The 132,989-nt window shown below is 53.0% G+C and overlaps 15 protein-coding genes, 1 long non-coding RNA gene and 1 pseudogene across 22 annotated transcripts in view; 9 read left to right on the top strand and 8 right to left on the bottom strand.

Moving 5' to 3' along the window:
* The window catches only part of SYVN1 (synoviolin 1), a 7,307-nt gene extending 5,066 nt beyond the window's left edge, over positions 1-2,241 (top strand). For 2 of the 4 annotated variants that reach the window (XM_032357259.1, XM_032357257.1), the window contains 2 exons: positions 763-914; positions 996-2,241. In XM_032357259.1, coding sequence (XP_032213150.1) covers positions 763-914; positions 996-1,102 — 259 coding nt within the window. In that variant the 3' untranslated portion in view covers positions 1,103-2,241. The remainder of the gene's footprint in view (positions 1-762; positions 915-995) is intronic. The other 2 variants (XM_032357256.1, XM_032357258.1) reach the window with 1 other exon arrangement.
* On the bottom strand, positions 2,150-6,314 carry MRPL49 (mitochondrial ribosomal protein L49). The gene is made up of 4 exons (XM_032357262.1): positions 6,173-6,314; positions 4,546-4,696; positions 3,583-3,707; positions 2,150-3,464 (listed from the first exon to the last, which is right to left on the bottom strand). Exons 1-4 carry the CDS (start codon positions 6,248-6,250, stop codon positions 3,318-3,320), a joined length of 501 nt encoding a protein of 166 aa, XP_032213153.1. The 5' UTR covers positions 6,251-6,314; the 3' UTR covers positions 2,150-3,317.
* Positions 6,315-6,394: 80 nt separating this feature from the next.
* On the top strand, positions 6,395-7,949 carry FAU (FAU ubiquitin like and ribosomal protein S30 fusion). Its single transcript, XM_032357263.1, has 5 exons — positions 6,395-6,519; positions 6,782-6,864; positions 6,955-7,099; positions 7,530-7,585; positions 7,773-7,949. The coding sequence occupies exons 2-5, from the start codon at positions 6,790-6,792 to the stop codon at positions 7,896-7,898; spliced, it is 402 nt and encodes a 133-aa protein (XP_032213154.1). The 5' UTR covers positions 6,395-6,519; positions 6,782-6,789; the 3' UTR covers positions 7,899-7,949.
* A 2,810-nt stretch (positions 7,950-10,759) lies between these two features.
* Positions 10,760-12,274, top strand: ZNHIT2 (zinc finger HIT-type containing 2). The gene has a single exon (XM_032357261.1). The coding sequence runs from the start codon at positions 11,042-11,044 to the stop codon at positions 12,233-12,235; it is 1,194 nt and encodes a 397-aa protein (XP_032213152.1). The 5' UTR covers positions 10,760-11,041; the 3' UTR covers positions 12,236-12,274.
* A 166-nt stretch (positions 12,275-12,440) lies between these two features.
* TM7SF2 (transmembrane 7 superfamily member 2) lies at positions 12,441-17,000 on the bottom strand. The gene is made up of 10 exons (XM_032357260.1): positions 16,744-17,000; positions 16,150-16,346; positions 16,007-16,061; positions 15,399-15,593; positions 15,216-15,319; positions 13,880-13,999; positions 13,624-13,792; positions 13,303-13,383; positions 13,093-13,215; positions 12,441-12,816 (listed from the first exon to the last, which is right to left on the bottom strand). Exons 1-10 carry the CDS (start codon positions 16,793-16,795, stop codon positions 12,656-12,658), a joined length of 1,257 nt encoding a protein of 418 aa, XP_032213151.1. The 5' UTR covers positions 16,796-17,000; the 3' UTR covers positions 12,441-12,655.
* A 100-nt stretch (positions 17,001-17,100) lies between these two features.
* Positions 17,101-33,497, bottom strand: VPS51 (VPS51 subunit of GARP complex). Of its 2 annotated transcripts, none has more exons than XM_032357254.1 (10): positions 33,273-33,497; positions 32,669-32,798; positions 20,897-21,043; positions 20,574-20,793; positions 19,750-20,467; positions 19,149-19,364; positions 18,744-18,962; positions 18,268-18,389; positions 18,088-18,175; positions 17,101-17,489 (listed from the first exon to the last, which is right to left on the bottom strand). In XM_032357254.1, the coding sequence occupies exons 1-10, from the start codon at positions 33,495-33,497 to the stop codon at positions 17,229-17,231; spliced, it is 2,346 nt and encodes a 781-aa protein (XP_032213145.1). In that variant the 3' UTR covers positions 17,101-17,228. The 2 variants fall into 2 exon arrangements, with proteins under 2 accessions (XP_032213145.1, XP_032213146.1); XM_032357255.1 differs by lacking the exon at positions 33,273-33,497 and adding an exon at positions 33,195-33,256.
* Positions 33,498-37,075: 3,578 nt separating this feature from the next.
* Positions 37,076-38,027, top strand: TMEM262 (transmembrane protein 262). Its single transcript, XM_032358564.1, has 3 exons — positions 37,076-37,569; positions 37,675-37,774; positions 37,881-38,027. Exons 1-3 carry the CDS (start codon positions 37,396-37,398, stop codon positions 37,955-37,957), a joined length of 351 nt encoding a protein of 116 aa, XP_032214455.1. The 5' UTR covers positions 37,076-37,395; the 3' UTR covers positions 37,958-38,027.
* ZFPL1 (zinc finger protein like 1) lies at positions 38,006-42,093 on the bottom strand. Its single transcript, XM_032358561.1, is given in 9 exon segments — positions 38,006-38,453; positions 38,956-39,079; positions 39,284-39,356; positions 39,358-39,431; positions 39,505-39,577; positions 39,694-39,887; positions 41,050-41,161; positions 41,453-41,575; positions 41,924-42,093. Coding segments are annotated over 8 exon segments (939 nt in total). The 5' UTR covers positions 41,555-41,575; positions 41,924-42,093; the 3' UTR covers positions 38,006-38,266.
* Positions 42,094-42,150: 57 nt separating this feature from the next.
* Positions 42,151-48,689, top strand: LOC116598997 (sororin-like). The gene is made up of 6 exons (XM_032358562.1): positions 42,151-42,341; positions 42,547-42,641; positions 42,719-42,784; positions 42,864-42,899; positions 46,616-47,053; positions 47,223-48,689. Exons 1-6 carry the CDS (start codon positions 42,296-42,298, stop codon positions 47,301-47,303), a joined length of 762 nt encoding a protein of 253 aa, XP_032214453.1. The 5' UTR covers positions 42,151-42,295; the 3' UTR covers positions 47,304-48,689.
* A 6,195-nt stretch (positions 48,690-54,884) lies between these two features.
* On the top strand, positions 54,885-57,101 carry LOC116599983 (glutamine synthetase-like). The gene is made up of 2 exons (XM_032359916.1): positions 54,885-54,911; positions 56,265-57,101. The coding sequence occupies exons 1-2, from the start codon at positions 54,885-54,887 to the stop codon at positions 57,099-57,101; spliced, it is 864 nt and encodes a 287-aa protein (XP_032215807.1).
* Positions 57,102-63,133: 6,032 nt separating this feature from the next.
* NAALADL1 (N-acetylated alpha-linked acidic dipeptidase like 1) lies at positions 63,134-75,757 on the top strand. Its single transcript, XM_032357767.1, has 18 exons — positions 63,134-63,452; positions 63,545-63,717; positions 63,807-63,928; positions 64,242-64,364; positions 66,326-66,609; positions 66,706-66,810; positions 68,679-68,764; positions 68,881-69,000; positions 71,853-71,938; positions 72,021-72,084; positions 72,169-72,236; positions 72,448-72,539; positions 72,621-72,711; positions 74,379-74,460; positions 74,547-74,720; positions 74,797-74,884; positions 74,993-75,085; positions 75,426-75,757. The coding sequence occupies exons 1-18, from the start codon at positions 63,259-63,261 to the stop codon at positions 75,610-75,612; spliced, it is 2,232 nt and encodes a 743-aa protein (XP_032213658.1). The 5' UTR covers positions 63,134-63,258; the 3' UTR covers positions 75,613-75,757.
* A 103-nt stretch (positions 75,758-75,860) lies between these two features.
* On the bottom strand, positions 75,861-78,172 carry SAC3D1 (SAC3 domain containing 1). Its single transcript, XM_032357763.1, has 3 exons — positions 78,062-78,172; positions 77,317-77,897; positions 75,861-76,464 (listed from the first exon to the last, which is right to left on the bottom strand). The coding sequence occupies exons 2-3, from the start codon at positions 77,888-77,890 to the stop codon at positions 75,962-75,964; spliced, it is 1,077 nt and encodes a 358-aa protein (XP_032213654.1). The 5' UTR covers positions 77,891-77,897; positions 78,062-78,172; the 3' UTR covers positions 75,861-75,961.
* A 541-nt stretch (positions 78,173-78,713) lies between these two features.
* On the bottom strand, positions 78,714-91,457 carry SNX15 (sorting nexin 15). Of its 2 annotated transcripts, XM_032357765.1 has the most exons (9): positions 91,228-91,316; positions 87,840-87,909; positions 85,355-85,390; positions 84,981-85,101; positions 83,702-83,817; positions 83,435-83,582; positions 82,983-83,123; positions 79,448-79,699; positions 78,714-79,154 (listed from the first exon to the last, which is right to left on the bottom strand). In XM_032357765.1, the coding sequence occupies exons 2-9, from the start codon at positions 87,885-87,887 to the stop codon at positions 79,048-79,050; spliced, it is 969 nt and encodes a 322-aa protein (XP_032213656.1). In that variant the 5' UTR covers positions 87,888-87,909; positions 91,228-91,316; the 3' UTR covers positions 78,714-79,047. The 2 variants fall into 2 exon arrangements, with proteins under 2 accessions (XP_032213656.1, XP_032213655.1); XM_032357764.1 differs by lacking the exon at positions 87,840-87,909 and having other exon boundaries at positions 91,228-91,457.
* Positions 87,021-97,819, top strand: LOC116598639. The gene is made up of 3 exons (XR_004289124.1): positions 87,021-87,035; positions 88,247-88,249; positions 97,729-97,819. It is a non-coding gene; the product is annotated as an uncharacterized LOC116598639 (long non-coding RNA).
* On the bottom strand, positions 94,157-100,252 carry ARL2 (ADP ribosylation factor like GTPase 2). The gene is made up of 5 exons (XM_032357766.1): positions 100,122-100,252; positions 97,272-97,382; positions 97,008-97,170; positions 95,477-95,557; positions 94,157-94,610 (listed from the first exon to the last, which is right to left on the bottom strand). Exons 1-5 carry the CDS (start codon positions 100,184-100,186, stop codon positions 94,476-94,478), a joined length of 555 nt encoding a protein of 184 aa, XP_032213657.1. The 5' UTR covers positions 100,187-100,252; the 3' UTR covers positions 94,157-94,475.
* An 11,575-nt stretch (positions 100,253-111,827) lies between these two features.
* On the top strand, positions 111,828-117,979 carry BATF2 (basic leucine zipper ATF-like transcription factor 2). 2 transcript variants are annotated; one of them, XM_032357245.1, is made up of 3 exons: positions 111,828-111,986; positions 113,283-113,384; positions 116,327-117,979. In XM_032357245.1, the coding sequence occupies exons 1-3, from the start codon at positions 111,948-111,950 to the stop codon at positions 117,008-117,010; spliced, it is 825 nt and encodes a 274-aa protein (XP_032213136.1). In that variant the 5' UTR covers positions 111,828-111,947; the 3' UTR covers positions 117,011-117,979. The 2 variants fall into 2 exon arrangements, with proteins under 2 accessions (XP_032213136.1, XP_032213135.1); XM_032357244.1 differs by having other exon boundaries at positions 111,829-111,986; positions 116,324-117,979.
* Positions 117,980-125,735: 7,756 nt separating this feature from the next.
* LOC116599982 lies at positions 125,736-126,762 on the bottom strand (annotated as a pseudogene).
* Between the last annotated feature and the right edge of the window lie 6,227 nt (positions 126,763-132,989).

Here is a 132,989-nt window from a genome sequence, read left to right as displayed (position 1 = left end):
TACGTCCGCGGCCCCCACGGAGGGCCCCCGGCGGGGGTTGTCTCGGCCCACCTATCTGTAGGCAGACCAGGGGCTCCAGGTTCTCGAGGCCTCTGTCCTCTTGCTGCAGAAGGCCTGCCTGGGTCTCAGGAGGGCTGACGGTTAGTAGAGCGTGGACTTCAAATCCCGCTCCTTCAGGGTTTTCTAAAATCGGACGACTCCAATTCTCAGTGCTTTCGTTCATCACGGGGCCCTTCTCACAAGTGGTGACCCTGTGCCTGAGAACCAGTGGCCCTGATATGAGTCAGCAAATATAAAGGCCCCTAGAACCAGCCCGTCCTAAGTTCAGGTCCTGGTCCCACCACTCACTTGCCCCGAGACCACTCTCGCCTTATTTGAATAAGTCCCACCCACAGGTCACGGGCAGAGGGCCCAGCACGCGGGGGTGACGGCACAGGCCTGGCGGGGCGCTGGAGTCAGAGATTTGAGTGGGGTTTTATTCAGGGGAAAGTCTGCGGGTGTCTCTTGGAGCCTGGCACCCCGCAGTCTCAGAGCGAACAAGGCTACCACCAGTGTTCGCCGGCAGGTGGCTTATGGCACATCTGCGGTGTGGGCCCACGAGGACTCCCACAGCATGTGCTTGCCTGTGTCTGCTGTTCCCTTGGGCCTCAGACGTCCCTCAGCGCTGATGCTACCCTGCAGGGCTCATAAGGGGCAGACACATCTGCCCAGTCGTGCCAGGATGTCAAGGCCTCACCTGCCCCTTCCTCCTTCTCTTCCCAGGCCCCCCCGACCTGCTGCCTCAGTCAGCCCCACTGAGGAGCCGGCCCCTGCGGTGGTCACTGCTGCCTCCCCCACCAGCATCCCCAGCTCTGAGACCACCACCCCCTCCCCTGGGGCCTCCCCACCAGCCCCTGAGCCTGAAAAGCCTCCAGGTAGTCTCGGTCAGCCTGGGGGTTGGGCTGGGGAGTGGGGAAGGAACTTCTCTGGGTTCCACTTCTGAACTCTGTCCCCAGCTCCTGAGTCACTGGGCACGGAGGAGCTGCCTGAGGACGGGGAGCCTGATGCAGCAGAGCTCCGCCGCCGCCGCCTGCAGAAGCTGGAGTCCCCTGTTGCCCACTGACATTACCCCAGTCCTACCCCTGCGTCCCCTCTCTCGGGCGGCCCTTGCTGTAACACGTCCCGCCACCAAGTGCCCGCTCCCTCTCCGTGTGCACCAGGGAGTACCGACCCCCAGCTCTGAGAGAAAGGAGGAGGCATCCCCTAGGCCAAGTGGAAAGACGCCTGAGGCCCCAGTTGACTCCAGCCCTTCCAGTCCCGGGCAGCCGTGGGGATCTCGGGTCCATTCCAGCCTCCCTCCCCCACCCTTCAGCCTGTTCTGCTGGGGCCGTGAAGGCAGGAAGGCAGTCTTGGAGAAGCCCTCTCTGGGAGAAGGGGCAGCCCCTCCAAGGCCCACCTGTGTGTGTGTGTGTGTGTGTGTGTGTGTGTGTGTGTTTGTGAAGTCGCTTTCGTGCTAAACAGTATTAGCGCCCTGATCCCATGTGTGAACTTAAGGGGCTGGAGGCAGGCCAGGAACTTGCTCCCTGGGCCACCCACCAAGATTGGTACTGCTGTCCCTTTTCTTACGCTAAACTCCCTAGAGGCCCTTTGTGATGGTGGCTGTGTCACTCGTGCCCTGTGGTGTTTCCGTGTCTTACTGGCAACCGCCCAGCTCAGGGAGAGGCCTGCCTTGGGCTGGAGGAGCAGGGGGGCAGCACTGAGGTGCCCTGCCCCTCTCCCCAGGGCCCCTTCTCCCTGAGGTCTGTCTATCAAGTGAGACCATTCCTGGTCTCACCCAGCAACCACTGCCCAGCCTTGCGCCAGGCTGAGGGCCCGTGCGTCTGCTCCTGAACCACTGCGAGCCCCAGAATCTGTGGAAGGCCACTTCTTGACTTATAGAATGTCTCTCGGGTTCAGAAGAATTGGAACTACTTCCTTGCTGTTGTCTTTTGGCTTAAATTTTGTCTTTGAACTTGAATGCTTGACCCTAGGAAAGAGGAGCAGGAGTGTCTGGCTCCTGGTCTTTCCAGTTTAGAAAAGGCACTGGGCCAGGTAGGGACCACAGGAGCTGAGACCCACCTGCCCTTGTCTTTTTTTTCCCCTCGGTTCTGTGTTACAAGAGTTGCTGGAGACCGTTTCAGATGATTATTTAATTTGTAAATATTGTACAAATTTTAATAGCTTAAATTGTATATACAGCCAAATAAAGACTCGCCTTAGTGACTGGTGGAGCTGGGTGTCACAGGAACAGCACGCCAGGCTGCTGCTGCTTGCTCGGGCTGTCGACTTGAGAATCCCCAGGGCCGTGGGTTTCGTCAGACAAGACATTCACTGTTCTGGAGCTATCTCCATTTGCCATATGAAGAAACTGAGCCCCCGAGAAGTTCAGTTCCCTGCCTTCGAGGCCAAGTAGGGGAGCCAGGCTTTGAGGGTGGGAACTCAGGCCTCTGACCTTTGTAGCTCCCTAGATGGGGCAAGTGTGAAGGTTCACGGGCTGGGGGCGTGGGTCGGGATGGCAGGGGCAAAAGGCCAGCATCTTTCTTCCTGCGAAGCCGCTGTCTAGTCTTGATACCAGGCCACCAGGGAAAGCAGGCTGGCTCTGCCTGACTGCTGGGAGCTCCCGAGCACCCCCTTGTGGAAGCACCAACTCATGCTAATCACTCAGCATCGCGGAGCTGGAGATGCAGTCAGGCCCAACTCTCCCAAGGATGGAGCCCAGGCGAGGGGCCTCCTACTTCTCCATGGGTGAAAGGAACGAGTTCAGGGGCTGACCAGGGCCCTCTATGCCTATGCCCCGTGGTGACTTGACTTGGAACTGAAGACCTCCAGGAACCATGCCCGAGTCCTGTGTGTTCTCCACAGCCGCCACCAAACCAGGTCTGGCCCAGAGCAAGGGCTTGAGAACGTCTGCAGCAGTGAGCGTGTGAAGGCCAAGGAAGACACATACTCAGTGGGTCTGTTCTGCACTACCCGCCCCTCAACTGGGTTGGGCTGTTACTTCCACCGGTCAACAACCTCCAGAATCTGAAGAGTGAGCCCAGTGAGCTCCACCGGAGGCAGGGTCCCCACTGGCAGACAGCCCTCCCCGCCACGGGCATCTGTGGAGAGGGTCACATTCCCCCTAAAGTGAGCGAGGCCTGCTCTGAAGCCCTTTAGCCCTGACTGCGCCCTGCCCAAGCTCTTAGCCCTGGCATTTATACCTCCTGTCCTAGTTGCTCCAACAGCCACCTCACTCCTCCCGAGACCCCCCAGACTCTAGTCTTGGGGGGATGCTATCATGCAGGCTGCTTGGCTGGCCCTCAGAAGCCCTTCTCCAGGAGCCAGGCTTTGAGCTGCTGGTCAAAGTAGCCCTTGATGCGCAGGGTACCTGTCACCTCATTGACCTGGGTGACCGGTGTCTTCCCCAGCAGTGGACTCAGAAAATCTTCCACATCTTTCTGCAGGGCCTGAGGAGGGAGAGGGAAGACCACACATCAAGCCTGGTCAGACCATCCCCTTATAAGACTCCCATCCCTCCGGTCCCGAAAGGGTTAGTATCAGCCCCCGACCCATGTCCTCACTTACCCAGATGTCCCCCTCCACCTTCCGGATGACAGTCATCTGGCGGTTGCCATGTGTGATGTCCTTGTAGACAGGGACGTTGTGCATTCGAGAGCGCCGCACCAAGTAGGGCAGGTCGGGTGGGGGGTCTGTTACAGGCAAGAACAGTGAGAAGCCAGACCTCCCCAGGCTTTATGCCCCCTCAGCTGATGCCCTTCCCCTCAGTGTACAGAGAAATCAGTATACCCGATGGTAAAGCCACCTCTTGATTTCAGGTCAGAACACCCGCTCTTTCCCTAAACTGAAGCCAAGACCAGCTGCTTCACCCTGATAACTTCCTAGCACAGGGCGTGGTGGGAGAAGATGCTCAAGAAGAAACAAAGTTTCTTCTTCATGCCTCCCTATATCTTTAGATCTCCATCTGGGGCCAATCCTTGCACTTCTCCCCTGGGTCAGGGAGGTTAGTAGCAATCTCTGACACAAAGAAATGGGGATTTACAACACTGAACACCTACCTACCACATGCCGGGCTCTGTATTAAGTGTTTTATGTACCAAGCAGATTATCTCCATCTTGCTGAAACTCCATATGGGAGAAGCTAAGTGACTAACTCGTGACCACACTGGCAATGAACAGCAAAGTCAAATCTGAACCCAGAAATGCCCAACAACCAAGCTGTGTTCTCAAAGACGGCACAAGGCCTACTGGGGTGGGAGTGGGGGGTCCAGCTTTCAGGTCTCTCTCTATGCTTCACTTCTCCAGAATGGGAAGACTTCCTCCCGACAGTGTGGATGGATGGGTACTAGTAAAACAGGGCTGCCTTCCCAGGCCCTTCCTTGAACACGAGGCAGATGCTAAGCCCTGAGACACCTCAACACGAGTCCTGAACCCACTGGGGAATCCAGAGCCTCAACTGGGGAGGTAGACCAGTAGGGAGAGGAAGTTTTCCCCCTATAAACCTCAAGCCATCCGGGTCGCCCAGCTCACCTCTGGGTGGCTGCCAACCACTGGGAGTGGGATAGTGTTCATGCTTCGGTGGCTTTGGGATGCTGGTAGGGGGTATCAGGCGCTCCACAAAATGGTATTCATCTACAGACTCCACAAAGCTGGGGTAATCAGGAGGCTCCTGGGTTTGGCTCTGAGGCCCAAAACAAAAAACAACAAACAACTATGAGCCCACCCACTACACACCCACCCATCAAAGGAGAGGCAGAACTTGTTAAAAAAGGAAGCACTACAGGTACAAAGAACAGCATAAATAAAAGCCTGGAGACAGAAAAGCCCCAGACTCCAGTTGGCCAGGATAGAGGTGAGACTAGAAAAGAAATTCAGGCACTCTGAAGGACTTGCCCCCTTAGGATTTCTGTGTGACTCAAAAACCATAGTCAAGGCACCAGGGTGGCTCAGTCGTTAAGCATCTGCCTTTGGCTCAGGTCATGACCCCAGGGTCCTGGGATGGAGTTCCACATCAGGCTCCCTGCTCTGCGGGAAGTCTGTTTCTCCCTCTCCCAGTCCCCCTGCTTGTGTTCCCTCTCTCGCTGTGTCTCTCTCTGCCAAATAAATAAAATCTTAAAAAATAAGATTTTATTTATTTATTCGACAGAGATCACAAGTAGGCAGAGAGGCAGGCAGAGAGGGAGGGAGGGAAGCAGGCTCCCCAATGAGCAGAGAACCCGATGCTGGGCTCGATCTCAGGACCCTGGGATCATGACCTGAGCCAAAGGCAGAGGCTTTAGCCCACTGAGCCACCCAGGCGCCCCAAATAAATAAATAAAATCTTAAAAAAAAAAAAAAAGGAGGCAATTTACTCTAAGTCTGACCGACTAAATTTTTTCAGTGTTTTAAAGCTTCCTCTAAACGTTCTACTGAAATATTCTAGTTCAGGATTAGGCACTTTCAGCAATCGTGATAATCCCACTCACAATCACCCGATGTGACCCTCGCTTACCTGGAACATTCTGGCCTCATATAAACACCCCCAGGCAATGGATGGACTAAATGTGTTACGGGTATTTTGACTGAATTCTTACAATGACACAAGTTAGGTATTTTACTACCCCCTTTTACTATGTAGGAAAAATTAAGACATCAACAAACCATCTACCTAAGGTAACTCTCCGCAAACTGTCCTCCCATTCTCCAGCCTGAAGATTCTTTTTGGACACTTTTCCCAAAAGAAAGCGGTTTCCGTAGTGTAGTGGTTATCACGCTCGCCTATCACTTTTCCCAAAAGATACCCTGGAGTCCTGATAGGCCCGCGGTTACGAGAAAAGGGAAGCAGATTGGAGTGGACTGTATATCATGAACTCTAGATTCCCATTACTGTCGTCAATGATCTAGGGCCGACCACTACCCTGTGGAACCGTATCCCTTTTAAAAAATTAGCCGGAGTCGATGGTCAGCCCCTCCCAGTTCTGACTCACCCAAATCAGGTTCTAAGGTCAGGTCCACCAATCAGGTTCTAAGCCCCAAACACCGAGGCGCACTACAGGCCTTGCACTTTGCCTCTATCTTGTATCTCAGCTCCAGGGTTACAGGAGTAACAGTGTTACTCCTGTAACTGTTACAGGAGTAACAGCCCTGTCCTCCCCATCTCCAGGCTCAGCGTTCTCACCAGCTGCCGTAGCCCGCAGCCCCGCTGGACGCCGGTTCTCCATCCTCTCAGCGTAGCGCGGAACATGGCCGCTGCCATCTTGAACTTCTCCCGTACACCGGTCTTCTGCGCGCGCAACCGGCCAGGTCCCGCCCCTTCATGGGCGCGCTCCCGGGACCGAAAGAACGCTTGCGCAAAGCGTAAAGAGGCGGAGCTAGAACTGTAGTGGGCGGTACAAAAACCAAAGGCTCTAGCGGTCGCCCAGCAGTGACGTGGCACGCAGCAGGCAGTGTAGACGTGCGCGCCCCTGCTCCTTCCTCTTTCTCGACTCCATCTTCGCGGTAGCGGCTGCGGTGCCCGCGGTTCAGGTAAGATTTGGGCCACCACTGGATCTGGAGGTCCTAGTAGCAGGTGGGCCGCGAAGTCAGAGGGCGCAGGAAAGACAGAAGGAGAGGGTGTGTTCTGAGGGCCAGCTCCCGGTCCCCACCCGACCTCCCTGGCAGGCCCGGCCTTACCCACGTGAGATCCCGCGACCACCTATATCCCAGCGCGATCGGTGCCGGCCCGCTGCCTCCCCCCGACCCCCTTTCTCCCAGAGCATTCTTCTCTTACGAGCCTTTCTTTCGTCAGTCGCCGACATGCAACTCTTCGTCCGCGCCCAGGAGCTACACACCCTCGAGGTGACCGGCCAGGAGACGGTCGCCCAGATCAAGGTAAGGCTGCGTGGTGCTTCCTGGGCACCGTCCTTTTGTGTTCTTCAGTCTCGCTCCGCGGGGACGCTGATGAGCCTTATTTTACCATAGGCTCATGTAGCCTCGCTGGAGGGCATCGCTCCTGAAGATCAAGTCTTGCTCCTGGCGGGCACGCCCCTGGAGGATGAGGCTACCCTAGGTCAGTGTGGAGTGGAGGCACTGACCACCCTGGAAGTAGCCGGCCGCATGCTTGGAGGTGAGTTGGGGAGCATTGTACTTTGAAATGTCTGTAAACTCATAATACGAGTGTGGGTTCAGTGTCCTAACCCCAGGGTGGTGGTTCCTGTTTACCTTTCTCATTAAGAGGTCTATGGGAGACGGAGCTAGAGCCTAGTTGTGTTTCAATTACTTATTAGCCCCTTGTTCGCTCACTGAAATCAAGTCCGACTGGATCCCTCAAGGTACTTTTCAGCTCTTGTTTAAAGTTGGGCTGGAAGATACTGAAGTGAAACCCTGGAACGTACTGTACTAAACACTCTTGGTCAGAGGTCATATCTCTGCACCTTTCTTTGCAGCCCCTGTTGGTCCCTGTTTATTTTTAAAGGCTTGAGTTGAGGAAGAAAGGATTCTGCTGGGTGGGGCCTTCTTGCTCTCCTAACTGCGTTCTGACTTCTTTGCCACCACAGGTAAAGTCCACGGTTCTCTGGCCCGTGCTGGGAAAGTAAGAGGGCAGACTCCCAAGGTAGGTGACCGTATTAGTGGTGTTACTTAGAGTCGTGGTTTTTGGGTTTTGTGTGCAGGTTTTGTTTTGTTTGTTTGTTTTTAAGCTAAGCCAAGACCTTTGGTCTTTCCTCTGTTTGCCCTCTCCCTCCCTGGAGGTAAGACTGAGGGATGGTCCGGGAGGTCTGATGATCCTTCCCTTTTCCCAGGTGGCCAAACAGGAGAAAAAGAAGAAGAAGACAGGCCGAGCCAAGCGGCGGATGCAGTACAACCGGCGCTTTGTCAACGTTGTGCCCACTTTTGGCAAGAAGAAGGGCCCCAATGCCAACTCTTAAGTCCATTGTAATCCTGGCTCTCCCCCAATAAAGCCTCTTACATAGTTCAATCATTTCATTGTTTCATCTTAATGTACAGGGAGGGCCTCGGGAAGATACTTGTTCGGGTATCTTCTGGGGCCGGTGGTGTGTTGATTAGAACAGTGAGGCCTGGTTCTGGTTTTTTGGCACTGTCAGGTTGGAAGAGACGGGCCTCGGGTTGGGGAAGCAGTGGTAAACTGTAGGAAAAGGGTTACCATGAAAATTGGTAACTCCAGATGGCAACTCTTTGGATGGAAATTGGGGGAGATTTTCTAATCCAAATAACTTGACAAGTCTGCCAAATCATTTTTTACTGTTTTGGTTTTTTGTTTTTAATATTTTATTTATTTATTTGACAGAGATCACAAGTAGGCAGAGAGAGGAGGAAGCAGGCTCCCCGATGAGCAGAAAGCTCAATGCGGGACTTGATCCTAGGACACTGAGATCGTGACCTGAGCTCAAGGCAGCAGCTTAACCCACTGAGCCACCCAGGCGCCCTTGTTTTTTGTTTTTTAAGGTTTGGTTTTTTGTTTCTGTTTTTTTTTTAAGATTTATTTGTCAGAACACAAGCAGGCAGAGCGGCAGGCAGAGGAAGAGAGAGAAGCAGGCTCCCCACTGAGCAAGGAGCCTGATGTGGGACTTTATCCCAGGACCCTGGGATCATGACCTGAGCCCAAGGCAGCAACTTAACCAACTGAGCCACCCAGGCGTCCCTGTTTTTTAAGGTTTATTTGAAATGGAGCAGGGGAGGGCAGAGGTAGAGAATCTTTGCTCAAACACACACACCCAGCCCCATCCCAAGCATGGGGTTCTACACAGAGCTCCATCTCAAGATCTGAGCTGAAACCAAGTTAAGACATTAACTGAATAACCCATCCAGGCACCCTGTTCTTGTTCTTCAAACAGAGGAGATAAGAATCCTTGTGGGAGGATTATGGAGGCATCAGCAGAGAAATTTGGGTAGAAAATATATCAGAGAAGGGCAGTCTGACTTTTCCTGAACTTAGAACCAGCTATGGCCTTAGTGGAGTCCAGGGCACAGGTCCAGTATGTCCCTACTTGAGAAAATCTGGGCCACCCCTATTGGGGGGGAAGTCAGGGGTGCAGGTCCTGAAAGATAATTCACCCAAGGCAGAACAAAGGAGATGAAATTTATTGAATATACAGCAAAAGAGCAGGGGGCAGGACAGTAAAGGAGAGACTGCCAGGAGGCAGTGGTGGGGGGCCTGAGGTTAAGGGGGAGGGGGGAAGAGTTAAGAGACCTTGTGGAACTTTTACTTTTTTTAGTACCTGTGCCTGGTTGTAAGCAGCCTGTTGCTCATCTAGGACTTAAGGCTATTTTGAGGTGGACCTGTTTGCAGTCAGCCCAGTGGTGGCTGTAGGCCCTTTTATTTTACCTTAACTGGGACTTCATTGCTCATGCCTGTTCCCTGAAAGTGGCTGCCACAGAAAGCCTTGCCTGATGACCTTGGCATGATGGTGACCTTGTTTGTAGCTCCACCTGTCCAGCTAACCTCATTCATGAAATCACAGCTCAGGTTCGGTGGGTTGTTGGTAGTGTTCCTGGGAATGGATTCTCTGGGCTTCATTCAAAGTTCCCCTAGCAACACGCGCACCCACCCATTTTGTGAAGGTTTTCAAACCTGCTGGTTCTCTAAAATACAGTATGACATGAGGTGAAGACCTTGTATCTAGACTTGGACTGCCTTAAGTTTGAATCCTTGCTTCATTTCTTTTCCGACTCTCCAACCTTAAAATGACTTAACTTCTGCTCTCATGTCTTGAGAGTTGTGAATAATATACAGGATGTGAAGGTCTTAGGTCACCTGCCACATAGGAAGTGTGCAAGCCTACAGGCTCTTTTTATCTCTAGTAATCTTTAGGAAAAGTCGGTCAGTCACCTCCCTTCTACACATTTGATTCTTGTGGGTTAAGTGAGGAAGGTACTTAACAAGTAAGCGGTAGAGTCTCAAGGTAAGGAAGGTGTTGCAAAGAAAGAGGGGAGGTTGGGAATAGACTGTGCAAAGCTGTGTGGTTTTGTCAGACCTGAACAGGAGTTCGGTTTTGAGTCCAAGTGCAACGGAGGGTCACCAAGTACAGGGAAGGGTTTAAGTAAGGGCCTGATGTGATCTGACTTGTGATCAATGCGGTGCTTCCTCTGGCTGGTTTCTCTGGATGGCTGGCAAGAAAGGGAACCAGATAAGGGACTAGTAACTGAAACCACCAGTAGTAATGGGATGTGGAAAACAAGCGGACTTGATGGTCTTCAAATCCATCCAGATCTTGAGAGGGAAATAGATGATCCATAAGGAGATAAATACAAGGGATTGTGAAGGCAGAACTTATGGGGGTGGGACTAAAGAAACAGCTCTCTTTTGATGGGTGTGATGGACCAAGTCCTGGGGGCCCTAGCATGGTTTGTGTGGGTTATCGCCCCCCACTCTACAAATTAAGCTTCATTAGGACAGAGACCCCATCTCTTTGCTGCTCAGTGTGTTTCTGGCACCCAGTATGGATTCTGCACTTTAAAGTTGGACGAACCATAGATTTGGAGGGAAATCATACAGGAGTTCAGATACCTGTTAAAGTTTCTTTCTTCTCAAGAGGGGAAATGCCTCCAACACACACATACAGAGGAGTCTAGACCAAGGAGTCCATCTTCACCCTTTTTCTGCACTCCCCTTTATGTGTCTGTGTCCTCTAGTAGAATAGCTGCCCTTCCAGTGGAGGGAGGCATCGAATCCCCCCCACAGGCCTGGGGCATTTAGGGACCTTTGAGGAGGTGCTTCCGGAAGATCCTTTTCCGCCAGGTCGCTTTACCGTGCTTCAAGGAACCACTAGGGGGCGAGCAGGTACCAGCGGAGCACGGGCCTCGGGCACCGGCCCTCGCTCCCTCCCGCGCAGGGCGGGACCCGTGCGTCCCGACCCACTCCTGCGCCTGCTCAAGAGCTATTTGGCAGTGGGGGCGGGGCTCGGCTTCCGAGGGTGGGCGGAAGTTGCCGAAAGGCTTCGGGGGCTTTACGCTCCGTTGGCCTCGCAAGGAGGCGGAAGTAACCGATTGGCACCGGAAGTTGTCCGGGGCCGCCTGCGCGTGTTCTCTAGTACGCGGAGCGCCAGTTGCCATGGAGCCGGCCGGGCCTTGCGGTTTCTGCCCGGCCGGGGACGCCCAGCCCGCGCGCTACACCTGCCCTCGCTGTAACGTGCCCTACTGCTCGCTGCGCTGCTACCGGGCGCACGGCACCTGCGCCGAAGACTTCTACCGGGACCAGGTGCTGGGAGAGCTCCGCGGCCGCAGCGCCTCACCCAGCCGCCTGGCAGGCGCCCTACGGCGGCTGCGGCAGCAACGCGAGACCGAGGATGACCCCGAGGACGCGGGCCTCAAGTCTGGCCCGGCTCCAGGTGGCCTCACCAGGCTCTGGGAGCTGCTGGCGCCGGCCGAGAAGGCGGCCTTCGAGCGGCTGCTGAGCCGTGGCGAGGCCGGGCGGCTGCTGCCCCCGTGGCGGCCGTGGTGGTGGGGCCGCGGGGCCGGGCCGCGGCTTCTGGAAGAGGTGGATGATGCCGCGGGCCGTGACCCTGCGGAGCTGGAGCCCACGCCCGCGAGGAGCCCACCGGAACCCGCGAAGGAGGCCGCCGCCGAGCCGTTTCTCGAAGACGCTCCCGAGGCCCGCTCGCCCACTGTGCCCTCCCGGATCCCCACGCTGGCCAGCCTGAGCCGCAGCCCGCCCTCGCCGCTCGTGCGCTTCCAGCTGCCCAACGTGCTGTTTGCTTACGCGCACACTCTTGCCTTGTATCATGGCGGCGACGATGCACTGGTCTCCGACTTCTGTGCCACGCTGCTCGGCGTGTCGGGAGCACTGGGTGCGCAGCAGGTCTTTGCCTCTGCCGAGGAAGCCCTGCAGGCCGCAGCCCAGGTGCTCGAAGCAGGCGAGCATCCTCCCGGGCCCCTGGGCACACGGGGCGCCATGCGCGAAGCTGCCCGCATCCTGATGGGCGAAGGCCCAGCAGACCAGAAGGGCTACACGCTGGCAGCACTGGGGCACCTGGCACAGACCCTAGGCCGGGCCCGGAAGCAGGCCGTGGCCACGGAGGAGCGAGATCGCCTCTACCGGGCGCGGAAGAAGTGCCAGTTCCTATTGGCTTGGACCAATGAAAATGAGACGGCCCTCATGCCGCTGGCTCTGGACTGTGCCAGGGCCCATCGAGCCCATGCTGTGGCGGCAGAGGAGGTGGCAGCCCTCACTGGGGAGTTGGAGCGGCTTTGGGGAGGCCCCCTGCCACCTGCTCCAAGAATTCTCATCGAGGAACTCCCGGGCTGATCTGGGATCTCCCTGTCTTTAATAAAACTGTGACTGGTCTGCCCTGTGAGCAGTGCCTGCTTCTGACCCACAGCTGCTGTCCACCCCACCCCCCACCCCGGCATCCCTAGACTCTCCAGCCCAAAGCCACCTCTCAGCTTGTCCTGGATCCGAGCTGACCCAGCGAATTTTTAAACACCCTGGCCCCAGAAAGGGAGGGAAGTGGTACCATGGCTTCCAGATGTTTATCCAGGAGGAAGAGCAGCCCCTCCACTCCCATTGTTGGGCACTGGCTGCATTTCTTCTTGCTCCAGAGCCCTTGTCCGAGACTGTTCGTCCCTGCTTGCTGGAGCTCAGAGTGGCGCAGGGCCCAGGCTCCCGGTGCTGGCTTCACTGACAGACGGGTGGGCACCTGCCCTGCCCGGGGGGAGCAGAGCCGCTTCAGTAGACGTAGGGCAGGATTCGGTAAGGCACGCGCCGGCAGTACTCACGCCAGGCCAGGCCGTACTTGCGCAGGCACTGCTGCTCGTCCCGGGCCTCGCGGTGCACCAGCAGTGCCGTGAAGTAGAGGACGTAGAAGTAGGGCAGCAGGTGGGACACTCCTGTGGGGAAGTGGAGGCTGTGACCGCCCAGCAGCCCCCCAGTTCACAAAGGTTTCCCCATCAAATGGCTCACAGGGACACGGGCTCCTTCGGAAGGTCTGCAGTGCGGTGCTGGCTCGCAAGCCTGGCATAGAGACCCAGCTCCCTGACCCCTCCCTCTGCCAGGGGATGGGACATCCCTGTTCTCACCTCCACACCCAGATGGGGCATCCTGTGGTCACCACCTCTGTCCCCCTCGTGTGTGGTCCCCATCCCGTGCCCCCCCAAGCCACTCACCACAGGGCAAGGACCAGGCCAGAGCCATGATGAGGTCTCCAAGGTAGTTGGGATGGCGGACCATACCCCACCACCCAGACACCAGCAGCCGTCGCCCCGTGGCTGTGGGGATGGTCTCAAGGCCTGGGGGAAGACAGGGAGTGGGATGGGGGAACCGGCAGGAGCCCAGATGCACTGCTTCGCTCATGGCTTCCTGGCAGCCCAGCTCACCAGCCACTCTGGGGTCAGAAGGGTTCTTCCGGAAGGTGTTCTTCTGGGAATTGGCTCCCCGGAAGATGTAGTAACCAACAGCTAGGGGAAGGCATGGGCAAGTGGTCAGGGTCGAGGTTTAGAGCCTTCTAGGTGACCCTGACCATTCACCCACAGCCCAGACTCCATTCGCCTGGAGACCTAGGACCCAGCCCTTCCCCCACACCGCCCCCCACCCATCCCCACCCCTGTGTTAGAGGAGCACCTGAGGCTTAGTATCTACAGGGTGCTGAAGAAAAGGCAGGAATGAATGAAAGGGGGAGGAGTCCCGTCCTGACTGACCATTCATGAGGCAGATGACGGAGGCCATTGGCAGCCCCAGGGCCTGCGGGTGGTGGAGCAGGAACTGGGCCTGCAGGCTGTAAGTGAAGGGGACCCACGCCAGGTCCCCAAAGGCCAGCATGAAGCCAAACCCGTCGTGTGTGATGTCCATGGTGGTGAGGACGGCCTCCTGCAGGGATGGGACCCCGACACACCCGCTTAGTCCCCATGAGGTCCTCAAATGCCCTCCCTGCCTCTTCGCCCGGTCCCGCCTCACCTCGTGCCAGAGAGCATCAGCCACATAGAGTAGCTGGAAGCCATTGACCAGCCACATGGCCAGTGAGGGAGTCCCCCGAAGCTCCGCTTCCTGCATCAGCAGGGCCAGGTTGATGAGGACCTGGGGACGTGGGAGAGGGAGGACAGGGCAGTCTGTCTCCAGCCCGCCCCCACGGAGGTGGCAGCACCTAGTGGGGTAGTGGCCAGCCTTTCCCCTTATCTCTCTGCCGGCTCTCGGCCACTAAGTCCTTGGCCCTTTGCTGAATGAATCCAGCCGCTCTACCCAGGGGCAAAAACTGCCACGGATGTGTCCAGAGGGGCTCCCTGCCCGTGGGCTCTCGCCTTGACCTGTAATGTTCCTTTGGGGAGAGCAACATAGAAAGCCACTGGACACGTCAGGCTTGGTTTTAAATCTCCGCTTTCCCACTTGGGCAAGTTGCTTTCCCTCTCCAAAGGCTCCTTCCCCGCAACACCATGTGGTAAATGGAGTTAATCACGGACCTGCCTCATGTTGCTGTTGGACTTGCTGACACGAGGCATGTTCTTAGCTCACAGCAAATACACATGAGTAAACCCATCTGGTAGCGCTGGGTTGGCGCTGTCACTAACGTTACCACTTCTAACCCTCACCAGAACCTTCGCAGGAAGTTCTCACTTTATCCCACCTTGCACGTGGGGAAGTGGCATCGGCAGCCACAGCGCGGATCCACGGCAGGCCCTGGCCTCATCTCACCTCCGGTCTCCAGGGTGACATGAGGGACGCTGCCCAAGAGACCCTTGGGGAAGCTGTGGCCACAGTCCAGCATGGGTGATTATAACCCATAACCACAGTTGGCATGTCCTCAAGGCCACTAGTGATGGACAGCTTGCTATCCATCAGTCTCAATGATCAGTCTCAAGTTCTACACCGCTAGGACCAGCAGGTGGCATAGCCTCAGCCTCTCCTGTCCTCAAAATAGAGTTTGAGCTTGATTTATTTAAAGTCGCACCTGCTCACCTAACTCCCTCCATGCTTTTTCTCCCCAGCACATAGCACCCCTGCCGTGCTGTACAGATTTCACTTATGTTTCGTGTGTTTTTCCTAGAGTGTAGGCTCCGTGAGGACAGAGTTTTGTTTTTTGGGTTTTTTTTTTTTTTTTTTTTTTTGCTTTCCTATAACTTTCTTTCTCTTTTGTCTCCTTGTACCTAGAGTAGTGTCCAGGGCACTCAACCACTATTTGTGGGATGAATGATTAATGGTTTTCATCTGTGCAATAGTGGCCCGGCCCTGCCCTGCCCAAGCACTGCTTCCCCACCCTGCCCCCTCCTCCTGGCCCACATAGCCATGCCCAGCATACCCAGCCGATGAGGCCAGGCCGCAGTTCACAGAAATATTTGAAGTCGAAGGACCAGATGCGCGGATTGAGCTCCCGTCCCAGGAAGAAGTCATAGATGGGATTGCCTGGAGAACAGCGGAGCCTGAAGTCGCGAGCGAGCACCCCCATCTGCCTTTATCTGCACCCTACTGGGGCCCCTCTCACCTGAGTTCCCCCCAGGTGCCAGGGCTGAGGCAGGGGCCACCAGAGCCTTCAGATAGAGAAGGAGGCTGAAGATGAAGGCTGTGAGGGTGGCTGCAAAGGCCAAGGGCAGGAGCATTTCTGGGAGCGCCCCCAGAGGCAGCCCGGCACACACAGCCAAGCCCACCAACAGGGCTGTCAGCACCAGGGCCTGGAAGCCTGAAACCAGTACACAATGAGTCCTGGGGGCTGCGCCTCTATACCTGCGCCCTTCCCCTCCCCTCCACTCCCTCCCTCTCACACACACACACACACACACACACACACGTCCCGGCAACACACAGACACAGTCCAAAGCCCAAGGAGGTCAATGACCTTGCCCTTGGCTTTCAGGGGGTCTCCCCAACCACTGCTCTGGTGCAGAGTAAGAGCAAATGCTGCGGGTAGGTGTGGAAGAACAAGGGACGTGGAGAGGGACACTGAATCCCCCAAGGCTACCCCGGGCACAGAGCGTAACACAGGCGTCTGACAGAGCTTGGGGTTGGGGGTTACTCTCCACTGGGTCTAGAGCTCCACCCCCACAGGCACAACTCCAGCGCGGGGATCCATCCCCCACCCCCGCGACCATGCACCGTTAATGGGGTAGCGCAGGCGACTCTTGTCCTTCAGTTCCTGTCCCTCCGCCACCTGTGAGCACAAAGAGGCTCTAATAAGGGGTGAGAGTGAACCCCCTCCCTCCGCCCGCCTCCCCCGCCATTCCCCGCCCAGTCCACACCTTGCGCGCCGGCAATAGGTAGAGAGCCGCCTGAAGACCGAGCCAAGTGAGCCACAGCAGCAGCATCTGCGGGCTCCACAGCACTTCGGGCCCCGGAAGGTAGGGGGGTGGGCCCAGGAGGCGCGCCGGGCCCGAGCGGGCCACCAGGAGCAGGTGGAACATGGTGGCAGGAAGCAGCAGCATCAGCGCCGCGGCGCCTGGAGACGCGGGGGCGATCGCGTCGGGCGTCCGTCCGCTCCGCAGCTGTCCGCCACGGCCCCCTCCGCATTCCCTGCCCAGGACCCCTCAGGGCCCCCCACCTACATTCCCACTGCCCTCTTCCCTACCCCGTTCTCAGCCCTCAGCCCGGCCCCATCTTGAGCCCGGCCCCCTTGCTCCCCCGAAGATCCTCCCGCTCTCGGTGCAACCCCCCACAGATCCGGTGCTCTGCAGCCCCCTCCCCAGTGCCCCGCAACCCCCAGATCCCTCTGCCTCTGGACACCCTTCAAAGCTTTCCATTCTCAGATCCTGCTCCTCTGCCCCACCCCCCGCAGCCGTTTGCAGTTCACCCCACTTCGCTGAGCCTGACCCCAGATTCCACCCTTGCCCCATTACCCAGGGGTCCCCCGAATTCCAGCGGAGGCCGGGAGCCCTGAGGAGAGGCCATGGTCTCCGCTTCACCGAGGGGGGGAGGGGGTACACAAGAGTCCGTCAGAGAATCACAGTCCGCCTCATCCCGAGGACATGAGCCTGGTGACGCAGGGTATCAGACCGCTACACTGGAACCTACTTGGTCCCCGCGCTCGGGCTACCACCACCCGCGTCCCGAGATCTTTAAATGGCCCCACCCCCGGCCCATCCTGGGCCCAGCAATCCAGCCAATCGGCTCGGGGGGCGGGTCGGCCACGGGCGCCTCCCGAGCCACCCCACAACTCCACCCCCAGCCGGCCCCGCCCCCGCAAGCCAGAGAGAGGAGGAGACAACACATCTTTATTGCGGGGTCTGGAGGCCAGGAGGGGAGCGGGCCGTGGACGCACTGGAGACTGGGGGATGGGGAGGCTGGGGCGACAGCGCAAGCCCGCGCATGGCAGCGGCCCCGCCTAGCCCCGCTCACAGATGACCTCGACGACACTGGGTTCCATGGGCACTGGGTCCGGGCAGCGCAGGGCAGCCGAGGCCACCACTTCATCCAGCAGCAGGTGCACAAGCTCCTCATCGGCCACGAAACGCCACAGGTAGAGCTGCAGGAAGTGACAGTCCACCTGCACCTGCTGCAGGCCGAAGCGCCCAAAGGTGCGCAACCGCACGCATTCGAGCAGCGTCTTCAGGCTGATCTTGATGATGCCGGTTAGCACGGATACCTGCGGGCAAGGATACAGGAATGCAGCCCTGGGACAGCCCGTGTTGGGAAGGGGCACTGGGTCCCTGAGGGCACCTGCGTTCTGGGCAGGGGCCAGAGAGACAGCAAGAGGCCAGGGTGTAAAAGTCCCAGGACCCCCTAAGAGGGAGGGACAGATACAATGTTGGCACCATCTTCTGGAGAACAGACAGGGATGGCCCAACGAACAGAAGCAGAGGAGGGAGTCAGCACTAACATGGGGAGCCGAGAGGCTTGCTGAGTTAAAAGAACACCAAGTGCCAGAATGTGGGCTGGTTTGCGGAAACGAAGGTGTGGACAGGAATTCCTGGGGAGGACCGGGACTACTTTAACAAAAAGGACAAGAGTCAAAGAAGCATTCTAATGCACATCTAGACCCAGGCTGGGAGCATACCAACGTCAGGGCAGAGGGCCAAGGGATATGGTGACAGTGGGGCTCTGAATGACCGTTCACTCCTAGAAACAGCCCAGAGATGGAGCCTGGGTAGGGACAGAGTCCGAGGTTCCCTGACTCAGTATGGGACTGCTTCAGCCAACCTTCCCAAGGGGCCCTGGAAGGTGGGGTCACTGCGGACTCAGACCTTGTTGAACTCCACAGGGCTGAACACGTCAATACGCTCAGAAAACAGCTTCTGGATGTTGCTCAAGAGATTAGTGTCCATTGGGGCGCTGGATGGTGGGGAAGACAAGCAATCAGAGCCCACCCTGCACCCCCATCCTCCTCTGTCCATTCCCCCTGGGGTTACCCTGGCCAGCCAGACCTGGGCGTGTAGCTAGGTGCATAGCGGCCCTGCTGCCGAGAGCTGCTGTACACAGAGAAGGTCCTTTTGCTGGAGTCGCTGCTCTGGGCCTTGCGGACACCCTCTTCATACAGAAGCCCCACCTGGTGGTGAAAGGACGCATTGCAAGGAGGCCAGAGCAAACGGAGCCTCCAGGACACCCTAAATGAATCACAGAGTAGTGGGGACCTGGTATCTAGTTGGTACCTGGTCATTGTTTAGAGAACCAGGGGAGTGGGGCAAAGGTGGGACATAAGACTTGGTGTTGAGGCTCCATCTTCCGTGCTAGCCCTGCCCGCCCTGATTCCCTGGATGAAACGGGGCAAAGATACCCCGAGCCAGGACTGAGGAGGAACAAGGCCACAGACGCAGGCACTGATGTCTTGATCTTCCGAGGGCTGCTACCCCCACACCCACAGCCTGCATCAGGAGCCCCCGGCCAGCCTGGGGGTAAGCACCTGCACGTCAATCGCCGTGGTGTCCTCCACCACCCGCTTCATGACGGCGCGCACGTTCCGGGGCTCCAGGGTGCTGAGCCAGTCCCGGGTCTCCACGCTCTTGCGCAGCATCTGCGAGATGACCAGGCCCTGCACCTTCACATAGTGGGTCAGTAGCCTCCGTGCCGTCTCTCTCGCCTCTGCACACAGCGTGCTCACGGGCGTCACTGGAGACTGGTCCTGAGCCAGGGGCGCAGAGGACAGAGAGACAGTGAGTGCTGGGGGCAGCTCAGAGGCCCCTGCCAGGCAGGAGCAGGGCACAGGCTGGGCCGGGGCAGGGCCTACGCAGCTGGCCTGAGTCTGACCACGACAGCCCTGCCCGTGGGGGTCCACCATCCTTGACCCTGCTGCGAGCTAGTGGTTCACCTGCACGAGAAACTGTTCATCAGTGAGGGTGAGGATGTAGGAGATGGTGGCTGTCTCATAGTCCAGGCAGAGGCGGGAGAGCAGCAGGAGCAGAGCTGGCGGTGTGGCACCCCCCTTCTCCCCGGGGCTGTCACAGAAGCTCTGCGCTGTCTGGCACATGGAGCGGATGAAGCCCACGATGAGGCCCTCGCGAACACCCTGGCTGCAGAACTCGCCCTGTGAGGAGGAGGGCCCCGGATACATAGCAGGTTCGCTCTCCCAGGCAGGGGCTGCTAGCGACCCTTGTCTGGGACTCTAAATGCCCAGGCCCCTCTCCAAGGGACAGCTTCCTCCCGCATTCCAGGACCCAAGAGCAGCTCCCCTGCTTAGTGGGGGGTGGGGGGGCTGCAAAGGGACAAAGCCAGTGCTGGGGACCCTGCTTGCAGATGCCCTCCAACCTTCCCCTCCCCTCCAGGCTGTGCCAGCCTTCCTCCTGACTGTCTGAAACCACACCCAGAGCTCCTGGGAAAGGACTGGTGCCCTGCAAACTGCCAAACTCTAGGATGAATAAAAGAATGCCCAGAATGGGGGTGGGGGGAATATGCCCAAAGGCAGGCCATACCCGGAAGTAGGGCTTGTTGGAGAAGGACACCTCCTTGGCCGTGAAGAGGTGCACAGCTGCCAGGGAGGCCTTGATGTGGCTCAGGATGGAGCTGGCCACGTTGGCCAGCAACTCGGCCAGGCCGGGGCCTTCCTTTCCAGCCAGGCGAGGTGCAGCCAAAGCCTGCCGCACGTCGGTCAGGCAACCCAGGAAGGCGGCGCGCAGGCCCTGCAGGTGGTGGCCCAGGCGCTCCCTGGCCACCCGCTCCACGATCTCCGTGGCGGCCTCCGCCAGCCCTGCAGCGGCCAGCAAGGCCCCAGGCGCGCGCAGGCGCCGATGGAAGCGGTCCAGCGCCCGCACCAGCAGCGAGTTGTCACCACTGCCCTGCTCCTGTGCCAGCCGCCGCTCCACCAGCGCGAAGTAGCGGCCACCCAGCTCCCGGGCGAAGGCCGCCAGCTTCTCGGCACCCGCCGGGCCCTGGGCCGCAAACAGCTCCTGGTAGGCCGAGGCCACCTGGCAGAGGCCACCCACGAAGCCACTTCCTCCGAGATCGGTGAACTCTAAGACGTCGGGAGCGGGAGGGGAGGGCCCCAGCTCTGCCTCCAGGCTCTGCAGCTCGGCCTCCAGCCGCCCGCGGGCATGCGCCAGGAACTCGTCACACAGCTCCTCCGCGGGCTCGCCCAGGGCCAGCAGCAGCTCCACGCACTCTGCCTGCTCCGGGGCGCCAGAGCCGCCCTCCCTGCGAGGTGCGAGGCGGCGGTGAAGGACAGGCTGACACGGGGCGGGGTGGGGTGGGGTGTGGGGTAGAGGCCCGGCGGGGTGGGTCAGCGCCCCGGGGGCCACACCTGAAGCGCTGCCGCAGCTGCTGAGCCAGACGAGCCGTGATGACCTGGCAGTCGTCCTGGATGGCGCGGAACGAGGGCAGGTGCTGGTACTGCTGCAGCACGGCCCGCGCGCGGCCCTGGTAGCGCACCGCCTGCCCGTAGGCGCCCAGCTCCACGCACTTGGTGAGGCGCGAGGGCAGCTCGAAGAGGAACTGCAGCTTCCGCAGCAGCGCGTGGACGCCTGGGGGACGGGGACAGGCGGTGTGAGCCCCAGGGCTCCGGGCGACCCGCTCTGGCTCAGGCTCCGGCTCCGGCTCCCGCTCCGGCTCCGGGGCCCAGCCCACCTGCTAGCTTGGTGATGCGCTCGTGGCGGTCCTGCAGGGTGGCGCTGATGCGCGCGCTGAAGTCCGTGATCACCGCCATGTTGGTGGCCAGCCGGTCCATCTCGTCCTCCATCTTCCGGAAGTCGTTCTTCATCTTCCGGATGGTGTCTGGGCGGGCAAGGGAGCGGGAGAGGGCAAGGGGGATACTTGGCACAGGGGCAGCGCTCAGCTTGAGGCAGGGTCCAAATGCTCCCCCCAAACACACACTCATGCACCTGTGTGCGTGCGCGCCTCTTTCCCAGATGCTCCTGAGCCAGCTCAAGGGTCACATTGATGATTCAGTGCAAAAGGGTCTGACATGGTGCTTGGTCACAGTAAATGGAAGGGAGCACCCCTGGTGTGCCCTGGTGCAGTGCGGAGAGGCTTACCGACCCACAGTCCCTGCACACAAGATGCCAAAGGAGAGCACAGAGCACATGGCAGGAACCTGTCTGCTCCTGCTGAGGGGCATCCTCTGTGTCCAACCCACTGCCTGGCACGGAGGAGACACCTTCATGTGCTTCCCAGAACGCCCAAGCCCTTTCACTTCACCTTCTGGAACACAGCCAACCCTCTCTGAAGGGTCCTTTCCCTTTTGTCTTAAGGGAAACCTGCCTAAGGAGACAGTTCTTTTTCTACCCAGTGCCTCAGAGCCTGGCCCCTTGACACGTCTAGATAGTTTCTACTCTTCCTCCCTTTGAGACACCCCATCTTCTTGGAAGACCATGCCATCAAACTACACCCTTCTTGCTGCCATCCCTATTGTCCTCGGTGCCACACCTCTACATTGCTGATCACTGTCACCTCCTTGTGGACAACAACATCCATCTATATGGGATGCTGGGTGGCTCAGTCAGTTAAGCGTCTGCCTTCTGCTCAGGTCATGGTTCCAGGGTCCTGAGATCAAGCCCCCGCATCAGGCTCCCTGCTCAGCGGGAAGTCTGCTTCTCCCTCTGCCCCTCCCCCCAATCCTATTCTCTCTCACATCCTCTGCTCTCTCTAATAAATAAATAAACCTTAAAATAAAATAAATAAAAATCCATAAAAAAAGAAATGTATTATTGGGATAAGGGTACCATTCCAAATCAGTGGGCAAAAGATGAATTATTCTACAAATAGTGTTGGGACAAATGGAGAGCCATTTGAAACAAAAGTATAGCTGGATTCAGACCTCACACCTGACACACACACAATCACACACAGAGCAGATGACTCCAAGTTTAAGTGTGATTTTAAAATGTAATCACAAAAGTATGTGAAGAAAATCAGGGAGAATTTTAAATAATACTAGGGGTGGAAAGGTCACTCTACAACACCTCAAACTCAGAAGTCATCAAAGAGCAGATTAATAAAATTGTTTGATCTGCAAAAACCACCATGAGCTAAATCAAGACGAACTTTTTAAAAAAGATTTTATCTATTTATTTGAGAGACAGGGAGAGGGAGCAGCAGACTCCCTGCCGAGCAGGGAGCCAGATGCGGGGCTCTATCCCCGGACTCTGGGATCATGACCTGAGCCAAAAGCAGATGCTTAATGACTGAGCCACCCAGGTGCCCCAAAGATGAAATTTTTAAAAAAGGGGCACCTGGGTGGTTCAGTCAGTGAATGTCTGCCTTCAGCTCAGGTCATGATCCGCTCGCTCTCTCTCATGCTCTCTCGCTGTCAAATAAATAAAATCTTTTTAAAAATAATAAATAAAATTTAAGAAGAGCTGCAGGTCATTTCATAGAGGGCTATTTTTCCTTAGTATATAAAGAATTCTTCTAAATCAATATGAAAAAGAACAGCCCTATAGAAAAATAGGAAAAAGACATGAACAGGCAGTTCAGAGACAAGGATATCCAACAGCTCTTAAACAGGCAAAAGATATTCCACCTCCCTCACAGAAAAATGGCAACTACAGAGATTTTCACTTTTCACCTATGGGATTGTCAAAGATGAAAAACGACCAGGGTATCGACCACGGTATTTACTAAGAGTTATGCTCTTAGCTGCCGGTGGTTGTGCAAACTGATGAGTGTTTATGGAAAGGAGCCCGGCAACATCTACCTGCAGTCATCCGTGAGTCTTCCCACCCATACCTGGTTTGTGTGTGGCTCCTGGACCATGGGAATATTCTCTGAGCAGGCCTGGGGCAGCAAACCAACTTGGGGAGACAGCAAGAGAAGCAAGGTAAGGAGAGAAACATCAATGACAGTGACTAGGGAAATCAAAGGGAACAGACACAGAAGTTGCAGGAAAAAAAACAGGGAAGATAAGAAAGAACCCACAGAGCGAAAATCTATGGAGCAACTGAGAGATTCTAAAAATTTATACAAGGAAGCCATGAATCAGCAAAACGAGCTGTTCATGTTAGCAACGCGGTCTATGGCACAAGACCCACTCATCCTTATTCTTAGAGATGATTCTCTAGAGAGGAAAGTTGCTAAAAAGTAAACTCACATAAATCAAATGACTATACTACTCGTTGGGGCCCTACTCTGGAGGTGTTTGTATTTTGTTAGAAAAGGATGATTGCATTGCCAAGCCACTGACAGTGAATTAAAGAACACAGCACACACAGTGCTGCGCAGTTAAAAACTGAAGAAAAGGGGGCACCTGGGTGGCTCAGTGGGTTAAGCCTCTGCCTTCGGCTCAGGTCGTGACCTCAGGGTCCTGGGATGGAGCCCCGCATCGGGCTCTCTGTTCAGCAGGGAGCCTGCTTTCTCCTCTCTCTCTCTCTCTCTCTGCCTGCCTCTCTGCCTACTTGTGATTTCTCTCTCTGTCAAATAAAAAAATAAATAATATTTTTTTAAAAACCTGAATAAAAGGAGAGCAAAGGCAAAAGAGGGAAGCTGAGGCACCAGAAGGATCATGGGCTAATGGTCATGGAAAATCCTGGAAGCCCAAGAGGCATTTCATCCTCCCCCAAATTCTGTTTTGCTTATAAACAGTGTAACTTGTTGACATAACCTCCTTCCAGGTCTGTCAAATGATACCATCAAAAGAGCAGATTCCTTTTTGGAGTAGGTATTTAGGTCCTTGAGTCTGACTTCCAAAGGGGGAAAAAAAAACAATCCAAACACTAAGTTGTCACTGAAACAGAGTAAAAGAAAACCTACTGCTGGTGTCACTGTTGCTGAATGCACAGGCACAGAGCCATTGAAATGGAAACAAAAGTTGTTGCCATGTGAAAAAACAACAACACAAAATCCCACACCACTGAGTAATAAAGACTACACTGCACATCCTTGAACTATTTGCAGCCTGTTAAGAAAAGCAGCTTGCACCAGGGCAAATGTTTGGACACCCAGATCCTAGCTTGGGAGAGGAGTGGGTGGTGGCTGGCTGGAGGCTGCAGGGGCCCTGCCAGCCTGGGTGCTGACTGCGGGTGGGTTCCATTCAGGAAACTCCCGCAGCTGTCCTCCTGTGACCTGTGCACTTTTCTCTATGTCTGCGCGTCTTCAATAACGTTTACTGTTAAAGGTTGCTCTGTCACTGCCTGGGGAAAGGAATGGGAAGAGGCTTTTCACGGTACAACCTTTGAGACCTTTTCAGTTTTGAAACAGATAAATGCAATTATTACAAAACCTAAATGTCGAGGCCAGAGGTTGGCAAAGTGCAGCCTGGAGGACAAACCTGACTTGATCCCTGTTTAGCATTTTGGTTTTTAACTGGGATATGATCGGGATACCATAAAATTCAGTGGTTTGGGGGGCACCCTGGGTGGCTCAGTCAGTTGAGCATCTGTCTTCCACTCAGGTCATGATCCCAGGGTCCTGGGATCGAGCCCCATGTCGGGCTCCTTCTTCCTCTGCCCCTCTGCCCCCACTCACATGCTCTCTCTCTCTCTCAAATAAAATCTTTTTTAAAAAATTCAGTGCTTTTTAATATTTTTAGTATAGTCACAAGATTGTTTAACTGTTGTAATAAGCACTAAGTCTTATAGAAGACCAAGGAAGCACAGACCTATATCCCAAAACAAACAATACATTCTATGGTAATTAACTGAATATAAATTAAAAAAAAAAAACACTAAGCTAAAACTTCCAAAAAAAAGAAAAAAATCATATAACTGATATCATCATCTAGTTCCAGAACACTTATCACCCCAAAGAGAAGCCCTGTAACCCTTGGCAGTCACTCCTTATTTCTCCCTTGCCTCAGGCCCTGCCAACCACTCATCTGTTTTCTATTTCTATGCATTTGCCTGTTCTGCACATTTAACGCAAATGGAATTATACAAAATGTGGCCTTTTGCACCTGGCTTCTTTCATTAGGCACATTTGCAAGGTTCTCTACATTACAGCGTGAATCCGTATGTCATGGTTTATTACGGCCGAGGTATGTGCTATTGTGTGGATCCACATCTGTCTCCCCATCCACCAACTGGTGGCCATCTGGATTGCTCCTATGGGCTACTATGAATAATGCTGCTATGAGTGCATTCACGTACGTGCTTTTGCGTGAACGTGTTTTCAGTTCTCTTCAGCATGTTCCCAAGAGCGGAATTTCTGGGGTGTATGCTAACTCTGTGCTTAGCTCTTTGAGGAACAGCCAAAGTATTTCCAGGTGCACCATTCTGTCTTCCTGCCAGTAATACGAGAGTTCCAGACCCTCCACATCTTCACCAACATCTGTCATATTCCATTTTCTGGAAATCCCAGTGGTGTGCAGTAGTATCTCACTGTTTTTGTTTTTTTAAGATTTTATTTGGGGCAACTGGGTGGCTCAGTGGGTTAAGCCTCTGCCTTTGGCTCAGGTCATGATCTTGGGGTCCTGGGACCGAGTCCTGTGTCGGGCTCTCTGCTCGGCAGGGAGCCTGCTTCCACTTTCTCTCTCTGCCTACTTGTGATCTCTCTGTCAAATAAATAAAAATCTTAAAAAAAAAATATGTTATTTATTTGTCAGAGAGAGAAGCAGGCTTCCCACTGAGCGAGGAGCCCAATGCAGGACTCAAGCCCAGGACCCTGGGATCATGACCTGAGCCAAAGGCAGACATTCAGCCGACTGAGCCATCCAGGCGCCCCTCACTCTGGTTCTGATTTGCATTTTCCCAATAACAAATGATGCGAGCTCTTTGGTCATTTGTGTATTTATATATTCTGGATATGAGACCCTTATTAGATGCATGACTTACAAATACCCTCTCCCATTCTGTGACTGTCCTTTACTTTCTCAATAGTGACCTTTAGGGGGGCTCCTAGGTGGCTCAGTAGGTTAAAGCCTCTGACTTCAGCTCAGGTCATGATCCCAGGGTCCTGGGATCGAGCCCTGCATCGGGCTTTCTGCTCAGCAGGGAGCCTGCTTCCCCGCCCCCCCTGCCTGCCTCTCTGCCTACTTGTGATCGCTTTCCCTCTGTCAAATAAGTTAAAAATCTTAAAAAAAAAAAAAGTGACCTTTAAAACATAATTCTTTTTTTTTTTTTTGAAGATTTTATTTATTAATTTGAGAGTATGTCCAAGCAGGGGGAGGGGCAGAGGGAGAGAAAGAATCTCAAGCAGACTTCACACTGAGCACGGAGCCTGACACGGGACTCGATCTCATGACCATGAGATCATGACTGGAGCCAAAACCAAGAGCCAGATGCTCAACGGACTGAGCCACCCAGGCACCCCCACAAAACTTTAATTCTGATAAAGTCCAATTTGCCAATTTCTTTCCTTTGTTACTTGTGCTTTTGTTAGTGTTTGTACAGAGGAAAGACACTCCTGTGGGTCCCCTCCACTCGCAGAACCCCAACCCCACTTCACATCTGACAGCAGACCATCAAGCAGTTCTGCAACACCAACTGGGTGTCCTACAATTTAACTTAATTGTGACACTATTTGCCTGGAGTTAGTGTCAGATCTTACAGGTTCAGGGCTCAGTCATAAAAAAGACTCCATTACCCCAGGGCAAGTAGGCGGCTCAGCCCGTTCAACGGGCTTGATTTCAGCTCAGGTCATGGTCTTGGGGTCACAGGCTCAAGCCCTGCATCCGGCTCCACGCCGGGCTGCGGAGAGTGCTGGACAGTCTCTCTCCCTCTTCCTCCGCTCCTCCCTTCACATGCGCACACTCTCTACACATAAATGTTGTTTAAAATAGCAGATTTCAATCTTTCTGTAGTAAATTCAATGCCTGGGCTTCTCAAGAGACAGTTTTTAATGATTTTTTTTTTCCTTCCTGTGTATTCCTTCATTTGCCAGTCTCAAAAAAAGTTTTGTTAAACAACAGACATTTTAACAATATAACATGGTCAATCTAGAAATCAGCTTCTCTCTCCTGCCCAGGGCATGTTGTTGTTGCTGTTTAATGCTACCGTTTGTTATTTTTCTGAGTTACTGAACCTCTACTAGTCTCTGAACCAATTCTGCACCGTCTGTGTCCTTTGTTGTGTACAGCCACTGAAATCCGTATTTGGTCAGCTTAGTGGTCGGCTAGTTATTGGACAGGGATTTCTTTAAATACCTGGAACGAATGAATCTCTTTAGTTTTTGCCGAGGGGCTCTGTGTGTGTGTGTGTGTGTGTGTGTGTGTGTGTTGGGCATACCTTAGACACTCAACCAGGCAGTTTACAACTCTGCCTTAGCCCTCGCTGCTTGGGCAGAGCCCAAAGGTGAGCCAGAGGAGAGAACTAAGAGCATTCCCAGGTCTTTCTTAAAACCAAGTGTACCACCTGATGAACGTGACCTTCAGCTTTCAATATGGATGTCTCATTCTCGGCTTTTCCTTCTTAGCTTTTGAGTCTGTCTATTGTTTGCCGCCAGTGTTATCCATCACTTCACTTCAAGGAGACACAAAAACTGCCCAGAATTGTTTTTGACAAACTCCGCCCCACCCTTCCCCCATGAGAGGCTTTTAGTGTTAACTTCAAGGTCAGGTCAAATAAAGAGAAATCTGTGGCGTGGAATCTTTCAGGGAACCACCAGACAGCTTACACAGACAATTCCTTCAGCATGAGGCTTTGAAAGAGCTCCAGCCCCGGTCTGGTCCTTCCACATGAGAAGTAATGCGCTGTTTTCCGAGGTTACTACTGAGGAAATTGTGAGGGTAAGTTAAACCACCACAGAAGGAACGCCCGGGTGGCTCAGTTGGTTACGTGTCAGACTCTTGGTTTCAGCTCAGGTCACGGTCTCAACATTCAGAGATCAAGTCCCAAGTTGGGCTCAGTGCCAAGCTAAGATTCTCTCTCTCTCTCTCCCCTTCCTCCTCATGCTCTCTCTCTCTCTCAAATAAGTAAATCTTCAACGGGGAAAAAAAAAAAACCCACCAGATTCACCACTTTTACTAAGATCTAGCTGCTCTTCTTAAACATAGGCTCCTCAGATGGTTGCAAACCTTTGATTAATTTCTAGAGTTCCGAAAAAAAGTTGATTCTGAGCATTTGGGCCAGGTTTTTTAGTTGCTTTTATGGAAGAGAGATTTCCCAATGCACTTGCTCCACTATTTTTGCCGATGTCATCTTGGATGTCACAGCTGTTCACGTAAATGCGCTTCGCCGGAATCCAGCCTTGTCCATTTCCCCACCTACAGCCCGCAGCGGCTCTCAGGCTAGGACAGCAGAAACAAGTACAGAAACCAGAGGGCCCACAAAGCCTAAAACGTGTACTTTACTCAGAAAAAGCTTGCCAGCCCTCACGTATATCCTGTGCGATCGGTCCTGCTCCCTTCCTCCAGTGGCTCTTGTTCTGGTCAGAGCATTCCCAGGACCTTTGCACGGCTTCTTTTCTCAGCCTGAGCAGCTCTGCCTCCAGACCCTCCCCCAGTCAGCTCTGCATCATTCACCTTCATCATCACCTCCTCACAAAACCCCGTGTCTGCCCCCCTTTCTAAACCACTCCCGACCCCCCCCCCCATTACCCTATTTCATTTCCAGAGCTCTTGCTGAGCGAGAGGATCTCTATTTATCATTGTCTCTTTCTCTAGAACGTATCCTCTGTGATGGCTGAGAAACTGTCTTGTTTGCAGCTACATCCCTGTGCCTAGAACAGTGCCTGGCACACAAGCGATCAAATATTTAGCAAGTAAGTGAACAAAAGAAAGAGTCGATCAAAGGGACGTAGCTTCATGCAGACACCACCTTCCCTCTATGGCCACTTCTCTCTCCACTGCAGGCTGGGCCTCCTCTCCAGGGCCATCAAACAGGCATTCCTCAAAGCTCTGTCCTGGGCTCTCTGCTCTTCTCAGGCTCTATCGAGTCCTCGGGCAATCCCACCCACACTTGCCCTTGAAAATCTCCTCCTCTTCCCACTGGACTCGCAGGCTTACCAACTGCCAGCCCAGATCCCTCCTCTGAGCTCTGGGCCGACAAACCCATCTGCCTTCTTGTCAGCTCCTTCTGTATCACTCCCAACACCTCGAAACCTACCTCCCTTAGCCTCAACGTTATGAGAACCCACCCCCTCAATAAAGACTCCCCTTAGTCAGAAGGCCACTCCTTAGCAGTACTCCAAGGAAAGAAAAGACGGGGTAGACTAGATCCACCAAGATTCCTTCTGACATGGGCACCTGGGTGGCTCAGTGGGTTAAGCCTCTGCCTTCGGCTCAGGTCATGACCCCAGGGTCCTGGGATCGAGCCTCGCATCGGGTTCTCTGTTCAGCAGGGAACCTGCTTCCCCCTCTCCCTCTGCCTGCCTCTCTGCCTACTTGTGATCTCTCTCTCCCTCTGTCAAATAAATAAAAATCTTAAAAAAAAAAAAAAAAAAGGTTTCTTCTGACAGCAGATGCTGTGATTATCTGACATGCTTCGCCCCATAGGATCTCCCAGGTTCATTTCACGCCTGGCTCCCCTTTAGAGGTAATAATCAAACCAAACTAAACCAAAACTCTAGCTCATCATGACCCTCTTCCCAACCTGATTTTCTCGCGGTTTCTTGAGCACCACACCCACCATCCGACCATCAAGCTGAAACCTCAGAGTCATTCTCTATGCCCAAAGCTTCTCAACACCATGGCCCACCGCTATTGCCGCAGATATTTCTGTTTGTCCATCACCGTCCATCTCCACCGCTACCAGCCTGATGTAAGCTCCCCAGATCTCTAGCTCGGACAAGCGAAAAGGCCTCCCTCCAGCCACCTCTCCAACCCACTCCTCCCAGAGCAGAAGAGAAATCTGCCGTATCACTCTCATGTCTGAACTCCTTGCTTAGCTTAGTGCTTAGTGCGGATAAAGGCAAACTTCCTTACTACGTACTTGCGCTCTCCAACAGCTGCCCGCCTGACCGGCCCTGCCCACACGCAGCTCTCCCTGCTCCAGCAGAGGCGCTCCTGACCCTCGGTGAAGGCCAACCCCCTGCCCATGCACTGCTCTATCTCCTCCCCCTTTCCCGAAGACTCTGCCCCTGCCATTCCCCTCTCTCTGCACCATCCATCAGCACTCCAAATGCTAATGTTTCAGCCAAGCGGATCAATTCTATTTTTTGGAATGCTTCCCTCCTGTGGCTGCTCAGATACCCAGGCCCCTGACTGTCCTCAAACTTCTGCAAATGAGATCCTCCTTCTCTTCAATACTTCTGAATGTCAGGATGCCCCAGGGCTCCGTCCTTAGACTTCTTCTCTCTGTACACTTTCTCCATCAGAGAGCCCCTCCTACTCCCCCGTACCTCGAGTTCCAGCCTTCTCTGAACTCCACACCCTTCAAGTAAGCAATTCAAAACCAATTTCAGATCCTTCCACTTTCCCCTGCTGCCATCTTGGTCCATGCCACCAGCATCTCGCTTGAACTGCTGCAACAGCCACCTAATGGGGGGCTCGGCCACCTGTGCCTCCCTCTAGTCCCTTCCCCACAGAGTGGACAGAGGGGTCCTTTTGAAATAAAAGTTAGGTTACCCCATTCTCCTCATTTCATCTCATTCCAAGTAGAGAGCGGGATCCTCATAAACACTTTCATGGCCAAACAAAATCTGGTCTTCTACAAAAGCCTCTACTACCACCCACCCTCTCCTCCTCCCTTGCTCCCCCTTAACTTCCTGCCATACCCTGAATTCACCTGACATGACCTTTCTTCAAGCCTCTGCCCCTGCTGCTTCCTCCCCAACCAGGGCTGGTTTGCTCTCCTGAAAGCCCTGCTCAAATGTCACGACCTCCAACCGGTCTTACACTTACTCTAGCTGAAGACAGACCCACACATACATCACTCTTTTCTCCCTACTCTATTTTCTTCCTCTAGCACTTACTACTGCCTTGGTGCATTCATTTATTGACTGTCTCCCCAACTAGGATACGGGCCGCAGGGAGGACCTCGACCTAGCTGGTTCATTACTATACCCTCAATATGCAGAACAGCTCTTGGCAAAAAAAAAAGAGAGAAAGAGAGAGAGAGAGAGGGAAAAAAAAGAGGCATTCAATGAATACTTCTTGAATGGATGTAAGACTTTAAAGTATTTATAGATTTAGAACCCCTGATTCCAACACTCACTTTATAATTTTCTCCCTTTCTTAGGAAAAAAATAAAATAACAAGCCATCCTCATTAAGCAAGAGCTCAATGTCAAAACTATACAAATTCTAACACAGGGAAAATGCAATGCTTGCAAAATTCTGGTGGGAAATTTCGTAGCTCAGAGATTACAATGATTTCTTTTCTTAAAAACGATTTATTTATTTTAGAGAGACCATGGTGGGGGAGGGTCAGAGGGAGAGGAAGAGTGGGAGAGAGAAGCAGACTCCCCACGGAGCTTGGAGCCCCAAAACCAGGCTCAATCTCCATCTTGTGACCCTGAGATCACAGCCTGAACCAAAATCAAGAGTCGGATTGTTAGCCAGCTGAGATGCCCAGGGCCCCCTAGAAATTCTTTTTGGTGGATGCTATTAGCAAATAAAGGATGCCTACTCATTGAACCTGCTTCACATCAGACAAAAGAACAATGACCACACCCAGCATTGTGACAGTAGTAGGGTAAGAGATGTCAGAATGAACCTCACAAAGGTTCACCCAACATTCTCAGAAACCATAGACAGACCCTGAAGACCCGCTTCTAGGACTAAGTACACAGGGGTCCAAAATTATCATGAAAGTCTAAGTAGTGCATTTCACCAACTTAAGAAGAGTAGTTACTGTGACTGAGAGCTGAACATTGTCTAGCACTGTCCTAGACTGAGAATAAAGGGGGCAGGAAGGGGGGGGGGAACCACCTTTACATGATCTTTGTGTCCCTTAATGTCCTAAGTTTTCTGTTTCTTTGCTTGATTTAAAAGGGGAAAAAGGGGGTGCCTGGGTGGCTCAGTGAGTTAAGCCTCTGCCTTCAGCTCAGGTCATGATCTCAGGGTCCTGGGATCGAGTCCCGCATTGGGCTCTCTGCCCGGCAGGGAGCCTGCATCCCCCCCCCCCCGCCCCGCCTGCCTCTCTGCTCTGCTTGTGATCTCTGTGTGTCAAAAAAATAAAATTTTTAAAAATAATAAATAAAAGGGGGCAAAGGATAGAGGAAGGGAGAAAAAGAGAGATAAGCCCAGCCACAAGATAGACCTGGACAAGAGAAGAAAGCTACCACGAGTAAGAGAAACAAACTCATCCTGAAACATCCTTAGTGTCAGGGACTCCAAGTGGTTCAGGTAACCCACGTCAGTCTAAAATTTCATTTTGGTTTTTCCCCCCTTTGATCCTTAGAGCAACCCTCTGAGAGCAGCTATGACCTCTCTAGTCATTCGACCACCAAAGCTCTGAGAGAGAGGTGACATGGGATTAATGTCAGGGAAAGACTACAGTCTGGGTCTCCTCCCCCTGAATCCCCTGCTGGTTTCCCCAACACAGAACAACAGGTAAGCAGCGGGACTGTGTGTCCCAGCGGGAATCACCTGTGGCGGAGATGAACTTGTTGTAGTTCTCATAGACCAGGGTCTGCATGTCGCTGTCCAGAGCCCGGATCTGCCGCACCATGTCTGTCTCACTGTCCATCAGCTGGGCCAGGGGGCACTCTCTACGCAGCTGGAGGAAATCGGGGTGTTAGTGCTCAGGTCCGGGGACCCCCATGGCCCTCGGCTAACCCCTACCTGGTCGGTTTTTCGGTGCAAGAAAACCCTCATCCGACCCCTGTCAGGAATCCTAGACATGGGGCCTATCGGTGGCATAGGTCCTTACTGGATTCGACCCTGTTTGGGGTTTCTCAGCCTTTGAAATGCTCAGACCCAGCCAGGGCCCAGCCCATTAGCGCCCGGGCCACGCCCCCTGCCGCCGGCCTACCAGAACACCAGCCTCGGACACCTCACACTCCACACCTCCTTAGGCCAGGGCAAGCCTGCCCATGCCCCCCTTACACTCCAGCTCTGCCCCCGCTTCCTCCCCGAGGGTCGTCTTGTTTTTAGGAGCCCCTGCTTCCCTCACCCCCGCAACAAAGTCGAAGTCATGACCTGGGGGTGCAATGTATCAGGGGTTTGGTTCCCCCAACACACAAAAACACACCTTGTCCAGGTACACTTCCGGGTCGAAGTGCGCCCCGTTGAGATCCGTCGGGTCCAGGGGGTCCGACCCTGGGGGGCGCCCCGCCGTCTCCCCCTCCGAGAGACCGTAGTAAAGCTTCAGCATCCCGTGCGCCTTCCGCCGACGCTCCGGGGCCTCTGCCTCGGGCCCCTCCGGAGAGTCCCCAGGTCCAGACCCCGCGCCGGGCCCAGCGGCTGCCGCCGCCATCGCTCCAACTGCAGCCCACAGGCGTGAGGCTGGGAAAAGGACCGGGAGGAAGCACTTCCGGGAGCCATAAAGTTCTTGTTGCAACGAGGCAGTCCTTTAGCTGAAACGTCCCCCTGCAACCCTGGGTCCTTCGAGACTAGCGTTCCCCGTCCCTTTCCTCCGCGAGCGAAGAGGTTCCGGGAGAGCCCTAGGTTCCCACGAGCCTCTCGAGCGGAAGGAGTGACTGGAACTTGTGGGGTGCTTCCCTCCCAGAAGGAAAGCGAGTCGTGGCTCCCAGTCCCGCAGCCCCGCACGCAAAGGCCCCCGGAATACGTCCCTGGATGCCGCGGACGCAGCGCCGACCGTGGAGCCAGAGAGCGTGTGCCTGACATCCTGGCATTGGCTCGTTACCTGGGGGGAGGCTCAGTTTCCCCCATTCCTAATCCGGTCCGGGGTGGGGGGCGACTTCACAGGAGTCTGCGAGAAGGCTGAGAGGGTTAGATGCCCGTACAGGGCGTGCGGTGCCTCTAGCTGCTAATGCTGCTGCCGCTGCTGCTGCTTTTTTTTTTTTTTTTTTTTTTTGAAGTCCCCAAGCGCAACATACATGCTTAGAAGCCCATTTCTCTAGATGTCAGGGACTGGTGGGCCATACAAGTGAGGGGCTGGTGGAGATGTCGAGGATCATTCTCAGGCATCCAATTTCATCAGAATGCAGGTGTCCACCAAGGCGCAGCGCTCAGTCGGACAGCAATGAAGTTCAGATTGAGAAAGGATGAGTTTTAATAGAGAAAGCGACTTTACCGAGGTGGTCCTTGGAACATTTCTTGTGATTGGCTGGCGGCGGGGGCGGGGACTGGGGTGGGGGCGGGGGGGGTGTTGGAATGGTATCCACCTTGTTTAATCATTCTTTGGCAGGGGTCCCACAGGCCAAACACATCCCACCACCTGTTTTCATTTGGCCTGTGAGCTAGGACTGGTGTGTTGCTTTTTTTGTTTGTTTTTAATGGTTAGAAAAATATATATAAATGACATTTCATGAGGTGAAAATTTTGTAACATTCATATAATCAGAGTAGATCTTTAAAATTCTCAACAGGAGAAAAACAATTGTAACTTGTAGGGTGACAGATGTTAACTAGATCTGTGATCCTTTTAAAATATATACAAATATCAAATCATTACATTGTACACTTAAAAATAATGTAATATGTCTATCTCAGTTTAAGACAATTTTCATAAAATACGAAAATCATGTGAAAGTATATGAGTTATGGCAGTGTCTATAATTTTATTTGAACACAATCAGGCCTCCTTGTTTACATATTTTCTATGCCTTGTTTTGCATTACAAAAGAGGTGTTGAGTAGTTGTGAGAGAGACTTTATGGGGGCTCCTGGGTAGCTCAGTTGTTAGGCAGAAGGTCGGGGTCCTGGGATGGAGCCCCTCATCAGGCTCCCTGCTCAGCAGGAAGCCTGCTTCTCCCTCTCCCACTTCCCCTGCTTGTGTTCCCTCTCAAGCTGTGTCTCTGTCAAATAAATAAGTAAAATCTTAGAAAAGAGTGAGACCGACCAACCTTATGGGAGCCAAAACCTAAATGATTTACTATCCGGTCCATTACAGGAAAAGTTTGCTGACCCCTGCAATCTGTGTTCAGAAATGTTCATGTTCCAAAGGATGATCAGAGGCGGTTTAAAAAATACAGTGTCTGGGACGCCTGGGTGGCTCAGTTGGTTAAGCAGCTGCCTTCGGCTCGGGTCATGATCCCAGCGTCCTGGGATCGAGTCCCACATCGGACTCCTTGCTCCGCAGGGAGCCTGCTTCTCCCTCTGACTCTTCCTTCCACTCTGTCTGCCTGTGCTCGCTCTCACTCACTCTCTCTCTGACAAATAAAATCTTTTAAAAATATATAAAAAAATAAAAAATAAAAAATACGGTGTCAGAGGGCACCTGGGTGGCTCAGGGGGTTAAGCCTCTGACTTAGGCTCAGGTCATGATCTCAGGGTCCTGGGATTGAGCCCCAGGATCTCTGCTCAGCGGGGAGCCTGCTTCCCCCTCTCTCTCTGCCTGCCTCTCTGCCTACTTATGATCTGTCAAATCAATGAATAAGACCAAGAGTATAGCATGTCTAGCTGGTGCCATTCCTAGGGCCTTGTTTACTCACTCATAGGAACGAACATTTGATGTTGCTATTTACCATTACATGTTCAGATGCTGATATTACAAGTAGGTATTGTCCAGGAGAGATACAAAACATTTATAACCGGTAGAAAAAATAACTTGAGGGGCAACTGGGTGGCTCAGTTGGTTAAGCGTCTGCCTTTGACTCAGGTCATGATCCCAGGGTCCTGGGATCAAGCCCCACATCAGGCTCCCTGCTCAGCAGGAAGCCTAGTTCTCCCTCTCCCATTCCCCTGCTTGTGTCCCTATCAAATGAAATCTTAAAAAAAAAAAAAAAAAAAAGAGGGACCCAAAAGATGCCCACTCACCAAACTGTTGAGGGGATTACCTCTGTTAGGTAGGTAGGAGTGGTGGGAGGGAGGTCGTTGCCTTCTCCTCTGTATGCTTGTGTGTTACCCAAATCTTGTAATTACAAGAACATAGTCATACGCTACTTAAACTTTTAAATGGCATTGAGCCAGAAGCCCTAACGTATGAAAGTTTACTTGTAGTCACATGAGACTAGAGGTGCAGTGATTTCAACAGTGGGCCAACGGCTGAGCATTGGGTGAGTCACCCCTACGTCAGAATGTGGGGTCTGAGGGACTGTGGTGATTAATGACACTGGGAAGCAAGCATGGAAATGGCAGGGCATTTTGGGTCTTGACGGAGAATCTAACTTCTGTGGCTGGCAGAGAGGAGAGGCCGCGGTGGGGCAGAATTCAAGCACCCTTCTTCTACTCTAGTCCCTGGGAGTTTCATGTCCCTCCACACCATTTCTGCCCATTTTTCGGGATGATACTTGTGAGTTCTACAGTTTTCCTCTCTTCCATGTATGGAGGAAATGTTTTCTTGTTGCTTGGAAGGGTCCCTATCCAGTCAGTCACAGCCTCGGGTAGAACTGGACCTTCATTTCAGTCCTCAGTGCGCCCCTCACTCATTGGCCAGGAGCGCCCGGGCTGACACTCCCTCTCTGTACCTCGGATTTGGGCGCAAAATAGGATTTATGCCACCTGCCTCACCTGGGACTCTTGGAAAGGACGGGGCTGATGGCTGTGAAAGTGCTGAGTGCTGGAAGGTGGCAGATGGTTAAGCTGGTCGGCATCAGGTCCCCGGACCTTTGAGGCAGGACGGAAAAGCCAGGTGCTCTCTGGGCCATGCCAAGGGAGAGAATGGCGAAGGCCCCAGGGCAGCTGTGGGCGAGCTCTTGTCTCTTCCCTTCGCCTCGTTCCTCCCCATTCGGGAATGGAGCAAAAACTTGGGAGCCATTGGGCCCAGGCCTCCCCTCACCTGGGGGTCCCCTCCAGCTACACATCCAGGGCCTAGTCTAGACTTGCACGTACCTAGGACGTGCCCTTCCACATTCTGAGCCCCGGCTCTGTAGACATGTGCCCACAGTGCCCCCTGTGCGGAACCATCGAGGGACTCGGTAAGCAGATAGGCATGAGCACACGAAGCATGCGTGCAGGCAGGATGGTGAGGGACGCCGTTCCTTCCTCGCCGCTCCTGCTGGTCTGTACCGTCAGCCCTCCGTCTGACCTTCCATAACCCGGAGCTCCCCCAGCCACCCGTGAACCACTCCCATACTGGCTGCAATCGGCCTGTATTCTAGAATCTTGTCCCCCTCCTATGTCCTCGCGGTTCTAGCATCCCACCACAATTCCAGACCACGCACTCGGGACCCGGAAGGGTCAGCTGCTGCTCCCGAACGGGGCCGGCTTGCTCAGGTTCCGCTGTCAGCCTCGCGTCTATGCGGCCGCCACGATGCGGTGGGTGGACCGGCTAGCTGTGCTCTTCTTCCCGCAAGGCATGGTGCTCACCGCCGCTGCCCTGATGATCTTCTTTATACACCTTGGCGTCCTTGCCAGCGACGTGCACAACTTCTACGTCACCCACCGCTACGACCGCATGAGCTTTCAATACACGGTGGTCCTGATGGTAGCCTGGGGCCAGGGCTCAAGGGCTGGTCGGGGGAGGCCCAGGGGCTGATGGAAGCCCCGCTGTTGTCTCAGGGGCCACTCCCCCACTGGACGGGGCCTACAGTTCTCCCAGGTGATCAGCATCTGCTGGGCCGCCATGGGATCACTCTACGCTGAGATGACAGATGACAAGTTTCTTCGGTGCTTTGCCCTGACCATCCTGAGTGAGTGGGGGAGGGGGTCGTGCTGAAGGGGAGGGGGAGCTCTGGATCCCCAGACATGGCAGAGAGCGGGCAGGGAATGCTGATAGGGGCTCTCTCGTCTGCCCAGTCCTAAACGGAGTCATGTTCTTCAACCGCCTGTCCCTTGAGTTTCTGGCCATCCAGTACCGGCAGGAGAACCACTGAGGCCTGAGGACTGGGCTGAGAAGGGGGAAGGAAAAGGCGGCTTCGGTGTTTTAATAAAGTCTGTCATTTATTTCCACCTGTCATCTCCTTTGTGGGGAGGGCGGGGGGGCTGGAGACTCAGGGTAAGCAGGTCAAGACAAACGTTTGCCCTGCGGGGGCCCCAGGCCCAGCCAGCAGCCCCTCTCATGGACTGGACTGGGCCTGGGATCTTAGTGTCTCAGGCTTGAAAAAGAGGAGCAGAAGGAAAGTCCCTAGACCGCCCTACCTCAGGCCCCCAGGTCCTAGGCTGGCCCGGCTCCCAGCGAGGGCTCAGGAGGGACCCACACGGATGTGAGGGTTCATGAGGGGGTCCAGGTTGGGATCGCTGTCAGCTGCGGCTCGGCCCAGGCGAGACATGAGCGCGAGGAGGGCCAGAAAGCCCAACAGCCCCAGGAGCAGCAGCAGCCCTGCCCGCTGCAGCAGGGTCAGCGGCCGCTTACGAGACCCAGCCCGGCTCCTGGGGGGGGGGGGGCGAGGGGGAAGTCAGGTCAGGGGCCCCTCGGCCCAGAGAGGAACCCCAGACATGATGCCTGCCTTCTGGCCCTGGTGCCACTGTCCCCAAGGCTTGCTGCTTCCAGTATGCAAGCTAATCCCCACGCCTGCTTGTTACACAGCAGACAGTGCAGCTCCAACCGGCGGAAGCAACCACCGTTCTGCAAACCAGAACGTGTCGGGCACATCAGAGTCGCTAGGCTCAGGGGTTGTCAGAGCAGGAACAGGCCTCAAAGAGCCCCACCTCAAGCCTCAGATACCTAGCAGGCGAGGAAAGAGCCCTATGGCGGACCAGACTCAAGACTCCCAGGGCTGAGCGGGGGGCCTGAGTAGCCAGACACCAGGTACTGTGGTTACCCAAACTGAAGCCCATCTTCTCTATCACACAATGATCACGCCTGGGGCCTCTGGCTCTCACTTCCTCCCCTCCTCCTTTCTGGCAGCCGGGCCCCCCTGCCCCTGCGTACCTGAGCAGCTGGGCCAGCCAGCCCAGGGCAGGCCGGCGACGGTACTTGTCGTCATCACAATCCCCGTGGAGGCCTGGTGAACGGTCATCATCCCGCGTGTCATACACCTTCCTCGGGGCTGAGGCTGCAGGAGCAGAGCCACCGGTATCCACAGGCTCAGTGAAACTGGCCTGCAGCAGGGTGGGCAGGAAGTCCTTGCCCTCTCAGCCCACCAGAGCATCTCAGAATTGTGGGGAAGGAATGCCTTTGTCAGAGAGAGGAGGGGGGCCCCCCGGGGTGGCCCATTCCCTTCCTATCCTCCCCTAGACCATACAATTCTCTGGCTCACCGTGAGTCAAGGGCTCAGGATTGCCCATGTGAATCACTGTGTGCTGCTCGGGCCGGCTCGGGGAAGCGGGGGGGCCGGGGGACTTGGCTGTAGAACGATGGGGCAGCGGAAGTGCTGGTTATCTCCTCCTGTTCAGCAGTACCACTGGCTGTGGCAAGAAGGGAGCGGTCAGCAGAGCAGGGGAGCTAGGGCCCCCAAAGGCAGTGCGGACCGCCACTTACCATTAAAGCTAGACCAGTCAGAGAAGTCAGAGGTGTTGAGGGGCTCGGGTTCTGGGCTCACCACCTCATCAATCTGCAGGAAGGAACCTGTGTCACCAGCAGGCCCGGGGCTGTCCCTCCCCACCCATCTGTCCCAGGTGGGACCCAGGGCAGATGCTCAGTCAGACAAACAGACAGACAGGTTCTCACCAGAGGAAGGCCCAGTCCTGCCCGGGCCCAGTTGACCGTGGCCAGCTTCTCTCTCAGTGCGGAAGCCACAGGGCCAGCCAGGTTGTTTGAGGGGAAGATGGGCCCACTGCAGGTGGGACACTGGTAGCCAGCAGGCGCTGTGTTTCGGGGTAGCTGGGCAGCACGTTCATTGAGGCAGGCCCAGTGGAAGAGGTCTTAGGGCCCATGAAACAGGGGAAGAGAGGCATGAGGAAGAAGACACTTAGGACATCTAGCCCAGCAACAGCCCCTAGCCTGCTACACGGACATATGCACACCCACACACATAAGCCCACAGCCTTCTCCTTCCTGTCCTCGCTCAGGTCCGTTTCAACAGTGTTCCCTAAGCATGTGGCCTTCTTGGCCACCATTACTTGGCCCAGTCAACCAGATGCTAGCAAGATCTCCAGTGCAATAGAAGGGAGAAGCCCACTAGGGTGTGAAGAAGACGTAAGCGACCCTTAAAGTGAGTCCTCTCTGAACACACACTCATCACAAGCTCCTTGGGCTAACAGCTAATCAAGAACAGTTTCAGAAAAAGTTTCTAGACACACAGAGGCACACGTATGCCCACGAGCGCATACGCACACGTGCCTGTACACCTGCAATCAAACACAAATACCATCCCCTGCATCTATACTTGGGGGCACACTGATTCCCACATGTACACACCTCTACATTCACGTTTGCTGAAAACTAGCACTGTCACCCACACATTCTCCTGCAACCTCCAACATACTTTTGTTCATACATGCACATGCATTTCCCCATTCATTCATCCGCAGGTATGAAGACACTACCACACGTAAAGTCATAACATTAAATTCATGTGCGTATGCCCACACACTCATCACACTGAGAAACACACACGGAGCTCTTTTGCACTAGCTCCTTCAAAAAGTGGAGTTAAGCTTCTTACACCAGCGTCAAGTCAAGGTCATGGAACATGTGAGTGCCAACTTCTTTTGGCTGAATGTACTGTGAGAAACTCCCTTCCTGTTTAATTGAAATGAATAGCAGATCCCAAATGTCCAAAAGCCTCCTGCCTTCAGCTCCCTGCTGGTCCAGCCAGCTACTGCTTACAGCCAAAATGATACCAACAAGTTGGACTGGCTCTCACTCAAGCCTCAAAATAGGAAAGAAATAAATTAAGAGCTTTAATTTTTAGGGAAAAACACGGAGGCCTAGGAAGGGAAAATGACTTGCATGAGCTCACACAGCAAGTAAATAACATAGGACTAGAATTTGGGGCTCCAGCCTCCCAAGCTTGGGAAGATCTCATTGCCCTGCTGCTTAGAGAGGACCCAGAAACTGGTCACCAAGCTGGGCAGGCCTCACCATAACAGACAAGGCGGGTCGTCTCCCGGTTGGCGAGGGGTATGTTGCACAGGCGGCAATTCGGATTGTAGTCACTATCTTGGAGCCACTGCAGATAGGACTGGACGATGCACTGGAGTGGGAGAGAGAGGTCACAACGGGGGCCCATCTCCTCAAGGCCCAGCTGCTTGTCTCATCACAGAGGAGAATCATCCTTTCGTTTGTTCCATCAGTAAACATTTATTGAGCACACACTGTGCCAGAGTCTGTCTTATGGGCTGGAGATAGAGCCGAGCACAAAAGATACCAAGTTCCTGCCCTCCTGGAGCTTCATGCCAACCCCTGGCCCTTCACGGGAGTTGGAGGAAACCAATCCGGCCGGCCCACCCACTGCCCTGCTCCGCCCCTCCCCTGAAGGCCCCACCTTGGCGTGATTGGCTACCAGGCAGTGCTCGCAGACGTTGACCCGGTGTTCGAAGCAAAACAGATTGGTGACCTTCCTCTTGGGGCACTTGCAAAGTCCCATATTCGACCCTGAGAAAGGGGTCTGAGTTGACAAAGAGCCAGGTTCCGATGTCCGCCACGACGAACTCACAAGCCCAGATCGTTTCCACTCTTAACTCCCATAAACATCTCTCATAATCGCCCCAACCCCCAATTCCTGCCTACTGCCCCTCTACATTCCGGGCCACGCTCCCCGAACGAATCCCGCCTGCGGTGACCCCTCCTCATTCCTCCTCGCTCCCGCCCCCGGCCAGGTCCCTCCACCCGCGAGCCTCCGATACCACCGGCCCCGCCCCCAGGGGCTCGGCCTGAGCCCCACCCCCTCCAAGCTCCGCCCCCACCTTCAACACAGGTTTCTCCCCCCCCACCCCCGCCCCTGCCCCGTGTTTACCGATTGACCGCCGCACGGGTGCCGACGGGCGCGAGCGCTGGCCCGAGGCGCGGAAGGAGAGACACCGCGCTCAGCCGACCTCCCGCTCTGCGCTCTCTGCCTCGGGCCGCTCCGATTATCCCTCCGCTGCCACGTCTCTTCCGGGTGCGGCGCGTGCTGATGACGCCAGCGTGTCGCTGGCCCCGCCCCTGCTGACGCTAGACGTGAAGACCGAGGAGCGGTGAGAGGAATACAGCGGCCCGCCCGCCTTACGTCACTTCCGCTTCCTCCAGGCAGGGCGGGTAATTCGAACGTTTAGGTCTCCGTCGACCCTCCGGGTTGGCGCGAGCCCCGGCGGCGGAGACGGCGGCGAGGGTTGAGACCAAGGCTAACATGTCCGAGAGGCGAACGCGGTCCGGAGGAGCCGCCCAGCGCTCCGGTGAGCGGAAGGCGCGCGGGAGCGTGGGGCCGAGCCGTTTGAGGGACGGAGTCCCGCGAGGAGTCCCTCCCCCCACCGCTCTAGGAGGCTCACTCCCCGGGAAGCAGCTTGTTTGGGAACCTTCTCTCGCTCACTCCTGATCCTGTTCTCCAGACTTTGAGGCCTAGAGTCTGCCCCTACCTCCTAACTTTTTTTCCCTTCCCAGGGCCGGGGGCCCCATCTCCTACTCAGTCTCTGCGGAGGTCCCAGCGGAAATCAGGCCCTGATCTCCAGAGCACCCTCCCTGAAATCTGGCCCAAGGTGAGCCCCTGCTTGCTCGTTTCTGCCCCGGAGGCCGCTGGGCTAATGTGGAAGTCACACTCACTCCTCTTTTCTAGGCACCCCATGCGGCTCCAGGCAGAAAGCCCATCGTTTTAAAGAAGATCGTAGCTCATTCTGTAGAGGTGAGGACTGAGGGAAGCGTTGTGGGTTGGGAGCCAAAATTGGGGTTGGCTATGTTGTCAGTTATTATTTTCTCCACAGGTGCCGCCTGTCCACACACCTCGAAGGAGCCCAAGGGTGAGTTCATTTTTATCTGCTTAGCGGAATGGAATCCAGGGCACCCTAGAGATGGGGCAGGACATACTGGCTGCTCACATCTGCCTAGGGAGCAGTTTTGAGGTACAGATCTTCCTCCAGAGATTATGCTGAATGAAATAAGTCAAGCAGAGAAAGTCAGTTATCATGTGGTTTCAATCATTTATGGAACATAGGAAATAGCACAGAGGACACTAAGAGAAGGAAGGGGAAATGAAGGCGGGGGCAGGGGGTGGCGGGAATCAGAGGGGGAGACGATCCGTGAGAGACTATGGACTGCGAGAAACTAATTGAGGGGAAGGGGCTGAGGGGATGGGTTAGCCCAGTGATGGGTATTAAGGAGGGCACCTGTGGCATGGAGCACTGGGTGTCAAACACAAACAGTAAATCATGGAACACAACATCGGAAACTAATGATGTACTGTATGGTGACTAACATGACATAAAAAAAAAAAAAAAAGCTCTTTCTCCAGTTAGGATTGGAGTTACATCCTGATAAACCTATCATAAGTTGAAACTATTACAAAACAAAAATCCGTTTAATACACCGAATCTATCAAACATCTTAATTTAGCTTAGCATGCCTTAAGTGTGTTCAGAACACCAACGTTTGCGTGCAGTTGGGCAAATTATCTAATACAAAGCTTATTCATAATGAAGAGTTGAATATCTTTTATTTTCTTGAATACTGTACTGAAAGTGAGCAATGGAATGGGTATAAATTTATCAGTTGTTTCCCCACGTGATAGCGTGGCTGACCGGGAGCCACAGCTTCCTGCCATTGCTAGCATCACAAGAGGATCTTACCACGTATCACCAGCCTGGGAAAAGATCAAAATTCGAAGTATGATTTCTAGTGAATGCCTATCAGTTTTGCTTCACTATGACATTGGAAAACTTCTTAAGTGAAACCGTCACTGGGTCGGGAAGCATCTGTGGTTTTATTTGTTGTTGTTTTTAAAGATTTTATTTACTTATTTGACAGACAAATCACAAGCAGGCAGAGAGGCAGGCAGAGAGAGAGGTGGAAGCAGGCTCCCTGCCGGGCAGAGAGCCCAATGCAGGGCTCAATTCCAGGACCCTGGGATCATGACCTGAGCCGAAGGCAGAGGCTTTAACCCACTGAGCCACCCAGGTGCCCCAGCATCTGTATTTTGAAACAGTTTGCCTCTGGAGACTCTCATGCATCACCAGTTTTGCTCACTTCCTTGCAGATTTCATACGTTTAGGTCTCGATGTCCTGATGTTCCCCCAGTGTTTTCCTATGAGAGCTGAGCTGTGTCCCTAGTATTCCTTCTCTCTAGTCCCATCTCCTCAATTTGTGAGAACAGGTTGTTGTAAGATATGTGTACAGCATTTTTACTGTTTTAGCAGAAGTAATTAAGGATGTTTCGTGAATAGAAAACCTGTGCCTGAAAATATAAGTGAGAAACGCCAGCTACCTTTTAGGGGTGGGGGAAAGGTGAACAAGTGATAACAGCCGCGTGCCGAAGACTACAGTAAGAAAAGTACTAGATGTTACGAAGGCACCTAACCCAAACCAGCTTGCCCTGGGGCCAGGTAGTCACTAAGGTATGCTTGAGTGTTTTGGGAAAAAAAAATCTCTCTGGGGTCTGGGTGGTGACTGAGGTGCAAACAGCCTGCCAGGGACCCCAAGACCAGGTAGGAAGGCTTGCCAGGAATCCTGCAGCGAGATGGCGGAGGCCTGAAGTAAGGTGAGGGCAGAGTGCTGCTCTGTCCCTCCTCTCATCACGTGACCTTCCCATCATACAGTACTGCTCTGAAAGGACACCTTCCAGAAGGCTTTCCTTTCCACTTGTGCCCCGTCACACACACCACTTGTGTCCTATTTCTCTGTAGTTCTCCTTAGGCCTTCTCCACATCTGAATGTCTGCGTGTTGTCCTACGGGCAGCGACTTGTGCCTCCCTTGTAATCATTCATTTTTGTGGGTCGAACGATAGATTGATGAGATGGAGCAAGAGAAGCGACAAGGACTTGTGCGAGCGCTTACTGTCGGGCATGAGGAGGGGGTCGTCGGGGCTAACCCTCATTTTGGGCAGCATCCCTTTTACTCATACTCGTTACTAAGACTCCAATTGCCTGTGCTTGTAGCCAGGAAGAGTCTCTCTCGATAATCAACGCCATTCCTTCTGTTAGACCCCAAGAGTAACCGCATTTGTCCTGTTTCCTACCGTGTCCTGGCTGCCAGAAAGCTCAGTGCCGCGTTTGGGGTCCATTAAGGTATCGAACACCTGTTCCACGCAGGGCTCTGCGGAAGGTGCTGGCTAGAGGCCGGGTCCGCCGGACAGATAAAGACCCCTGCTCCCAGGAAGTTCGTGTTCTCGTTGGGGTGATAGGTGACCAGTGTATAAGAGAGGTTGTTGGGCCAGGAGTAAAGAGCAGGGGTAGCGGGGCTGGTCCCTATTCTGTGGTAAGAAACGGCTTCTCTGAGGAAGCAGTATTTGAGTCGAGAGTGGAATTTTAAGGAGCAAACACATGAACCTCTTTTTTGTTTGGTTTTTTTTTTTGCTTAAGATTCTATTTATTGATTTGACAGAGGGAAACACAGCAAGAGAGGGAACTCAAGCAGGGAGAGCGGAAGAGGGAGAAGCAGGCTTCCAGCCCGAGGCAGGGCTTGATCCCAGGACCCCAGAATCATGACCTGAGCCAAAGGCAGACGCTTAACAACTGAGCCTCCCAGGAATCCTTATGAGATTAATATGCATATGAGATTAGGCTTTTTCCCGTTCATAACCTTGTCGTGGCTCCCTGGTTCTCAGAGCAAGGGTCTCCATGGCCCTCCCCTTCCAATGTCCTACAGATGGCCCTCTAGTGGCCCCCATCACCTCTCGAACCCCATCTTCAGTTTCTCTCCTCACTTTCTCTCAGCGACCCTGGCCTTGTTCCTTTACCTTTCCCTGCGCACCTGTACCTCAGGGCTTTGGCACCTCTGTTCCCTCTGTCTACAACACTTGGCCTCCATGTGACTCACTCCCTCACCTCCCTGAAGTTCTAACTCAGACGGCTCCCCAGTGGGGCCTACATTGACCTTCATCTACTTAAAATCCCAGCTCACCCCCGGTGCTATCCTGTTCTGTTTTTTTCCAAAGCACTTAACACTTCTAACGTGCTGCATGACTTTTACCTGTTCGTTACCCGTTTTGCCCCCACCAGAATGGAAACTCCATGGAGACAGGGCTTTCTCTGTTTTATTCCTGGCCATTCTCCCGGTGCTGAGAAAGTACCTGGAACTGGGCAGGTGACCGGGAGGTACTCGTTGACCAGATGGATGTGTTAGGAAAACCATTGCCAGCTGTGTGACACATGGACCAGAGGGCCCAGGTGGAAGCAGGCAGAGGCATCAGGAGCTTGTCGAACTGGTCTAGATGACATGAAGGGGCTTGCGGTCAGCAGGGGTGGCTAGATTCTGGTCGGTTTTTGATGGGAGGCAGAGCTGGTAACATCTGGTGGTGAGAAGTCTTGCCTTACCAAAGTGGACTCAGAAGTGAGGACAGATTCTTCTTTTCTTCCCCTCCCCAAATCTGTCTCAAGGTCCGACTTGGTGCCTGACCTGTCTTCTGTTTTCCTTTTGAAAATGTCCTATGGGTTTTTTCACCCTGAATCTCCTCGGACCTTTCTGGAAGTAAGTAATACAGCTAACTAACAAGGAGGTGTTCTCTCTTCTGGCCCGGTGCAGATTGCTTTTTTCTTGGAGAAGGAAAACAACCCTCCCAGCAAGGAGCCTGCGAAGGAGGACCGCTTCAAGGCATGTGGAGTTCCTGTCACGCCCACCAGCACCCCCGTGCTCTGCCCCCTGAATGCTGAGTCTAGCTCCAAGGAAGGAGAGCTGGATGCCAGAGACTTGGAAATGTCTAAGAAGGTCCGGCGATCCTACAGCCGCCTGGATACCTTCGGCTCCGCCTCTACCTCCACCCCGGGCCGCCGGTCTTGCTTTGGTTTCGAGGGGCTGCTGGGGTCAGAAGACCTGGCCCAGGTCTCGCCTGTGGTGTGTTCCAAGTCAACTGAAGCCCCCAGGGTCCCTGTGAAGCCCTGGGCCCCAGATACAACTCTGCCTGGAATTTCGCCGCCGGCCGTGAAGGAGAAACGCAAGAAGAGAAAGGTGCCCGAGGTCCTGGTGAGTGAGGGCCAGGGCTTTCCCCCACTGTTGCCCCAGATGTGCCCGGAGGCTGCCAGGACTTGGGCCGGCCTGGGGCTCAGTGCCTGCAAGGTTCTGGGTACGTGTGCTCTGGCCAGCACCCCCTGTCCCCCATCCTCCTCACCTGCCCCTTTTTCTCTCCCCCTAGAAATCGGAGCTGGATGAATGGGCCGCGGCCATGAACGCGGAGTTTGAAGCTGCTGAGCAGTTTGATCTCCTGGTTGAATGAGATGTTGGGGAGTCCCTGGCCATCCTCTCCCCTCCCCTGTACATAGCTCCTCCCTGTGGAGAAGACACTTGGGGCCCCTCCTCTGGCCTTGTTCCATGTACATAAGCAGCTACTATGCGAGGCCTGTGTTCCTCAGGGGGCTGGGGCGGTGACAACAGCCGTCTCAGGAAATGGGGCTCCCTGGGCCTGGCCACGCTCTGCTGTCCTGTGTCTGGTCTGACCCCAGCCTCCCCCTGCCTCCCAGTGGAGTCTCGCCGTTTGACAGCTGGGCCGCACACTAGGGAGTAGGAGCTGCTGCCCCAGCCGGAGGAGGGGAAGGGGCTGGGACTGCAGGTGAGCGGGGACCGGGGCTGTGGTTGGGAAGCGCAGCTGCTCTGCGCCAGCCCAGAGGCCCAGTGGCCTCGTTCCCAGCCACAAGCCCATCTACGTAAAGAGGCTCTCAGATTATGTAGATGGTCCAGGAGAGAATTCATGGGTTGGGAGGAGTTTAACCTGTGAGAAGACGACACTGGACACTGTAGAATTTTACATTTTGAAGGAGGTGGGGAAGCCTTGGTTGGGTCTGAGACCAGAAGTATTTGCTCGGAGATGCTGTGTTTAATCGCTCTGCCCTGCTGCTGACATGTTCGGTTAAATGCCAGGCGGGAGGAGCACAGGCTGCTTGGGGTAAAGAGGGTGCGCTTCCCGGTGTGGCCATCAGGTCCCGGAAACTGAGGCCCAGGCTTCTGGACCAGACACCTGCACAGGGCCAGGAAAGGGGTGGTGGCTGGAGGTGCCCCAGTTGCCACACACACCTATTACAAAACAAAGTGCACAGAGGCTCCTCCCCACTAGAGGGGAAAACAGGGTTGTATGCTCCGCCCCCTTGTGCTAGACCTGCTAGCTTTGCAGTTGCGGCTCGCTGGTGCATGTTTTGACATTTCCAGGGTCATAGCAGTAGAGGCTGAGAGGAGCGTGTCAGGGCTGGTGGGGAGCAGAATACCGGGGAGGATGTGCTCATGTTTGGTTAGGGGACCTGAGACCCCGGGTCACGCCTGGAGGGTGCTAACAAAAGCCCTTGCAGGGCCTGGGAGCCCTGGGCTACTGTTCGACACTTCGTGATTTGTCAGACTGCCCTGCCCCAAGCAAGCCCCACTGCCAGGCAGCCCAGATGCCCCTGAGCCGGACAGCTGACGAATTCTTGTCCTCCCCGGCTGCCGGGGCAGAGCTCCTGGGAAGAGCCTTAGTCCTGCAGAGTAGGGAGTCACCAGGTGGTGTGGAGTTGATGTCATCATGGCAAATTGTTTCTGTCCCTGAGAAATTAAGACTGTGGGGTGTAGGGAAAAACTGTGTTGCTGTTGTTGTTTGAATTAAAAAACAAAACCCTGATTAAAAAGTTTCTGCCTATTTGAGACCCTTGTTTTATGGAGGCAGAGGCGAAGGTGGGAGGTGCAGGAAGCCAAGCCTCCTTTGGGCTGTGTCACCAGGCTTGTCCCCTTGTACGGGAGACCGCCAGCCTGGCCTCCAGTAGCCCCGTGATCACTGCTTGGCCTTCACATCGGGCTTTTTCCGTGTAGTCCCAGCTGCTCCTCCAAGGTAGGGCTGCTTGCAAAGGAGGCCTCCAGGGAGCCCCAGCCCCTCCTGTCCCAGGAGGAAAGCCGCTGGTCCTGGGGTGGGGCTGCTGAGAGCCTCACTCAGAGCCTGGAGACCCCAACCCCACAAGGTCCAGCCCTCTTCCCCTGCAAGCCAGCTCCTCCCCTGGCCCAGCCCCTGTGTGCTCTACAGCGCTGGCACCCGGAGCCTCCCGGGGAGCTAGTCAGAGATCCGGGTTCCTGGGAATTCTCCGCCTCGGCCCACGGAGGGGCTCAAGGAGGCCCAGAGACGAGTGTGCAGCTTGCGGCAGGTGGCACAAGCTAGCGTCCCTCCCACCTGGTTACCCTCGTCCTTGCCTCCTAGGCCTCAGAACACAGTAAGTTCTTGAAAGCTTCACATTCTCCCTACAGCCCCCCCAAGCCCCGCTTCTACCCCGGCCCCCAGGAGAGCAGTCCTCTCCTTTCAAGGCCAACTTCCCACTTGGTCTTTGGATTCAGTTCTCATCTCTCGGACCTTGCTCAGTCCCGAACAGTCTTCTGTTCATTACGGTAAAAACAACCACCAAAAAGTCAACCAGCATCTGTTTTTAACTACTACCATTAGTCTTTTTAGGGCTAAGCTCTTTGAAAGAATGTTCGGGGGCTCTCTGCTTCTGTCGCACTTACTGTGAGTGCCATTGCCGCCCTGTTCCCTTCTCAGGCAGACGCAACCCGCAACCCCGTGATGACCCAAGCGACAGGCTCCGGTCTCCGCCACACTCTGCCCGGCTGAGAACACCCCTTTCGCCCCTTTCAGTGCCATGGCATCGCTGGGCCCTCTATCTTGACTTCCCCTAAAATTTCAGGGCACCCAGGTTCAATCCGGGGCCCTCTTTCCAGCCTGCTGGCTCTCCCCAGATGAGGACAGGCTCTCTGGGCCGCCTTCTTTTTCATTCACAGCCAGTCTTGATCTCCATCCCATACCTTCTTCCCGAGCTCTGAACCAGAATCTAAAACTACCCTTTGACTCAGAATTCCTCTCAAACTCAGATCAGCCACGAGCTCTCCCCTCCCTGTGCTCCCTATGACTTCCGCGTTCCCCCAGCTGACCTCGCCATACAAGCCAGGAGCCCGGGCATCATCGTGGGCAGCCCTACCCTCTCCCCCACTCTGTCCTGTCAGCCCTAACTTCAATCTCTCCCCCACAGCCACCGGACAGCACCGGCTTCCTAGCAGATCTCTCCTTTTAACCTCTCCCCTCTCCAAACTGTCTATACGGCAGGCAGACTGCGTCTCCTAGAAGACAAAATGTGATCCCGCTTTTCCAACGTAAAATCCTTCGATACCATTCTACTTCAGGGTGTAACACCCAGAAGAATGGAAAGCAGGATCTTGAAGACATATTCGTACAGATCATCGTGAGGCTTCCTTTTGTGGTGTTGGCATCTCCTGCACACGTTCCCTGTTATCACCATGCCGACTCTGGTCACATGGGGTAGCTTGTACTTGCCTCTCTCCATTTGCACAACCTTCAGCTTCCCGGCCCCAGTGTCTTCTTGTCCCAGTTACGGCCCAAACAACCCACACAGAGACACACAAAGGTTTCCCGTGCCGCCTTGTCACTTGGGGGCTACAGCCCAGGCCCCCTCACGCTGTCCCAGCAGGAGTGCCCTTGGGCACGAGCCTGCCCCAAATTGCTCCCCTACTTCTTGATGCTCAAGGAGCCCCTTCGTGGTGGTCTCCAGAGCTCTGAGCCGAATGTGTGGTTCCCTTCTTTCGTGGCCAGGGCTGTCTGTACCGACGTCTGTTAGGGCCCATCTCCCTGAGCTGCGGTCACCTGGGAACCTGGGGTCTCCCCCAGCCCCGGGAGCTTCTCCTGGGCAGAACTGGGTCCCGATCACCTGTCTGTGTATTCTCAGGACCCTGCCGAGGTGTGTCCCCCGGTCGGCATTTGGTCAACCTTTTACCACAGAGTGAATGTGTTCAATCGTGCTCATGCCATTCTTTACTGGTCTTGTCTTATATATTGGCCCCTTCAGGCTGCTTCCGGTTTTTCCTCTTGGTGTAAATTAGCCTCTGTGTAAATTTTTTTTTTTTTTAAGATTTTGTTTATTTTTTTGACAGAGGGAGAGATCACAAGTAGGAAGAGAGGCAGGCAGAGAGAGACAGGAAAGCAGGCTCCCTGCTGAGCAGACAGACACTTAACCGACTGAGCCACCCAGGCGCCTTTAGAGTTGTGTCTTTAGGCCTAGTTACCAAAGTGATATTACCAGGGACAAAGGTCCTGGTTAGTTTCGTGGATCTCGTTACTCCCTGGCAGCTTGCTCTTGGGACAAGTCAAACATGGCAATGCGAGTACTGGTATTCCCTTGGAGCTCAGTGAGTCCCCAGAATTAGACAACACCCCTTCCCCAGCAGGGTATTGCTGGCCACTAAGATCCTGTTACTATTGGGGCGCCTGGGTGGCTCAGTGGGTTAAAGCCTCTGTCTTCACTTAGGTCATGATCCCAGGGATCAAGCCCCACAAGGCTCTCTGCTCAGGAGGGAGCCTGCTTCTAACTCTCTCTCTGCCTACTTGTGATCTCTGTCTGTCAAATAAATAAATAAAATCTTTTTTTAAAAAAAGATCCTGTTATCATCATGTGGACAAGCATTAAAAAATTTTAGGCCATCTGGAAAGGCTCGTACTGCCGAGAGCACATGATGTGGGATCCCCGCCCCAGCCCGAGGGCCTATCAAAAGTCCAGATGGAAGCTCTGTGTGAAGGCCACATCTGAGGTCACTATTTGCCATGGGATTGGATTGTCCTCCGTCGCAAGGCCCGCAGATGTACAAGATTCTTCTGGAAGATCTGGGAGTGAAAAATGGTGATGATTCCATTTCTTGACTCGCGACCTTCTGTCACTTGGGGAGAAGCTGCTATTTCAAGCCGGCTCCAGGGGAACATCTAACACCGCCTTGTAGAGACAGACGCATCCTCGGGCTCAACCCAGCTCTGGCTCCACAAGAACCTATCCAAGGGGATCCCAGGGGAAGGGGGTCTCAGGGGAGGCACATTTACTCAGCAGAGAAAAGAGCCGGTGCCATTCAGATTGCAGAGCGGGGAGGGAACAGGAGACGGAAGAACGGCATAGGCGAGAGCGTGGAGGTGGGTAAAGTTCGAGCTGGTGCTGGGAAGTGAGGCTCCTGGCCGGTCCTGCACCGCTGTTCAGGGACAGCGACATATTAAGGGGATTACGAATGAGGGCGAATGAGGCTGCTCGCAACGTAGGGGCTGGAATGGCACAGTCTTTGCCTCTCCGCGTCCCATTGGTCATTTCTACACTCAAAATGGGAGGGATTCTCTATCTTTTTACAGGCTTCTACAGGATTCCTTTCAATAGGGTGCCCCTCGTGCCTCCACGCCCGATAATTTGCATTTGCGGGGATTCAGTTCATGAAATATTGCCAACATGTGGTATGTTGCCACCTAACACACAAGCCACCTAGCGAAATTTGAATTTCACACAAATAATGAATCTTTTGTTTAGTATAAGTACTGCCCAAACGTGGCATGGCATACTTAAACCTTTTTTTTTTTTTTTAAAGATTTTATTTATTTATTTGACAGAGAGAGACAGAGATATAACAAGTAAAGTAGGCAGAGAGGCAGGCAGAGAGGGAGGGGAAGCAGGTTCCCCGCTGAGCAGAAAGCCTGATGCAGGGCTCGATCCCAGGACCCCGAGATCATGACCTGAGCCAAAGGCAGAACCTTAACCCACTGAACCACCCAGGTGTCCCACACTTAAATTTTTAAAAAGTGCTTGCTTTTCGTCTGAAATTCAGATCGCACTATGTCCTTGTATTTGCTAAATGTGGTAACCCCAATTTTGAGGGGTCTGGTTTGCTGGACAGAACTGGTCGTGGAGGCTGCCCCAAGGAAACCAGACAGGGCTGGCAAGAGGGAAACCGGCAGGACTGGCGGACGTAGCTTGCCAACTGCGCTTCTGTGTCCTTCAGTCTCCCAGGGGAAGACAAAAAGCCTACTCTAACCCCGTGGTAAAGCCAGAAGTACAGCCTCCGGAGAAGCCTAAGCCAGAAGACCCTCAGGTCTCGGGGGAGCCAGGCTTAGAGGTGATAGGAAGCCCCGGGGCTCCCCAAGTCAGAGAGCAGGGGCGGCAGGGAGGGGGACATCCCCGATGCTACCAGCCTCATGCTGTGCCATCACCACGGCACCTTCTCTGCCAAAGCCACCCTCTTCAGAACAAAAGTTAGACCTGCAGCCAGAACCCACTGTGACCTTCCTGTTTACCCTCCTGAGCACAGCGGAGCCCACTGAGTCCAACAAGCCTGAAGAGTAAGGCTGCGTGTGTGTGTGTGTGTGTGTGTGTGTGTGTGTGTGTGCAGGGGAGGGAGGCGGAGGGGACTTCCCTCTGCTAACATTCAGAGCCAGGCCAGGACTCAGCCTGGGGTGGGCAGAGGGAAGACCCATGTACAGGCCCTGGGCCTGGGGCTGCCTCCGTCCCTCCCCAATCTGCCCAGCCCACCCTCCCCCAACCTCTAGACTCCCTGGTCCCACCCTCTCTGTGTACTCGTCCCAGGGTCCTAGAGAACCAAGAGTGCCAGTTCCTGGACAAGGAAGACTGGGGCCCCCAGCGGACCTCAAAGGAAATCAGCCATTTGCAGAGTGATTGCAGGAGGTGAGCTGGCTGGGGACAGGTGGGGGCAGATAGGGGTGACAGAGTTTTTCCCCACTGAGGTCAGGTCCTGGGGCTTGGTGGCCCTGGGTTTGCATCTTCCCTTCCCCCTCCTCCTTCCCTCCTTCCCTTGCCTTCTCACCCGTTCTGCTCTGGGTGACCTCCTCACTGGCCAGCAGGTCCCTTCCCCACCCCCCCCGAGCATCAGTGTCCTCCTGTGTGAGCGGGACCTGCCCCTCAGCCTTGGGGGCCACAGCTCTTCACCATCATTCAACTGTGTGCCCGCACACCTGGTCTGCAAGCAGTCTCTGGCGGCCTCTAAGGGACCCCCCGCCCCCTTTCATGGGGAAGTTTGGCCTGTGAAGCAGCAGGCATGGGGCGGTCTGGTCTCAGGATGGGGCAGTGGGACCCAGTCCCTCGGGGCTGCACGGGGAATCCCAGAGCGTGGATCTGGGTGGTCAGCACTTTCGTTCATACCCAGAGCACTCAAGCAGGGCTGGTTCCAGGCTTGACCCTCTTGCTAGCCTGGAACCTCAGAGAATTCTGTCACCATCCCCGCTGCAGCCCGACAGGGTGGGATGGCTAGCTCGCTCCCTGGAGCGGCCGGTCCTTCGCTTGCTAAAGAAGAGAAAAAAGACATGTCATCCCCGTCTGCGTCTGCTGCTGCCAGCCACTTGGGAAGAACAGTTCCGTCCCTGCCTGTGGCTTTGCCACGACGAGAAGACTGGGCTCCAGTGAAACCCTGTTCCCGGGCGGCTGCTCCAGGCCACACAGCTCACGCAGGAGATGGGAGCCGGGGCCGGAGGACGCTGCTTTGGACAAGAGCCTGTGGGCTGAACGGATATTTTTCAATTCTAGACTTTGGGAGTCACTGAGCACTATCCAAGCAGACAACCGGGCCCTGGGGGAAAAGCTGCAAAACCTGGTAAGGTGCTCTGCCCAGGCCGCCTCCTCCCTGCCTCCCAGCCCTGCTAGGGCACGTCCCGCAGTCCTGCCTGGGGTCGCTACCCACCTCTGGGCGCCGCAACCTTCTGTTCCAGCCAACCTTGTCATATGAGAGCCTCAGGAAGGAAGCAAAGGCCCTCCAGGAGGAGGCGAAGGCTGTTGCGGACGGGGCCCAGGCTGTCCCGGAGGGTGCCCAGGCCATCCGGGGGGTGGCACTGTTCCAGGTGTGCCCGTAGGGAGGAAGGGCACGCCTTGCCCGGCCGCTCCCTCAGCTCCCCGAGCCTGTAGCAGCCCAGCTCCTGGAAGGTAGCACTGTTCGTCCCGTAGCCTGGGGCTCCCATGTCCCACAGACACCAACATCAGCCCTGGCCAGGCCCAAGGCTGGAGACTAGACACTTCCCCGGGGAGCCATGCCAGCAGCTCCTCTCCAGGTCACGGTAATAAACTTGTCTGAAGCTGAGCCGCCACTCACCGCCTGTTTGTGGGCCCTTGGAAATCAGAGAGGTGGGAAGTCAACCTCTCCAAAATGAGCTTGGTCCCTGGGCCCCCTCGGACACCCCCCCCCTTACTCCTCTGGTCCTGAACACCCACCACCTCAGAGGGGGTTCCAGGTCTGGTCGGTGTCAGCCTCAAGGGCAGTGTCCCAGGGATAAGCGCTGGGGTAGGACTGGAAGGGGGCCACGCCCCTCTCCCCCAGGGATGGAGGCCCCTGGTCTAACTCCAAAGGGCAGAAAGAGACTAGGGAGCGGCAGTCAGAGCTGTGCCTGTCTTGAGACTTTGGATAAATCTCTTCCCCTTTGTAAGTCAAGTCAAGGGCAGGGATGGGGACTCCTAGTGGGAGCTCCCTGAGGGTCCAACACCCAACACCCGCCACACTCCTGAGTCCTCACACACTTCCCCAGTGGGACCATCCCACCCTGGGCGGCAGCTGGCTGCCTGACTTCCCACTGAAGCAGAGAGAGAGAGAGAGAAAGAGAGAGAGAAAAAATTTCCGTACAACTAGACAGGGAGCATGCTTCAGTTCTGTGAGGAAGTTGATGGTGACAGTAAGATGACAGAACCAGTTTTAAGGAGGTTACAAGAAAGCAATCCAATCAAGAAATCTCTCTCTCTCTCTCTCTCTCTATATATATATATATATGTATGTATATCAGATAGAGATCTGAGAAAACAGAAGGAATCCTGAAATAAGATCACAAAGTTAGATAAAAATTGGTCAATACCTTCTGGAAAAGTTTTTCTCAAAGCCCCGTAATTCCACGAGGGATTGAACTGCTTATCACTGGAACGTTGCCTTTGTGGCTAACACCAGCTAGACCTGGAACCTCTTCTGGGGTGGTGGGAGTTCAGGACCAGAGAACCAAGGCAGGGTGGATATCAGTGGGGACCCAGGGACCAGGGAAGGTCTCATGGAGAAGCGACACTGCAGCAAAGATGCGGGGGTCCTGAGGGAGGAGCCCCAAAGATGGCTGGGGGAACAGTGTTCCAGAAAGCCAGAACAGCAGACTGATGGTGAAATTGCCCCCTAGGAGCGAGGAAGAGTGAGAAGGCCGGGACCAGGCGAAGACAGTGGGGTTGCTGGCCAGTGCTGAGGGCTGGCTTGAGGTTTGGGATCCTAAACTTAAAGCGAGACCAGTGAGGTCCTGTGAGTCGGCAGGCCCATTCAGGGTCAAGGGTACAGGTGCAGGGTGGGCAGAGAGTCAGGTTTTTTCCCCAGTGGAGGTGGCCAAGACAGAGAGGAATAGGCGAGTGGAGAGGCTTTGCAAGGGGCTGGGCCAGAGGGTGGATAGCGAAAGTGGGAAGAGCTGGCACCGAGGTCAGGGGTCCTGGAGGGACCCGAGAACTCTGCCATCAGTGGGATCGATGAGCGAAGTGGGAAAAGCAAAGGAGATGAGTTTGCTACCTTACGTGGTTTCCATCAGCCCCACAAGCCAACATGTTCAGGGAGGGCCCCAAGGCCACACTGCTGTGGCGTGGGAGCAGAAAAAGCCTGTGACAGGGATATCTTGGGGACTCACTACCAGGCCTGCTTGTACGCCAGCATCAGGATTGCTGGGACAAATGCTGAGGTCACGCCTGTCCAGTGGGAAGTCCGGACAGGACCGAGAGAAGGAATCGGCGCGGGAGATCATCTCTGGGTGGCCTCTTTCATCTTGCGTCATGTATGTGAAGACCCTGCAGTGATAGCAACCTTGGATCCTGGGCCCATTCCCAGGAACCGGGATGTCTATGCCAACTTCAGTGCCAAGGCCACGCGAGAAGAGAATGATCGGAAGTACATTGAGGAGTCCATCAGGAAACAGAGCAAGCGACACCAGTACGACATCAGAGCCTACAGACTCGAGGGGAGCCTGGATAACGCCCGGCACCGGACTGGATTTCGTGAAACATGCAACATCACTGACTTTTCCGCCAGTGTGGCCAGCTGGGGGCTAGCATCAGCGTTACCTGGACTGTCGGTCAGGAGAAGACCTCTGGTGACAAGAGCCCTCATCCACACGAGTCTTCTCGGTGAAACTGGCAACGAACCTTCCAGAACAAAAACGAAGGGGACTAGACTTGCAGCCATCAAACCCCTCCTAGCCCTCCATCCTGCCTCCATGTTTGCCCCTTCTTGGCTCGCCTAATAGCCGTAACTTAAAGGGCGGAATATCAAGGTCGCTTTTATCCCTCATGCCCAGGTAATATCTCTTGCTTTCTTTGGCCAGGGTCAAGTTCTTAATCTTCTTACAGCCCCCACCCCTTTCCTCCCCTGTCACTGAAGCGTCTAATACGTTAGCAGGGAGGGGTAGGGAGACACACCACTGTTTCCATTCAGTCAGGGGCCCTATAACCAACTTTCTATTAAAAGGGAGATTTATCAGAATGGCTAAAATTAACAAGTCAGGAAATGACAGATGCTGGAGAGGATGCAGAGAAAGGGGAACCCTCCTACACTGTTGGTGGGAATGCGAGCTGGTGCAGCCACTCTAGAAAACAGCATGGATGGGGCGCCTGGGTGGTTCAGTGTTTAAGCCTCTGCCTTCAGCTCAGGTCCTGATCTCAGGCTCTCTGCTCAGCAGGGAGCCTGCTTCCTCCTCTCTGTCTGCCTACTTCTCTGCCTACTAGTGATCTCTGTCTGTCAAATAAATAAATAAAATATTAAAAAAGAAAACAGCATGGAGTTTCCTCAAAAAGTTGAAAATAGAGCTACCCTATGACCCAGCAATTGCACTACTGGGTATTTACCCCAAAGATACAAATGTAGTAAAAAAAAAAAAAAAAAAAGATACAAATGTAGTGATCTGAAGGGGCACGTGCACCCGAATGTTTATGTGCACCCGAATGTTTATAGCAGCAATGTCCACAATAGCCAAACTATGGAAAGAAACTAGTTGTCCATCAATAGATGAATGGATAAAGAAGAAGAGGTATATATATAAAATATATATTTTATATATTTTATATATATATATATATAGATATACATACAATGGAATACTATGCAGCCATCAAAAGAAATGAAATCTTGCCATTTGCAACGAGGTGGATGGAACTAGAGGGTATTATGCTGAGCAAAATAAGTCAATTGGAGAAAGACAATTATCATATTGATGAAGTTCTTGAACCTAGGTGAGGTTCGGAGCCAAAGGCTAAGAAAATTCTTAAGACATCTTTGGTGCAAAAAGGTGGTTTATTACAGCAGGGGGACAGGACCCGTGGGCAGACGGAGATGCAGCTGCCCCGGGGATGTGAGGAGTGGCTTATAGACACAGGAGTTGGGTAGGTGAGGACAAAGAGGGTGTTCAGAAGGGCTATCAGGGAAAAGAAGACTGTCAGGATATTGAAGTCCTGGTAACTATCAAGCCAAGGCCATTTTCCCTCTAATGAGGCGCTAACAGAAAGACAATTGGGAGTCTCCGGGTAAAATGTCACATTCCTGCTATCAAGCCTCCGTTAGTGAGATTTAGGTTTAGAAGAAATTTAACTCTATTTACTTTTCCTTCTACCTCAGCCTCCTTCAGTTTTGTTTATGGAGGGGAGGGCGACATTAGGGCTTGAGGAACTGAGTTCTGTGCCTCTGGAAACTGGGCTATTGATAAGGTAATTTCTCTTTTGTAAATCTCAAGGACATTTGTAAACCAAGGGAGACTCCTGCCTTGCAGGGTTGTGATCTCTGCAGGTTAACTATTTGTTTTTCCTTTAGGGCAGCCAGGGGTGCCCGAGGAATGTCACACACATTACCGAGGGGAGCGGGTGGAGAGGCGGTGCAAGGTGCCAGCTTTTGCTTTGTCCTCAGCCGGCCTCCTGCTCCCTCATCAATATGATCTCCCTGATATGAGGAAGTTGAGAGGCAACGTGGGGGGTTTGGGGCATAGGAAAAGAATAAATGAAACAAGATGGGATCAGGAGGGAGACTCTTAATCTCACAAAACAAACTGAGGGTTGCCAGGGGGAAGGGGGTAGGAAGAGGGGGGTTGAGTTATGGACACTGGGGAAGGTATGTGCTATGGTGAGTGCTGTGAAGTGTATAAACCTGGCGATTCACAGACCTGTACCCCTGGGGCTAAAAATACATTATTTTAATAAAAAATTTAAAAATTAAAAAAAAAATAAAAGGGAGACTTATGAGGGGCACCTGGGTGGGTCACCTGTACCCCTGGGGCTAATAATACATTATTTTAATAAAAAAATTAAAAATAAAAGGGAGACTTATGAGGGGCACCTGGGTGGGTCAGTGAGTTAAGCATCTGCTTTCAGCTCAAATCCTGATCCCAGGGTTCTGGAATTGAGCCCCACATCGGGCTCCCTGCTCCTTCTCCCTCTCCCCCGATCCTGCTCTCTCTCTTTCTCCCAAATAAATAAATAAAACTTAAAAAAAATAAAAGTGAGACTTAGGAGAGAACCAAGCAGGAAATGCCCCTCCCCCCATCCTCCTGGTACAGCTTCCCTCATGGGGGCAAAATGGCCCTTCCCTGGAGACAAGAGCGTCATGAAGAAGGGATGACCCCATTCTTGGAAGAAAAAGTCCTTACTGCTTGGTCCTCCATTTATAACACAAAGCAGGGTAGTATTTTCATATTTAAATATAGAAAATGATATATATGGGTGTGCAGATTTGTGTTTTTTGTTTTTTTCTCCTAAAGGAGGAAAAACACAGCGGTTACTGGGAGTCAGATACGGGGTGAATAATAGTCCGGTTGGACATAAGGGTGAGCGAGGCAGGGCTGGCAAAGCTGGCGATCTGGGGCTCTGTTATTCCCTCCTTGTCACTGCAGGGTCCTCTGTGTTCTGTCCCCCCTTGGTGGGGGGCAGGGAGGTGGATACGGGTCAGGTAACAGGTGGAAGCGCATAGTAGAAGGGGCAGTCACCGGAGTCCTGTGGCTTTGGTTTAAAAGACGCACACGCACATGTGGCGGTTTAGAAAGAAGAGTTAGCTGGTCGACCTGAGCGTGGTACTGACAAGGAGCTCCTGGGAATGTATTCTAGCACTTCGCTAACGCGGGTCTTCTGATACATTAACATTTTTCAAGAAGCAAAAGAGAGAAGCTTAGCTTTTAATCCTATCTGTAGTGCTTCTGAGCCTTTGTCTTTGCAGAAGCCCTTGCAGGCTTCAACTGTCCCCTTCCCATCTCTGGTCTGTGAGGAGATGGGACAGCCCCGGTGTCAGAACCCATGTCATTTTGTGTCTTCGTGTCTATTCTCCGGGTGTGAGATACGCCTTTTCTCTCTTAAGATTCCTGAGAATTACTTTTTCTTTTACAATAAAAAAACAAACCCCACCTTCGTCCCTACACTTTCCCGGCTGTGTCTGGCTGTTTTTAATGTTGGTTGCACCAGGCCGCCCGTGGTTTTTGCCTGCCACAATGACTTTTCACTGTCACACGCAGTAAGTTCAGAGCTGGACAGCTCCTCGTGGTAAACAAATTGTTTACCCCCTAGAGAAACTCCTATAAATCAACCAAACATTCCTAAGATCAATTCTTTGTGTTTCTTTTAAATTCCTATGTGCCTTTTCATTCTTTTCTTTCCTACCAAAAAAAAAAAAAAGGGGGAAATTTTTAAAAGACAAAGGAAGCTCAAGTTTACTTGTTCAAGGAATTTTGAGAAATCTCTCTTGAGTCCTGCTGCCAAAGAGCTCTTCGATGCACTTCGGGTGTTTGGAATCTCAGGATGAAGGCATTCCCCGGAGCTACAGGTTTGTAGTAGGGTTCAAACCCCAGCCCTCCCCTCCCTGCGCTCCAGACCTTGGCTTTGACTTATAATGCTAGAACACTGTCTCAAAAAAGGTAATGTTCAGGGAGGGGTCACACCTCCCACCCAGCCAAGATGGGGAAAGGAAAACTGACCAGGCTCATGTCCGTGCCTACAGCTGTGTGAACACCAGCTGACTCCAACAGCCAGAGCTGGAGATCTGAGATCTCACACACAGCTGTCACACGCTCTTGTCCACATATCCTGTCTGGAACATCCCATGTTTAAGAGGCAAAATTCTTCCACGAGCAGGCGGTGTAGAACATGCGGCAGCTGCTTCCTCGTGTCCTTACCATGTCTGTTCTTCAGCTTATCAGCGGATCTTGGTGTCCCTCCCACTGCCTGCCTCCCTCCTGTGTCCTCAGGAATGCATCTGCTCCCTACCCAGATGGGCTTCTGATAAGATCCAAGGTCATATCTGGAGCGCTGATAATCACCCAGCCAGAAACTGTGGCTTCCTGGTGTGCCTCCCTGAAGTCACTGATCACGCTAGGCCCCCTCCATAGTCCTGCCACACTAACATGCTAATCCTCCCGACCGGGCAGCATGCAGGGAGATGGACATGGAGAGTGAGGGGCAGGTGGTGCCCACGAAACAGGGTTGTGAGCAGGAAGGAGGCTGATCTGAGACTGGGCAGTGAAATATCTCTCACACACACACACACACACACACACACACACACATTTTCCATGGCCTGGCTCCCCCAGCTCTTCGGGCATCTTTGGGACAATCAATGGCTGCCAAAGGCCCAAGGCAGGATAGATGATGGCGGGTAGGAGGAGTCACAGCCCAGGGAGCTCCTCAACCCTGCCCAGCTCTCTGAGGCCCAGAGGAGACTCAGCATTTGTACTGAGGAAGTGCTCTCCCTCTCCCTGTGCACATGCTGGGCCATTTGCATTGGCCCTTTTACCCCTTGCCTCCTCAACATGCTGAATGCCTTCTCAACCTTGGAAGATCCCCTCAAATGTTCCCTCTTAGAAGTCCTCATCCTCCCCAGGGGAAACACACTGGTCCTCCCTTTATAGGGGCGCTTACCACATGGTTGAGCCCAAAGCCTGCCTGTCTCCCTACTAGACTTGAATTCCTGGGTCTCCCAGGACCTGGATCTGGGCACCTTCTCCTCCTCAGGGGCTGGCATGGGTCTTGCACAGAGCCAAACGAATGAATGAAGTTTGCAGGAGTGAAGGAGTGAATAAACGAATGGCTAGATGGGTGGGTGGGTAGCTGGCTGGCCGGCTGGCTGGAGCGGTGGACTGACAGATGGCTCAATGGATGGATGGAAGAGTGGGTTGGGGGGTGGGTGGGTAAGTAGGTTGGACGGATGGATGAACAGATGACGGATTCCAGATCAGGTCAGGGGATGGAGGTCACCTAGCCAAGGAAAAGTGGGCTTCCTTGGCTCTGACCTCTAGAATGGCCTCCCTCTCTTAGAATCCGATGTCCTCCCATAAGCTGGGACCCCTACAGGATACATAAAGAGAATTCTTGTAAATCCCTCTTCACATTTTAGGGATCCAGATAAGGCAGGAGTGGCTAAAACTTATTGAGCTCCCACTAGGTGCCCGACACTGGCTAGATGTTTCCATGGATGCAGTCTTCTTAAATGGAAATAGCATTAGTTTTGTGAAATAAGCCTATTATCCCTATTTCACAGCTAAGAAAACAGGTTTAGAGAAGCTAAGTGAATTGCCCAACATCACACAGCCCATGTCTAGCAAGGATGGCAATTTGAACTCAAAACCTCTTCCAGCAGCCAGGGCTGGAAATGCTGGAAATCAAATGACACTGAGGAGGGGCCCCTGGGTGGCTCAGTTGGTTAAGGGTCTGCCTTTGGCTCAGGTCATGATCCTGGGGTCCTGGGATGGAGCCATGCAAGGGACTCCCTGCTTAGTAGGGAGCCTGCTTCTCCATCTCCCCCCTTCCTGCTCACTCTCTCTCTCTCTCAAATAAATAAAGTCTTTAAAAATATATATTAGAGGGGCACCTGGGTGGCTCATTGGATTATAGCCTCTGCCTTTGGCTTAGGTCATGATCCCAGAGTCCTGGGATGGAGCCCCACATTGGGCTCTCTGCTCAGCAGGGAGCCTGCTTCCCCCACCCCCCCCCCCGTCTCTCTGCCTACTTGTGATCTCTCTCTCTGTCAAATAAATAAATAAATAAAATATTTTTTAAAAAGTATATATATATTAGAAATGACACTGAGGAGATAGGTAGGGATGGCAGGGAGTTGGCCCAGTCTTGCTCTAACCGGGGCTCTGAGTTCCCATTCGGGCTTGGCCCTCTGTTTTACTGGGAGATCTGGCTGAGCCCTTGTCCCTGTCTGGGTCTCAGTGTGCCTGTGTGGACTTGACATCCCTGGGGGTCCCTTCCAGGTGACTGAGGCCAGAACCGAGATGGCTGTGAACCACTCCTGGCCCTCCCTGCAGGATGCTCCGGGACTCTCCCTAGGGCTGGAGGCCAAAGGGCAGGGCCACCCACCAGGTAATGGTTAACTAGACCTGCACCCATCTATAAAAAGTGACCCCAAGTGTCTTGCCAAGACACTGCAGGATGCAGTGGGTGAAGGTGCTTGGGGGGGTGGTGGGGGCCGCTGCCCTCTTGGGGCTGGGGATCATCCTGGGCCACTTTGCCATCCCTAAAGGTGCCAATGTCCCAGCGCCCAGCGTCTCCCAGGACCTGGACCTGGAGATCCTTGAGACCGTCATGCAGCAGCTGGAAGCCAGCAGGATCCGAGAGAACCTCAGGTGAGAGGGCTGGCTCCCCTCCCCACCTGTTTGCCAGAGCCACCCCCCTCCCCCTGCATCTGCGTCTGCCCATGCCTCTGCCCACCCTACAGAGAACTCTCTAGAGAGCCTCACTTGGCCTCCAGCCCCCGGGATGAGGCCCTGGTGCAGCTGCTGCTGCAGCGATGGCAGGACCCAGAGTCGGGCCTTGACGCAGCTGAGGCGCCTGCCTATGAAGTGCTGCTGTCCTTCCCCAGCCGGGAGCAGCCCAACCGTGTGGCTGTTGGTGAGGTGCCGCTCAGGCCGGGGGGCACCTGTGCGGGCGGGGTGGGGGGAGCTGCCAGGCCCAGTCCTGAGGCCTCCTCCCGTCCACAGTGAGTCCCACTGGGAGCGTCGTGTTCTCCTGTCGCCGGAGCGAGCAGAACCTAACTGGGGAGCAGGCAGGGCCCGACGTGGTGCCCCCATATGCCGCCTACGCTCCCCCAGGAACCCCACAGGTGGGTCTGGAACATCCCCTCCACCCCCCCCTTTCCTCTGGCTCCAGCCCAGCTTCTCCCTTCCTGACCCGGGGCCCTCCCACCATACTCCATTGCTGCTCCTTTACCCATCACCGAGTCATTCTGCAAACCCTAGCGGCCCTTACTCAAGACCAGACCAGGGGTAACTCTGCTCCTGGGGAGCTTACAAGCTCTGCCTGAGGAGGAAAATCTAATCCAATGTCATCACCCTGCCACGCAGCAGCCACGCTCTCCTGTCCTCACCCCCTCTTTCCTGGGGTGGGTTCTGAGAATCACCTCCTCTTGCTACCAGGGCCTCCTCGTCTATGCCAACCGCGGAACGGAAGAAGACTTTATGAATCTACAGACTCAGGGCATCAAACTGGAAGGCACCATTGCGCTGACCCGCTATGGGGGTGCAGGACGGGGGGCCAAGGTGAGCAGCCAGCGAAGGGGAACTGGGGGCTGGGAACAGGGCAGGGAACTGGGTGGGCCAGGAGCCAGCCCCTGACGGGATGGAGCGGTGTTGGGTGGTGCACCGAGCCCTGGGTTGGGACAGAAGCAGCGGGCTCCATTTCTACTGTTGGCACTCGTGATGTGCTGTGTGACCCTGGGGGCCTCCTCTTACCCCTCTGAGCCTTGGGAAATCAGTGGATCAGGCAAAGTGTGCACCTTTGTTATTCTGGAGTCCAAGTTTTCCTGCCAAGGAGTTCTGAATATTTAGCTTAAATCCCTCTGGTTGCCTGCCTCCCAGCCCGCATCTTTTCAACTAAACATTTTGACTAAGTATGTCATGTCTGTGGTTTTAAAAATTTAGTTTAGTTTGTTTGTTTTTAATTAAAAAAGGTATAGAGTGAGGGAAAAGACTAGGACGGATTAGTGTTTGGTGACTCCAGAGTTTCAGGTTGGCAAGATGAGGAACTCAGTGGGTGGTGGCAGTGGCAGTGGCAGTGTAGTAATGTAGTATGTCCTTCATCCCGCTGAACTTTGTGCTATAAAGTGGAGAGGGCAGTAAATTTTATGTTATCTGTAGTTGAAAGAGGTGCCCATAATAAAAGCTGCAAAAAAAAAAAAAAAAAGAAAAAGAAAGAAAAGAGGGAAGAGGCATGGTCTAATTATACAGATCATAGAATTTCCCTTTTTTTTTTTTAAGATTTTATTTATTTATTTGATAGAGATCACAAGTAGGCAGAGAGGCAGGCAGTGAGAGAGGAGGAGGAAGCAGGCTTCCCGCTGAGCAGAGCCCGATGTGGGGCTCGATCCCAAGAGCCTGAGATCATGACCTGAGCCGAAGGCAGAGGCTTAACCCTCTGAGACACCCAGGCGCCCCCATAGAATTTCCCTTAAAAAATAAATAAATAAATAAATAAGTCGAGTGGAAAAGTTCTCCTGTAATGCCATCCTCCAAAGAGGTAACCTGCTGATTTGTTTGTTTTAGTTTTCTGGAGATCAACCCAGTTTCTTTTGGAAGAGGTGCATATGAATATGATTTTTTATTTCCCCCTTCTTCTATAAAAGCAGCGTACTATACCCACTGTTTCAAACAGTGCTTTTGTTTGTTTGTTTGTTTACCTTAATACATCCTGGAGATCATTCTCGACTGGTACATAAATTGCGACCTTGTTCTTTTTCTTTTTCTGAGGTCCTGTTTTGTTTTTATGGTACTAAAACACGCCAGCATAAAATTAAATCGAATCAAATTATAAAATAAATCTCCAGTGTTTAATGCTGGCCCTTAAGCACCTTTACAGTGTTGGACAACCGTCGCCACCATCCATTTCCAGGACTCTCAATCATTCCCAATGAAACTCTGTGCCCCTTAAACACTCAAGCTCCCCCCATTGCTCCCCAGCTCCGGGGAACCTCTCACTCATACGTTCTAGAAACGTATGAATTTGCCTGTTCTAGAAACCTCACATAAGAGGAATCCCGCACTATCTGTCTTTTTGTGTCTGGCTTCTCACTGATCGTCATGTTTTCAAGTCACATGGATGCGGAGCCCGAGCATCATTGCTTCCAAAGGCTGAATTATATTCTCTTGCACGCGGGGGGGCACTGGTTCATCCACTCCTCCCAGTGGGCACTTGGGCCGATCTCCGCTGATGGCTCCTATGAACAGGGCCACTGTGCCCGTGGCCACACCATACCCTGCTCCCCTAGGCAGCTGCCTGGCGGCCGCGGCTCAACACTCCATTTCTGTGCCCTCCGCACTGATCAGCATTGGCCCAGCTGTGCCCCTGGTCCGTTGCTGCCCCCAGCCGCACTGCAGTCAAGGACTGGTGCCAACATCCTCTTGCCTGTGGGAAGACAGATCTTCCACAGCAAGGAAGGAAGTGGGAAAGGGACCTGAGCCCGCCTCCCCCTTGCCCTGAACACAGTCTCATTCACCTCCCGCAGGCTGTGAACGCTGCCAAGTACGGGGTCGCTGGGGTGCTGGTATACACGGACCCCGCAGACATCAACGACGGGCAGAGCTCCGCCAACGAGACCTTCCCAAACTCCTGGCGCCTGCCTCCGTCTGGGGTGGAGCGAGGCTCCTATTACGAGTATTTTGGGGATCCCCTGACTCCCTACCTTCCAGCCAATCCCTCTTCCTTTCGCCTGGATCCTGATGCTGCCCCTGGATTTCCTCCGATTCCCGCTCAACCCATTGGCTTCGATGATGCCAAAAGCCTTCTCTGGTAAGCTCTTGTGCCCGCCACCCCCCGGGGGAGGACCCCTACCCACCCTCCAGTGGCCCCAACCTTCGATGCCCACACCATTCACCTCCTCCCCAGTAACCTCCAGGGACCCGTGGCCCCGGCTGCCTGGCAGGGAGCACTGGGTTGTGACTACAGGTTGGGGCCCGGCTTCCGGTCTGATGGCGACTTCCCGGCAGACAGGTGAGCTGGGGCCCCTCCTCCTCACGGCTCCTCTCCTCTGCCTCCTCTCCCCTGGTCATGCTTCCCTGTCCACCTCAAGGCCTAGCCTTTCCCTTTCTTCTCTCTCCCAACTGTCCCCTGACTCCAGAACACCTACCTGTCCTGTCTTGGGGAAAGCCAGTGAAACAGCTGTGTGGCCCACAAGGCCCCGTGGAGTTTCACGCCCACTTCACCTATGACGTCCACACTTCGGCCACCCCCTCTCTTGAACTACCAAGCTCATTCCCAAACCAAGACTTCCGCACTCTCTGTTCCCTCTGCCTGGAACACCCTTCCCATACTCCTGCCATTCCTGGCCAGCACTAACCTTCCCACCTGCCACCAGGTAACCTCTCAGGGGTGGACCCCTTAGTGTCCTCCCCATTTCCCTTCAGCCAGTTCTCCTCTGCAGTCGCTCAGTTCCTCAGGCTTCGTCTTGCTGGGGGAGGGGGGATGGGACATCCCACAAAGGCGGGGCTGTGTCTGTCTCAGTTACTGCCCAGTGCCTGCTAAATATCCAATAAGTACTTAACTGAATGAGTCCATGGAAAGAACTGGAATCAGAAGACTGGGGCTTGCTTCCTCTTTTTTTTTTTTTTTCCCCTGTGAATAGAGGACATTTTTTTTTAAATATTTTATTTATTTATTTGACACACAGAGAGAGAAATCACAAGTAGACAGGCAGGCAGAGAGAGAGGGGGAAGCAGTCTCCCTGCTGAGCAGAGAGCCCAATGCAGGGCTCGATCCCATGACCCTGAGACCATGACCTGAGCCAAAGGCAGAGGCTTAACCCAATGAGCCACCCAGGTGCCCTAGAGGACATTTAATATTAAGTGCTGATCAAACAGAACACAAGTGGAGAGTTCACAGGGGAGGGGTAGCTTGTGCAGGGGTGTGTGTGTGTGTGAGGGGGGGTTCTTGGAAAGTAGTCCCTGGAGTCTCCTGAGCAAAGGGGCCTGGCCTTTGGGTATGATGTGCATCCAACGCACCCAGTCCTTGGCCTAAGTTGGGGCCCCCCACAGGGTGTCTGTGGAGTCTCACCTTTCTCCCAGCTCCTTTGCTGGAATCCACACTCCCGGCGTGATAGGGGACTTGGTCCTTGCAAGGGGTCCGGAGGGCGTCCAGGAAGCAGGCCAGGGTTGGGACTAGGGCTCAGGGCCCACTGCCCGAGGAGATGAGAACCCCTAGGGCTGTGCACCTTCTTTCCCTCTGCCCCCATTCCTTCCTCCAGGCTGGCCAAGAGCACAGTGGCGGTGAGCAGGGCCCCCAGCCTCTACTGAGTCCCAGGGTCCTCAGAGGGTGGGGTGGAGGAAAGGTGGAGACAGGGTCTGGGCCACCAGCTGACACCCCCAGTTTAAAACTGTCCCTTAAGGGATGCCTGGGTCTTTGCTCAGTGGGGAGCCTGCTTCTCCCTCTGCCTGGGCTCAGCACTCTCCTTCTCTGACAAATAAATAAAATCTTAAAAACAAAAACAAAAATAAAAACAAAAACAAAACAACACCTGTAACTTAAGTGGAGGGCGGGCTTCCAGCCTGGGGTCAGGGTGGGATCCAGGAGGAGGAGCTGGAGCGGGAGGGGGAAGCGGCCGAGGAAAAAGCGAACAAGAAGTTTTGGTTTTGCTTCCGGCATAAGAACGATTTTGCTTTTGGATCTTGGTCTTTGGATTTACTGGGGGTGGTGGGAGGGGGCAGGGAAGGATGGTGCGGAGGTCCTTGCTGCCTCTCTAGTTACCTGCGGGCCAGAGACTTGGTGGTGTCCCTTTCTCATTCTGGGTCTCAGTTTCCCCTGCATTGGGTTGGGAGCGGGAGTGGGCAGGGCCAAGCCTCTGGTCGCCCCCTGGGCTCCCCAAGCCAGGTGAACGTGAGTGTCCACAACCGCCGGGAGCTGCGAAACTCCTCCAACGTCCTGGGGATCATCCGCGGCGCTGTGGAGCCAGGTGAGTCCCTCGGGCTGGGCCCCGCCCCGGGCATCTCTAGCCACGCCCCCTGCGCCCGGCCTGGCTGGCCCCGCCCACACCCCCCGGGGAATCTGAGCGTCCACTCCTCTCGCCAGACCGCTACGTGCTTTACGGAAACCACCGCGACAGCTGGGTACATGGGGCCGTGGACCCCAGCAGTGGCACTGCCGTCCTCCTGGAGCTCTCCCGAGTCCTGGGGACCCTGCTGAAGAAGGGTGAGGCAGCCCCGGTCTCTGGTCTAGGGACCGTCCCCGCAGGCGGTCACCTCCAGCCCGCGCCTCCCTACGCTCGCGGGAGTCCTGCCCCACCTCCTCTGTCTCCCGCTCCAGTGCTCACTTGTGCCAAGTTCGAGGGCCCCGGGGGCCGACCTGCATGGACGCCAGTCCTGGCTTAGCTCAAGTTGCCCGGTGGGATGTGGGGAACTCGTGCAGTGGTGAGGCCGGGTGCCGCCAGGAGCAAGGCGGACCCCAGCCTCTGCCTTCAGGGAGCTTCAGCACAGTTGAGGCAGCGATAACAGACAGTCGCTAACAAATATGTCCCGTGTGCCTGCTGTATGCCTAGCCAGTTCCAGGCACAGCAGACCTCCACAGTGAACACCCCAATTGCTGCATGCAAAGACGTCGCCATAAGGAGGACTATCTAAGGGGCTTTCCGGGCACAAGCCTGAGCTCAGGAACGCCTCCCTGTGGAAGTGGCAGTTTGGGGTGGGGTGGGGATCCAGGTGGAGGGCATAGCATGTGAAAAGGAGGGCCTGGACCAGGGGCCACCCTGCTGGGGAGTTTGGAGTTCAGTCCAAGGTTGGGGGGAAGATGGCATGGGATTTTTTTTTTTTTTAAGTTTTAAAAAAATATATTTATTTATTTATTTGAGAGAGAGAGAACGCACAAGTGGGCGGGTGTGGGGGGATATGGGAAGGAGCAGAGGCAGAGGGAGAGGGAGAAGCAGGCTCCACGCTGAGCAGGGAGCCCCATGCGGGACTCAAACCCAGGATCCTGAGATCATGACCTGAGCTGAAGGCAGACGCCCAAATGACCGAGCCACCCACATGCCCTTAACCATGTTTAAGTGTACGGATCAGTGGCATTAAGTATATTCCATGTTGTACACCCATCACCACTATCCATCTCTAGAACTTTTTATCACCATTCTAAAGTTCTAACTATATAATTTGAATTGATACCAACTGAATCTCATACAAAAGCTCACTCCTATAGAGCTCTGTCCTTCCCCGTTACGGTACTGATGTCACAAATTACATCTTTATGCATGTGTCCCCCTTCACATTGATTTTGAGGTGCCTAAGAGACATTCCTGGGGGGGAGGGCAAGCAGGCAGCTGAAGGTGTGATCTCCAAGCTCAGAAAAGAGACTCCAGACATCCACTGAGGAGTTCCTGGCATCCATGACTGGTAAAACCACAGGTGTGGTTGAGATCAACTGATAGCGGAGGGAGGGGCTTTACTCCCTTTGGTAGTGTAGGAATTTCTGTCTCTGTTCAAGTGTTTAATTTTTTTAAAAAATATTATTTTTTTATTTATTTGACAGAGAGAGAGAGAGCACAAGCAGGCGGAGTAGTAGAGAGTGGGAGGGGGAAAAGTAGGCTCCCTGCTGAGCAAGGAGCCGGATGCAGGGGCTCCATCCCAGGGCCCTGGGATCATGACCTGAGCCAAAGGCAGTCGCTTAACTAACTGAGTCACCCAGGCGCCCCACAAGTATTTTATTTTGAAATAATTTCAGACTTACATGAGACTTGCCAAAACAGTACAAAGGAGCCTTGGACACCATTCACCCAGATACTCCTGATACTAAGATTTTACCATGTTAGCTCTTTCTCTCTCTGTTAACAGTTTTCTGGAGTGTTTGAAAGTTGCAGAAACGCCGCACCTTTACCCACAAACATATCATGGTGTATTTCCTAAAAATAAGGACATTTACTTTCAGGGCCACAATATAATGATCAGAATCAGCAAAAGAACAATGTTGCTACCTGTTCTTATGATGACCTTTAAAGAGCAAAAGAAATTTCTGACCCAAGGTGTCAATGCAGGGTCACACATTGTATGTGTGGTAGTGACACGTGTCATCTGTAAGAGTTCCATAATTCTTTTATGATCCTCATGTTACTTTGTTGAGGGCCCCTTAATTTGGATTCATCTGATTAGAGTCAGGTTATACATTTTGGGCAGGAAACAGTGTGAGAATTAGTCATGGCAAGCACATAATCCTTTTATATTTTAACGATTTGGATTTAAAATAAAAAGCTGAGAGGGGCGCCTGGGTGGCTCAGTTGGTTAAGCATCCAACACTTGATCTCAGCTCAGGTCTAGAACTCAGGGTCGTGGGTTCAAGCCCCAAGTTGGGCTCTGCATTGGGTTCCACGCTGGGCATGGAGTCTACTTAAAAAGATAAAATTAAAACAGAAAGCTGAGAAAGGATCAAAGGACACTGAGATGGAGCTCAAGATGGAAGCACACACAGGGCCGTATGGTGCTGTAGGCTGCCAGGGGCTGAGGGAGGCAGGGTGGCCAATTCCTTAAGCCCCTGGACTCTGGAGCCAGACCCTGGACTTGAACCCTGACTTCATGCCTACCAGCTGTGTAACGCTGGGCAAGTCATATAACTTTTGTGTGGCTCAGTTTCATCTGCAAAATGGAGACAGTAAGCCTCTGTCCCTTAAGGCCCTAAGGAGAGCCTCACTTTATTATCGCCGAGTGAAGGTTGCGGGAGAGTTTGGCACGGGGTGCGGGAAGGAGACAGTGGGGGATGGAGTGTCCGGAGGTCTCTACTCCCCTCTAAGGAAGGGGGGGGGCAAGGCATTCTGGCAGAAGGGACCACCTGGGATTGGCACAGAGGGCAGTGTTGGGGCAGGGTCCCAGCACTCGAGGGAGCCTGGGAGAAGGGGACGGAAGCTCGAAGGATGGCCTGGAGAGGCTGGGGGACCTAGACCTCCTGTCACTGGCTGCCCCGCCAGGGCCGGCCCTTCCTCCTCTCCACGTCCCCAGCGTTCCCCCCAAGCCACCCCGAAGATCCGGCGACCCTGTCCTCCAGCCCTTTATCCCGCTCCCCAGGAACCTGGCGTCCCCGCAGATCTATAGTGTTCGCGAGCTGGGGCGCAGAGGAGTTTGGGCTCATTGGCTCCACAGAATTCACCGAGGTGAGTGAGCCCGGCGAGGCGGGCGGTGGCCGGGTTCCCGAGGCGGAGGCTGGCCGGGCTCACGTGGGTTCCCGACCCGCAGGAATTCTTCAGCAAGCTGCAGGAGCGCACCGTGGCCTACATCAACGTGGACATCTCGGTGTTTGGTATGGGGGCCGGCGGCTGGGCTGACGGGGACAGGGAGAACAAGGCGCGGCGGCCCGAATAGTCTTTCTGCGGTCTGCCCACAGCCAATGCCACTTTGAGGGCGCAGGGGACGCCCCCGGTCCAGAGCGTCATCTTTGCTGCCGCCAAACAGGTGAAAGGGGCGGGGCAGGTAGGGGGGCGGGGCGGGTGGGGCGGGAGCCGGTCCTGATCGCAGGGACCTGGCGGGGATACTGAGGCCGGGGACAGGCCTTGTAGGACCCTCAGGCCTGTGCTTAGGATGGATACTCGGGTGGGCCCGGCGGAGGGCCACCTGTTGGGCCTGGGGAGGGGCCGGGCCCAGACTAGATTCCCCTCTGGGTCAGATCCCCGCACCAAGCCCGGTTGGCCTCAGCATCTACGACAACTGGATCCGGTATTCCAACCGTAGCAGCCCAGCCTACGGCGTGGTTCCCAGGTGAGCCCAGGGCTAGGACAGGGGCCCCAGGTGGGCAGCCTGGCCCAGTACCCTCCAGCCCAACCGACTTTCTTTTCACAGCCTGGGCTCTCTGGGCGCTGGCAGCGACTATGCACCTTTCATTCACTTCCTGGGCATCTCCTCCATGGACATCGCCTACACCTATGACCGGGTGAGTGCGTACCCCTCTGTCCCCCAGCTCGGTATGTTGCTCCCCCAGCCCCTTCCTCTCTTAGAGCCTCTCTAGTGCAGCCGAGTCTGGCTCACTCACTCAGTAGCTTAAGAAACTTAGCCTCTCTGAGCATCTGTTTACGCTCGCCTATGTTATTTTATCCAATTTAAGCTACTACTGATTTTAAGATGCAACACTGTGGTATGCACCATTGGCGGAGTTGGGGGGCGCAGGGACACACTGCCAGTTAGTTGTAGGATGACATTGACTTGAAAAGCATCCTGGCTTTTCAGCTCTTCAAGGAGCATGCAACTCTTGATCTTGGGGTCATGAGTTCAAGCCCCACGTTGGATGTAGAGGTTACTTTAAAAAATAAAATCTTAGGGTGCCTGCATGGCTCAGTCATTAACCTTCAGGTCGTGATCCTGGAGTCCTGGGATTGAGTTCCACATCAGGCCCCTGCTCAGCGGAAAGTCTGCTCCTTCCCTCTCCCACTTCCCCTGCTTGTGTTCTCTCTCTCACTGTCTTTCTCTGTCAAATAAATAAATAAAATCTTAAAAAATACATATAATAAAATCTTAAAACTAAAGAGGCATCCTGATTCAAGATCTTAAAAAATGAAAACATGTTTACCCCAGAATAATTAAAGAACGGTATGAAACTGTGGAAGGCCACGGGAAGGCTTGAGACGAGGACCAGGCCCTGGTCCAGGCCCTGACCTGTGCCTCCTTTAAGGGCTGAATAGCCGAACAAAAGGCTTAGGTCGATAAAGTCGAGTAGCACTGAGAAAGGGTCTGTGCTATGTGTTGGGTGCTCGCCTACGTGACTTCCCACACATTTGCTAGTCAGATAGAAACGATTTGGCTGGGGTCAGAAATTCTTGGCTGGTCCTTGCAAGGGCTATAGACTACACCGTTTTTAAGACTGTGCTGTGCTTACACAAACTATGTCTTGAGTGGCCTTGAAGTCAGTACATCTGGCGCTAGAGGGTCTGCTGTTGGTGCTTGGGAAATAGATAATAGGAAAGCTTGAAGGATTTTCTGTGCATGTTGCAAACTCTTTAGTAATCAGCTAAAAATACTTTCTTATGATTGTTTCTGTTCGCTATATAATGCCTCACAGCCTTGGATAAAATCGGCGCTGTTGGACATCCTCCTTGGTGCTCCTCCTGTCCCCATCTCTTTGTCTCTTCATTTCTTTTCACCGTCCTCTTACCCTCTCGACCCTGGTCGATTTGTCGCACCGGCCGCGACATGAACAGGGATGGATTGGTAGCACTGGTGTGCGGGGTCAAAGAAGGTAAGGGATGCGGAGTGCCCAGCTGTGTCTCCCTGCCTGATGCTCCAAAAGCTCCTTCTCCCCCTCATGGCCCTACCGCTCCTGGGTGGTAGAGTTGGGATTGGAATCCTCTGATTTGAGTCCCGAGCCTTCTCCTTCATATGAAACGGGAAACTGGCCGCGGACCCAGCTTGGCCACTATTAGCTGTGAGGTCAGGCAGGTAATGTAATCTCTGAGCCCTCAGTTTCCTCCTCTTGAAGTGGAATTCTAGAACCCACCTCGTGGCTGTAGCGATGATTTGAGATAATATCCTTCTGCTGTAGCTCACTGTTGGTACATGCCCCTCTCTTCTTATCCCAAGCTTGTCACCTTGGCATTGTTCCCCTAGAGCAAGACTTCAGCCAGGATCTACCCCACTTACCACACAGCCTTCGACACCTTTGGTTACGTGGACAAATTTGTGGACCCTGGTGAGGAGGGGGCGGGCAAGGGGAATCCTGAGGTTGGGGGAGGAGGGACCGAAGACTGAGCCCTGGCCTGGTCACCCTCCCCGCAGGCTTCAGCAGCCACCAGGCTGTGGCCCGGACAGCAGGGAGAGTGCTTCTTAGGCTCAGCGACAGCCTCTTCCTTCCTCTGAATGTCAGTGACTATAGAGAGACCCTCCGAAGTTTTCTGCAGGCTGCACAGCAGCACCTGGGGGGCCTGTTGGAGCAGCACAGCATCAGCCTGGGTATGGAGCCCCCTTGACATGGAGGTGTGGGGAGCGCTCTGCCCTCCAGGGCTAAGATGCTAGCTGTTCCCCACAGGGCGTCTGGTGACTGCAGTGGAGAAATTTGAGGCCGCAGCCGAGGCCTTGGAGCAGCACCGATCCGCGTTGCAGAAAGGCTCCCCTGAGTGAGCGAGGGCACTAAGCAGGTGTCTGGGAGGGTGGCATCGGGGGCAGGAGGCAGGCTGCCCACTGGGCTGCTGGTTCCGGGGTGACAAAGGTCCCGCCGCTTCCAGCCCCCTGCAGGTCCGGATGCTCAACGACCAGCTGATGCTTTTGGAGCGGACCTTCCTAAACCCGCGAGCCTTCCCAGAGGAACGCTACTACAGGTGAGCCTGTTCCAAAGCTCTTGGGAAGTACAGTGGGGGGAGGCTGGGCAGGGGCAGCCACTGGAGGGAGGAGGAACTGAGAGATTTCCTGGTCTTTAGAGCACAGCCCAGCTCCTTCAAACAGTTGGGGAATTGGACTCAAAGGATGGGCGCAAACCCATCAAGGTCACCTTGGGACTATAAGCGGTCTCTCACCACCACTGCTTTAAGGGTCCCTGATTTCAGAGGCAGTGGGGAGGCGCCTCTGTGCCTTGCTATGTACAGATGAGCCCGTTCCAGGCTGAAGCCCCTCTCTTTCCTGGTCCCTGAGTGACTATGCTTCCCCCATATCTCCCGTCAGCCATGTGCTCTGGGCACCCCGCACCAGCTCCGTAGCCACATTCCCCGGCCTGGCCAATGCCTGCTCCAGGGCCATGAACACCAGCCTTGGATCGGAAGCCTGGGCTGAAGTGCGGAGGCAGCTCAGCATCTTGGTGGTGGCCCTGGAGGGTGCAGCGGCCACCCTAAGGCCTGTGGCTGACCTCTGACCCCAGCTCCTCACGGCCTTCAACCTGACGTTCTCCCACTCGAGTTTTCTTTGAGTGTGTCCCAGTCTTCCTTGATGCCAACCTGAGGCCCAGTCAGGGGACCCTATCAAGCTTCTGAGACAACAGCTTAGGGTCCCACCAGTTGGGGACACCGGAGGGGAATGAGATGCTTTCCTCAGGGTGTACCCCTACCCTGTCTCAACTCCTCCCTGCCCTCCCCCAAATCAACCAAGCAGAGTTATTGCTCCTACAAAACAAATAAAACACTTTTATTGTGTAGGAACTATGAAAAAAGAAACCTGAGGGCTCAGAGCCAGTCCTGGGCTCTGGGAGAGTGCCTGGCTCCTCCTCATGCCGGGGACTTGGGTCTGTCCACACCCTCCTCTTCCTCCTCAGCCATGACCACCTCCTCCAGGGTGCGCCCTGCAAGTTTGCTCCCCACCAACACTTGGCAGGTGCCAGCAGGTGGCAGCCCTTCCTCAGTGTAGCGACCTCTGAGAAACACAACTCTTTCCTGTCCATCCAAGGGCAGTCCGTGGGCCTGGCACAGGTCCCGCGCCTCTTCGGGCCCATCCAGGGCCAGGAGGTGGACCATGAAGCCCAGAGGCAAGGTCTGGCCTTTGGGGGTGCTCAGGGCACGAGCGAGGCGGGCCAGGGCTCCCCGGCGAGCACGGCCTACGTGACACCGGACAGCGCAGCTCTGCAGGTAAGGCAGGACGCGGAGCAGGCGGAACAGGCGGGCGGTGTTGCCTTCGCGAAAGGCCGAGTCCACAGCCAGGGCCCGGCGCAGGGCCGGGCAGGAACGAAGGGCGTCAGGCAGCTGCAGGACCTCGTGCAGGGCCTCCACGGAGCCTGTGAGGGCGGAAGCCAGGGTGAGGAGAACTAGTCTTTCCCACACCGGGCCCCCTTCCATCCCGTCCCGTTAGGCCTCCCTCCCAAAGGCTCGGTCCTCAGCCCCGCCCACCCCCCCCCCTACCGCCAAGCGCACCTCCGACCTTGGCCCGCCTACTTTCCACTTTGGCCGCGCCCCTCCCCTGTGCCAAGCTCACCTTCCCGCGGACTTTTTCCATCAGCCCCCTCCAGAGCCTTATCAGAATGAGTTGCCAGAGCCCCTTCAAACAGTCTGGATCCTCGTAACGAAGGGAGGCATTGTTTTTGGATGAGGGAGACAGGCCCAGATAAGTTCACGACTTGCCCGAGGGCTGTCTCAGAGTTCCAATGTAGTAGAATTTGACACAACAAAATCCAAGTTTCCTGACTTCAAATCCACAGCCCTTTCTCCACTTGCCCTAAAAAGCTGGCTCAGGTGTCCACCCGCTTAAGGGCTTTTCTTTAGAGGACATTCTGCCTCTGCTTCCCCTCCAGGAGAATCATGGACACTGGAACCTTGGACCACTTTTGTAAACTGAGGCTTCTGACCCATTAGTGGGGTTTGAAACCAAGAGCATTTTATTACAATTAAATACGACAGAATTTATTAGAATGCACCGTCCGTTCATGGGAAGGATCTAATGTTTTGAAACTTGTGTGTCACCACGTGAGGGTTCAGTGGATCCTGTGCATTGACTTGACACACATTTAGAAGGCAGGGGTGGGGAGGGAGCTAAAAGTGAGATTGCAAAGCTTCTCTTTCCTTCCCCGGCCTCCACTGTCCCCACGGAGGCACCACCTCTACCCCGTACCGCCGCGGAGACCCCGACTCACCCAGATTATAGAGCAGAAAGAGACCCTGGAAGGCGGCCTGGCGGGGATGCGGCCCGGCACCCTGCGCGTAGCAGCGCCGCAGGGAACCGAAGCCCTCCTGCACCTGGGCCTGCAGCAGCACCGGGTCCGCCGGCCCGCGCGCCCCGTCCGGCCCCAGCCGCGCCGCCACGGCCAGCAGCACGGCCAGCGCGGCCTCCAGCACCGCCGCCGCCTCGGCGTCGCCCGCGCCCTGCAGGGCCAGGTCCAGCCGCACGGCGCGCAGCCGGTCCGCCACGAAGCTGGCCACCTCGGCGCAGGATGCGTCGGCGCGCTCGGCCACCTCGCCGGCCAGGTAGCGCACGGTGGCCAGCAGCACGGACGGCGGACGCAGCTGGCTCGGCGGGGGCCGCGCCTTGCCGGCGGCCGGCCGCTGGTACTCCTTCACGGCGCGCTGCGGGTCCGCGCGGGGCGGGTCGCTACCGCACCCCGGCGCCACCTCGAAGCGGTGGAGGCGGCGCTCCTTTTCGCGCTCGGCGCGCTCGGCGGCCGGACACATGTCTGGGCAGGTGCCCATGGGCAGCTCGCAGCCGGCCATGGCGGCGCTGAGGGGAAAGGATAGGGTCTCAACATCCCGGAGACGACGGCGGCCGCTCGCCCCGTTCTACGCGAAGGCAGGCGGAGGGCGGCCGGAGCTCGAGCGCCGGGGCGGGCGGATCCCAGCTGGGCCCCGCCTACTCGCCCTACCCGACTCCCGCCGTCCTCTCACCGAGTCTTGTCCCCTCCCACAAGGCCTGGAGTAGGCCTCCCGAGACACACTGCGTTGTAGTTCAGCGCCGCCACTTCCGACTCAAGCGCGGCCAAAGCGCCCAGGATGCACCGCGCCCAGCCCAGCCCACTCCCATGATGCACCAGCCTGTAATCCCTTCCGCAACCAATCGCTTTGCCGGAAAGGCGGGGGAAGCCGTGGAGCCACGCCCTCCGGGCTTCAGCTAGCCAAACCGTGAAACCTCGCGCTTAGTTTTTGGGCACCTCCCAAGGTGGGTAACCCCAGTTTCGGTTCCTCTTCGTCATCCCCTTCACCCAGTAACCTGGCTCAATGGGCCTTACTGTCATTTTCTACTCGTTTTCCTGGAGACTGTTCTCCCCATTTTCTAGATCAGGGGTCAGCAGACTTTTCCTGCAAAGGCCCAGATAGTAAATGCTTTGGGATTGGCAGGTCGCAACTGGGCAACTCGGCAACTATTCACCTCTGCTGGTGCAGCGGGAAAGCAGCCACAGACAGTATCAAGTGAACGAATCTGTGTTCCAACAGAGTTTTATTTTCAATACTTAAATTTCATTAATTTCCATCTGTCACAGAATACTATGCTTTTGATCTTTTTTTCAACTATTAAAAAATGTAAAAACCATTCCAGCTCATGAGCCTTACCAAAAAAAAAAAAAAGGCCTTGGGCAGGATGCAGCTGCAGGCCATGGTCAGCAGACCCCTGTTCTAGATGGTTAGCTCAGGACCAGGGGTGCGGCCCCCACAAGATACAGAGGCGGGATCAGAAGTGTTTTGTCCTGATTCCAAAGTGGCAGTTCGGTCAAGGAGCTCTGAATTCGTATTTGTCTCACTGTTGGTCCAGTTACATACAGAAATGACCCCTAAAGTTACAAGACCAGGACCCTGGGCCAGGCCCCAGGGAGTGTGAAAGGGAGTGGTGGCTGGCAGTGCTGGAGCTAGAGTCCTGGGCTGGGGTTCACTCCTCCTCAGGAGGGGAGCTGGGACAGGTGCATGTGCAAGATTTCTTCTGCTCTCTTCAAGTACTCAGCTGCCTTCTTCTTCACACCCTCCCGGCGGGCAGGTGATGGGTCACCTGTGGAGAGAGAATGGCTTGGCTGAGATCCCTGGGTTCAAAACCCTTGGCCAAGCCCCTTAACAGCTCACAGAGCATCAACATGTGTCTTTCCCCACCTCCCTGGAAACCCCATCTATTTGCCCCATTTTACAAATAAGAAAACTGAGGCCACAAGAGGTAAAGAAACTGTCGGAGGTTACGCAGTTGGTCAGTGGTGACAATTCTGATCCTTGACTGGTTTGTCTCTCACTTTCCGTTCCCTTCACACCCGAGACTCCAGGCCTGACCTTCCACCTCCCAGTCGTACTCACCAGGAACACCCTGCAGCAGGATGTGCACGCCGTCCCGGTAGCCCTGCAGAGCTGCAGCGTAGGCACCTGCCTTCTCATCCCGCAGAGCCTGGGTGATGAGCTCTGTGGCTTGGCTCAGGTAGGCAGGGGCAGGCCGGCCTTCCTCGTCCTCCTCCTGCCCTCCAGGTTCCCAGGGTTCCTGGTCCAGCCTTTCAGTCTCTGCCTCCATCGCTGCCAGCTCACCCATGTGGGTTGGACTGGGGCCTGCACCTTCTACAATCAGATATGGAGGGCTCAGGCCAGGCTGCCCTCCATTTCCCAGGGCCTGAAGCCCCTCCCCAGACCTCTCTTGCCCATCAGGGTACCAACCTGCCGCAGATGGAGGGAAGCATTGCCCAAGGAAGTCAAAAGCCATTCATATATAACAGACTTGCCACGATCGATTTAATTGGTGGAGTTCCTATGCTTTTGTAAAGACAATATTACCTTCCTAATTCCTTCTTTAGGTCTGTATTAACATAAGTTTGCGGGGTCTGGGTCACTGGACCTACTTCTCTCCTGACTACGGTTGAATCTACAAATCTAAGAATTCCCACCACAAAGTTTAACTGAAGGACGCCAGACTAGGGCAGAAATGCTCCAAACCCTGGAATGTCAGAGTAACAGATGCAGAGAATCTCACATCTTACAACTTCAGCTGAGGACCCAAAGAGGAAGACAGTGGGTGGTGGGTATCCTCCAATTCCAGAGAGGGCTCCTTAGAGACCCCAGGACTGGCAAAAAGGAGGCCAAACATCCCCTCTGCAGCTTATACATACAAGAGAAGGCTAGGGGTGCCTGGGTGGCTCAGTGGGTTAAAACCTCTGCCTTCGGTTCAGGGTCCTGGGATTGAGCCCCGCATCGGGCGCTCTGCTCAGCATGGAGCCTGCTTCCTCCTTTCTCTCTGCTTGCCTCTCTGCCTACTTGTGACCTCTGTCTGTTAGATAAATAAAATCTTTTTTTTTTTAAAGATTTTATTTATTTATTTGACAGAGAGAGATCACAAGTAGGCAGAGAGAGAGAGAGGAGGAAGCAGGCTCTCTGCTCAGCAGGGAGCCCGATGCGGGACTCCATCCCAGGACCCTGAGATCATGACCTGAGCCGAAGGCAGCGGCTTAACCCACTGAGCCACCCAGGCGCCCTAGATAAATAAAATCTTAAAAAAAAAAAAAAAAAAAAAAAAAGTTTCTTTTAAAAAAAACAAAAGGTAAGGCTAGTGATTTGGCCCATCTTTGGTGAAAAGGCCTTTGGAGGGAAGGTGCCAGAAACAGAAGCACCAGGGCACACCACTGGCCTGGAGGGGGAGGGGCGGGCATTTCTTTTAGCTCCAACCCAGTGACCCCAGGAGGAGACTGGAGGGCCTCCTGAAGGAAGTGAAGATGACCTCTCACTTCCCAGCTGCACATACAGCCCTCCCTCTGCTGCTCCTGGAGCAGAAGGCAGAGAAGTTCCGGGGACGCCCTAACGTGAGTTCAAGAGTCTGATGATGCACGTGTTGAAGAGAGAGACAAGTGCCAGCTCCTTGCTTGGACGATTCTGATGGTGAGGGACTGGCTAGAGGTGCCCACAACAGCGGGACAAGGAGGCAACGCACCATCTGAGGGAACGGTACTTCCAGGCTTTCGCAGGGCAGGAGTTGGGGAGTTAAAATTTTCTTTCCTTTTTTTTTTTCTTTAGGATTTTATTTATTTATTTGACAGAGAGAGAGAGATCACAAGCAGCAGGCGGCGGGGAGGGGGGTGCAGGACGGGGAGCAGGCTCCCTGCCGAGCAGAGAGCCCGATGCGGGGCTTGATCCCAGAACCCTGAGATCACGACCTGAACCGAAGGCAGAGGCTTTAACCCACTGAGCCACCCAGGCGCCCCAAGTTTTCTCTTCTTTTTAAAGATTTTATTGGGGCGCCTGGGTGGCTCAGTGGGTTAAAGCCTCTGCTTTTGGCTTGGGTCGTGATCCCAGGGTCCTGGGTTCGAGCCCCGCGTCGGGCTCTCTGCTCAGCAGGGAGCCTGCTTCCCCTCCCCTCCCTCTGCCTGCCTTTCTGCCTACTTGTGATCTCTGACAAATAAATAAACAAAATCTTTAAAAAAAATTTGACAGAGAGAGATCACAAGTAAGCAGAGAGGCAGGCAGAGAGAGAGAGAGGAGGAAGCAGGCTCCCTGCTGAGCAGAGAGCCCGACACGGGACTCGATCCCAGGACCCTGGGATCACGACCAGAGCCAAAGGCAGCGGCTTAACCCACTGAGCCACCCAGGCGCCCCAAGATTTTATTGATTTGTGAGAGAGAGAGAGAGCGAGAGAGAGAGCGAGCAAAAGCAGGGGGAGCGGTAGGCAGAGGAAGAGGGAGAAGTAGGTTCCCCACTGAGAAAGGAGCCCTATCGAGACTCGATTCCAGGACCCTGATGCTTCATCAGCTGAGCCACCCTGGCATTCCAGACTTCGGGAGTTTTCTTATGGGGCAAGGGAATGTCTGATGGGAGCTACTGACAGGAGTCTTGACAGTTCCAGTCACAGCATCTGGCCACCGCGCACCCGTGGGGGTTCAGCTGGGGCAGGGAGGCAGGCCCCGGTGACACCGCTCCCTCCTTTCCCCCTAATCCCTTCTCTCCTATCCCAGCTATGGAGGGGCTGAAGGAGCCCCTGGAACAGGAGGAAGCAGAACGAGAGGAGTAAAAGGACACCCCTCCCAGGTGAGTGGGGCGGCGGTATGGAGCTGAATAACCGGGCGGAAGACTGAGGTCCCCATGTGGATCGGACCTGGGGCGGGGAGCGAACCCAGATGCCCGAAACCGATCACAAAGCTGACGGTCTGCCCAGGAGGTCACCAAAGGCCAAAGAAGAAAAACCAACAAAGCAGGCTTCAGAATACGGCAGGATTCCAAACTGAAACCCTTTCACAATGATCCCGAAGCAGAAGAGCCGCTTCCACACCCCAGCTGGAGGAACCGCACAGAGTCGGAGACTTTGAGAATGAAAAGGTCCAGGGTCTCGGAGCCGGGGACTCTCAGCTCCAGGACCCAGACCTCCACGGGAAGTAGGGAGGCTTCTCCTTCCGTGGCAGGTCTGGGGTGCCCCCGCCATGCCTACGCCTCCTGCAAGAGGGCATCCTGTGCTGTTCTCTGAGTCCGAGCCTCACCCCCCTGACCAGAAGCCTGTCCTGCCTTCCGGATCTGCGGTGTGACCCCCCAGCCGGCCAGGACACCCCGATCTTGGGCTTCCAACGGAAGGAACTCAAATACTACCAAGACAGTGTGACCCCTGACTGTTCCAAAGCTTTCTTAGAAGACCCAGCTCTCCCTGAGCAGACCTCCCTTTCCCCTGTGGTTGCTCACTGTCCAGGGGCATCTAACTCATGGGCCCTGGCAGCAGGGTGCCTGCTTCCACTGCTCACTGAGGCTGCCCACTGCCCGCGGGGGGGGGCGTGTTCCTAGGATTTACAGGTGCTACGCATGTTGGTCAGCGGCTCTGCCCCCCTCTCCTTGCCCCTACCGCAGCCCCCCTCGGCTTGTCCCAGCTTGTTACCTTCCCTGGAGAAGGGGTCGAAGAGGGCGAGCTCGGCCTCTGTGAGGGGGCCTCGGGCAGGGGAACTGGACGCCTCAGTGCTCCCGCAGTTAAAGAGGAGATCCAGGGCCTCCTGGGCAGGGCTGGACGGTGGGGGATCCGCTGTGGAACCAATCATTGGGGACATTCACGCCCGTCCTTGACATTCCCAGCTTTCAAATACAATTACCCTCTCACTAACGCCTTGTGGCGCCCAAGGGCATCGACAAGCCCACTCTTCATATGGGTTGTACCGCTTTTACAGATGAAGAAACTAGAGCCAAGAGAAGGAAAATGGCCCGGCTAGAGCTTCTCAGCACGTTAGCAGCAGAGAAGCTGGGACAGACCCCAGAATTTTTTCTAAGCCCCCCAAGGAGGGAGCGTGTCCTCTCCAACACGCTCCAGCCCTGGCCCCCACCCCGACTCAGATGCACCTGGCGCCTCCGGTTCCTCCAGGCCTCTCCTCTCTGCAGGGAGCGGCTGGGCCAACCAGGGCTCCTCAGGGGGCGGCGTGGGGACCAGAGGGGGCGGCAGGATGTGGAGGTCTCTGGACACGTCGGAGGGCCGGGTCACCTCCCCACCCTGCACGAGAGAAAGACAGGGACGGGCAGCGGGGATGGGGGGGGTGGCCTCAGGGTGCAGCCCAGGGGGCAGGGAGCTCTCCCAGGCGCTGGGGAGGAGGGTCAGGCAGCGACACATACACGGAAGAAGGCCTGGAGCTGCGGGCTGTTGTTGAGCGCAGGGATGTGCACAGTGAAGCGAAGCAAGTCCTCGGCCCCCTTCCGCCGCTCTTCAATCACCGAGGCCTCGAACCGGCCTGCAGCGCCCAGGACGAGAAATGGGGAGAGAAGCAGTGGTCCACAGGGGTCGCTTTCCTTCTTCTGCCACGGAGGATCCCAGCAGCCAATGGCTCTCCTGCCCTTTCTCCTTGCTCCTGGGGGAGCAACCTTCCCGGGCTCCCCCAAGGGGGCAGGGACCAAGCTCCCTCGTCCTCTGTGTACCAGATTTTTATCAAGCACCTACTACGGTGCAAGGTTCAGCAGGTGAACGGGAGGAGGGCACGGAGTCCGCTGTCACAGGATCACATCCCAGACAGGGGGAGGCGGGCAACCCACAAGAAACAAAATAACTTCAGATGGCTCTGATGCAACAGAGAGGAAGGTTAAGACTCCGGGAGGAGAAGTGGCTTGCCTAAGGTCACACAGCAAGGAGCTGCTTTTTCCCAGTCTCCCTGCTCTGTTCTAGGTCTGCTGCGGAATTAGCTATCTCGGACCTAGCAGCCGGCTACGGTGCCCACAGCCTGGCACCCACCCTCCGGCAGCAACCCTTCACCTTCCTGTGAAAGAGTATCTCCCGCGAGTCTAGAGATCCAAACAGCAGCTCACTCCTGTCCACCAGAAATACGTCATGAGTGGCATGTGCAATTACTAATTTTCTCTTAGCCACATTAAAAAGAAACAGGTTAACTCAACTTTAGTAATACATTCCACTTAACCCGGTATATCCGAAATAGTCTCATTTGCACGTGTGATCGATATATAAATTACTGCCACAGTTTACAGTCTATTTCAGTGGGCATTCGACCCATACGGCAAGCCTCGGCTCAGACTCCCCACATCTGGCTCACAGCTGCTGCTTTGGACAGCGTGGATCTAGAGGTGACACCAGCTCCTGGGGAGGAATTCTGGTTCTGCCACTGACAGGCCAAGCCCCTTTAGGACCCTGAGCCTCAGCTGCCTTGTCCTGGAAATGGGGCTAAGGAAGATGGACTGATGAAGGGCTCCACACACACTGAAGGCTAGGCTGCTCTGAGCCTGCCTCAGTTTCCCCAGGTGTGAAATGAGGCTGTCTCTAAGGGCCCCCCCAAGAAGTGCTTCTGCTGGGGGTTTTGGGCCCCTATCAGGCTCCCTCCACCAGCAGGGGTCCCCTCTGCCCACCTCTTCCTCCATCTCTGGCCTGAATGCGTAGATCAACACTCACCAAACACCTGGGCACGGGGGAAGGCCGGGAACTCCTCCAGGCGGCGGAAGAGGTTGCGGTGGGTGTAGGCCAGGTCCCCGTGCAGCTTGCGGAAGTCGCTGTACCGCTTCCAGACCACCACCTGCCAACGATGCAAGACTTGACCTAGGCTGGCAATGGTGGCGGACGAAAGAGGCTTTCCCCATTCCCAGCCTGGAACAGCACATGCGTGCCTGTGTGCATGTGTGAGTGCGTGCCTGTGTGCCTGTGTGCGTGCGTGTGTGGCTTGGGGCAGAGGGCCAGTTCCTCCCAGGGCTGAGAAGTTACCAGCTGTTCCTTTGCTGCTCCTGCATCTGGACCTGGGGAATGGTTCCCCTTCCTCCCAGGAGCCTCACCTCTTTGACATCCTCTGGATCCTTCTTTGAGATGAACTGAGGAAGAAAGGCAAGAACCAGATGAGACCAGAGGCTGACATCTGACACCCCATCTCCCGGTAAAATCCAGCGACGCCCCAGGTACCTCCCAGCCCTCATTGTGGCCTTTGGCTGTTGGCCACTGGTATCAAGGGGTCCTGGCTTCAAGGCTTTGTGTCACCTGAAGCAGTTTTTCTATCACGTGCTAGTTTCTTCATCTGCCAGATGGAAGGATCCCATCCAGACCCCTTGGTCCTCAGCCCAACTTTCATCTCCGTTCCTTCACGAATCTGCATGTCATCCTGGCACAAGGGGCCACGCTGACCTCTGCACCGTCCCCGTCTTCTGTGTGTGCTGCCAAAGCGAGCACTGTCGCCCTTCCTTTGAAGGCCCAAGTCCCTGCATCTCCTTCTGAAACTAGAGACCCTCCAGTTCTCTAAAAAGTGAGCTTCTGTCCCAGGAGCCACTCCTTCCTTAAGTGAGGAAGTCTCTGTGGGCAAACACTCCTGAATGCAGAAGACAGCATCACTGGGTTGTGGCCCCCGGAAGAGAAGAATGGGGTCTGAGCTGGAGAGAAGACTCTGTACTCACTATGGTATATTCATAATAATTAGAAAATAACACTCCGGGCGCCTGGGTGGCTCAGTGGGTTAAAGCCTCTGCCTTTTGCTCAGGTCATGATCCCAGGGTCCTGGGATCTAGCCCTGCATCAGGCTCTCTGCTCAGTGGGGAGCTTGGTTCCCTCTCTCTCTCTCTGCCTGCCTGTGATCTCTGTCTCTCAAATAAAAAATAAAATCTTCAAAAAAAAAAAAAAAAAAGAAAGAAAATAACACTACCGTGTGGACTATTTGATAGTTTTCCAGAATCCCCTTTAACTATCCTAGATCCCGAGGCAGCAGATAGGATTAACATGCCCATTTACCAGTGCAAGATTACACAGCACATTTTGCAAATGACCTATCTGATAATGAGCTGATATCCAAAATATATAAAGAACTCCTACTCGATACCAAAAACCCAAAACAATCCAATTTAAAAATGGGCAGAGAGAGGAGCCTGGTGGTTTAGGTCATGATCTCAGAGTCGTAAGATCGAGTCCCATGTAGGGCTCCGTGCTGGGTGTGGAGCCTACTTAAAGATTCTCTCTCTCTCGCCCACTCTTTCTGTATCTCCCACTGGGTCAAGGAAGGAAGGAAGGAAGTAGAGAAGGGAGAGAGGGAAGGAGGGAGGAAGGGAGGTAGCAAGAGAGGGAGGACACGAGTGAAGGTAACTACATCAATCCCCAAAAGGGGGGGGCAGAGGGGCGCCTGCATGGCTCAGTGGGTTAAGCCGCTGCCTTCGACTCAGGTCATGATCCCGGGGTCCTGGGATCGAGCCCCACGTTGGGTTCTCTGCTCAGCGGGGAGCTTGCTTCCTCCTCTCTCTCTGCCTGCCTCTCTGCCTACTTGTGATCTCTGTCTGTCAAATAAATAAATCTTTAAAAAAAAAAAAAAAGGGGGGAGGCAGAGGACCTGAAGAGATGTTTCTCCAAAGAAGATAGACAGATAAGCAACAAACAGGTGAAAAGGTATCCATATCACTCACCACCAAGGAAATGCGAATCAAAGTCACAATGAGATACCACCTCATGCCAGTCAGAACAAAAAGGTAAGAAATAACAACTGTTGGTGAAAATGTAGAGAAAAAAACTTTGAAGCACTGTCTGTGGGGATGTAAGTCAGTGCGCCATTGTGGAAAACAGTATGGAGTTTCCCAAAAAATTAAAAATAGAAATACCACTGGATCCGGTAATTCCACTTCTGGGTATTTACCCAAAGAATACGAAATCACTAATTGGAAAAGATATATGCACCTTTATGTTTACTGCAGCATTATTTATAATAGCCAAGATATGGAAGCGCTCTAAGTGTCCACCCATAGGTGAATGGATAAAGAAAATGTTGTAGATACAGACAATGGAGTATTACTTAGCCATAAAAAAGAATAAAATCTTGTCATTTGTGCCAACATGGATGGACTGAGAAGATACTACACTACGTGAAATACGTCAGACCCAGAAAGACAAACACTACGGGATTTCACTGATACGTGGAATCTAAAAAACAAAACAAAATAAACAAAACCAGGAACAGACTCATAAATACAGAGAAGGAACTGGTGGTTGCCAGAGGGGATGCGGATGGAGGGAATCAGTGACATAGATGAAGCAGATAAGAGGTACAGACTTCCAGTTCGACAATAAGTAAGTCATCGGGATGAAAAGTACAACACAGGGAACACAGTCTATAATACTGCAATAACTTTGTGTGGCAACCGATGGTGAACCACACTTACCATGGTGAGCAATTCCTAATGACGATAAATGTCGAATCACTATGTTGTGCACCTGAAACTAACATAATATTGTAATATTCTATGTCAACTATACCTCAGTTGAAAATAAAAATTAGGGAAAAAAATCACATACCACGTATGAGGGACTGCTAGGATCAAAACCCTGGCCTTTGCTTTTCATGCCAGAGTTAGCCTGAAATATCCTGGGTAAAAGAAACTCGATTTAAAAACTGCTCAGGAATATATATGCCTGACAAAGGAGTCAGATCTAGAATATAGAAAGAACCAGAGATCAGTACTAAAGACAACTCGACTTTCAAAACTGGGCAAAATATGGGGTGCCTGGGTGGCTCAGTGGGTTAAAGCCTCTGCCTTCGGCTCAGGTCATGATCCCAGGGTTCATGGAGCCTGCTTCCTCCTCTCTCTCTCTGCCTGCCTCTCTGCCTACTTGTGATCTCTGTCTGTCAAATAAATAAGTAAAATCTTTAAAAAAAAAAAAAAAACTGGGCAAAATATTTGAGCAGGAACCTCCCACAAAAGAAGGTGTTTGAATGGGCAGTAAGATAACGAAAATATGGGGGCGCCTGGGTGGCTCAGTCAGTTAAGCATCTGCCTTTGGCTCAGGTCATGATCCCAGGGTCCTGGGACTGAGCCCTGATTTGAGCTCCCTGCTCAGCAGGAAGCCTGCTTCTCCCTCTCCCCCTCTGTGATCTCCCTCACTTTCACGCTCTCTCAAATAAATAAATAAATAAAATCTTAAAAGAAAAAACGATGAGAATATGCTCGATATCATTAGTCATCAGAGAAATGCAAATTATACCCCAATGAGGTATCACATACCCACCCACCTAAAATGCAGAAAACTGAAGATGCTGAAGTACTCGTGAGAAATGGGAGTATAAAACGGTACTTTGAAGTACTGTACCACTTTGGAAAACTGGTAAATTCCTTCCTTCCTTCCCTTCCTTCTCCTCCACTCCCTTCCTTTCCTTCGTTTTTTTATGTTTTTAAAGCAATCTGTACATCCAACGTGGGGCCTGAACTCACAACCCTGAAATCAAGAGTTGCATGCTCTAGGGTGCCTGGGTGGCTCCGTTGGTTTAGCGACTGCCTTGGCTCAGGTCATGATCCTGGGGTCCTGGGATTGAGCCCCACCAGGTTCTCCCTCCTCTGTAGGAAGCCTGCTTCTCCTTCCTCTGCTTCCCACTCCCCGTTTGTGCCTTCTCTCTGTCAAATAAATAAATAAGATCTTTTAAAAAAAGAGTCACACACTCCAACAACAGAGCCAGCCAGGCACCCCAGAAGCTGGTACTTTAAAGAGATGACCTAGATAAAAGCTCCTGGAGAAGATCGTAGCACACTTAACATCTCAGAGGCACAAGGAGGAGCCTTTGGAGATAACAGGGGAGGTTTAGGGATCAGTAAAAAAAAAAAAAATTGGCTTTGAATTTTCCGGAGCCTCACCTGTGGTTCTGTAAAGACTCAAGGTGTAAAACAGGGACAGCTGCTTTTAATTCTTCAGGGAATTAAAAGATATCAAAAGACTGATCCATTTTTGTTGGAAAGTTCTTCTGTCCCTTTGGGTACATTTAGCATAGGGGTAAAGGCCAAAAAACAAAAACTAAGACAACAAGAAACAAGTTCTTATCAGGCTCTGAGTATCAGCCACTAACCTGGCCAACTTCCACCCACAGAGCTACTTAAACACTCTTTTAAGTATTTTGTCAGTTTCAGCTAGGATGAACAGCAAAGGGCACATGGGAAACTGGTAATTTCTAGGACAACTACATACGTAGCTATCAAATGACTGAGCAATTCCACTCCTAGGTACACACCAAGGAAAAATGGGTGCACAGGTCCCTAAAAAGACTTGTACATGAATATTCCCACAACTCTACTCATAACAACAAAAAATTTTTTAGACACAACTCAAATGTCCATCAAAAGGAGAATGAATAAAGACATGGTGGTATATTTCTAGAAAGGACTACTATCACATGGCAAAAAAAATTACACATGCAACAACATGGATGAATTCCAAAAACATTATATAGAGAGTGAAAAATGCCAAATACAAGTACTCGTTGTGTAATGATTTTATTCCGATGAGGTTCAAGAACCAACAAAACTACTCTTATAGTGAAAGAAGCCAGGACAGTGGTTACCTCTGTGGGAGAAGAACTATAGATGGAAAGATACAAAGAGAAGTCTCTGGGGTGAGGGAAATGTTTGTATCCTGATGTGAGCACTGCCTACTCGGATCTATAGGTATGAGAAAATTACGGGAGCTGTACACTTAAGATTTATGCACATTATGTATACAGCTTATGTCTCCGTTTTAAAAAATTTACAAGGGGAAACAACAAAAAACTGAGGAATACCGGCATGTGACTTGCAGAGCTGTGCGTAAATGATAAACTGGATACTCATATCTGCTTTTAAATGCAGGGTTGCTGTGCAAGGATAAACAAGGAATTAGCAGCATCGGGTCTCACCAAAATGGCAGACGAACAGGGATAGTAAAAGAGGGAAAACTACTTCTCTTTCAAAGTCATAAAAACATACCGATGTAATGCATGTTACTTGCTTAAAAACCAACAGAAAAGGTTTTAAGTCCCTTGCCGCACCCTTCCCACCCCCAGTCCGATCTTCCTAGGGACTGTGTGTGTGTGTGTTTTTGCAGAGGCAAGGGAGACATAAAAAATATGGGGAAAGCTGTTTTAAACATCTAAGATTCTGCACTTAAATCGCTTTGGAAGGAGGGTTTTTGTGTTTTCACTTCCCTTTAATAGTTACTAATGCATCAGTTTAATAGTTGCCTAGTTTAAACTGCAAAAGGTACGAAACAATTTACAGTGAAAAGTCTTCCCCCCAACCAGTTCTCGGGTATCATTCTGCAGATAAATTTTATACCGTTCCTTTTTTAAAATTCCTCATAGTTTCCTCCCTGTATCTATAAAATCTGCTTATAACGTTGTAACTGCTTCGTAATCAAGTTTAGTCTTTATTGACTTCCTGCTGTGACCGTGAAGATAGAGACTTTAAAATTTCTCCGGAGCTGTACGAATTTTTAGGCATAGATAGGTTGTTTTGTTTTGTTTTGTTTTTTAATTAAACTCTTTTCAAAGGGGTTTTTATGTAAATATCAAACATACCAGTTAACACAACTTACTCCAAGAGACTGGAGAAATAACTAAGATTTGGGCGGAGCCAGAGTTTTGGCGTTAATTTAAAGAAATTCACACTCTGATGAGCAGACACCACACGTCGGGCGTGGGAACCCACCCCTCCCACTCCAAGAGCTGCTGTCCACGCCCTTTTAAAAGGACAGCGCCCTCCCAGAGCCGCACCCCCCCAACCCGTTAAAGAAGTAAACGCAGGCTCCTACCGCAGCCTCCTCTTAAAGGGGAAATGCATTTCTGCCATCTAGAAAGGGAGCGTCCCCCAGTGACTTGCCTTAAAGTAAAACACTGCCCCCCCCTTGTTAAAAGGGTAAAGGTCCCCTCCGGGCCCCACCTCACCTGCGCGGTCACTTTATACTCGGTGTAGCCCTTGGGGTGGGTCCGGGGGTCGGAGACTGTGTAGTGCCGCAGGAAGTCGTCCTTCGCCTGGCGGGACATGGCAGCCGAGCGAGAGTGGAGCTGACCGCCGGCCTCTGCCTCCTCCACGCCGTCCCCGCCCCTCCGGGTCAGTCTACGCCAGCCGCCGCCGCTCCGGGGCCTGCGCCCGCCTTCCTCGGTCCCAGGGAGCAGGTCGCAAGAGACGGCGCAGTTCTCGGCCGCCCTGTGCGTCCAGGGAGCGTCTAAAAATTTCTCGGTGGCTGGTAAAGCGTAAACTAGGTGATTTGAGAGTTAAGGACTTGGGGAGGTTGGATCACCCGCTCCGAACAACGTTTAAGTCAGCCCAAGCCTACGTATCCAAAGACTTCACCTCTGCTTCCCGGTTCCCTTCTTTTGGCTACCCACCGAAGTTTTATCGTGTCCAGTGCGTGCCAGGTGTAGCCAATCATTTCCCTGTCTCCTTCCGTAGGATTCGCTAGTTCATGTTTTCTGCAAGGGTAGAGGGGGCAAAATTGACCTCCAGAGCAGCAGAATGGTTTCACAGTTTCCGAAGTCACACTTCTTACCGGCTGCGCGAGTTTCCCTTAACTACTGGAGCCCAAGTTTCTCATCTCTAGAATGTTTATAGTGTTTATGTTAGGAGATATTATAATAGAATCTACTTCAGAGGATGACTTTTTTTTTCCCCCTTCTTGGTCTGTCCAGCGTTCACTGCCACCTCTCCATTAGAACCGTATCTTCGTTTGGAGGTGGTTCTGTCTAGGTGTAGCCCTTCATCTTCCTACCCCAGAATCCAAAGGTGCCAGCTCCTTGCCCCAGGTCCTGTGTGGGGCAGGTCTCTTCTGAAGTCTGAATCTTGAGTTTCTTTTCTTTTTTTTTTTTTTTTTTAAGATTTTATTTATTTATTTGACAGACAGAGACTACAAGTAGGCAGAGAAGCAGGCAGAAAGAGAGGAGGAAGCAGGCTCCTTGCTGAGCAGAGAGCCCAATGATGATGCTGCGGGGCTCCATCCCAGGACCCTGAGATCATGACCTGAGCCGAAGGCAGAGGCTTTAACCCACTGAGCCACCCAGGCACCCTGAATCTTGAGTTTCTTGAGTGAGGGATAGAGGGCTCAACACCAGGGCCAAGGGACCACTGTGTTCCTCATGTGCAGATTGAGCCTCTGGGCCCTCTGCTTTCTGAACCTGATGTTGGGCATCTAGAGTCTGCCGTCAGGATGCTGTGAGTTCTTAGTATCCCTCCAAGAACCATCCTTTCTGGGGAAGGCAGTTGTGATCCATGTCTGGGGCAGGTCGCTGGGGACCCTGACCAATACCAGGACAGCCAGGTTGTGAAGGTTCAAAGTGGTAGTGTGTGGGTGAAGCATTTAAGGCTCACGGCCACTCTTACAGGGGACACTGTATGGCTAGTTTCCAGAAAGAGACAAAGCCAACTCCCAAATGAGACTCGTGGAAACTCGGACATGGGGTAGATTATCCAGGAGCTGTTTGGGAGGAGGCTTAGATGGGGTGGTGTCCCCTTGAACAACACACACCTCTAGAAACCTCTTTTAGCATCACTTCTGTTCTCTCAAGCTCTCCCAGCAGGACTGGCCCCAAATCTCTTTCTTGCCCATTATTCTCTCCCCTTCCTGGCCCTGCATTGCATTTCCCAATTCCCCAATTCTCATCTTTTTCTCTTTCTTTGCTCTGTCTCCTCCAAGCCCATTCCTATTTAGATCAGTCCCCCACAATCCCACTACCCCCCCCCCCTCCGCCTTCAGACTCCAACTCCACCATTTCCATCACCAGAAAAAGCAAACAAAAGAGAGGAAAGCTGCAAAGGCACAGCTGCCAGCCTAGCTCCCCACATCCCCACCCTTGAGGGCCTGACCACAGGATGCAGACTTGCTGCCACGGCTCAGACACCCACCCCCCTCCACAGGCCTTGGTAATGAGTATAACCTTGTTATTTCCTTGTCTCCAACCATGCAGAATTCATGCTTTAAACCAAGAATGCTGCTTACTAAGCTTTGAGCTGAAACAAAAACCTGGAAGAGTATGGTGTAGTCGTTAAATGTGCTGGGTCCACATCCCAGCTGCCCCACCTCCTCGCTGGGTGGCTTTGAGCAAGTCACATTATCTCCCTCCTGGAGGCTCAGTTGCCCTATAGACGGGATCCGGAGAGTCTATACTGCTGAGGGCTGTTCTTCAATGTGATGACACCAGGAAGAGCTTCGAACAGAACCCAGTGGAGTTAGCGGCCACCGGTAGGACCAGGGCAGGGGGCCCTGTGAAAACAGCCACCTGTCCCGACATCTGTGGGGCAGCCCTGCTCCGGAGAGCGCCTTAGTCTTCAGAAGACCCTTCCCTGCTCTGTTTGCTTAGCAAGCTCTGCTTGACCTTGTCCTCTTACACCTGAGTCCTCTCCCCTCCCCACTTCCAAGAGTCTTTGAGCTTCATTTCTCGGTCACGTGCTTGACCCAGACCTGCCGGCAGAGCTGTACAGGCAGTCTGCGGCCTCTGGGTTCCTGGCTGTGGTGGGGAGTTGGGAGCTGAAATTCAGCCCGTATTCCATTCAGCTGAGCCCTGATGGGGGGCTGTGTCCCTTTTCCTTATTCACTGTTACAGTAAACTGCCCCTTCCCCTTCCTCTACATAGAGAACTTCTACTTGGCCTTCATGCCCAACGTTAATGTCACTTCCTCCAGGAAGCCTGCCTGGACTCTTCCAAATGGAATTAGTTTCGGCCCCCGGCCTGTGCTCCTGTAATTCTTCATGTGTCCCTCTGACACAGCAGTAGTGAACCCTTTGACTGGAACGACCTGTTCCTTTCGGTGCCCTGCTACTCTGTGGGCTCCTGGGGGTCTTGCAGAGCTGTGGAAGCAACAAACGACTCCACGAGGAACTGGGGCAAGGAACGGTTTATTCTCACAGCGGAGTTAAGGGTGAGGCCCAAGCCTTGGTAGCAGCAGAGGCAGCCCCCTCCCGGCCCCAGCCCTGTCCCTTCAGTGTGGCAGCTGCCCGCAGTGGGTTGGGAGGCAGGGTGACAGCCTGGGGCCACAGAGCAGCAGTGGGCGGCATTAGCAGCAGCGGCAGGTTACAGGGTGGGGGTCGGGGCATTGGTCAGGCTGGCTGACTCCCATACCCCCACGGATGGCGCCTGAGGAGGGCTGGGGTGGGGGTGGGGGAGGGCCGGATTGTGAGGTGGGGGGCATCCGGAGGGGTTCAGTCAGCTGTGAATATGCGGCTGGAAATGTCATCCAGGAGCCAGTCGACACCGAGCAGGAGGTTCTCACCGGTGACGGCACTACAGCCCCGGATGCACCAATGGTGGCTGTGGATGGAGTCCAGTTCCAGGGCCTGGAGAGGCGGGGGCGGGGAGGGAGAGAGAAGGGAGGGACCCCCGGTGACCACAGGCCCTGCCACCCACAGCCCCTTCCCCTCTCCTGGCCCAGGAGAAATCCGGGCCTCCCTCAAAGGCTCTCAGTAGTACCCCCCGGCCCCTGGTGAAGATCCATCAGCCCCTCAGAGCCCCTGGGCCCTGTGTACACCCCCAGACCAGCACTACCCCTCAGTAACAGCACAGCACCTGCTGTGGATCCAGGAGCACCTGCTAGGATCCAGGCCTTGTGCTCTGTGCCACACAAACGTCCTCCCATCCATTCCTTCCAAGTCCCAAGGAGCCACAGGGATTGCTGGCCATTTCATGGAGGAGAACACCTCAGAGAGGTCAAGCAACCCGCCTAAGGTCACACAGCTCATAAGAGACAGAACCGAGATTCTAACCCCCCTCTTTCTCATGCTGGTGCTCACGTTCTACAGTAGGAGGCAGGATACAATCTGGGGTCCCAAGGGCCGGCACGGAAACCCTGGCTCTGCATGACCTCGCTTCTCTAAACCTGCTTCGCCCTCTGCAGGAGGATTGTAATGGCTCCTCCTGCACGAGCCGGGGGTGAGGACTGAAGGGGTTTGTCCACGCCAAGATCTGGCACAGAATGAGGATTCACCACTGGGCCAGCCGCTGTTACCCTTCAGGGTAAGGTTTGCATGTCTGCCTTCCCCCAGCCTGGGGGGGGGGGTAACAGCTCACTCTTGTTAATCGCTCCATCTCCAGTGTCCTGCATACGTCCTGCCCCAGAAGAGGAGCTAACATGCTTTTTAAATAAGTTAACCAAGAAATGTAAACCCCTTTTCCTCCATGGGCCTATGCCAAGGCCCGCACTCACCTCACGGATGGCGTTAGAGGACAGTGCTCCAGGCAGGTCCTGCTTGTTGGCAAAGATGAGGAGGGTGGCTCCAGCCAGGCGCTGGGGGGAGAGAAATGGGGAGGGTGGGGAGTAGGGACTCAGAGGGCAGCCCCCCCCTCCTCTGATCACCCAGAGCAGACGGGGTCAGAGAGCAACCTGGAAAATTAGGGTAATGCCTCAGGGTGGTTGGAGAGGCCCAAACAGGGTAATGAATGTGGACGTGCCTTGTGAGTCCAGCCATGTGTGGGGAGGGGGCAGGGAAGGAAGGAGCCCTAGGTGGGGGCCCAGCCCTAGGTGGGGGCTCCTCCAGGCCTCCGTTTCTTCCTCCATAAATGGGAAGGGGGTGATGGACAAGATAATGAGCCTTTTGTTCTAGATTGCTCTGTGATGACCTTAGCTGCCCAAAGAATGCAATCATCCCAAGGCCACAGGGTCTGCTGGGAGTGACCCTTCTGTCTTCCAAGGTCATGTAGCACTTCCACTGTTCACTACCCTGCTGGGCCTCTCTCTCTGCCTCTGCTTCCAGTTCCTTCCACGTGTGTTTCTGACTGGGAGTCCCTCCAGGTGGGTAGGTGAATCTGGGCGTGATAAAAGGCCTCGAGGTGCCAGGCCAGGGCTGAGCACAGACACCCTCTGGAGGTGGCTGGTGCTAGACCAGGGGACGGCGCCCCTGTATGCCCAGAATGGTCCTGTTTATGTCTGTTGTCCCTGCATAATTAGGAACAAGTCCCTCTTTCGTTCTTAAAAGTGTCCTGGTTTTCAACTAAATGCCAGTGCAGTAACCTGGATCAAGTACTGGGGCAGAAAAAAGGGGCTTAATAGAAAAACTGGTGAAATCTAAGTAGAATCTACAGTCAAGAGTAACTTGCAAATGTTAGTTTCTTTGTTTTGACAAATGCAGGTGGTTATGTGCAATGTTACCACTAGGGGAAGCAGGGCGAACAGCAGACAGGGTATCTCTTCAAACTCCTTGCAACTTTTCTGTAAACCTAAAATTTTATTTAAAGAAAAGTGTTTGGGGCCAGATAATGAGTTATATGATCCCCCTAATTCAAATGCCCATCTTAGAAATGAGGACATGAAGGTTCAGAGAGGCTAGGTGTCTTGCCTGTGGTCACACAGCAAAGAGTCAAACTCCTGAGCTAGGCTCCACTGCCTCTCAAAGCTTCACACACTGGCCTCGAGTCATCCTCCTTAAAGCCCCATTCAGGTGGAGAACCTGAACTCAGGGCAGTGACATCAAAGGGACATGAACCCAGGTCTCAGTTCATAGCACGTCCTGCCCACAGCACTTTGGGGCTTCCTGGGACCAAGCATACAGGTGATCTCTGTCTCCTAAAGGGTGCTCTGAGAACAAAGAGACCCCGCCCTAGGTGTTCCTCTGGGGTCATGGGCCCCTCAGGGAATCCGCTGAGGAAGGGGTTCGCGCATCCACGCCTGGGCACCGAGTCTTGGGGGCTGGATGGTGCTGGAAGCCTGGCTTCCCAGGCTTGGCAGGTGCCTCGCCCACCTCCTCCACCAACAGGCTCTGGAGCTCCCGCCGGCAGTCCTGCATGCGTTGGCGGTCAGCGCTGTCCACCACCCAGATGAGGCCATCCGTGCTCTCGAAGTAGTTCCTCCAGTAGGACCGCAGGGACTTCTGGCCACCCACGTCCCAGATGTTCAGCTTGAACCTGGGCAGGAAGGGGGAGGGGTGGCGCGAGGCTCAGCCAGGCCCCTCAACCATGCTCCCTGCCCCACTCCAGGGCCAGCCCTCCGCAGGGTCCCCGCTCACCCTCGGTGTTCCAAGGTCTTGATGTTGAAGCCCAGTGTCGGGGAGATGGTGTCAATGTCTTCCCCATTGAACTTCTTGAGGATGGTTGTTTTGCCAGCATTGTCCAGGCCACTGGGGCGCGGCAGATTAAGGAGAAGTCCCCAGGCCCTTCTTTTAGGGGAGGAGTTGCTTCCCACCACGTAGCATATTAGTTGAGCCCGTGCCTGACACACACATTTATTGGCCCAGGATAAGTGGGAATGGTTGGAGCATTTAAGACTTTCTCACCTCTGCCTAACCAAAGGCTGCTCAGGCTACTCCACAGTATTTAATGAATGCTTACTATGTGCCGGGCCCTCTTCTGGTGCTGGGGGTACCCCAGAGCCAAAGTCCCCACCCTGGGCAGCTCCTACTCCAGTATGGAGACAGTCGACAGAGGGCAAACAAATGAGAAACGAGGCACCGTCAGCTCGTGGAGGAGTTTTCAGAGAGGGCCACCGCAGGAGCCTTCTTTAGCTGGGGTCCCTCTAGACCTGAGGCCCAAACTGCAAGGAGCCAGCTTTCCAGAGGACTAAGGGAAGAGCCTTCCATACAGAGAGAACGGCAAGAGCAAGTATCTGAAGGCAGTCACCTGCACCTGTTTCTAGACTGTTCCAAACCCTTTGCGGCTAAGTTGAGTGTGCAAACGAATGGGTGAGTTCAGCAGCTAGTGGAGCCCCACCCCCCCCATCCCATCCTTCCAACACTTAAGAGGGCTGGCACCCAAGAGGGGGCCCAGGGGACTCAAACCAGTAGAATGACGGTGCGAAAAGCTGTCTGGAGGCCCAGCCTTCAGCCTTCGGCCCCCCCCGAAACCGCCTTCCTCCACCGGACCATTCCCATCAGCTGACAAGCTGGAGTCTCTCCCCACACCCGCTCTTGATCCCTCTTCCCCTCTACTTACTCCTTGATTTCTTTCCCTTTATAGCAAATCTCCCCCCAAATGCTGTCCATACTCACCCTCTCCCATTTCTGTCCCCCTGCTCTTTCTTGAACCCGTGAGACTTTTGCTCCCACTGCTTCCCTGAAACTGCTCTGGCCAAAGTCCCTGAAGACCTCACGTTGTTCTCCGGCTGGGCAGTCCCCAGCCCCCCTCCTCCTCCCCATCTCCCACCTCCATTCCCTTGCCTGGTTCCCACTGCCCCAGCCTATTATCCAGGCATGCCTCAGTGCTCCTCTGTCCACATTCATCCCTTAGTGCTCTCACCCAGGATCACGACTTCAAATACCATCTTTATGCTCATGGCTTCCAAATGTACACATCCCACCCAGCTCCTCCCCTGGACTCAGTCCCTCTATCCAGCTGCCCATCTGACACTTACACGGGCGTGCCACACCCCGAGTTCCCATCTTTCTGAACCTGCTCCCTATCCCTTCCCCATCTCGGCGAGTGGTTCTTCATTCTCTGAACTGCTCAGGCCAGAAAAGGCTAGAAAAGTCGGACTTGAGTTCACTCCCTGCTTATACCCAAGTCCAATCCAGTAGCAATGCCTGCTGGGCCTCCGGTCAAAATGTCCCCCAACACCCATCGCTTCACTGCTTCCATTGGTCCAAGCCATCATGCTACAGCGCCTGTGGTGCAGCAAGTTCACACTTCAGCTCAGATCACGCTCCCCCGGCACTTCTCATTTAAAGGAAAAGCCAAGAACCAAAAGGCCTTACACGAAGTGGCTCTTCTGTCCCCTCTGTCCTAATCTCCTTGCACACTCTCTCCAGCCACCAGGCCCTCCTCGACACACCAGCTGAGCGCCTCCTTCCAGACCTTCCATTTGTTGTTCCTTTTGCTTAAACAAATTTGCCCAGATAGCTACATGGTTCATCCCTCATCTGTCTTTACTGTCATTTTCTCACTGTGGCCTTCGCTGACCTTGTTTAAACTGCATTCGTCTCCATGCATCTTAGACATTTTACCTATTTGCTTTGTCAACATCTTTCTCCCCAAGGCGTTACAGACCATCCCTGCCGTTAAGGATTTGTTTTGCTGTTTTACCCCAGGACCTACGACAGTGCCTAGCACAGGGTAGGCACTCAATAAATATTTAATCGGATGAGTGAATTCTCTGTGCCTTTCTCTGAGCTCTTTATAACAAACACGATGTGAATATTATAAAGTTATCTGCGCACTTCAGTGTCTTCTCTGCCGGGATTGGGGAGCCCCGGGTAAGACCCACCCAGCTCTGGGATTTCAGATTCGCAACGGGGCCTGGAACGGAGGAGAGGGCGCGAGTGCAGGCGCCCGCTAACCGGACTCAGAAGGTCGGCGGGGCCCTCGGGCCTACAAACGTCGCGGTAGTGATGCGGGTGGTTACTGACCGGCCGTGCGGTCACAAAGACGAGATACTGCCCACACGGAAAAAACAAACCTCGCGGTCTACACCCACCTCGCTAGGAGCGCAGGGCGGGGCCCGCACACCCCCGGGATTCCGACCTTGAGGGCGGGGCCGGGGCCTGGCACCCTCGGACGTGGGGGAGGAAGGTCAGAGCCAGGGGGGACAGGGGCCTCACGCTCGAGCCAGACCAACGGGTGGTGGCATCCGAGAAGCCTCCGAGCCCCCCTCCCCCCCTACATAAGGACATCTGGCCCGGCCGCTGCGCCTTTAGGCCCTCACCTTTGGCCTTGGGAAAGGAGCCCCCCCGCCCCGAGCCGGTGGTACGGCCTCCTCCCGGCCCCCCGCCGGGGCGATTGGTAGGGCCCACGTGCGTGACGCACAATGGGCAGTTGGTGCGCGCCGGCCGCGCCCCCCGCGCCCGGTAGGGGGCGCCTGGCACCGCCCGCCCGGCGAGGCTTCCCCCACCCCGCTACCCTCGCGGCTCCGGCGTCCGGGAGGATACAGCATGAGCAGTCGCAGCTCCCGCTCTTTCTGCTTCATCTTCTTCAGAATGGTCAGGAGCCCCATGGTCCCTGTAGCCCCCTCCCGGCCGCCGTTTCTTCCTAGTCCCGGGACTCCTCTCTCTGCTCCTATTGGCTATCACGCCCACCGACAGCGCAGTCTATTGGTCGGCCTCTCGTTTGGTCCCGCCCTCGCTCCCACGTGACCGCGAAGGCGCCGGGCCGTGCTGGTCCCTCTAGCGGCGCTGGGGGCTTCTGCGGGGCCGCCCGCGTTAACCCTTCGCTTCCCGAGGGCTTGGGGTACAAGGGCCCCGCCAATCCTTCCTCCCCAGAAACCCAGGCTCGGCTGGGAACGGAAACCCGGGTTGTATCTTGGCTGCATAGGAAGGAGGAGTTGTGACCCAGGAGTCGGAATTCAGAGCCCCAAGGAGGTTGACAAGCTCGTTATTGGCCCGGTTCTCCGGAAACAAGGTCCAGATCTTGCCCGTCTTGGACCTCGGCATCATCCTCAACTTGCCAGTTAGCGGGCTTCCCCCTTCCTCCGTCTCCTGGGTTTGTCGAGGGTGGGCGGAGGATTCTACATCGCGGGCGAAAATGCCCCCTAGGGGCCGTTTCGAAATGTGCGGGGGCATTTTGGGGGTGTCCCAATTGCAAGGTACAGCCCCTGTCGTTTTGAAGGTAGGGAGCAGGCCCGCGTGAAGCACTGTCCCGCCGAGGACGTCCGTGGTCTCTCCGTTGAGAAGCCCTTTCACATGATGCTTATACCCTGACTGGCATATAGTAGGTACTCAATAAATATTTGTTGAACGAATGAAATTGTTCAAGAGTTTGGTTCTTCACCTCAGCTCTCAAGTCCTGAAGACGTGAAGAAAACGAGGATAGGGAGTAGGCAAATTGTAAACTCAAGAGTGAGGAGCTAAGCTTATGGTCTTAGGCTGAGCCCTTCCCCCAGCCCACTGCAGGGTAAATGCGAGTAGAAGGCTCTCTGTTGCTTGGGAAAGAACAGTTCCACCCGAGAAGTGGCTGAAGATAGTGGCTGATTTCTGTGAATTGTTTATAAAGCACTCCACGTTTTCTGCTTCATCCCACTGGCAACCTTTTTGTTTCCTTATTGTACATGTGAGAGTGACCTCGGGAGAATCTAGAAGGAGCTTGGGCAGCAGGGAAACTCAGGTCCGGTTGACAGGAAGATGCCCCGTTTTTTCAGGGGCTCTCCATAGTGTTGGCCTAGAGAGGGAGAAGTCTGGAGCAATCCCGAGCTTCCAGTCCTGCAGAAGAAGGTTGTGGACAGATGAGGGCTGGACAGAACAGGGTGCCTGCGGGAGTGCCCTCAGTCAGTACCGTTTACCCTCCACCAGGCACACAAAAGGGGAGACAGCAGCCTAACTCTTATCCAAAGGCTTTGAGACACAACTAAGATCACAAGATGCCTACCGCTCTGCCTCCGAGAGTCTATGCTCCAGAAATTCCAGCACCAGCGAGTGAACAGTTATGATAAGGAAGTTCACTGTGACAGGGTTTGGAACAACAAGAAACGGGGGAGAAAAGTAAATGCCTCCAGTGGGGAATCAGTTACCTAAGCTGGGGTACCGGTGTGGTAGATCCCATGAAGCTTTTGAGAAGGGTGAGATGGAGCAGATGTCATGACACGTTAAGTGAAAAATCCATTTTCAATCCTATTTTAATTTAAAAAATAACAGTAATAACAATGACTCACAAAACAGTGTTTTCTTATGGGGTGCAGCCCATTAAGCAGAATGAGAAACTACTTTAGGGTCACAAATTCGTTGAACCATAGGAAATCACCCAGATCTGACTGTTTTGACTACAAAGATGTCAGTTTTGTATGGTTCAACCCAGCAGCATTAGCAAAATTATGTGGGGGGGCACCTGGGTGGCTCAGTGGGTTAAAGCCTCTGCCTTTGGCTTGGGTCATGGTCTCAGGATTCTGGGATCGAGCCCCATGTCAGGCTCTCTGCTCAGCTGGGAGCCTGCTTCCTGCTCTCTCTCTCTCTGCCTGCCTCTCTGCCTACTTGTGATCTGTGTCTGTCAAATAAATAAATAAAATCTTTAAAAAAAATTACGTGGAATGAACCGACTAGACCATATCGCTGCCTTTGCCCATGGAGTAAAGGTAAGTCACATTTGTTGAAAAATCCGGGTATTTATATGTACGTGAGAGTACGTACATCTCTTTGAGTGAGAGTCCTAGTCATGGAAGTTTGAAAATCACTGCCATTCAACTGTTAACTCTCGAGTGGGTTTGAGGGACACTTAAAAATTACCTTAAGGAGCGCCTGGGTGGCTCAGTGGGTTAAAGCCTCTGCCTTCAGCTCAGGTCATGATCCCAGGGTCCTGGGATCGAGCTCCGCATCGGGCTCTCTGCTCAGCAGGGAGCCTGCTTCTCCCCTCTCTCTGCCTGCCTCTCTGCCTACTTGTGATCTCTGTCAAATAAATAAATAAATCTTAAAAAAAAAATTACCTTAAGCACACCTGGATTGATTTACTTTATGACCACCTCTAGTATCCAAATCCTTGTTTAAATGTCAGGATCAAAGCCCTGCTCTGTGCAAGCTGTTGTAGCTTCTCACAGGCCACAGGGTAGGATTATAATGGATAGCAATTAAAAAAGCAAAAAAAAAAAAAACCCCACAAAAAACCGGCGCCTGGATAGCTCAGTGGGTTTAACCTCTGCTTTCGGCTCAGGTCATGATCCCATGGTCCTGGGATGGAGCCCATCCAGCGCTCTGCTCAGCAGGGAGCCTGCTCCACCCACCCCACCCCACCCCCCAGCCTTCCTGCTGCTCTGCCTACTTGTGATCTCTCTTTCTGTCAAATAAATAAATCTTTAAAAACAAAAACCTGAAAGCTCTGTGAAATAGTGGTCCAGGATGTAACTGTATTTAACTTTTTTTTAAAGATTTTTCTTAAAAAAAAGAAAGATTTTACTTTTATTTGTTTTTTTGAGAGAGAGAGAGAGCGAGCAGGAGAGGGGAGAGGTCAGAGGAAGAAACAGATTCCCCGCTGAGCAGAGAGCCTGATGCAGGACTCCATCCCCAGACCCCGGGATCATGACCTGAGCCAAAGGCAGATGCTTAACCCACTGAGCCACCCAGGCAGTCCTATATTTAACTTTTGAATAATAATTGCCTAGGGAGGCACCTGGGGGGGCTCAGTGGGTTAAGCATTGGATTCTTGGTTTGGGTTCCTGTCACGATCTCAGCATGGAGTCTGCTTGAGATTCTGCACATGCACACTCACTCGTGCGCTCTCTGGAATAAATAATAAATCTTAGAAAAATAACAATCACCTGTAGTTAGAGATCTAGACGGGAGGGTAGAGAGGAGGGGCGGAGCGGGTTTTAAAGACAAGGGCAGGAGCCTCGAGAGTGACAGGCGGTATTTCATTTGCCTGATCGAAAGGAAGAAAGGGTGCTCTTAAGAAAGTCAAATCTTTAGGGAATACCTTTGGAAGAAAACTGGAAAGATCTATATAGCTATCGCTATATATAAAACTGTGAATATATATATATTCACAAGAGAGAATTGGGAAACTGAAATACCAAATCTTAACAACTGTGAAACCTGCTGTTGGAGGGAGAGCTTCTTGAGGCCCAGTAAATGGATTAGAACTTGAGGATGGAGCTCTAGATGCCTTTTAAAAAGGCACACGTGGGACGCCTGGGTGGCTCAGTTGGTTAAGCAGCTGCCTTCGGCTCAGGTCATGATCCCAGCATCCTGGGATCGAGTCCCGCATCGGCAGGGAGCCTGCTTCTCCCTCTGCCTCTGCCTGCCATTCTGTCTGCCTGTGCTCGCTCTCTCTCCCTCTCTCTCTCTGATAAATAAATAATAAAATCTTTAAAAAAAAAAAAAAGGCACACGTGTTTACCCAATGTCTGGGGAGGAAATTTTTGGTATTATTTTAATTGTAAGAGGTGCACCCTTTCTGAGTCAGCAATACATTTCGTGTATCACCTTTAGAATCATAAAAGAAAAGTAACAGAACTCTTTTTATCCTGGAACAACAGCAAGCCGGGGGAAAAGATCCTGCCTTACTTAAATTGCTAGTCATGAAGCACTGGCCAGAGCTGTACCTAAGTATTTTATTTATTTATTTGTGTATATAAGTATTTATTTTTAAGCTTGCCCTCGATGAATTTTCTATAATGAAGTATAAAGTTCATGGACGTTGTTTAAAGCTATAGTTTTGATAAGAGAAAGCCTATTTTTTTTTTTTCCCTGGTGAGAGTCATCTTTGAGCCCAGGCGAATGACAGAAGCATCAACTATCACTTGGTGGCAGCATACCCAAGTGTAGGTCTTGTCCTACTAATCAGTAAACGGAGAGCTCGAAGGTGGAGTGCGTGCGCTGGAATGGCCGTGGCCTTCAGACCACAGTTCTGCTCTGGCCCGTTCTAGGACTCTCACCCCTGATCTTTCTGTAAACCGCAGCACCCAGGAAAGGCGCTGTCCCCGGTGGGTGTGTATGACGTGCCAGCCCCAGCCGAATAAATCCTCACAGGGCAAGCAGAAGTGTCCAGGCCTCCTCACTCCTGGCCTCAGCCAACTTACAGATGACAAAACAAAGTCTTCACGCACACCTCTGTCCAAGGGCACATGACATCCTTAGGCTTTTCTAGAACCTTTAGAGTGGGGGAAGGACTTGAGAGCCTGAGCTCTTCCAACAAACACGTCCACGTGTGCCTGTGGGGTCCTCGAGAGCTATACTGTGCCCAGGCTTCTCGTGGCCACGGCGCCTGGCGGGGTGAACGGACTGGTGGGGTGCGTGGTAGCTATGCCTTCCCTCGGCAACCTGAGAGGCAAAATGATTGACCTCGGTCACCGCCTAAGGTCTACAGCATGATGGTTTGACCTGGTGAAATGGTTATTGTGATAGGTTTAGCTTCTCATGTAAATACAATAAAGAAAAGAAAAAGAAAAAGGAGAAGAAATTCTCCTTACGATGATAACTCTTAGGATTTATTCTCGTAACTTCCCTATACCTCTCGAGGCACTGTTCGCTCTGGGCCTGGGGGTCTCACCTTACGGCGTCGTCCCCAGTACTTCGTTATCTTGCAACTAGAAGCTGGTGTGTTCGGACCACCTTGCTCCATCTGCCCCTCCTGGATTATCCACCTCTGGTGTTGGATATGGATCTTTTTAATACTTTTTAAAAAAGACTTTATTTATTTGAGAGAGAGAGAGAGACAGAGCATGAGCCAGGGGGTGGGGATGTGGAAGACAGAGGGGGAAGGCCACGCAGACTCCCCGCCAAGCAGAAAGCCCGACTTGGGGCGCCATCCCAGGAAGACCAGGTGGGCAGTCTCCAGAGTCTTCTGACCTTGACTTACGGCCAAGCTGCCTTGCCAAAGTTCTTGACGCCCTTGGTACAGTACTTGGGATGGGTCAGCCAATACACGTGCTCTCTTGTCTCTTGCTTGGGGGACACTGGCCACGCTGAGCTGGGCTCATATATCCCACCGCACTAAGCCTCTCCAGACTCTGGCTTGTGACCCTGCCTGGCCGCCCCCCCCCCCCCGCCCCCCACCATTAGCCTCCAAACAAGGCCCAGAGCTCTTATGGGAACCAACACCAAAGACAACATGAGGGAATGCCATTTGGGGAGTGGAGAGGCTCCCTCAAAGGCCAAGGTGACAGTCCCTCCTCTCGGTGTCTAGGATCTAAGCAGGGTTCCCAGCCTGGGCTTCTCTGCCGTCTGCAGCAGACCGTGGAGATGGGACAAGGGAGAGCTGGCCAGGGACTCTGGGAAAAGAGAGAAAGAGGGAATTTGCTGGTGACTTCCTTCCTTCTTTCCTTCCTGATTTTATTTTCATCTATTTTGAGAGAGAGAGTGTGGGCAGGGGGAGGGGCAGAGAGGAAGAGAAGGAGACAGAGAATCTCAAGCAGACTTCACAACCGGAGCGCAGAGCCGGACGTGGGGCTTGATCCCATGGCCCTAAGATCATGACCTGAGCCAAAATCAAGTGTCGGACACTTAACCCACAGAGCCACCCAGGCACCCCTGGTGACTGCTTTCCATCTATGGTTTCCATCATCATGACAGCTCTGGCCAGGGTATTATCCCCATTTTACAGATGAGGAAACTGAGGCCCAGAGAAACCACAGGCCATGTTTAAGGTCACACAGCTGGAAGTGACAGAGCAGGGATTTGAACCATAGCCTGTGTGGGACTTGGGCCACCTGAAAAATCCAGGAGCTGCTGTCCCCTAGGTCACATCCTGCAAAGCCCTGGGAAGGTTTGCTGACCCCAGTACTCACTTGTTGATTATTTATACTCCCTGCCCACTCCCAAAGTTTGAGTCCGCTTCCTGGAAAGATGTGTATGTTCAAGGAACAGAGAATCAGAAGCACAAAGCTTGGGGGCAGCAGGGGGCCCGGCAGGATGAGGGCTGGGCATCTGCCCCAGCTTCCACTAACCACTGAGCAGTGACGGGGTCACTGAGCCCTGGTGAAGTCACCCAGTTCCTGGGAAGCCCGGCTATTTGCAGATGGCAGCTGGGATGGGTGTTCACAGGGTGCCCTGCTGAAGTGAAAGTCCTCTCTTCCCTCGGCCCTGGGGAGTCCCCACGATGTTGCTGCCCTAGTCCCAGCCCAGCATTCGGTTCATCTGGAATCTTCTACTCAGCAAGCCACCACTTTTCCACCCCGGGTCCCTGTGAAGCAATGGAAAGAGGGGGTGCAGGGTTGATGTCAGAGATGGGAGGCATGGAGTCCATCCCACCTAGGGATGTGACTCCGCCAAGGGATAGACGGCTAGCGGCAGCCTCTGCGTATCTGAATCTGAGCCAAGATGGTGGCGTCAGCCCAGTATCCGTTTCCCCTTCTTCTGCCAACAGCCCTGTGGGGGTTGCCCTTCCCTCACCCCTCATCCCTTGGGTTAAGACAGGGCTGACCCCTTCTCCTGGACTCTAGGATGGGCCTGGGACCCCAGCCTTGCCTATCTTACCTTACCACCTGGCCACAGTGACTGATGTCAGGAATAGCCACATGACTTAAGCCAAACCAAGTCCTGGCCCTTTGTGGAAACATGTGGGAGAGTGGCTGAGGGTGGAGGCAAGCACTCTCCCCCTCCCCATCTTACTAGACGAGCGAGGGTGAGACATTGGCTCCTGATGATGTTGTCTGGGCTTCATGATCCAACTGTGCCTGAAGCTGGTATCTCTAGACATGTCAGTAACGTAAGCTGGAGTTAGATCACTTAGAAAACTAAGAACCAGAGAATCCTAATTTCCCACCTTTTATTAATACTCCTTTATAAGCATGAGAAATTTTGAACAATTGATTTCAAGTTTTTTTTTTTTTTTGAAGATTTTATTTACTTATTTGACAGAGAGAGATCACAAATAGGCAGAGAGGCAGGCAGAGGGCCGGGGGGGAAGCAGGTTTCCTGCTCAGCAGAGAGCCCGACTCAGGGCTTGATCCCAGGACCCTGAGATCATGACCCAAGCCAAAGGCAGAGGCTTAACCCACTGAGCCACCTAGGCGCCCCGAGCAACTGATTTCAAATATTAAGTACTGCTGCTTACACAGGGACAGCAACGCTTTTTTTTCCCACTGAGAAGGTATTTCATTAGGGGGAAAAAATCTCATCCCTCATGGACTCCACCTTTTTTTCCTTTCCTTTTCTTTTCTTTCTTTTTTTTTTTTTTAAGATTTTTTATTTATTTGAAAGAGTGAGAGATAGGGAGAGAGAGAGAAAACGAGCAGGGGGAAGGACAGAAGCAGACGCCTCGCTGTGCAGGGAGCCCGACGTGGGGCTCGATCCCAAGACTCTGACTCTAGGATCATGACCTGAACCAACTGAGCCACCCAGGCACCCCACCACCATTTTTTTCTTAAAATACATAATAATAATGAAATAAAATACAAGCCTTTGGTTATGTGAACAAAAATTTATCAGATATTTATTGAATACCTTTGTTAAAAGTTTTACCGATGTTTATGTGACTCTCTGTGTGCCAGGCGCTGTACTAAGCCCTTTCCATATGAGTTCATCAAATCCCTTTTTTATCGTGCCATTTTACAAAAGAGGCATGAAGAGTTAAGTGACTTACCCGAGATCAAGTTCCATGTCCCAGGGGCACCTGGGTGGCTCAGTGGGTTAAAACCTCTGCCTTCAGCTCGGGTCATGATCCCAGGGTCCTGGGATCAAGCCCCGCATTGGGGTCTCTGCTTAGCAGGGAGCCTGCTTCCTCCTCTCTCTCTCTCTGCCTGCCTCTCTGCCTACTTGTGATCTCTATATGTCAAATAAATAAATAAAATCTTATAAAAAAATGTCCAGGTGCCAGAATGGAGCATGCCTGTCCTTCGATGTCCTTGCTGAAGAGTTTCTTCTTTGGAAGACCTCTGATCTCCCCAGAAGGAAGTGCCCTCTGTTGCCGTGGACTCCCCACCCCTCCCTGCCAGCTGATGTGCTGGGTGTGTGGCTCCTGTCCTGGGCCGAGTGTGAACCGATGTGGCCGAGGCTTCACTCCCAGGCAGGCCCATCCACAGTTGCAAATGGGAGGCCAGTAGCCAGTCTCGGCTCCATCCGCAACCACTTGGCCTCTTTCTCTGCTCTGCAGAGAAGACTAGGCCTCAAGTGAGGGGTGCACACGGTGGGGGAGACCTAGCCAGAGGCTCCTCATTCCTGGATAACTGGAGACCTCCAGCATCCCTCCAAGCCTGTAAGGTGTGGGAAGGAACTGGGCAGGGCATCGGCATCTCTCAAACCAGCTGGGGGACTCTATCCTCCCTGTGCCTCTGTTTCCTCACTGGTAAAATGAAGAGGCTGGCTAAGGAGAGACCCCCAGGAACCCAAAGCAGGTCCTATGGGAATGAATAAGGCAGAAGCTTCTTTACTTGTCCAGGAAGCTTCTGGGGTTTCTGACAAGCTGTCGGCAGGACTTCCGTTCGTTCATTCATCTGTTGAACACCCGCTATGTGGAGGCAGTGTCTGAGGCCCTGCGGATACTTCAGAGAGTAAGACAGGAAAGACCCATTGCCCAAGGTCTCACTCTGTAGCTCTAGTCTGGGGAGGCCTCTGAGCCTCCCCCTGTGGGGGCCACGGGCTTTGACCTAGAGGATCAGGCCCTTCCAACCTGGCTGTGGACAAGGACTCAAGCCTCGGAGGAGAGGCGTGTCCTGCCTCCAGCTCTGTCCCCTCCCCCCAGGCCACCTGACCTCTCCAGGCATTAGTGTCTTCCCCTTCTAAGTGAGAAGTTGCCCTGGGGGACCCTGAAGCCTGCGCAGCCAGTCTGGGGGAAGCCATGCACAGCCATTCATGGTTAAACATTACCCATTCTGTGTCCCTCATCCCTGCCACGCCTCAGGGAGGGCCAGCCATAAACGCTGCCTCCTTCAGACTTCCTCCAGGGCTGTGGCCTCTGGAGAGGGGACGCAGGCACACTCAGGGACTGTCTCCCTTCCACCCAGGACTAGGGTCTGCAGAGGGAAAGACTGGGGATCCGAGTCTGGAGCTGGGGGCTGAGTTGGGGAACGATGGGGCCCTAGCCACTGCCCCCTGACCCACAGATATTTTTTCTTGGTTACATTATGTGTGTGGCTTCCCCAGATCCTTCCCTTTGGAGCTCATGCACTGGCTTACTGAGCCCATAGGGGCCTGCCTTGGGCACGATGACCTGGCCCTCTTGGTTTCTGAGGAACAAAAATCATCCAGAGACATCAAGGCAGCCTCCCTGCAGGAGGTGCCCCACTTCAGCCTCTGCTCGAAGGCCCCTTTCAAGGACGGAGGCCCAGCAGTCATTGCCCATCCCACCCACCTGGGTGTTTAAAATGAGGAGGTTTCGTTAATCCTGCGTTCCCGCCAGTCTCGCCAGTGGGAATGGATTCTAGTGGGAGAGCACTTTGCAATATGCAAAGAGCTTTCTTCTCAGCTCATTCTTTTCCATCTTCAAAGCAACTTTGCAAACTAGGTATGATCTCATTGTCGTCTGCAGCGTGCAGATACAACACTGACGCTGCAGGTCATCGACCTTCGAGTTCCAAATATCAGAGCGGAGTCTGAATCTAAAGCCCAGGCTGGTTTGGTGCTGGATTCTAGGCAGAGCCTACTTGTGATCTCTGTCTGTCAAATAAATAAATAAAATCTTTAAAAAAAAGATTTTATTTATTTATTTGTCAGAAAGAGAGAGATCACAAGCAGGCAGAGTGGCAGGCAGAGGCAGAGAGAGAAGCAGGCTCCCCGCTGAGCAAGGAGCCGGATGCGGGGCACAATCCCAGGACCCCGGGATCATGACCTGAGCTGAAGGCAGAGGTCTGAGCCACCCAGGCTGAAACCACTGAGCCACCCAGGCATCCCTCACATGCACATTTTAATACTTTTTTTTTTTTTAAGATTTTATTTATTTATTTGACAGAGAGAGATCACAAGTAGGCAGAGAGGCAGGCGTGGCGGGGGGGCGGCGGGGACGCAGGCTCCCTGCTGAGCAGAGAGCCCGACGCGGAACTCGATCCCAGGACCCTGAGATCATGACCGGAGCTGAAGGCAGAGGCTTAACCCACTGAGCCATCCAGGCGCCCCACATTTTTATACTTTCATTATAAATTCGCGCACCCATATGATTACACCTTACAGAACTGGTGTTGTTCGGACCTTGCTGCAGCTTGTGATTTTCAACCAGCTGGACACGATGGACTCGCAGGCGCGCGATGCTCAGTGCAGCTCCGAACCGGCCACAGCTCGTGGCTGCAAATACTTGTTGAACTCTTCCTCTGTACCAAGCACAGTGACAGGTGCCTTGCCCGCTTCAACTCATGTCACGTTCCCAACAGAACTATTTTTATCCCCACTTTATAGATTTGAAAACAAAGGCGCAGAAAGGTGAAATTCTTATTTTTTAAAGATTGTGTTTATTTGTTTGAGAGAGCGCGAAGGAGCGAGAGAGCACAAGCAGGGGGAGCAGCAGACAGAGGGGGAAGGAGAAGCAGGCTCCATGTCGGGCAGGGAGCCTGATGCGGGGCTTGACCCAGGACCCCGAGATCATGACCTGAGCCAAAGGCAGACGCTTAAGACTGAGCCGCCCAGGCGCCCCAGAAAGGTGAAATTATGTCCCCAAGTCACATAGCTTGGAAGCTGTTCTCCTAACCGCTAGACACCACTCCCTCTCCTGCTGCGTGGTCTGTTGAATGAAAACACAGTAATTTATCCATCTGTTCTCCTACTTAAGGGCCATTGCTTATTTTTGCACACTTGCCTCAACATTGGTCTCAGAGGGTTTGGGGGTGGTTGTATTGTCTTGCTTGGTTCCTCTGTGAAGCTGTGAGTAGCTATTTGTACCATCCCCCTACACTGGTTAGAGATGAGGAAACTAAGACTCAGAGAGGGTGAATCACCTTCTCAAAGCCACACAGCTCCAACGGGCCAGAGCTGGGCTGCGAACATGGACGGTTGGCAATGCCAGAGCCCAGAGGCCCTCCCATGTCCCACATGAGCCCTTGGCTCCCCATTGGCTTCCCCTCTTGGCTCTGCGCCTGGCCGCCTGCTCTTCCTCCCCCAGAACACCCTCCCCCTAACAGGCTTTTAAAGGTCTCCCCTCCTCTGGCCGCCCTCCCTCGTTCTCCTTCCAGAAAAGGGACCCAACCGGAAGGCCAGTTCGTGTTAGGAAATTCCAGCCACGTGAGCCAACCCGAGCCAGGGATTCTGAGCAGCCGGTGGCTTTAGAAGAAACTGAAACTTGGTTTGCTGGGGGCGGAGTGGTCACCGGGGATTTAAAGAGCTGCCACTTCCTTGGGCCCCCAGAGGGCACTGGGAGGTCACAGTGGCAGAGGGACACCCGAACTGAGCCTCTGCCTACCCCCTGCCTAAGCCATGCACCTCTGTGGGGGCAATGGGCTACTGACCAGGACGGTGAGTACAGGGAACCAGGGACAGGGGATGAGAAGGGGAATAGGGCCAAGCGTCCCCAGTTTCTAGGCAGGGAGGAACGTGTTCAGAGCTTCTAGTCCCACCTCTGTACTTACGGGCGCTGTGACCGTGGGACCCACATAAACCCTCTCTGGGCTTCAGTTTCCCCAGGTGATTGAAATGCGGGCTTTCAGGCTCTCAGAGGACAGAGCCACGTTCCGTTTAGAATGTGGCTTCTGAATAGGGCTGTCCCCTCGCATACCCCTCCCCCCCACTGCCCTCCCCAAATTCCCTGGCTTGGCTTCCCTTGGAGGCCCTGTTCCTCTCCTAGGACCCAAGTACCAGAAGCCTACTTCCTTCTGTCAAGCACAGGTCTTTTTCCCCACCAGGCTCCAGTCTCTTGGGCCTCCCAGCACCTGCAGTGGTCTTCTAGTGACCTTGATCTGAGCAGCATGGAGTCCTCAGCCAGGGAGGGCAGGGTCTTATCTGAGCTCCCTACACTCAGAACACACCTGCAGAGTGACCTAGGGGAAGGGGGATTTGGGCTGTGGGGCTCCAACATTCTCTCTTGCCTGACCTTCCAAAACTTTGGGCATTGGGGTTAAATATCTTGTCTAAGTTTCATGGACCAGGACCCCCTAATGTGGGGCCCAGGGGAAGGGGAGGGGCACTGCTGGGGAGCTTCAGGTCCACTCATGCATTCCTTCCAGGTTGCAGCCACCCTAGAATGTCAGCAACTGGAGGGCAGGGATTTTTGCCTGCTTGATTTGCGGTTCTGTCTCCCTCGCTCAGTGCCCAGCATACAGTAGGTGCTCCATAAATGTCTGTTGAGTCCCTGAAATATGAGCTTTGGGCTTGGGCTGGGCACGGGCTCACGGAGCCGAATCGGACCCTGGTCCTGACCTTGCAGACGAGGCGCACGCCTGCTTTATGGCTCTTGCACAGATGAGGCGGCGGGGCTCAGAGAAGGGAGCGATTTGCCCAGAGCCAGATGGCTGCTAAGGAGAGCGTAGGCGTGAAGTCAGTTCTGTCTGCATTGGAACTGAGGCTTTGGGCTTCTCCATGTGTCCTCCCCCATCGGGAGCTGTAAGCAGGATGTGTGGGTGAGGCAGGTGTTGCAACAAGGTGTACCACGCGAGCGATGCCGTGTGTGGGTGCCCAGGAAGCCAGAGGGGGTCCTCTAGGAGATGGGAGACCCTTGGGGAATTGGATCGGGGAGGGTGTGGCTTTACAGATGGCCAGGTCAGAGGGTGCAGGCACCTGCCGGAACCCTTGAGCTCTCTGCCTCACACCCTGCAGGACCCCGAGGACCATCAGAGGCTGAAGAAGAAACAGAAGAACCGCGCAGCGGCCCAGCGCAGCCGGCAGAAGCACACGGACAAGGCGGACGCCCTGCACCAGGTCAGGGATGCCTTCCTCTCCAGACCCTGACTCCACTTACCTGGCCTGGCTGCCTCTTCTCCAACCCCATCTCCCTGCCTGTGAGCAGCTCCCCCTCCACGGTTGTGTGTTCCCAGGTCGCCTGAGCCGGAGAGAGGTGCTGGGTACAAACTGTGCCAGACTCGGGGTGGCCTCTGGGGACACAAAGGTGTGTTCGAGGCCCAGCCCTGCCCTTGAGGCACCCCGAATCTAGGGAGAAGAGACAAGCACTCACCCTAAGAGAAACTGGTTCAGGGTGAAGAGGGACTGGCTTTACAGCCCCAGCCCGTGGCACTCATACCTACAAGTTACCTCCTTTGCTGAGCTTCCCTGCCCTCATCCAAAAATGGGGACCACAACCCCTGCCCACAGTCAGGACCCTTGTGGAGACTAGAAGAGGCAAAGGACCCCAGTGGGCGGTGGGCGGGGTGGGAGGCTCCCCTTTCCTCGCCTCTTAACCTTGGATGGTAACTTGACCTTGGGTGGTAACCTGACCCTTGGAGCTTTTCTTCCTCTGTGCAGAGAGAAAGGACATCACCAGTTTCATCCCAGGGAAGGGGATTCAGAGCTGGGCTCGGGACCTGGCCCTTGGGAAAGCTGCTTACACCTTAGTCCTTAGAGCGCTGAGTGAAATTCACAACCCTCCCTGCCAAAGGTCCTATGCTGTCTCCTCCCCTTAACCCCACACCCTGTCCTCCCTGTTCCTTCACTGGCCACGCACACCCAGTCGTTCTGCAGAGGCCATTCCCTCTAGCCTCAGACCTCAGCCCGGCTAGATCCTCACTCTTTCCGGCTGTTTGGTTTAAATGTCAGCTCCTCAGAAGGCTTTTCCTAAAACACCCGATCTCCAGACCCAGCTGCTACCTGTTTTCTTCCTTAGATTTTTAGAGGTCTGTTGCTTGTCTCCCTCACCAGACTGGAAGCACCGTGAAGGGAGGGAATGATTTTGTCCCCTGCTCTTTCCCCATCCCTGGAACAGGGCCCGACAAATAGAAGAAACTCAGTTGTGCCCTGTGGAGCAGATGATAGAGTCAGAATAAAGCGCTCTAGGAGCACCTGGGTGGGGCAACACACAGGTCACGGTATTGGGGTGTCCATGGGGATGGAGTCTGAGCTGGTCTTAAAGGATGCATAGGAGTTTTCCAAACGGATGAGGGTAGGAAAAGGCATTGCAGGCAGATGAAATAGCGCTGGCATGAGCGTGTGTGAGTGAGAACCAGGGCACCGTCCTGACAGGGTAGAGACTTCATGCATTCACGTGTTCCTTCCTTCTAGAAAGTTCTATTGAGTGTCTCCCGTGTGGCAGATACAGTTCTCAGCATTGGCGGCGATGCAGCTGTGGACACAGCAGACAAAAGCCTACCCCACACTCTCCAGGGCTCATATTTTCATGGGGGAGCCAGACAGAAAATAAATGATCCATGAGGGATTTGGGGTGTCAGCTGGTGATGAGCACTGTGGGGTCAAGTACAGCAGGGAAGAGACAAGGGAGCAGGGAGGGCGAGGTGATGGAACTGGGGACTCCTTCCCTGAGGACGTAACACGTGAGCGGCCTGGAGGTGGCGAGTGAACGTAGGAGGGACCCAGCGAGTGACTCCGTTTCTGGAGGTGAATTGAAGCCTTTGGAGAATTTAGGTGAGAGGTGACCTAATGCCGGGTTTTAAAAATATCATCCCACATGCAGAGACCAGCCCAGGAGTAGGGCTGCTGGTGGTTTTGAGGCTTGTTTGCATTTTGAGCTCATGTCTGCAGCAACTTTTTTATGTAAAACACCCTCGTGGCTTCTCCTTTTAAAAACTGTCTGCAAAAAGGGTGCCTGTGTGGCTCCATGGGTTCCTGGTTTCGGCTCAGGTCATGAGGGTCATGAGATCGAGCCCCACATGGAGCCTGGCTGGGGCCTTGTGCTCCGCAAGGAGTCGGCTTGAGCTTCTGTCTCTCCCCCTCCCCCGCACACGCAGGCTCTCTCTCTTTCAAATAAATGAAAAAAGGAAAATAAATAAAAGATAAATAAAAAATTGTCCACAAAAGCAGTGATGTAGGGGAGGGAACCAGAGGAAGTCACTCACCCTTTGGAGCTGTGGAAAGAAAGTTCTTTCATTGCTGTCACTATAAATGGTCGTTTAGAAACTGCTTGCTCTCAGTGGGTAAGTAGAACGCAGAGTCCAGCAGAACAGAACCTACCAGATGCTGGTTCAGGAGTGCCGAGTAGAACGTTCTGGTGCAAACACCACCCAGGGTTCCTCTCACAGTGCCCCCGTGAGTCAGTTCTGGGTGCTAGGGAGGTCTGACAAGGGCATAAAGCCGCCTAGAGGTGTGCAAGACAGAATGACCTCCAAGCGGTCATGAGAAGGCCATGTCAGGGTTAGCCCAGGGGGGGAGGTGCTGGCAGAGTGTGCGGGCAGAGGAGACGGGAAATGTGAAGAAGCAGAGTCCACTGGAGGGACAGGAAGTTCAGGGGAGCAGGAGACGTCAGACAGATACAGCTGGAGGTGTGAGCTGGGGCCACGGTGCCCAAGGAGGCATGGGAGACTTTGAAGGTCTTGAACTTGGACGTACAGTTGATGTCATAATTACCAAATGGTTCCTCTGGGCCAAGAGGACAGGACGGTTTCAGGGATGCCCCAGTCAGGAGGCTGATGGAGTTCTCAGGCGGGTGGAGGTGGCCGGCTGGTGGAGACCAGCCGGCTCAGGGGACTGGAGGTAGAAATGGAGTGCAGGCCAGTCTGAGCCCCAGTAGGAGCAGAATGGGAGAGATGGGCTGGGTGGTTGTGGGAGAGCCGGCCAGAGAGGAGCCAAGTGGCCCCTGCTCAGGCATTTGGACAGCAGTATACCTTTCCCCCTAAGTTCAGGATGCTGGGGGCAGGGTAGAAGGCACGTACTGGCTGACATCCCCTCCCCCACCTATCTGCTTCTGCCCCCAGCAGCACGAGACCCTGGAGAAGCACAACCACGTGCTGCGGAAGGAGATCCAGGCCCTGCAGGCCGAGCTGGTGTGGTGGAGCCGGACCCTGCGCACACACGAGGACATGTGCCTCGTGGACTCTGCCACCTGCTTGGCTCCAGGGACCCCTGGCGGCTGGGGCCAGACGGAGCGGCCCCCGGACCCCATGTTCCATGGACAACATGGCTGCCAGGAGACTTTGGGCCTGTTTCAGACCCCAGTCTCCTCTCCCTCAGCTCACCGGCTCTCTCCAGATCTGCAGCCTCACAGTTCGCCTGGCCTCCCCGTGTCCCCTCTGCCCTCTCTGTCCCTTGGCTCTACCAAGGTCACCGTACCTTCTGCCCAGCCATCCCCCAGCCCTGTCCAGTCAGCCTCACCCCTTGGCTCCAGCCTTCCAAGGCCTTCCTCTGAGCTCGACACCCTACTGCCCAGCCCCCCAGCCCTATGCGGCCCTCTACAACCCCTTGTGATGGAGCACCCCACCAGCGGGAAGCTGGGGTCTTCTGCTGACGACCTCTCAGTGGCTCCGGGGGTGGCCTGCCTGCAGGGTAGCGAGCACAAGCCTGCGGTGCTCTCAGCTGCACATCAGCTCGGGCTGGGGGTGGATCCCAGCCCCCACCCCCTCTTGGCCTTCCCCCTGCTCTCCTCTGCTCAAGTCCACTTCTAACGCATCCCTGGGAGCTGAGCTAGCCCCTTCCTTGGGCTGAAGTAGCAGCCTTAGCACACAGGCATCTCCTCGTCTTCCACTGGAGGTTGCCTTTCTTGGTTGACCAGGTGGCCCACCATTTCACCAGGAAAAGAACGTCATTGCTGCTGCCCAGCACTCCGCCGGGCCCTGTGACTGCCATTATCTTATTTCAACTTCATGGTCATTCCACAAGAATCCAGATGGTCACTCCACCTTTTTAGATAAAGAGACAGAGGCCAGAGAAGCCGTGTGACATGCCCAAGGTCACAAAGTCTTTTTTGGGGACCTGAAACACCACCATCTGCTCTTCCTTCTCCTGGTGGGATCCTCACCCAGGCACCCTAGGACCTAAAGTCCTAGAAACTGGGGGCTGGTATGAGGAGGTTTACGTGCTGGGAGCAGGGAGGAGCTTTTTCTTCTGGTTTTCGATTCCCAGAGCCATGGACAGTTCCTGAAACCCCGCCCTAGCTGGGGCTAGTCCAGAGTCCAAGCCTGCATGGGGAGAGGCCAGGCAGGGGCCCAGAAGGCCCGGAAGTGGACTCTTTCTCCCCTAGCAGTGTTTTCAGTGCCAAGGAACTGAACCTGCAGTCTGGAGTTGGGGAGAAGCCTGGAACAGTCCCCCTCCAGGGATTTCTGCAGGAGGGGCACCCATAGCCATACCAAGACCTGTGGAAGATTCTCCGAGGTCAGCTCTCCAGGCTATTCCCCAATAGCTCCCTGCCTCTCCCAGGCAGGAGCTCAGCAGCAGTATCGCCGGGATGGGGTCATGGGAAGGGGTTCTCACTCAGACTCAGGACAAGCTCTGTAACGAGTCTGAGATGAGAAGCCCCAAATCTTCCCCCAGATTTTCACGCACAGACACTATGCTGGTATTTGACACACTCCGGGACACTGAGCACAAGTCTCGGCACACATGTTATGGTAAATAAATCAAAGTGTTTTCCAATTCTTTTTGCCTTTGCCCGTTCGTTAAATCTCTGGTCGTACTCGGCACGGTTGAAACTGAAGGGCCTTTGAAAGAAGAGGGGCTAATCCTCCTCTAAACTCTATTTAGAGGTGGGCAATCCCTCGTACACCTTCCCATTTAACCCCCTCTGAATATCGCAGAGGAGGAAGCTGAGACCCAGAGCCGGGCTGAACTTGCCCAGGACCACACCACTAGACCAAGTGTGATGGTTGCAGGATTGTGGATGGTGCCCCAGCCGGGGTCAGCACAGGTTCACGGAGAGCAGGCTGGTGGGAGGAAAGCCAAGGTGCTTTTGATTGGGGGTCAGCTGGAGTCTGGAATGAGAGTCCGTGTACCATGTTGAGTCCAGGACTCAACAAGGAGTAGGGGGTGTGTGTGTGCGAGGATACCGTGGTCTGGCTTGAGTCCATATACCCTAAAATTTGTCAGATACTGTGCTGGGTTAACTCCAGGTTATGCCTCTAATAACTCTGTGAGGTAGGTATGGGCATTACTCCCACTATTCAGAAGGGGAAACTGAGGCCTGGGAGTGTTAAGTACCAAGCCCAAGGACACATAGCCAGGAAGTGGCACAGAACTGATGGGACATCAGGAGCACTGTGTTCATCGAACACAGATGATCCTGCCTTCTACCTGCCCCATACTCCTCCCATGAGCCCAGCTTGAAGGGGCCGGCACGTACTCATCAATGTGACCCAAGGCATTAAAACCCCACCTTAAGCTCAAAACATAAAAGAGGGAGGGAAGTGACTAAATTAACTTTGATGCATTCCTATAATGGGCCGCTGAAGAGATGTGAGGGGAAAAGAATGCTTTGAAGAATAGTAAATGAGATGGGGAAATGCTCAACACATGAGGCAGAAAAAAATAGAATGTGTAACTGTCACTATAGTTTGATATTATGTTTATTTAAAAATAGAAAAAAGAAAAGGAGTGGGTGAAGATGTTGTAGGATTCTTGGGAAGGGATATGAGCTAATATCTGTGAATCCTCAAATTTGTAAACACAGTTACTGTTATAGCACAAGGCTTCAACATGGTTGAATATATCCTCGGAGTTTATTTCTGAATGTATCTATCACTGCTCTGCAAATTGCTCCAAAACGTCGTGGCTTAACTGACAAATGTCTTAGCATCTCGCAGTTTTTGTGGGGGCAAGAATCTGGGCATGGCTCAGGGTGGGTCATCTGGCTCACGGTCTTCCACGAACTCCAGTCAGAGTGTCGGCCAAGGCTGCATCACTGGGAAGGTCACCTGGGGCGGGGACATCAGCTTCCAAGCTCACTCACTGGCTGTCCGCGGGCCTCAGAGAGTCCACTTCCAAGCCTCCTCGCAAGGTTGTTGGCAGGTTTCAGTTCCTTGCGGGCTGCTGGACCAAGGACCTCAGGTTCTTGTAGGCTGTTGGCAGGAGCGATTAGTTTTTTGTTATGTGGGCCTTCCCACAGGGCAGCTCGACATGGGAGCTGGCTTCCCTCGGAGAAAGCAAGCTAGAGAGTGAGAAAAGGTGAGCAATACAGAAGCCACGGAAATTTTAGAAATGATCCTGACACTTTTACTGTATTGTAGCCTCAGCCTATGCTTGAGGGGAGGGGATTACACACGGGCATAAAAACCAGGAAGGGGGGAACCACTGGGGATGGTTACCTACCCCCTCTTTGGTCAAAACCAGCACTTTCTTGGATCCTGTCTTTTTCCTTTTGTTACCAGCATAGCCGGTAGCTAGCTCTCTTTGGGAAGATCGTTTTTCAGAAGGAAACTATTTTGGCCCTTAGTCACGGTGGCTATACCCCCAGCAATGATCTGGTGCGTTTGGGGTAGTGGCAAGGTCCCTGGCTAGACTCATGGCCCCAAGTTAGCCTTGCAGCAGACACTCCCTCCACAGAATGACCTTTGAAGGGGAGCATGGACAGTCAGTGCTGAGATAGCAAGTATGTGCAGGCGAAGAGTCTAACACGCTTTGAAAAGTAATCACTCACTGGAGAACTAAAGCTTAAACTCAATTTAAACTCTCTTAGCTTCTGAGATTCATCTCAGTCGAATGATGGATCCATAAAAGCTGTGTCCATCCATAACCTATGAATGTGACCTTATTTGGGAACAGGATCTTTGCAGATGTAATTAAGGACCTTAAGATGAGATCATTGTAGATTATCCAGGTGGACCCTAAATTTAATGACCAATAAAAGGAGGTCATCAATAATTGGAAGAGAAGGTGCAGAGGAGAAGCCCACATGGAGACAGAGGTAGAGACTGGAGTTAGGAAACTCAAAACCAAGGAACATTTGGAACCACCAGAACCTGTAAGAGGCAAAGAAGGCTTCTCTTTGTGGCCTTCCAGAGGAGCATGGATGCAGGGAAAGCAGGAAGGAGGCGGTTGCAGTCATCCAGATGAGTGGTGATGGTAATCATGACCAGGGTGGTAGTGGGGAGGTGGTAATGAGAGATCACATTCAGGGTATGCTTTGTAGATATCGCTGATGGGAGATGCTCATGGATTGGATGCAGGGAAACGGAGCAAGGAAGCATGATGATGCTGTTGGAGGCCTGAGTAGTTGGTGTCTGGTAGTTTCAAAGAACAAGAAAGATGGGAAGAGGAGCAGTGTAGAGTGCGTGGGGACAAAATCAGGAGCCCTGTCTTGGCAATCTTAATTTGAGATGCCTGTTTGTCATCCAACTAAATAGAAAAGAGTTTAGAGAGCAGGGTGATGGTCAAGACTGAGTATATCAATTTGGAAGTCAGCAATGTAAAAATGGATGCATGGACAATAGGGACTGGGAAAGGTGACCCCTGAGGGCCTTTGCAGCTGTGACTCTATGAGGACTTCCTCCTCTTCTGTCCCCAGACTCTCTCAGCCTGGCACTCTTTCCCTCATCATCCTGGCATGCCCATAATCTGACCCCTGCATTTTCTATTTAGGCGCTTTCTCCTCTAGGAAGCTTCCTGTGATCTTCCAAGATAAAATTAACCCCCTTTCCCTCAGACTCCTATCACACCCATCTATCATTTTCTTTCTTGCGTGACTGTGCCTTCCTATCTTTTTTTTTTTTTTAAAGATTTTATTTATTTATTTGACAGACAGAGATCACAAGTAGACAGAGGCAGGCAGAGAGAGAGGGAGAAGCAGGCTCCCTGCCAAGCAGAGAGCCCTATGCGGGGCTCGATCCCAGAACCCCGAGACCATGGCCTGAGCCGAAGGCAGAGGCTTTAACCCACTGAGCCACCCAGGTGCCCCGCCTTCCTATCTTTTTATCTCCCTCAATAGCAGCAACCAGTCTGGCACATCATGAGTACTTTTTTTCTTTTTTAAAGATTTTATTTTGGGGCACCTGGGTGGCTCAGTGGATTAAGCCTCTGCCTTCAGCTCAGGTCATGATCTCAGGGTCCTGGGATCCAGCTCCACATGGGTCTCTCTGCTCGGCTGGGAGACTGCTTCCTCTCACTCTCTGTCTGCCCCCCTGCCTACTTGTGATCTCTGCCTTTCTCTTTCTCTCTGTGTGTCAAATAAATAAAATATTTAAAAAAATATTTTGTTTTTACATAGTTTCTGCACCTCACATGGGGCTTGAACCCACATCCCCAAGATCAAGAGTCACATGCTCTACAGCCAGGCGCCCCAGCATCATGAATACTTTTAAATGGCCCATGCATTGGAAGGCAGTAAAGCAGGATGGTTAGAGAACTTGAGCTCCAGTGCCAGACAGGATAGGATTTATATCTCAGCTCATGTCCTACTACTTCCTAGGTCAACTTCTTCAAGCCTCTGTTTCTCATCTGAAGGATGGGAATTGAAAAATGTACCACATTCCACCCAATGTATATGTATGTATGTGTATACATATCCATATATCCATGTATATGAAATATCTTATATATTATGGAAAGACATCTGTTCATCTGAAGATATGAGCAAGAATGTTTCTATCAGCAATATTCATAGTGGTAGAAAACTTGAAACAACTCAAATGCCCCATCAGCAGTAGAATGAATAAATTGCAGAATTTTATTTTTAAGATTTTATTTATTTATTTGACAGAGAGAGACACAGCGAGAGAGGGAACACAAGCAGGGGAAGTGGCAGGCAGAGGAAGAAGGAGGAAGAAGCAGGCTTCGTGCTGAGCAGGGAGCATGATTTGGGGCTCAATCCCAGGACTCTGGGATCATGACCTGAGCTGAAGGCAGCCGCTTAATGGCTGAGCCACTCAGGCAACCCTAAATTGTGGAATGTTTTACACAAGGTAATGCTACATGGCAACAAGGGTAAATAAACCACAACTATCTAGAACAATATGAATAAACTTCACAAACATAATGTTGGGCTATAGAAGCCAGACACAAAAGAGAAGACAGTTTGTATGATCCATTTATATAAATAAAGTATAGAAGTAGGAACAAAGTAATCTATGCTGTCAAAAGTCAAGGCAGTGGTTACAATTGGAGGGTAGCACCTGGAAGGGGAGATGAAAGGCCTTCTTGGGTGATGATAATGTTCTATTTCTTGATCTTTGTTTTGGTTCGATGTATGAAATGGATTCACTGTATGAAACTTCATTAAGCTGTACATTTATGATCTGTGCTCTTCATTACATCTGATAGACTTCAGTAAAAAGAGGCTAAATGTAAGGAGGATATCACAGTCTCTGACACATAGTAAGTGCTCAATAAATGTTAGTGATCGTGAAGAAATGAGTGAAAGGACCCACATGGCTGTCCAGTGAAATGCATTAACAATCAGAACCATGGACAGATCAGAATCTGCTCTCAAGGAAAGCTAAAGGGGAAGAAACTGATCTTGGGTCAGCTATAAAGGACTGCAAGCAGGAGAGAACCTGAGACCTTTCCTCTTGGATTAGTGGTTCAGTGCCTTTTGGAGGGCATCCTACAATGCAGAAAGAAGACTATTGCTAGGGGACTGTGGGTATCTCTGTGTGCGCTCATGCAGAATTTCATTCCATTTTGAAAGGTCTGCAGTCTATTGTTTTTCTACACCAGTGAATACTGAAATCTCCCTGGAGAGGTCATTCCTAGATCTAGCATATTCAATGGCTTGCTCAGGCTCTGCAGGCTTTGTTCACTGTCTTGGGCTTGTGTCTACCTGGTTAGGGGAGATAGGGAAGAGACCCTAGGCAGGGCAAAGATAACCAACGACAGAGATCTTCTCTCAGTCAAGCCCAGGTTCTATGAAGAAAGGTATATTTTGGAGCGCCTGGGTGGCTCAGTCATTAAGCGTCTGCCTTCGGCTCAGGTCGTGATCCCAGGGTCCTGGGATGGAGACCCACACTGGGCTCTCTGCTTGGCAGGAAGCCTGCTTTGCCCCTCTCCCACGCCCCCTGCTTGTGTTCCCTCTCTCACTGTGTCTCTCCCTGTCAAATAAATAAAATTAAAAAAAAAATAAGAAAGGCATATTTTGTTATCAATCTAATGCTTTATTTGATAGTGAGTTCCCGTTACTAGGAATATCCACACAGAGGCTGCACAACTGCTTGTCAGGATATTGCAAGGAGAACCCCTGCAAAATGAAAAACTTAACCTAGGTGACTGCCAAGGGCATCCCAAAGCTAAAATTCTCTTATTTAATTCAACACAACATTTCCTTAAAGGCATGAACTTCTTCTCTATCCATTACCCACCCTCCATCAGAACTTTTCTTTTTTCCTAAGGATTAAAATATTTCATGTTCAGTAGGAACTTTGAAAAGTGTGTATGTGTGTGTTTGGGGGGGTATCCATACCATTGAATATTACTCAGCAATAAAAAGGAATGAACTACAGATACACTTAACAACTTTGATGGATCTCAAGGCATTATGCTGAATGAAAAAGGCCAAATCTCAAAAGACCACACACTGCATGATCTCACTTATGGAACACTTGCAAAATGAGGAAATTATAGAGATGGAACACAGATTAGTGGTTGCAAAGGGTTAGGGATGGTTGGGGAGGAGATGGGTGTGGGGGTGTGGCTATAAAGGGTTGCATCTTTGAGGTGATGGAACAATTCTGTACCTTGCATGTGGTCATTACATGAATTCACACACCTGATAAAATGATTCTGAACTATACATGTGCTTTATAGCAATGACACTTCTCTGGTTTTAATATTGTACAAGGTCAGGTAAGATGACATTGAGGACAACGGATGAAACGTGTAAGACCTCTTTGGGTTGCCTTTGCAATTTCTTGTGAATCTATAATTATTTATAAAAATACTCAAAATAAAGGGCACCTGGGTGGCTCAGTGGGTTAAAAACTCTGCCTTCGGCTCAGGTCACGATCCCAGCATTCTGGGATCGAGCCCCATATCGGGCTCTCTTCTCAGCAGGGAGCCTGCTACCCCTCTCTCTCTGCCTGCCTCTCTGCTTTCTTGTGATCTCTGTCAAATAAACAAATAAAATCTTTAAAAAAATAAATAAACAAAATAAAATTTATTAATATAAAAAGCTTTTAGAGCAGAGCAAAGCCCACTGTTGACATTTTAGCCTATTTCCTATGAATTATTTTCTTTACACAGTTAGGATCCTATTGTATATAAATTTTGCATCCTGAAATTGTTTTCTTTTTTTTTTTAAGATTTTATTTATTTATTTATTTGACAGACGTCACAAGTAGGCAGAGAGGCAGGCAGAGAGAGAGGAAGGGAAGCAGGCTCCCTACTGAGCAGAGAGCCCAGTGCAGGCCTTGATCTCAGGACCCTGGGATTATGACCTGAGCTGAAGGCAGAGGCTTTAACCCACTGGGCCAACCAGGCGCCCCTGAAATTTTTTTCTTAATAGAATAGCAAAGGCATTAAAAAAAAAAAAAAAAGAGAATAGCATAGGCATTTCCTATATCATTAACTACTCTACTAATACAATCACTGTAATAGTTATGCTCATCACTTGGAAAAATGGATAAATAAACTGTAATACATTTATACAATAAAATATTACCCAGTGATCAAAAGGAACAAAATGCACCAATATGGATAAATTTCACAAACATTATGCTGAGTGGAAGAAGCTTTACACAAATAGTATACACTCTATGCTTTCATTTATATAAAGTTCTAAAACAAGCAAACAATCCATAATGGGTAAAAATCAGGATAGTAGTAATCTCTGGAGGTGGTAGCGGTGGTAGAAATGAGGGCAGAGATTGCCTGGGCAGGGGCATGAGGGAACTTTCTGGTAATGGTCCATATCTTGATAGGGATTTGGGTTACACAGGTGTATGCATTTGTTAAGATGAAGCAAATGCTTACGATGTAGGCATTTCATTCGTGTAAATTTTTTTTTTTAGATTTTATTTATTTATTTGACAGAGAGAGATCACAAGTAGATGGAGAGGCAGGTAGAGAGAGAGAGAGAGAAGCAGGCTCCCCACTGAGCAGAGAGCCCGATGTGGGACTCGATCCCAGGACCCCCAGATCATGACCTGAGCCAAAGGCAGTGGCTTAACCCACTGAACCACCCAGGCGCCCCTCATTCATGTAAATTTTATCTCAGAAGAAAAAACTCATAAGTCAGTATGATTTCTATTTAATGAGGTGCATGCGGCAGGATCCATGGGAAGTATACCGATATCTGCAACTTCTTTGAAATTCTCAAAATTAAATTAAATTAGAATGATTAAATTAATGATTAGATTAATGATAGTCTGGGGAGATAGGTGTACGAATTTTCTATATGTTTGAAGATTTTCATTATATATAAAAAAATATATATATATTTTTAAATTTAGACAAAAGTCACTGGAATCCTTGGTACAAATGCAGAGTGCTCCCCAGCAATGTGATTCCCTGGGCTAGGCCTGGGACCAGTGTCTAGATCATGTTCTTTGGAGGATTCTTGGCACACTTGAACTTCTAAAGGCGCAGCTAGGTCCAAACACAAAGCCTCTCCAAGGATCAGCCTTCTAAAGGGGTCTTTCTAGAGTCTCTCTCACCTCCTTGCTGGGGTTCTCTGCTTCTGTCCTATGGCTAACACCACCAGCAAAAACCAACTCTCCCCACTAAATTCACAAAGGCCTCCAAGGTCTAAGCTGAGCCCCGAACGATTCTCTTTTTGGGGTGGTGGTGGGAGGAATAAAACATTTTAATCTGATGGTAGCACATAATACTGAACAGGGAGCACTCCCTGTTCCCCTCCAGATTAAACTAACTGGGTCTTCTAAAGCCTGGCCCCCTGCCCATGAGAGGGAAAGGAAACAGAGTGGGCAAAGCGCTGAGGTCTGCTCTCTCCTCACTCGTGGATCCGGTTCTGAGCACAGCTCTTCTAATCTACCAGCTCTTCAGGCCAAAATCACAAGCCAGTCTCCTTCTCTGCACTCTATGCAGAATCGCTGTCATGGGTAATGTTCCTGACAACCTGGAGGCAAAAATCCCCATGGATGGTCCCAGGCTTGGAGTAAGAAGGGTTGGTTTCCCAGAGCATCACTTGGTCTGTCTTCACATTCAGCCCCTTGCGGGCCATGGCAACCACAGGCCCTGATCTCAAGTACTTCACCAGGCCGGCACAAAGAAAGGACAGTCTTCAGGTCAATGTCGTGTTCCTTGAGAAAGTCTTCTGAAGCCTGGATTCTTTTCATAGCAATGGGGAGGAATCCCTTTTGTTCAAAACATTCATAATCTCTCCCAAGAGGCTGCACTGGACTCCATCAGGCTTGATGGCAGTGAAGGCGTGTTCACTGTTGGCCTTGGACCTGGGGATAGACAGCCCACCGGTTGCAACTCCATCTGGGGCAGCCGGCACTGGAGGAGCCCGGAAGGATTCTGAGGCCTCTTTGAGCATACCTAGCCCAATCCGTTGCATCCCTGAGCACTACAAGTCTCCCACTTGGGTATTTCACAGCCTTGCAGAGAACCCAGATACCCAACAACACAAAGAAGGAGAAAAAAATTGGCCAATCAAATGATAGTTTCCCTTAGGAAACCTCCTTGGTCCTACCCACAGGGCTGCCTGTCTGTGCCAGTTTTCCCTGTGGCCCCACCAGGCCAGTCTCTGGCCTCCAGCCTCCCCCAGCTGAGGGCTGAGGACTATCACCTGGCTCTGGTAATTGACCTGGGAAGCCCAAAGGGAGGTGGCAGGGACTCTGGGGAGGGGGAGCCCCAGGTGCTGCAGGAAGTGGAGTTGTTAATGAACGGGCTCCTTCCCACCCTGGGAGAGGTAGATGGGGAGCTGCAGAGGCCCAGAAAGCAGCAGCTCTTAAAGGAGACAAGACCCCTTTCTGACCCTATTAGAAAGAGCCGTGCTATATCCCAGGCTTCCTCACAGGTGACACCCAGGATTTGTTCTGTCCTCTGGGGCTCGCTGGTTGGAACTACTCAGCGGGAGAGAAGCCTGTTAAGAAACCCATGTGACCAGGGTTCCTCTGAGAAGCCTTAGGGAGTCCCTGGAAGCAACGGACCAGGAGAGGGCACTCTAATGCCCAGCTCCAGCTCCAAAGGCTGGAACAGGGGCAAGACTAAGGAAATTCCAGGAAGGGATCCTCTGAAGGGTTAGGTGGTCAGATGGCTGTGATAAGAAGCAGCAATGAGGGCCTCTTGATAATGCCTGGCCCACGGCTTGGCTATGAGAGGCACGTGAATTGTAATCACAGCCACATCGAAGGTTCCCCGAGTGTGGTCTTCCCCAGCAGCATCGTGATTGCCTGGGAACTTTGCATGTTCAATATGCACGTTTTCAGGCCCCCCACCCCCGCCTTCCAGACCTATAAATCAGAAACTGGGGGGGCTAATTGCAGCAATCCACAAGCCCTCTAGGTGATTCTGATGCGTGCTCAAATTTGAGAACTACTATGATCAGATTCTGGAGCTGGGCTGCCCCCAAAACTTCCTCCATTCACATTTGTCAAACATTTATTAGCACCTTCTATGAGTTGACGCAGCGTCGAGTATCATGAGGCGCCCAAAGTGGGACAAATTATATCTGCCACCCTCCAGGCAGACTGACTAGAAAGTGCAAAGCAGGGCAAAGAGCCGCAGGAAGGAGTCGATCTCTCTGGCTAGAGCGATCCGAGAGGACTTCCCAGAAGAGGAGGACTTTGAGATGGGCCTTGAAGGATGAGTTAGAATCAACAAAGTAGAAAAGGAAGGCACTTCTAAAACCAACATCTAACTTTTATTTTTTTTAATTAATTTATTTATTTATGAGGGGGAGCGAGCGCACATAAGCAGGTGGGATGGGGCAGAGGCAGAGAGAGAATCTTAAACAGACTCTACACATAGAGTGCCATACGGGGCTTCATCTCAAGGTCGAGATCCTGACCTGAATGGAAATCCAGAGTTGGATGCGTAGCCCACTGAGCCCCACCAAAACCCTAGCTTTTATTTATTGATTGATTTTAAAGATTTTTATTTATTCACTTGAAAGAGAGAGAGCATGCACAGAAGGGACTGGAAGGGAGGCGAGGGGCAGAGGGAGAGGGGGAAGCAGGCTCCCCAAAGAGCAGGACCTGAGATCTGAGACCTCAGAGGCCTGAGATCATGGCCTAAGCCGAAGGCAAATGTTTAACCATCTGAGCCACCCAGGTGCCCCCCAAAACCTAGCTTTTAGAAACACCTTATAGATTTGGGGATACATTCACGTGCCTCAGCACAAGCTTCTCCATGATCGAGCCCCATCTCCTTCATTCACTCCATCTCCTGCCATTCCACACCTCTATCCTTAGATCCAAGTAAAACTGAGCTTCTCACCGAAGTGCACACACAACATGCTATTTATCTCTGGGTCTTTTGTCCCTCTGCCTGGAATGCCCTCTTTGTGTCTCTTAGCCCAACAGCCACACATCCTTCAGGACCCCTTTTTGGTCTTTCCTCTTCCAGGAAGCCCTCTCGACTCCTAGCTGGTTAAGAATCATCCTCCCCCGGGGGAGGCAGGGGGTGCCTTGGTGGGTCAGCTGCCTTTGGCTCAGGTCATGATCTCAGGGTCCTGGGATTGAGTCCCATGTTGGGCCCCTGGCTCAGCAGGGAGTCTGCTTCTCCTTCTGCCTGCTGCTCCCCCCTGCTTGTGAGCTCACTTTCTCTCACAAATAAGTAAATAAAAAATATATTTTTAAAAAGTAAAAAGCTGCTTTTTGTTAATCCCCCTGTTAGAATGAGAACCTACTGGGAGTAGGAATCTTCTTCAACTTTGTGACCCTAGAGCCTAGCACAGTGCCTGGCATGCAGAGTGCATTGCAATAAACAGTCATTTAGCAAAGAAAAGAAGATGTTAAATAGGAGATCCAGGGGAAAAACTGTGGCAGGAACGATATAGAGTCTGACAAGGGGCACGTCCTGAAGGCAAAGGCACAAAATATTTTCCTCTCTCTAAAGCATGGAACAGACAAGACCGTGCTCAGCCACCAGGAGCCTCTAGCCACCTGCTTGCTGGCTGGACAGATCTAGCCTATGTGCTCTGACTCCTATTATCATGTGCCGAGCACTGCTGCTAAAATGTTCCAGTCTGCCAGGCCATGTGTGAATCCATAGAAGTCTCTCTAGCACTGTGGATCGATTTATGAGTTGCAGTACAAGTTTATTAATTCTCAAGAATCCCAAGAATATATCAAAAGACGCTCAACATCATTAGTCATGAGGGAAATGCAAATTAGATCTACAACTAGATACCACAAACATCTATAAGAATGCCCCCCCCCAATTAAAACAGAAAATGGACAGCGATTCACAGACCTGTACCCCGGGGATAAAAATATATGTTTATAAAAAATTTAAAAATTAAAAAAAAAACAGAAAATGGACAAGGACACATGGCAGCCCAAACTCTCATACTCTGCAGATGAGAATGCAAACCAGTACAGCCACTCTGGAAAACAGTTTAGTAGTTTCTTACAAAGTCAAACATACACTTGCCGTGCAACCCAGCAACCTCCATTCTCAGTATCTGTTGAGAAATATGAAGCCTTTTAAGTTCATACAACAACTGGGATGTCGATCCTTATAGAAGCTCTATTTGAAATTCCCCAAAATGGAAAACAACCCAAAGGTCCAACAATAGGCAAATAATTAAAAAGTGGTGAAATATCCACACAATTGGATATATCTTGGCAATAAAAAGGAATGAGCTACCGAGATATACAACATTCAAAAATCTGAATGTATCACTCAGAGAAAGAGTGAGAAAGAGCCCAATACCTATTGGAGAATCCATGTACATGACACACTGGAAGAGGCAAAACCAGGAGTGGAGAACAGCTTGTCAGTGGTTGGGGTGGAAGGGGGGATTTGACTACTAAGGGGTAACCTGCGGTAAATTTTGGAGTGACAAAACCGTTCTTTATTCTGATCTATCCTTGAATCTATGCGTATGTTAAAAAAATCATAGACTTGGGGCCCTGGGTTAAGCGACTGCCTTCACCTCAGGTCACGATCTCAGAGTCCTGGGATCGAGTTCCACATCGGGCTTCCTGCTCGATAGGAAGCCTGATTCTCCCTCTCCTGCTCCCCTGCTTGTGTTCCCTCTCTAGCTGTGTGTCTCTCTCTGTCAAATAAATAAATAAAACCTTAAAAAAGATCATAGACATATACACCAACAACAGTAAATTGTACTACATGTAATTTTAAAAAATGTAATACTAGTTTTGGGGTGCCTGGGTGGCTCAGATGGTTGTATCGGCTTTTGGCTCCAGTCATAATCTCTGGGCCTTGCTATCTATCTGCCAGGGAGTCTGCTTCTTCCTCTTCCTCTGCCTCTCGCCCCTGCTCAAACTTCCTGTCTCTGTCTTAAATGAATAAATAAAATCTTTTTTAAAAATTAAAAAATAATAAATAATAATAAAAAATGTAATACCAGTTTCAAGTAAAGAAGAATCCCAAGGGACAAGGCAGTCCTCAGGCCCACAAGGGGCTCCCTTCCCATTGTCTTGTCTGCAGCGACCAGTGTCACAGTGTCTGTGTCCCCTCCAGCTCTTTAGGCAAGGTCAGTGGGTCATACAGCCCTCCTGGCTGGCTCACGATAGCAAGCTACAATCCTCCGGTATAATTTGATCTCATGGTCATCTCCATAAAGACAGCTAATTTTGTCTTCTTCACTAATGTATTGCCAAAGGGCTAGAAAAGTGCTTATAGTTATTCAAATAAGTATTTGTTGATTGAGTAAATATTTGTTATCCCTTTATCTGCTGGGCTCAGGATTCCTGAATCCACCCTCTTAATTGAAATGCTTATCACAGCCCGCCTTCTCGATAACACCACTTGTTCTAAGTTCCTCCTGGAATTTTGGCCCTTAACATTACTGCTTAGGTGTTGGCTCTGCCACTTTTCTGGCCCAAGGGTCTCCTATTATCTCAGGTAAGAATCCCTCCCTTTAGCTCCATCCGGTTATGGACCCTCAGCCAGAGCCCCAGTGAAAGGAGCCTGGCCTCATCACAAAAGATGGTACCCAACCATGGGATTGGTGCCCTCCTCAAACTGGAAAGAAATAACGTGGACCACCTGGGCTGGGAGGCCACCTCGGGTTCTCCAAGTGCTGCTGTCATGCCTCAACAGCAGTGTGTGCTTGTATCTGTCCCCTGGCAGACCATTCAGTCTTACTCATTCAAAGTGTTTGTGTGTTCCTTGTATTTCACTTGATACACTGAAATTGTTGATGACAGGAAGTTGGATGTTTGGTCATTTGGGGTTGCAATAAGACTTTTGGTTAGAATCCCTGGGTTTCTGCCTATTTCCCTCCAGTCCGGTTAAAACTAAAGTGTATTTGTGTCCACTGGTTATTTCCCCTGTCCATCACACCCGACCGGCTGCCATCCTCCATAGGAAATTATGTACATCACACAAGTGGCCATTTAAGACTCATAACCTTGCCTACTATAATCTTAGCTACAAATAATATCGACGTAGGTAGGTTACAAGTAAACAGAACAGGCACAGAACAGTTTTCTCCAGCCTCACCAGAATCCTGATTCCTTTACTCTGCATGGACCCCATCCTTTTCCCCTGCTCAAAAAAGGGTCTTTCTCTTGGTTCCCAAGCATGGATTGTGCAAGGGATATGTGCACAACAGATGCCAAAGGCTGTGCTGGCCTGGGACTCAAGTCTGACTAGCTTGGTCAACTTTTACTCTGTGCCAAGGAAGATCAGAGTCACACATGTGTTAGTTTCAGTCCACATTATATTCAAGTTTTTCAATCAGTTGCCAGCTTTTTTTAATTGAGAAATTTCCCGTGAAAATCAGATCTGGCATTACCAGGTCACACTTCCCACAAGCCCCACTTATTGGGACACTGCATAGCAGATGCCTTCTTAAGATGGAGCAGGTGCCCTTGTGAGACCAATTTTCGTCTTTCATCTGCCCTCCACCCACTCTTTTTCTTTCTTTTCCTGCCTCGCTTTTTCCAGGAATTTATGTGTACTACCCAATAGGAGGTGCTTAGTTTCCTGTGTACAAAAGATATACAAGAGTCAGCCTTCGAAGAGCTTACTATCTGGGCTTGTGGAGTAGAGCTTTTAGGAGGGGGTGGGGGAGACATTCCAAGCAGAGGAACAGCAAGAGCGTGAAGAGGAAGGCAGAAGAATGCAGGAGGACTACAGGTATGAGCTGGGACCGCGATCATGGTCCACCTGTGATCAGGAACGCAGCAAACCCAGCCCTCCTACGCCTCCAGTGATGTGGAGCCAAATCGCTTAATAATTCACAACATGGTCAGAATTTGATCAGCAGGAAGTGGAAGGGAAGGTGCTGGACTTTGAAATCAGAGATCCCTGTTCGTGTTCTTGCACCTCCACAAGTCGCTCCCATTCCCAGGCCTCTTTAAAATTAAGATATTAATAACAGCTTTACAACACCACGGACAGGATCAAAGGAGAGAGAGTACAGAAAGTGCTTGCACGATGTTCCACACGTAGTAGGAACTCCGCAGTAGACAGCTCCCGACCGGACCACGGCAGGGACTGTGTGCACGATTAATGAACAACAGTGTACAGGCCAGGGGCGCCAGGGTGGCTCAGTGCGTTGAAGCCTCTGCCTTCGGCTCAGGTCATGGTCCCGGGGTCTGGGATCCAGCCCCACATCGGGCTCTC

This window comes from Mustela erminea, chromosome 9, assembly GCF_009829155.1.
Source record: "Mustela erminea isolate mMusErm1 chromosome 9, mMusErm1.Pri, whole genome shotgun sequence".
Classification (NCBI taxonomy): Eukaryota; Metazoa; Chordata; class Mammalia; order Carnivora; family Mustelidae; genus Mustela; species Mustela erminea.
This window is presented reverse-complemented; position numbering and strand designations above follow the sequence as displayed.

Coding starts and splice junctions, on each gene's coding strand:
- MRPL49 (XM_032357262.1), bottom strand. CDS start 6,250: ATGGCAGCGGCCATGTTCCGCGCTACGCTGAGAGGATGGAGAACCGGC. Junction 3,708..4,545: donor TGGTTGGCAGCCACCCAGAG/GTGAGCTGGGCG, acceptor TGCCTGTAACAG/ACCCCCCACCCGACCTGCCC. Junction 3,465..3,582: donor AGGTGGAGGGGGACATCTGG/GTAAGTGAGGAC, acceptor CTCCCTCCTCAG/GCCCTGCAGAAAGATGTGGA.
- FAU (XM_032357263.1), top strand. CDS start 6,790: ATGCAACTCTTCGTCCGCGCCCAGGAGCTACACACCCTCGAGGTGACC. Junction 6,865..6,954: donor AGACGGTCGCCCAGATCAAG/GTAAGGCTGCGT, acceptor ATTTTACCATAG/GCTCATGTAGCCTCGCTGGA. Junction 7,100..7,529: donor AGCCGGCCGCATGCTTGGAG/GTGAGTTGGGGA, acceptor TTGCCACCACAG/GTAAAGTCCACGGTTCTCTG.
- ZNHIT2 (XM_032357261.1), top strand. CDS start 11,042: ATGGAGCCGGCCGGGCCTTGCGGTTTCTGCCCGGCCGGGGACGCCCAG.
- TM7SF2 (XM_032357260.1), bottom strand. CDS start 16,795: ATGGCCTCTCCTCAGGGCTCCCGGCCTCCGCTGGAATTCGGGGGACCC. Junction 15,320..15,398: donor GGCACCTGGGGGGAACTCAG/GTGAGAGGGGCC, acceptor GCTGTTCTCCAG/GCAATCCCATCTATGACTTC. Junction 14,000..15,215: donor GGCCTGGCCTCATCGGCTGG/GTATGCTGGGCA, acceptor CCACGTCCCCAG/GTCCTCATCAACCTGGCCCT.
- VPS51 (XM_032357254.1), bottom strand. CDS start 33,497: ATGGCGGCGGCAGCCGCTGGGCCCGGCGCGGGGTCTGGACCTGGGGAC. Junction 18,963..19,148: donor ATGAACAGTTTCTCGTGCAG/GTGAACCACTAG, acceptor CCCCTGGCTCAG/GACCAGTCTCCAGTGACGCC. Junction 17,490..18,087: donor GCCCTGTGGAGTTCAACAAG/GTCTGAGTCCGC, acceptor CCTTGCCCGCAG/GTATCCGTGCTAACCGGCAT.
- TMEM262 (XM_032358564.1), top strand. CDS start 37,396: ATGCGGTGGGTGGACCGGCTAGCTGTGCTCTTCTTCCCGCAAGGCATG. Junction 37,570..37,674: donor AATACACGGTGGTCCTGATG/GTAGCCTGGGGC, acceptor CGGGGCCTACAG/TTCTCCCAGGTGATCAGCAT. Junction 37,775..37,880: donor CTTTGCCCTGACCATCCTGA/GTGAGTGGGGGA, acceptor TCGTCTGCCCAG/TCCTAAACGGAGTCATGTTC.
- LOC116598997 (XM_032358562.1), top strand. CDS start 42,296: ATGTCCGAGAGGCGAACGCGGTCCGGAGGAGCCGCCCAGCGCTCCG. Junction 42,342..42,546: donor AGGAGCCGCCCAGCGCTCCG/GTGAGCGGAAGG, acceptor TTCCCTTCCCAG/GGCCGGGGGCCCCATCTCCT. Junction 47,054..47,222: donor GAAAGGTGCCCGAGGTCCTG/GTGAGTGAGGGC, acceptor CTCTCCCCCTAG/AAATCGGAGCTGGATGAATG.
- LOC116599983 (XM_032359916.1), top strand. CDS start 54,885: ATGCCAGCAGCTCCTCTCCAGGTCACG. Junction 54,912..56,264: donor CAGCTCCTCTCCAGGTCACG/GTAATAAACTTG, acceptor GAGGGTGGATAG/CGAAAGTGGGAAGAGCTGGC.
- NAALADL1 (XM_032357767.1), top strand. CDS start 63,259: ATGCAGTGGGTGAAGGTGCTTGGGGGGGTGGTGGGGGCCGCTGCCCTC. Junction 63,718..63,806: donor GCCCAACCGTGTGGCTGTTG/GTGAGGTGCCGC, acceptor TCCCGTCCACAG/TGAGTCCCACTGGGAGCGTC. Junction 68,765..68,880: donor CCGCGGCGCTGTGGAGCCAG/GTGAGTCCCTCG, acceptor TCCTCTCGCCAG/ACCGCTACGTGCTTTACGGA.
- SAC3D1 (XM_032357763.1), bottom strand. CDS start 77,890: ATGGCCGGCTGCGAGCTGCCCATGGGCACCTGCCCAGACATGTGTCCG. Junction 76,465..77,316: donor CTTTCTGCTCTATAATCTGG/GTGAGTCGGGGT, acceptor CCGCCCTCACAG/GCTCCGTGGAGGCCCTGCAC.
- SNX15 (XM_032357764.1), bottom strand. CDS start 91,326: ATGTCCCGCCAGGCGAAGGACGACTTCCTGCGGCACTACACAGTCTCC. Junction 85,391..91,227: donor AGTATAAAGTGACCGCGCAG/GTGAGGTGGGGC, acceptor TTTCTTCCTCAG/TTCATCTCAAAGAAGGATCC. Junction 79,700..82,982: donor CGACCCCTTCTCCAGGGAAG/GTAACAAGCTGG, acceptor ATCTGATTGTAG/AAGGTGCAGGCCCCAGTCCA.
- ARL2 (XM_032357766.1), bottom strand. CDS start 100,186: ATGGGGCTCCTGACCATTCTGAAGAAGATGAAGCAGAAAGAGCGGGAG. Junction 97,171..97,271: donor AAGACCTTGGAACACCGAGG/GTGAGCGGGGAC, acceptor CTTCCTGCCCAG/GTTCAAGCTGAACATCTGGG. Junction 94,611..95,476: donor CCTCTAACGCCATCCGTGAG/GTGAGTGCGGGC, acceptor CCGCCTCTCCAG/GCCCTGGAACTGGACTCCAT.
- BATF2 (XM_032357244.1), top strand. CDS start 111,948: ATGCACCTCTGTGGGGGCAATGGGCTACTGACCAGGACG. Junction 111,987..113,282: donor ATGGGCTACTGACCAGGACG/GTGAGTACAGGG, acceptor CACACCCTGCAG/GACCCCGAGGACCATCAGAG. Junction 113,385..116,323: donor AGGCGGACGCCCTGCACCAG/GTCAGGGATGCC, acceptor TTCTGCCCCCAG/CAGCACGAGACCCTGGAGAA.